The following is a 144,179-nucleotide window of genomic DNA, read 5'->3' on the forward strand; positions in this document are numbered from 1 at the left end:
CAGTTTGTTTTGTTGAGTTTATTTTTATGTACGGTGTAAGAGAATGGTCGAATTTCATTCTTCTACATATAGCTGTCCAGTTTTCCCAGCACCATTTATTGAAGAGACTATCTTTTTTCCACTGTATATTTTCTCCTGTTTTGTCGAAGATTATTTGCCCATAGAGTTGAGGGTCCATATCTGGGCTCTCTACTCTGTTCTACTGGTCTATGTGTCTGTTTTAATGCCAGTACCATGCTGTCTTGGTGATCATAGCTTTGTAGCAAAGCTTGAAATCAGGCAACATGATGCTGCCAGTTTTGTTTTTCTTTTTCAACATTTCCTTAGCAATTCGGAGTCTCTCCTCATTCCATACAAATTTTAGGATTATTTGCTCCAGCTCTTTGAAAAATACTGGTGGAATTTTGATCAGAATGGCATTAAAAGTATAGATTGCTCTAGGCAGTATATACATTTTAACAATGTTTATTCTTTAGATCCAAGAGCATGGAATGGTCTTCCTCTTTTTGTCTCTTCTTCAATTTCTTTCATGAGTGTTCTGTAGTTCCTCGAGTACAGATCCTTTACCTCTTTGGTCAGGTTTATTCCCAGGTATCTTATGGTTCTTGGTACTATAGCATATGGAATCAATTCTCTAATTTCCCTTTCTTTATTTTCATTGTCAGTGTATAAGAAAGCAACTGATTGCTGCTAAAAACATTGGGGTACAGATGGCCCTTCTTTTCACTACATCTGTATCTTTGGGGTAAATACCCAGGAGTGCAATTGCAGGGTCATAGGGAAGTTCTATTTTTAACTTCTTGAGGAATTTCCACACTGTTCTCCAAAGAGACTGCACCAACTTGCATTCCCACCAACAGTGGAAGAGGGTTCCCCTTTCTCCACATCTCTTCCAACACAAGTTGTTTCCTGTCTTGCTAATTTTGGCCATTCTAACTGGTGTAAGGTGATATCTCAATATGGTTTTAATTTGAATCTCCTTGATGGCATGGTTGCCAAACTGTGGAAAGAACCAAGATGCCCTTCAATGGATGAATGGATAAGGAAGATGTGGTCCATATACACTATGGAGTATTATGCCTCCATCAGAAAGGATGAATACCCAACTTTTGTAGCAACATGGACGGAACTGGAGGAGATTATGCTGAGTGAAATAAGTCAAACAGAGAGAGAGTCAACTATCATATGGTTTCACTTATTTGTGGAGTATAACAAATAGCCTGGTGGACATGGAAAGTTAGGAGAAGGGAGTTGGGGGAAATTGGAAGGGAAGGTGAACTATGAGAGACTATGGACTCTGAAAAACAATCTGAGGGGTTTGAAGTTGGTGGGGGGGGGTGGGTGGGAGGTTGGGGGAACCAGGCGGTGGGTATTGGAGAGGGAACATATTGCATGGAGCACTGGGTGTGGTACAAAAACAATGAATACTGTTGTGCTGAAAATAAATTAAAAATTTTTAAAAGAGAAAGCAACTGATTTCTGTACATTGACTTTGTATCCACATTACTGAATTGCTCTAGGAGTTCCAGTAGTTTGGGGGTGGAGTCTTTTGGGTTTTCCATATAAAGTATCATGTCATCAATGAAGAGAGAGAGTTTGGCTTCTTTATTGCCAATTTGGATACCTTTTATTTCTCTTTGTTGTCTGATTGCTGTTGCTAGAACTTCTAGTACTATGTTGAGCAAGAGTGGCAAGAGTGGGCATCCTTGTCGTGTTCCTGATCTTAAAGGGAAGGCTGTCAGCTTTTCCCCATTGAGGATGATATTTGTTGTGGGTCTTTCATAGATAGATTTTATGAAGTTCAGGAATGTTTCCTCTATCCCTATACTTTGAAGTGTTTTAATCAGGAATGGATGCTGGATTTTGTCAAATGCTTTTTCTGCATCAATTGAGAGAACCATGTGGTTCTTCTCTCTTCTCTTATTGATTTGTTCTATAGATTGATTGATTTGCAAATGTTGAACTGTCCTTGTAGCCCAGGGATGAATCCCACCTGGTCATGGTGGATAATCTTTTTAATGTGCTGTTGGATCATGTTTGCTAGGATCTTGTTGAGAATATTAGCATCCATATTCATCAATGATATTGGTCTGAAATTCTCCTTTTTGGTGTGGTCTTTGCCTGGTTTGGGGATGAGGGTAATCCTGGCTTCATAAAAAGAGTCTGGAAGTTTTCCTTCTGCTTCAAATTTTTGAAATACTTCAGGAGAATAGGTGTTATTTCTTCTTTGAAAGATTTGTAGAATTCCCCAGGGAATCCATCAGGTCCTGGGCTATTGTTTTTTGGGAGGTTTTTGATCACTGCTTCAATCTCATTACCAGATATCAGTCTATTCATGTTGTCAGTGTCTTCCTGGTTCAGTTTTAGGAGTTTGTAGTTTTCCAGGAATGCATTCATTTTATCGAGGTTGCTTAACTTATTGGCATATAATTGTTGATAATAAGTTCTGATGATGGTTCCTAATTCCTTGGTGTTAGTTGTGATCTCTCCCTTTTCATTCATAATTATATTAATTTGGGCCTTCTCTCTTTTCTTTTGGATTAGTTTGGCCAATGGTTTATCGATCTTATTGATATTGATTCTTTCAAAAAACCAGCTCCTAGTTTCATTGATGCATTCTACTGTATTTCTAGTTTCTATCTCATTGATCTGTGCTCTAATCTTGATTATTTCCTTTCTTGTGTGTGGAGTTGGCTCAATTTGTTGTTGATTCTCCAGTTCTTTAAGGTGTAGAGACAGCTGGTGTATTCTGGATTTTTCAGTTTTTTTGAAAGAGGCGTGGATGGCTATGTATTTCCCCCTTAGGACTGCTTTTGCTGTATCCCATAGGTTTTGGACAGATATATCTTCATTTTCATTCCTTTCCTTGAATTATTCCTTGAAAAGTTCTTCTTTGATCTGCTGGTTGATCCAAACATTCTTGAGCAAGGTGGTCTTTACTTTCCAGGTGTTTGAGTTCCTTCCAAACTTTTCCTTGTGATTGAGCTCCAGTTTCAAAGCATTGTGATCTGAGAATATGCAGGGAATAATCTCAATCTTTTGGTATCAGTTGAGCCCTGATTTGTGACCCAGTATGTGGTCTATTTTGGAGAAGGTTCCATGTGCACTTGAGAAGAATGAGTATTCTGTTGTTTTAGGATGGAATATTCTGTATATATCTATGAGGCCCATCTGGTCCAATGTGTCATTCAATGCTCTTGTTTCTTTTTTTTTTTTTTAATTTTTTAAAATTTATTTTCAGCATAACAGTATTCATTGTTTTTGTACCACACCCAGTGCTCCATGCAATGCATGCCCTCTATAATACCCACCACCTGGTACCCCGACCTCCCACCCCCCGACCCTTCAAAGCCCTCAGATTGTTTTTCAGAGTCCATAGTCTCTCATGGCTCACCTCCCCTTCCAATTTCCCCCAATTCCCTTCTCCTCTCTATCTCCCCATGTCCTCCATGATATTTGTTATGCTCCACAAATAAGTGAAACCATATGATAATTGACTCTCTCTGTTTGACTTATTTCACTCAGTATAATATCTTCCAGTCCCATCCATGTTGCTACAAAAGTTGGGTATTCATCCTTTCTGATGGAGGCATAATACTCCATAGTGTATATGGACCACATCTTCCTTATCCATTCATCCATTGAAGGGCATCTTGGTTCTTTCTACAGTTTGGCGACTGTGGCCATTGCTGCTATAAACATTGGGGTACAGATGGCCCTTCTTTTCACGACATCTGTATCTTTAGGGTAAATACCCAGGAGTGCAATTGCAGGGTCATAGGGAAGTTCTATTTTTAATTTCTTGAGGAATCTCCACACTGTTCTGCAAAGAGGCTGCACCAACTTGCATTCCCACCAACAGTGGAAGAGGGTTCCCCTTTCTCCACCTCCCCTCCAACACATGTTGTTTCCTGTCTTGCTAATTTTGGCCATGTAGCACACCTGTTCCTGATTAAAACGCTTCAATATAGGGATAGAGGAAACATTCCTGAACTTCAACAAATCTATCTATGAAAGACCCACAGCAAATATCATTCTCAATGGGAAAAAGCTTGCAGCTTTCCCTTTGAGATCAGGAACAAGACAAGGATGCCCACTTTCACCACTCTTGTTCAACATAGTATTAGAAATACTATGCAGCCATCAAAAGAAATGAAATCTTGCCATTTGCGACAACATGGACGGAACTAGAGCGTATCATGCTTAGCGAAATAAGTCAAGCGGAGAAAGACAACTATCATATGATCTCCCTGATATGAGGAAGTGGTGATGCAACATGGGGGCTTAAGTGGGTACGAGAAGAATAAATGAAAGAAGATGGGATTGGGAGGGAGACAAACCATAAGTGACTCTTAATCTCACAAAACAAACTGAGGGTTGCTGGGGGGAGGGGGTTTGGGAGAAGGGGGTGGGATTATGGACATTGGGGAGGGTATGTGTTTTGGTGAGTGCTGTGAAGTGTGTAAACCTGGTGATTCACAGACCTGTACCCCTGGGGATAAAAATATATGTTTATAAAAAATAAAAAATTATATTAAAAAAAAAAAAGAAGTCCTAGCAACAGCAATCAGACAACAAAGAGAAATAAAAGGTATCCAAATTGGCAATGAAGAAGTCAAACTCTCTCTATTCGCAGATGACATGATTCTTTATATGGAAAACCCAAAAGACTCCACCCCTGATCTACTAGAACTCATACAGCAATTCAGCAACGTGGCAGGATACAAAGTCAATGTGCAGAAATCAGTGGGTTTCTTATACACTAACAATGAAAATACAGAAAGGGAAATTAGAGAATCAATTCTATTTACTATAGCACCAAGAACCATAAGATACCTGGGAATAAACCTAACCAAAGAGGTAAAGGATCTGTACTTGAGGAACTACAGAACACTCATGAAAGAAATTGAAGAAGACACAAAAAGATGGAAGAAGCTTTTGATTTTGATGAAGTCCCAAAAGTTCATTTTTGCTTTTGTTTCCTTTGCCTTTGGAGACATACCTTGAAAGAAATTGCTGTGGCTGATATCGAAGAGATTACTGCCCATATTCTCCTCTAGGATTCCTGTCTCACATTGAGGTCTTTTATCCATTTTTTTATCTTTGTGTATGGTGTAAGAGAATGGTCCAGTTTCATTCTTCTACATATAGCTGCCCAGTTTTCCCAGCACCATTTATTGAAGAGACTATCTTTTTTTCCACTGTATATTTTTTGCTGTTTTGTCAAAGATTATTTGCCCATAGAGTTGAGGGTCCATATCTGGGCTCTCTACTCTGTTCTACTGGTCTATGTGTCTGTTTTAATGCCAGTACTATGCTGTCTTGGTGATCACAGCTTTGTAGTAAAGCTTGAAATCAGGTAACGTGATGCCCCCTCCCGTTTTATTTTTGTTTTTTTAACATTTCCTTAGCTATCCTTTTTCTCTATATGTTTGTCCTCCAGATCACTAATTCTATCTTCTATCTCAGTTGCCCTAGCTTTTAGAGAATTTAGATTAGATTGGAACTCGTTAAGAACATTGTGAACATCATCCCTTGTGGCTTTCACTTCTGCCCTAATCAATCCCATTTTATCATCCATAGCTTTCTCAAACCTAGCTATTGCCTGGATAATTATTAGCCTAAATTCCCTTTCCGACATATTGTCTATGTCCATACCCATTAGCTCTGTTGCAGAAGGCCCAGTCTCTGAATTTTTCTTCTGTTGGGCATTCCTCCTCCTAGTCATTTTGGGAGAGATGGCTGAATGGATGTGTAGCTGAATGTATGCTTCTTAGCAATCAAGAGTCCCCACCCAAAAGAAAGAAAAAAGAAAAAAAAAGAGACAGGAAAAAAAGGATAAAATGAAAGAGAATGCCCAGCCCAAGGTAAAATTTATGAAATATACAAAAATGGACAAACAAAAAGACCAACAAAAGTAGATGACAAGAGAAAAAAATATAAAAACAAAAAAAAAGAGAACCTCGTCAAAAGGAACCCAAACTATAAGATTTATATACTACCAGGACAAAAACAAAAACACAGAAACACTGGTAGGAGAAAAAGATGGAAGAGTGGTTATAAATTCTCAGTGTGGGTGAGGAAGGTTATTTTGATTCTTCCTGGATGTATCTTGATATCTTTGTTAAAGGACTCAACTTTCCTAAGATAAAGGGGGATTAAAGACTAGTTTACCTATAGGTGTAGCATTGATTGGGGAAAATGGATTATTTTGATGCTTAACTCTATATGAATATTTTTAAAAAAGAATAAACTAAAATAAAATAAAATTTAAAAAATTAAACACAAATATATGTATCAAAAAGTTCAGGTTAGAAGGTTATTATGGTATTTGATGTATTGGACATCTCACTGTGATGGTAAATAGGTTAAAAAGTTATATATTTAAAAAACGAACCAGAATTGTGGGAATGAATTAAAAATAAAAGTTTTATCTATGAAGTAGTGGTGGTTGTCTTCTTGTCTTTTTTTTTTTTTTTTTTTTGGTCGTCTTTCTCAGGGAGGGGCCTGCTGCATGGGTTTTCAGGCAATGTCCCTAAAGTTAAGTCCTCCTGCCCCCATCAAGGGGGTGGTCTCTGAGGAAACTGGTTTTTTAGGTTTTTGTTCTCTGGAGGTTTTTTTGTTCATTTGTTTTCTCTCCCGTTAGCAGCTTTTGATGGTTTTTGGAGGTTTAGAGGAAAGCAAACTGCATCCAGACCTCCCTCACAGAGAGAAGCCTCAGTCTGTTCCCCTCTGGGTGCTCCAGAGCACATAAATTCCCCCTCGGCCACTGGCAGAGCACGTTCTCAATCATGGTCTCTGGGGTCACAGAACTCCTGCTTGTACCCCAAACCTCGATAGCTGTGGCTGTCTGGGTAGCTCCGGACTGCCAGGGAGGTCCCAAGCAGGGAGAGCACAATGAGATTTTCCCACTGGCTCGGGCTGGGAGTGCTTAGATTCTCTGTGGTCCAAGAGAGCTCCAGCTGGTGCCTGCATGCATCTCTCTCTGGGGTGTGTGTGGGGCGCGACTCAGACTCTGGTAGCCGGGGCACACATGTAAAGTATGAAAGGCTGTGCCAGCCTGCACACACCTCTCAGTGGGGGGGCATTGTGGGGTGCAACTCAGGCTCTGGTAGTGTGCAGCCTGGAGAGTGCAAAGGCTGTGATTCCACTGGCTGGCAAAGCTCCCTCACTCTCATGGGAGCTACCACCCAGACGCTCTCAGGTGCGCTGGCAGCTCAGGGACCAAGACGGGGCTTCTCCCCTGCACTCTCTCTGGCTCAGTGCCAGGGGTGGCTGTCTTCGGTCCAGGGACTTAAGCCCCTGTCCCTAATCACCCTGATTCCCACAATTTCCCTCCACGCTCCTTTGCTCTTTTTGAGTGCTTTCAACCAGACTCCAAGTTAATGCTGTTTCCCAGTCGCAGGGCACTCTCATATTGGGGTATTATTTTCCAGTGGGCTGCTTCTTTTGGCCCCCCCTTTTGTTTATCTTCTGATATCAGTCCAATGTTCCCTCTCTGCTTTATCTGACCCCTGGCATCTTCTGCCCCCGTAAAGATCCAGAAGTGTATAATTCTAATCTCAGGTTGATTTCATGGGTGATCAGAGTTCTTTGGTAGGTAATCAGCTCACTTAAGGGTACAGGTTGAAACGGCGCCTCCTCCTAGTTTCCTGCCATCTTGTTGAAAAGCTTTCTTGCTACATGGAGACTATTTGGTATGAAAGAGTCAGTCTAAAAAATGATTAACAGTAACATGCATGCTATGTTGTAATGACAGAGTCCCATGACCTCTCCTGCATCTTTAAGTTTCAGCTAAATGCCACTCACGTCTTTGTACACCAGTTCTTCCCCTTGGATGCCCATAGGCTGCTACTGTACTGATCATGTTTCTGTAAGACTTTCTACTTTACTGGGAGACTGAAATCAATCCGAGGCAAATATCCTATTATAGTTGTTCACGAATCAATTATCCTAAAGGAAATCACTTATGGAAGACTTGAAACACTAACATCATACCATTTAAAAATGCCCATTTTTTTTCTTTTCATTGAAATTCAAATTTGTTAACATATAGTTTTCATGATTATCCATCATGTGGTATCCATGTTTCCCTTCCAGTCTTCCCATCCTTTGTATTATGTGGGGTGTGTGTGTGTGTGTGTGTGTGTGTGTGTGTCTGGGCATGTTTGTGTGTGTCCATGTATGTCCACTAAGTTATGGACTTATTATCCCATAGAAGCCATCGAGCCAGTGGAAGGTTCATTAAGGAGATGAGCCAGGGAGCATGAGCTGACACTCTAACCCAGCTGTGCAGGGGATTTGCAACAAGGGTGTTAGGCACCAAGCTCACAACTGAGGTTTCCATTGAGTTCCTATTTCCTACTGTTCTTTGGGTGTGTGATTGCAGGAGCCAAGCATTTGTAAGGCTTTGCAAATGTCCTCAAATACACTGAAATCTCTCACGGCTTCTCTGCTTCAGCCAGAAATGACCTCAGCACTGACAGATGTTACTTGCACTATCTTGCATGGGCTCTCTCATCCCTTAGAATCTAATCTGTGGGCTGACCAGGACCACACGAGCTTTCTAGGTGCATTGCACATCAGTGCTAGGCCTCATAAGCTCTGAAGTGCCCCTATAACTACCCGGCTTTATGAGGCCATGGAGGCTTCCTTCTAATGTTTTGGCTGTCTGGAGGATCTCTGTGGACTCTGATAACTACCAATCATGGATTCAGATGCAGAAATACCTTTGCTCTTTAATGACCCTGTGGCTAAGAGATAAGTGCAGGTCAGTAGCCCAGAACATCAACAGTGGGACCTAGGCCTTGGTTCACATTGTGACCTTTCCATGTAGGAAGTCAAGAGCTAGGGCCATTCATGTCGGCTCCATCTCTGGCCATGGAAAGGAATACTGAAACATTCCCCAGATACAAATGCAGAGGAGGAGGATGAGTCAATGTAGGCAAAACATGCATGTGAGGAGTATTTTCATTTTTCTCTTTAGAAAGCCAACCCTTGCGCAGTACTGGTTAAGTGAGATAGAGCTCCTGAGGGAACATGCACACACATACACCCCCATACACTCGTGCAGTCATGTTTACAGTCATGCTGCATAGACTCATACATAGACAGCCTTCCACCCTCATACCAAAAAATCACACCTAATTTAATGACTTCCTTCTAGAGTCTATGGAACATGGTTATAGTTTTCACAATAGAGGTGGTTTATATCACTTCCCCTTACCCACATTGTCTGTGGGAACCTGGACCCTGTGAAGGAATAAAAATACATCAATGTGGTTGCACTGATTGTAAAAAAAAAAAAAGGACCTGTCCCCACATAGGAAGTTATTCCTAGGGGGAACTTGAGGGGTAGCTAGTAGAAATTTTCTGTATTATCAGTTCAACCTTTATGTCATGTAAACCTCTTCCAAATCCTGTCCATTAAGTTTTAAAGGTTTAAAACAGTGACTCAGGGAGAGATTTCTATCTCCCTATATTCCAGATTCAGATAAATTCTAAGATTTACCTAGAGATATTGTTTCCTTTTTTAAATTAAAAAAATTTTTTTTTAGTGTTCAAAGATTTGTTTATGCACCATACCCAGTGCTCCATGCACTGGGTGCATGCAATATGTGCCTTCTTTAATATCCACCACCAGGCTCAACCATACCCCCACCCCTCCCTTCCAAAACCCTCAGGTTGTTTCTCAGAGCCCATAGTCTCTGATGCTTTGTCTCCCCCTCCAATTTCCCCCAATTCACTTTTCTTTGTTGTTTCCTGTAAGACTGAACCGGACTTTGAGTTCAATACTACCACTAGTTGACTTAGTAAATTTAAATTTGTACACATGAAATTACAGAAAAATGTGCCATCACATTTTTTTTTTTTTTTTTGCTTTCTCATTAGCATAAGTTACTTAGTGAGAGAGAGAGAGAGAGTGAGTATTCTGGATCAACATCATGAAGAAATTTCCACAATAACTTCTTTTGGCTTATCAGTGGGTTGGACCCTATTGTGGGGCCAGAAGCAGCCTTGTCTGGTCTATCTATTGATGATAGGTGATTTTCCTGAGTTGGCTGGAACATTGTCTTCTGTGTCCTCCAGATACAATCCTGGGAAAGAGGTAACAGAGGAGATGGCTGTTGGCAAATTACAGGCAGAAGACCAGAGGGAAATTTGTTATACTTTATACATGGTTCAGTCCTCTGATGCCTTCTTCCTCAGCTGCCCAGCAGAGACTCATGGATCAAAGTGGGAGTTATGAAGATGGTACAGAGTGTGTGCACTTAAAACCCCACACCAAACAGGTTTTATGGGAAAATACATTTCTTTAGCTGAGACACTAGAGAAACGCCACACAGCACAGTGAGCATATGTGATTGCCTAGGTTCACATTCCACTTCAGAGGAAAATGTCCCTCAGAGATTACGGGGACACCCCTATACCTCAGTTCCCTCATCTAGGATGTGGAAATGAGGCAACAACTTCCTTGGCCCAAGTAAAGCCATAAGGAAAGGAAAGGACTGGTGCTTGACCATTGTTCTGTAAGTGTCCAGCTTTTAAATGACTAGAGAATGAGCTGGGCACTTGGTAATGGGTGATGCCAGACAGGGAAGTTGGATGGCTCCACAGCAAGGGAAGATTGAAGCTTAGTGCTTAGCCTTGTCCTTAGCCATGGGACCTATCTTTCCCATGGCTAAGGACACAGCTCATGGGGAATATGTATTATGGTCTGCTATGATCTCACATCAGCAATGTTAACATGGTAGCAAGCAGGGATCCTCACCCATGTTTTACAGTGAAGCTGTTGGAAAATTCATCAGAATTGTTGAAACTTAGGGAAGTTAAAATGTGAGGAGCAGAATAAACTTGCCCAGAGTAGCCACAGTGATGAATGATGGATCTGGAGCAGGAATGTAGTTAGATCCAGGGCATGGGAATCCCTGACCATCTGAGACCTGCCTGGGGCTCTTGTGAAAATGCCCCAGACCCCTGAACCATGATTCTCTTCAGTTTATCCATGCATCTTGCCCCAAGCTTTCTATGGCATAAGGTGGGTGCCCTGGAAGAAGCATCTGACCAGAGAAAAATCCAAATCTTAACTCAGACTTATAACTCTATGAATCAGTCCCTGACTCCAGAATGGTGTAATGAATTAAATCTGTGATTCTCAGAGACTTGCTTTTGATCTGGCAAAGGTCTGAGGGGCTTCAACTAAGGCCTGGCCAAGAGCAGGCCTGGCTACCCTGGCTCGGTCCGCATCTACCTGCCCCTTCTGTCCTCCTACATATCCTGTCCCGAGTCTCAGTATTGCTCATCCTCTCCAGATCACACAATGGCAGGGAACAAGCTCCTTCCTCCTTTTGGAAGATTCCACAGCTTGGAGATCCCACCCCTGGACTCTGAGAACATCAGGCAGATACTCCATTGGTCAGTTGCAAAATATTCATTCCAATGACATTGTCCCTTCTCACCAACAGTCTTCAGCATCACTCAAACAGCCAACGAATGTGTCCACAGTAGCCCACAAAATTCCATAAGAATTTCCAGTTTCATTCCTTATGAAAACCCCTGTGTTCAGACTGCTAATAATTGCCCTCAAATTCTGACATGTGCTGGTCACAGTAATTTTCCTCTAACTCTCCAAAAGTAATGACTATTGCTGCAGTGGCAACATCCTCCTGATCCATTGAAGGCAGTATGGTGTGTTTCTGTGTGTTCTCTGTAAGAATGTGTACCACACTGGTAATTGGAAATAGAACATTTTCCTAAATATCAGGAGAGTAAAAGCAGTCAACTTGATAGAAGAATGACAAACATACAAACAGTAATGCGAAAATTATAAAATACATTAAGGTAACCCCATAGACGACTGGGAGGGTGCAAAAAAAAAAAGTTAAGTATATCTTAGTGAGAGTTACCTAGTCCATTTGATGAAACAGCCTTTAGAACATGAATATGTACATACCGATAGAACAACAATCCAGATTTCCCATCGTAGGAAGCCTCTTCACTTATTACTACTCAGCTTCCTCTCAGTGCAGAGAGTGACAGTTGAAATGAAGGGCACAGGATATATCATCACATTCCCATGGCGACGGGTCATTTTACACCTTTCCGAGTGATTGTGCCTCTACACAGTATGGGTCCAGGTGCTGCGCTCAGTGTCCGTCTCCATATTCATTTGTGGCCTTAGGAAGACAGATTTGTTTCACAAACTGATCCCAAGTCCACATATTGTTATTCTGTTTAACAAGTTCTGTGAGAGAAAATATCCTGCAAGCCAAATAGAGCTGACAGAGAAAATTTCACTATGATTCACAGAGTAAAGCTAGCATGTGGAGAATAAAGAGAAGATTCCTTCTTGGTCTAAAACACCATTTACACCCATTTTCTCTATTCCTGAGCTACCAGACATTTCTAGAACAAACAATGAAAATTACTTGCAGAGGAAGAAAATAAGCAATAGTAGAATATTGAATTTTAAATGCATATTTTCTTTGTTTCAGCATATGATTTTTGAATTATAGATATTTTCTTACTCTCTGTTGCTGTACATTTATTTTTCCTCCTGTACACAGTAAATCTATGCTTTAGGTTATCTCATTTGTGTGAATTCCCTGAACATCTTCCCTTGTCTCTCTGCATATGGAAGAATGGTTATTCTCTGAGTAATGAAGAAAAAAGAATATGTGTTCACCAGCAGGTTGGTTGAAAACACATAATTGGTGCTTTCCTAAACATCTTTCAGATAAGCAACACTCTGGGATTATATGTGTGCTCTGGCTCCTAATCCTAAACTTAATCATACCCCTTCTGATCCTGTGGCTGTGAAAACTTGCCAAGGAAGTCATGTTCCCAGCCCCCAACCAAATTATGAGTGAGCATGATCGTATAAAGAAGAGAGTGTTATCAATTTAAAGCACATTTCTCAGTGGAAAGAAGGCTAGGTTGTGGAGAAAGGAGAACCCTCTTACACTGTTGGTGGGAATGGGAGATGGCACAACCACTTTGGAAAACATTATGCAGGTTCCTCAAAAAGCTACAACCAGAGCTACACTATGACCCAGCAATCACACTACTGGGTATTTACACCAAAGATACAGAGATACTGAAAAGAAGGGCCACATGCTCTGCAATGCTCATAGCAACAATGTCTATGAAAGCCAAACAGTAGAAGGAGCGGAGATGCCCTTCAAGAGAATGGGTAAAGAAGATGTGGTCCATATATACAATGGAATATTACTCAGCCATTAGAGAAGATTAATACCCAACACTTGCACCAACATGGATGGAACTGGAGAAGATTATGTTAAATGAAGCAGAGAGACAATCATCTTGTGGTTTCACTTGTTCGTGGAACATAAGGAGTAGGATGGAGGACATTAGGAGAAGGAAGGGGAAAATGAAAAGAGGGAAACCATGGGTGGAGAAGAACTATAAGAGATGATGGACTCTGGGAAATAATCTGTGGATTTTAGGGGGGGAGTGGGTGTATCGGTGAGCCCATATGGGTGATGGGTATTAAGAAGAGCACATATTGCATGGAGCACTGGGTGTTATACACAAACAATGAACCGTGGAACACTATATAAAAAACTAATGCTGTGCTGTAGGGTGAGTAAGAAAAAAAAATAATAATGAGGTCTTTCCAAAATTTAAAAAAAAAGTCAGGCTGAAAGGGTTGAAAGAACCACTGTCTTGGGGCGCCTGGGTGGCTCAGTGGGTTAAAGCCTCTGCTTTCAGCTCAGGTCATGATCCCAGGGTCCTGGAATCGAGCCCCACATCGGGCTCTCTGCTCAGCAGGGAGCCTGCTTCCTCCTCTCTCTCTGTCTGCCTCTCTGCCTACTTGTTATCTCTGTCTGTCAAATAAATAAATAAATCTTAAAAAAAAAAAAGAACCACTGTCTTTTATGCTACATTGAAGAAATGTAATCAACACCCCCCCCCACACACACACAAAAAAAAAAGGAAGGAAAGGGAAAGAAATGGTAACAAGTTTTAAAATTTCTTCATGCACATACTAGTTTAAAACATTGCCACTAGCAAGATTACCACTCCAAAATCTGTGATACATGACATATCTCTCTGGACAGGGCCAAGGCAAGTCAACATAGGTTGGCCTCCTGCCTCCATCACTATGTGGTGCCTGAAGAGTACACAGGTTTAACAGGTCTTTGAGAATGATGATAAGAGCATGAAACTCATCATCTACCTTAAGTGTTGCTCTGTCAAGGAATCATATCCTCCACTCATACTTTAAGTTGCATGATTGGGATACCCCTAGAAATTTCTGCACTTTTTCCATTAAACAGTGCACATGCTTTATCTACTAAGGGATTTGTGAACAGGGTGTCTGGAGATCAATTTCCCCTGCAGACTTAGAGCTTAGCAGTGAATGAGGTCAAACTTATTTGGTTCCTTCCAGCTCTTTGCTCACCTGAAGGGTGATGGGTCATACTAAAGTAGCATAATGCTGTCTCCAGGCACAAGTCCATGTATCCTCCTACCCTCAAATCTAAATTCCTAAATCTCTCACAAGAAAATGCTTTCTTCTTAAGGTGGGCAGCATAATGGAACCAGCAACAAACATGATTCAACTGAAGAGAATCCATGTAGACACTTCCTCCATTCTCATAGACTTGGGTTTCTATGTATTTGCCCACAGGAATCTCAATATTTTGGATTTGTGGATGCAGCTGCAGGCCTGGTTGGGGATGTGGAGTAGTTTCTGTCACAAGGACCCATTTCCGTTCTCATTTGGGAGAGTGGTGAAGGGAGCACACTGTGGTAAGTTTCCCTCTCAGGTTCCAACATTTGCATTTGTTCTGCAGGGTACAGTGAGGCCCTGAAGAATCTGAGCATGATAAGAATGTGGACTGAGCAGCTACCACCACATTCCTGCTGAACAAAGGAAGGCAAAGGGAAGCAACAGGTAAGAGGAAATATAATCTTACACTTTTAGCTTGAGGAATTCTAATCAATGAGAAATAGTCAATCTAAAAAGGGGCAAACGCCAAAATGTCTGCTGGTTTTAATGATGGAGTCACATGCCCCATGGCTGCTTGAGGTCCAACTAAATTGCAACTATATGTTTCACTTTTCTAAAACTTTTCCAAAGACCATGAAGCACTTGAGCAGAAGTAAAAAATAATCAGTTATGAAGAAAATCCAAAGCCCAGTCAGGGTGACTTGTCATTTCATACCCTCAGACATCTCTCATCCAAAAGACAGATAAGCATTGGTGAGGATGTGGAGAAATTAGAGCCCTTACACACTGTGAGCAGGAACAAAAAAGGGTATAGTAATTTGGGCAAGAGTGTTGCAGAAATTTAAATAGTACAACTCAGGTACCACGTGACCCAACAACTCCTAGGCATATACCTAGAAGAACTGAAAGCATATGGCCACACAAAATCTTACCCATGAATGTTCCTAGCAGCATTATTCATAATCATCCCAAAGTGAAATCAACCCAAATGTTCTTCCACTGAGAACAAACTGTGTAGTATTTATACAGTGGAATACTGATCAGCCAAATAAAAGACAGGAAGAACCCACTCATGCTACAACATCGATGGACCTTCAAAACATTATGCTAAATAATGTAGCATATTGTATATGCTACATAATGTAGCTCAGCGAAAGCAAACTGAACCAAAACAAACCAAACCAAAACAAACTCCACCAGTTCTTAGGAAAGGTTTTGAATGGAGTGATTGAACCTCTGAATAAGAAATTAGACTCAGGCCGCCTGGGTGGCTCAGTGGTTTGGGCTGCTGCCTTCGGCTCGGGTCATGATCTCAGGGTCCTGGGATCGAGCCCCGCATCAGGCTCTCTGCTCCGCAGGAAGCCTGCTTCTCTCTCTCTCTCTCTCTCTCTCTCTCTGCCTGCCTCTCTGCCTACTTGTGATCTCTGTCTGTCAAATAAATAAATAAAATCTTAAAAAAAAAAAAAGAAATTAGACTCATATTTCTTACGGTTCCACCTACAAAGGTGACATGAAAAATGATACAGCCTAGGTAATGGTGTATCTTTTGAAGGCATCCATTTTTGAGAGCAACAATATTAAGACATAGATCCTATGCAATCACGAAGTGTTAGATCTTCCAGAATCCCAGAGAAAAAACTTGGAATTCAGATTCCATTGCATAGGCACTGCACTGAGTCCTCCTTGTAATGGGAGCATCAAAAGGGATGCTATGACACATAGTGAAAAGTTCAAAGCATGCAGTGTTTCACAAGGCTATTTGTCATAGAGAACAAAGTGGTGGTTATTGAAGTGGAGCTGAGTGGAGGGAAGGGCAAACTGTGTGAAGGGAATTTAGAGTACCCTGATCCTGATGAGCAAGGAATAATGCATCGAATTATACTGGAATTAAGAGAGAAAAATGAAATTACCCTGGAATTAAGGGAATATACTGGAGTTAAGAGAAGAAAATGTAATAACATAAAGTGAAATCAAACCAGAGAACATTTAAAAAAATCTGAAAGGTGATTTGTTGGCCCTGGACCCATCTAAAGTATCCAGGATGTAGCAGACATTGATATGGATCAGGGCAACCAGCAGGCAAAGTCACAAATAATTGTAAAAACTTTAATATTGTGTGCAGTGAGAGTTCACGGGCATGTGTCTATGAAATTTTATCAGATGAAAGTGTACCTTCCACAAGTATTCAAAAACACATAGAGAGTTTAGGCCCTTGTCAGAAAGGTAGGTGGCTACACCTCAACCACAACTCAACAGAATGACAGGGATAGGAACTCCAAACAAAGAAAAATCCCAGACACAGTGGCCTCTCCTGCAGCTCTAATAGATATGAATCTAAGCCACATATCAGAAATGGACTTTAATATAGCAGTTATGAAGACAATAGTCAGACTGGAGAAAACTATTAATGGCAACATAGATTCGTTAAGGGCAGAAGTGAGAGCAGACTTGGCAGAACTTAAAAATGCTATCAGTGAGATCCAATCTCATCTAGATACTCTAACATTTAGGGTAAATGAGGCAGAACAACAAATTAGTGATCTTGAAGACAAACAGATAGAAAAGAAGGAGCAGGAACAGTTTAGAATCCTTGAAAACAGATTTAGTGACATGAATGACAGCATGAAACATTCCACTCTCAGAATTTTGGGGATCCTTGAGGGGCTGGAGAGAGAAAGTGGAATAGAAGATATATTTGACCAAATCTTAGCCAAGAACTACCCTAATCTAGTGAAAGAAACAAGCAATCATGTCCTAGTGACAGAGAGGACACCCCTCAAGATCAATGAGGGCAGACCAAGGCCCAGGCATGTAATGATAAAACTCACAAATCTTAGAACCAAGGAAACCATTTTAGAGGGCAGTTAGTGGGGAGAGATTCCTTATGTATAGAGGGAGGAAAATCAGGATAACATCAGACCTGTCCACAGAAACCTGGCAAGCCAGAAAAGGCTGGTAAGACATAGTCAGGTTACTAAATTAGAAGAATAGTCAGTCAAGACAAGTCAGACAAGACAAGACAAGTCAGTTAATGACAAGCAAGGCTGTCATTCAGAATAGATGGAGACATAAAAAGCTTCCAGCACTGGCAGTGTCTGAAGAAATATGTGACCACTAAACTGGCTCTGCAAGAAATTTTAAGGGCAGGGGGTGTTCTATTAAAGGAGAAAGACCCCAAGAGTGACAAAGAACAGAGATATACAAAGACAATCTGTAGAAAACAAGGACTTCACAGACAACATGACGACGATAAAATCCTATCAGTCAATAATCACTCTCAAGATGAAGGGCCTAAATTATCCCATAAAGTGGCACAGGGCTGCATATGGATAAAAAGACAGGACCCACCCATATGCTGTCTACAAGAGATGCATTTTGAACCTAAAGATGCATCCACACTGAGAGTGAAGGGATGGAGAATAATCTTTCATGCTAACAGACTTCAGTAGAAAGTTTGGGTAACAATTCTAATATAAGACAAATTAGATTTTAAGTTAAAACTATAGTTAGAGTTACAGAAGGACACTATATCATCCCTAAAGGATCTATCCAACAAGAAGAGCTAACAATTGTAAATACCTATGCCCCCAACATTGGAGCAGCCAACTACATAAGCCAACTGTTAAGCAAAATAAGGAGACATATTGATAAGAATATCTCAACTGTAGAAGACCTTTACACTCCATTCTCAGCAACTGACAGATCATCTAAGCAGAAAATCAGCAAAGAAATTTAAGAGCTTTGAATGACACACTGGCACATATGGACCTCAATGATGTACACAGAACATTCCACCTTAAAACAATAGACTACTCATTCTTCTCCAGTGGACATGAAACTTACTCCAGAATAGACCATATACTGGGTCACAAATAAGGGCTCAACCAAAACCAAAAGACTGAGATTATTCCCTACATATTCTCAGACCAAACTGGAACTCAATCACAAGAAAAAGTCTGTAAGAAATTCAAACAATTGGAAACTAAAGACAACCCTGCTCAAGAATGTTTGGGTCAACCAGGAGATCAAAGAAGAACTTAATCAATTCATGGAAATCAATGCAAACAAAGACACATTGATCCAAAACCTATGTGATACAGCAGTGTCATTCCTAAAGGGGAAATACATAACCATCCATACCTCACTCAAAAAAGTAGAAAAATCCCAAATAAACAAATTATTTTTACACATTCAAGATCTGAAGGATCAGCAACAAATTAAGCCTACCCATGCACAAGAAGGGAAATAATTAAGATTAGAGCAGAGATCAATGAATTAGAAACCAGAAACACAATAGAACATATTAACAAAACTATAAGCTGGTTCAAGGAAGGAACTAATAAGATGGTTAAACCAGTGAACAGACTTACATAAAAGAAAAGATAAAGGACCCAAATTAATAAAATTATGAATGAAAGGGGAGAGATTGTGACTAACATCAAAAAAATAAATACAATTCTGAGAAATTGTTATCAATAGCTATATGACAATAAATCAAGCAACCTGGCAAAAATGATGCAATCCTAGAAACCTATAAACTACCAACACTGAAATAGAAAGAAATGAACAACCTGAATAGACCCATAGTCAGTAACGAGATTGAAACAATGACCAAAAACCTCCCCCAAAAAAGAGTCCCAGACCTAATAGATTCCTTGGGGAATTCTACCAACCATTAAAAGAAGAAATAATACCTATTCTCCCAAAGCAGTTTCAAAAAATAGAGACAGAAGGAAAACTTCCAGACTCTTTCTGTGAGTCCAGCATTACCTTGAGTCCCAAACCAGGCAAAGACCCCATCAAAAAGGAGAATTTCATACTAATATACCTGATGAATATGGACCCCAAGATTCTCAACAGGATCCTAGTTAATAGTATCCAGTAGTACATTGAAAGGATTCCCCATGATGACCAGGTGGGATTTATCCCTGGGAAGAAAGGGTGATTGAATATTTGCAAGTCAATCAATGTGATAGAAAACATAAATAAGAAAGAAGAACCACATCGTCCTCTCAATTGATGCAGAAAAAGCATTTGATAAAATACAACATCCTTTCCTAATTAAAACTCTACACAGTATAGGCATAGAGGGAACATTTCTCAACATCCTAAAATCCATCTATGAAAAATGCACAGGGAATATTATTCTAAGTGGGGAAAAGCTGAGAGCCTTCCCATTGAGATCAGGAATATGAGAAGGATGCCCACTCTCACCACTATTGTTGAACATAGTACTAGAAGTTCTAGCAATAGCAATCAGACAACGACAACAAAATAAATAAAAAATATTCAAATTGACAAAGAAGAAGCGGAACTCTCCCTCCTCACAGAAGACATGATACTCTATGTGGAAAACCCAAAATTCTCCATCTCCAAATTACTAGGACTCATACAGCAATTCAGTAATGTGATAGGATACAAAATCAATGCACAAAAATCCGTTGCTTTCTTATACACCCACAATGAAACTGCAGAAAGAGAAATTAAAGAATTGATTCCATTTACATTAGCACCAAAAACTATAAAATATCTTGTAATAAATCTAACCAAAGAAGTAAAATATCTATACTTGAGGAACTACTGAACACTCATGAAAAAAATTGAAAAAAAAAAAACATTGAAAAATTTAAAAAAACAGTCCATGCACATGGATCAGAAGAATAAAATTACTAAGTGTCTATGTTGCCCAGGAGAATCTATACTTTTAATGCCATGCCCATCAAAATACCAACAGAATTTTTCTAAAATGCTGGAACAAGCCTAATATTTGTATGGAACCAGAAAACATGCAGAATCACCAAAGAAATGTTGAAAAAGAAAAGCAAAACTGTGGACATCATGTTGCCTGATTTCAAGCCATATTTCAAAGCTCTTGTCAGCAGGACAGCATGGTACTGGCACAAAAACAGACACTTAGACCAATGCAACAGAATAGAGAGCCCAGATATGGACCCTCCACTCTATGGTCAACTAATCTTCAACAAAGCAGGAAAAATATCTAATGGAAAAACAACAGTCTCTTCAATAAATGGCTCTGGGAGAATTGAACAGTTATATACAGAAGAGTGAAAATTGACAGTTCTCTTACACCATACACAAAGATAAACTCAAAATGGATGAAAACCTCAACATGAGAGAGGAATCTATCCAAATCCTAGAGGAGAACATAGGCAGGAGCCTCTTTGACATCAGCCATAGCAACTTCTTACAAGACATGTCTCCAAAGGCAAGAGAAACATAAGTGAAAGTGAACTTTTGGGACTTCAAGATCAAAAGCTTCTGTGCAGCAGAGGAAACAGTCAACAAAACAAAGAGGCAATCCAAGGAATGGGAGAAGATATATTTGAAAATATCTTCAAATATATTCAGAAGATATTTTCAAATATATCTTCTCCCATTCCTTGGGACACTACAGACAAAGGGCCTGAAATCCAAGTTCTATAAGGAACTTCTCAAGTTCAACACCCTAAAAACAGATAAACAAGTCAAAAAATGAGCAGAAGACATGAACAGACACTTCTCCAAAGAAGACATACAAATGACTAACAGATGAAAAAATTGTTCATTAACATTAGATGTCAGAGAAATTAAAATCAAAAGCACATTGAGATACCACCTTACACCAGTTAGAGTGGTGGTGGGTATTAAGGAGGGCACATATTACATGGAGAACTGGGTGTGGTGCATAAACAATGAATCTTGGAACACTGAATAAAAAAAAAAAAAAAAAACAGGTAACATGATGCCCCCAGTTTTGTTTTTGTTTTTCAACATTTCCTTAGCGATTCGGGGTCTCTTCTGATTCCATACAAATTTTTGGATTATTTGCTCCAGCTCTTTGAAGAATACCAGTGGATTTTTGATCGGAATGGCATTAGAAGTATAGATTGCTCTAGGCAGTATAGACATTTTAACAGTGTTTATTCTTCCGATCCATGGAATGGTCTTCCATCTTTTTGTGTCTTCAGTTTTTTTCATGAGTGTTCTGTAGTTCCTCAAGTATAGATCTTTTACCTTTTTGGTTAGGTTTATTCCCAGGTATCTTATGGTTCTTGGTGCTATAGTAAATGTTACCTGATTTCAAGCTTTATTACAAAGCTGTGATCACCAAGACAGCATGGTACTGGCATAAAAACAGACACATAGACCAGTGGAACAGAGTAGAGAGCCAAGATACGGACCCTCAACTCTATGGTCAATTAATCTTTGACAAAACAGGAAAAAAAATATACAGTGGAAAAAAGACAGTCTCTTCAATAAATGGTGCTGGGAAAACTGGACAGCTATATGTAGAAGAATGAAACTCGACCATTCTCTTACACCGTACACAAAGATAAACTCAAAATGGATAAAAGACCTCAACATGAGACAGGAATCCATCAGAATCGTAGAGGAGAACATAGGCAGTAATCTCTTCGATATCAGCCACAGCAACCTCTTTCAAGATATGTCTCCAAAGGCAAAGGAAACAAAAGTGAAAATAAATTTTGGGGACTTCATCAAAATCAAAAGCTTCTGCACAGCAAAGGAAACAGTCAAAAAAACAAAGAGGCAACCCACAGAATGGGAGAAGATATTTGCAAATGACAGTACAGAAAAAAGGTTGATATACAGGATCTATAATGAACTCCTCAAACTCAACACACACAAAACAGGCAATCATATCAAAAAATGGGAAGAAGATATGAACAGAGACTTCTCCAATGAAGACATACAAATGGCTATCAGACACATGAAAAAATGTTCATCATCCCTAACCCTCAGGGAGATTCAAATTAAAACCACATTGAGATATCACCTTACACCAGTTAGAATGGCCAAAATTAACAAGACAGGAAACAACATGCGTTGGAGAGGATGTGGAGAAAGGGGAACCCTCTTCCACTGTTGGTGGGAATGCAAGTTGGTGCAGCCTCTTTGCAGAACAGTGTGGAGATTCCTCAAGAAATTAAAAATAGAGCTTCCCTATGACCCTGCCTTTGCACTCCTGGGTATTTGCCCCAAAGATACAGATGTCGTGAAAAGAAGGGCCATCTGTACCCCAATGTTTATAGCAGCAATGGCCACAGTCGCCAAACTGTGGAAAGAACCAAGATGCCCTTCAATAGACAAATAGATAAGGTAGATGTGGTCCATATACACTATGGAGTATTATGCCTCCATCAGAAAGGACAAATACCCAACTTTTGTAGCAACATGGACGGGACTGGAAGAGATTATGCTGAGTGAAATAAGTCAAGCAGAGAAAGTCAATTATCATATGGTTTCACTTATTTGTGGAGCATAACAAATATCATGGAGGACAAGGGGTGTTAGAGAGGAGAAGGGAGTTGGGGTAAATTGAAGGGGAGGTGAATCATGAGAGACTATGGACTCTGAAAAACAATCTGAAGGGTTTGAAGTGGCAGGGGGGTGGGAGGTTGGGGTACCAGGTGGTGGGTATTATGGAGGGCATGGATTGCATGGAGCACTGGGTGTGGTGAAAAAATAATGAATACTGTTATGCTGAAAATAAATAAATTTAAAAAAACCAGAATGGCAAAGATTAACAAGTCAGGAAATAATAAATGTTGGAGAGGTTGTGAAGAAAAAGGAGCCCTCTTATACTGCTTCCGGGAATGCAAGTTGGTGTAGGCACTTTGGAAAACAGTGCCGAGATTCCTCAAAAAATTAAAAATAAAGCTACCCTATGCCCCGGCAATGGCACTATTGGGTATTTACCCCAAAGATACAGATGTAGTGAAAAGAAGGGTCATATGTATGCCAATGTTCATAGCAGCAGTATCACAATAGACAAACTGTGGAAAGACCCAAATGCCCTTTAACAGAGGAACAGATAAAGGAGATGTGGTCCATATATACAATGGGATATTACTCAACCATCAGAAAGGATGAATTCCCAGCTTTTGCATCAACATGGATGGGACTGGAAGAGATTGTGCTGAATGAAATAAGTCAAGCAGAGAAAGTCAACGATCATATGGTTTCACTTACTTGTGGAACATAAGAAATAACATGGAGGACATTAGGAGAAGGAAAGGAAAAGCGAAGGGGGGGAATGGGAGTAGAAGACGAACCATGGGACTGTCGTCTCTGAGAAACAAACTGAGGGTTTTAGAGGGAAGGGTTGGAGGGATGGCTGAGCCTGGTGGTGGGTATTAAGGAGGACATATATTGCATGGAGCACTGGGTGTTACACATGAACAATTAATCTTAGAAGACTACATCAAAAACTATTGATGTATTTTTTTGTGAATAACATAACATAATAAATATCCATATCCTTCCTCTCTAGTTTTTCCTATTAATAACAGCTTACTTGGGTGTAGTTAATTTCTTATAATGAGTGAAACAACATCAGTAATGTTTTCAGCTGAAAGTCTGAAGGATACATGAAAATCCACTCTTTGTGCTTTTTTTATTAATTTATTTTCAGCATAACTGTATTCATTATTTTTGCACCACACCCAGTGCTCCATGCAATCCGTGCCCTCTATAATACCCACCATCTGGTACCCCAACCTCCCACCTCCCTGCCACTTAAAACCCCTCAAATTGTTTTTCAGAGTCCATAGTCTCTCGTGATTCACCTCCCCTTCCAATTTACCCCAACTCCCTTCTCTTCTCTAACTCCCCATGTCCTCCATGCTTTTTGCCATGCTCCACAAATAAGTGAAACCATATGATAATTGACTCTCTCTGCTTGATTTATTTCACTCAGCATAATCTCTTTGTGCTTTTACATTCTTTTTGTTTTTCAAGTTTTTATTTAAATTCTAGTTGGTTACCACATAGTGTAATATTGGTTTAGGAGAGGAATTCAGAGATTCATCAATAACATATAACACTCAGTGCTCATCACAACAATTGCCCCCCTTACTATCCATCAACCATTTAGTCCTTCCCCCTCTTACCTCCCCTCCAGCAACACTAAGTTTGTTCTCTATATGTAAGATTCTTGGGGAGTACCTGGGTTGCTCAGTTGATTGAGTGACTGACTCTTGATTTCCACTCAGGTCATGATCTCAGGGACATGGTCAAGCCTTGCGTTAGGGTCCTGCTCAGTGGGGGGAGTCTGCCTGAGATTCTTTCCCTCTGCACCTCTCCCCAAATGCTCTCTCTTTACATTTATAATATATAACTATAAGTATAGATAGATAGACTAGTATAGATAGTATAGATAAGTAGAATCATGGAACGCTACATCAAAAACTGATGATATATGTTGACTAACAACATAATAAAAAGGGCAAAATCCAAAAATAAGTAAATAAACCTTTTAAAAAAGCATTTGTGATGGCTTGCCTCCCTTTCTTTATTTTTTCTTTCATACCCTGTGTTCATCAGTTTTGTTTGTTCATTCTCCCGTAAGAGAGAATTCATATGATATTTCTCTTTCTCTGATTGACTTAGTTCACTTGGGATACTACTCTATAGGTCCATACACATTGTTATGAATAGGAAAATGTCTTATTTTTATGGCTCCATAATTCCACTGTATTATATATCACTTCTTTTAAGATTTATTTGAGAGAGTGAGTGAGCGAGAGAAAAGGCATAAGCAGCGAAAGCAGTAGGCAGAAGGAGAAGCAGGCTCCTGCTGAGTATGGAGCCTGATTTGGAACTAAATCCCAGGACCCTAGGGTCAGGGTATGAGCCGAAGGATGACACTTAACCAACTGAGCCACCCTGGTGTCCCTATATCGCTTCTTTAGCCATTCATCTATTGATGGACATCTGGGCTCCTTCCATGTTTTGGCAGTGGTGGATGTTGTTGCTATAAACATTGGGGTGTTAATGCCCCATCAAATCAATATTTGGCATCCTTTGGAAAATTATGAGTGTAATTGATGGGTCATAGTATAGTTCTCTTTTTAACTTATGGAGGAAATTCCATGCTGTTTTCCAGAGTAGCTGCACCAAATTTGCATTTCCTCCAACAGTGTAAGAGTGTTCCACTTTATTCTTTATCCTTTATGCTTGTCCATGAGAAGATTTTCTCTCTCCTTACTTTTTGATTTCCTGGTCCCTTCCACAGTTTCCCATCTATTTTTTGCCTGCCACCAACATGAGAATAGAGCTGGGCAACGAGGATACAGCATGATCTGATCCTCACGGTGTTTTCTTCCTATAATAGCAGACTGGTCAGGTGGAAAGTGAAAGTGGCATGTTATCTTGGAGCCAGTCACTTGCTGAGGAGAAATCTGGGAGAAGAGAAAGGTGGGGTTGTTTGCAGGTTTCATGTTGAGAGCCCCTTGATTCCATCTTCATGCTGGGAGTGAGAATAGGGAATGTGGTGAGATAAAGAGATTTTCCAGGTAAAGAACTGTGGCCACGTTGTACAGTCCCTGGAAACAGCTGAACTTCCCTTGGGAGTTTAGGTTTGCATGCAGGACAGAGGGAGTGCCAGTATGTGAATCCATGTGCTGTGATTTGGGGTTTGATTGTCTGTATATCATGTATTGTGTTTCTCTAGATTTATGTTTCCCTACAAGTCAAAATTAATGGTGTGCATTTTCTAAAGAATAATTCCCATCTGAGGAATGGGAGAAGATATTTGCAAATGACACTGCAAAGAGCTGATATCCAAATTCTGTAAAGAACTCCTCAAACTCAACACTCAAAAAGCAGATAATAACATCAAAAAATGGGCAGAAGACATAAACAGACACTTCTCCAAAGAAGGCATACAAATGGATAATAGACATGAAAAAATGTTCATCATGATTAGCCATCTGGGAAATTCAATTCAAAATAACATTGAGATATCACCTTATACCAGTTAGAATGGCCAAAATTAACAAGACAGGAAACAACAAGTGTTAGAGAGGATGTGGAGAAAGGGGAACCCTCTTACACTGTTGGTGGAAATGCAAGTTGGTGCAGCCACTTTGGAAAACAGTGTGGAGATTCCTTAAGAAATTAAAAATATAGCGACCCTATGACTGGGCAATTACACTACTGGGTATTTATCCCAAAGACGGGCCATCTGCACCTCAATGTTCATAGCAGCAATGGCCACAGTCACCAAACTCTGGAGAGCCAAGATGTCCTTCAACAGATGAATGGATAAAGAAGATATGGTCCATATATACAATGGAATATCATGCTTCCATAAGAAAGGATGGATACCCAACTTTTAGATCAACATGGACGAGACTAGAGGAGATTATGCTGAGTGAAATAAGTCAAGTAGAGTAAGTCAATGATCATATGATTTCAATTACTTGTGGATCATAAGGAGTAACATGGAAAGCCATTAGGAGAAGGAGAGGAGAAGTGAATTGGAGGAAATCAGAGGGGGAGACAAATCATGAGAGACTGTGGACCCTGAGAAACAAACTGAGGGTTTTGGAGGGTGGGTTGGAGGTTAGGTGAGCCTGGTGTTTAGAGGAGCTAAAAATAAAATAAAATATAGGATAGCTCTATTTTTCATTTCATTCATTCTAAAGAACCTCTTTGTTTTGTAGACTGTTTCCTTTGCTGTGCAGATTTTGATATTTTTTAAAAAAATATTTAATTTATTTATTTGATAGAGAGAGAGATCACAAGTAGGCAGAGAGGTGGACAGAGAGAGAGAGAGGAGGAAGCAGGATCCCTGTTGAGCAGAGAGCCCAATGTGGGTTCGATCCCAGGACCCTGAGATCATGACCTGAGTGGAAGGCAGAGGCTTAACCCACTGAGTCACCCAGGCATCCCAAAGATTTTGATCTCAATAAAGTCCCAAAATGTTCATTTACTGCTGGGAAAAATTAACAGCATGAAAGAGTTTAGCAGAAAGAGTAGCTTTTGGGGGATATTTACTATTTGAAGGAAAGGAGCAGTAACCACTCCAAGGGATAGACAGCTAAGACTTCTCCCTTCATCCAGAAACAGGAACTGGTTGAATAGAGGTGCTGAGCCTCGGGTCACCAGAGGAGGATTTAGGGGTGGTGTCTGTCTTGGCTATCATCACAACCAGGCCTTCACAATTCTATCATCCTCGCTCACCTGTATGCATTTGCCTGTCTCGGGGGGTGGGGGGGTGGGTGGGTGTAGGAAGCTCACTTGTCTTACCTCCTAGGTGCTTAAATCTAGTGGCGGAGGGCACAGCCCAACCGTGTGTCTGTCAAGGCCTTTGTCCACAAGCTCTTGATAAAAGCAGACAAATCTGATCTAAAGCCTGACATGCAGAAATCTTCACTCAGGAGTTGCATCTTGGAGGTCAGGATAGCCCAGGCTTTCACAGACTCACATGATCTAAGTCACCAAGGTCAGCCCCGGGTTGGGACTTCAGCCACAAGCCCACAGTCCGTGAGTGATCACCCTTAGCCAGTTCTGGCAAGAGTCTGCGCAGGTAAAGGTCTTGCTGGCAGACCTGGGCTAAGCTCTTTCCTCCATAGCCTCTAAAATTGGAGCTTGTGCTCAAACAGGTCAGGAAAGAGGAACAGAAGAGCACACCATTAACTGAATGCAGTCCCACATCTCTTGTTGCTCTCGCAGGTACAGCTAATGCGCGCCTGCATCTCTGGGCTCCGGGACTTGCCGGGTTGCTTAGGGATATGCGAACCGGGCTCCCAGGACGAGGGGCCAGGGGCTCGGCCTCCCCACCCCACCCAACCAGCTCCTCGCTGCAGGGGCGCCCTTGCTCCACTCCCTGCTGGGGGCCTGACCCAGCAGGTTGCTCCAGGGCTCCACAGCACTCTCTCATCCACCCAGGGCCTCAAGGGTTGGGGGCTCCCGTGGGAGTCCTCATCACTCCAGGTCCATGGTGCCGGCCGTTCAGGGCCCCTATGGTGTCTACCCTCAATCCCCACCTTCCAAACCTGTTTGTCTCTGGAGAAGGCACGGCCTCCCTCACTGCTCACAGCAACTGCCCACGGCCTGGGACAATCTCCATCGGACCAGCCAGCACCCTAACAGCATTCAGTCAGCACCCCAACGGTATCCAGTCAATCCCAACGGACCCTGGCCAATCCCCACCAGTTGCCAGTCAGCCCCCCAAAGGCCTTCAGCCAATCCCCAACAGCCCCCAGCCAGTGCCCAACGGCCCCCAGCCAACCCCTGGTCAGCCTCCAACAGACCTCAACGACCCTACATTCCAATCTTAACCTACTCTCTGGATGGGGTGGGTCTGGGAGGGCTCCCTAGAGGATGCTGTGTTTGAGGGGAAAGAAGGATGAGGAGGAGCTGACAAAGAGGGTCTTCAGGGTATTGTAGGCTGAGGGGAGGAGGGTGCCTGGAGAAGTCGTAATTGGGGGACCTCTCTGCTTTTCTAGTATGCAGCTGGAGCTTAGAACAGGGGGGGAGGACAGGGGAGAGGGCAATGCTAGGTAGGAGAGTGGAAGGGAGATCAGGAGGCCTCCATGCTGAAATGGAGAGGGTTGAACAGTGCAGTCAGATGTGTGGTGTAGAAGAAGTCCTGGGAACAGGGAAGACAATGGATGAAGTTCTCAGGCAAGCCTGGGGCAGGAAGCTGGTTGGAGATTGTGTGGGTGACCTAGGTAAGAGAGAAGTTGGCCTAAGCTAGAAAATGGCCTTTCAGGTGAGAACTATGGACTTGTTTTTAAAGCTACAAACAAGAACCTAAGTCACACAAAGCAGGAAAGAATATCCAATGGAAAAAAAGATAGTGTCTTCAACAAATGGTATTGGGAAAATTCAACAGCCACATGCAGAAGAATGAAACTGGACAATTTTCTTTACATTTATATTATATATATATATATATATATATATATATATATATATATATATATTATACACACATACATACAATGGAACACTACTCAGCCATCAAAAAATGAAATCTTGCCATTTGCAATGATGTAGATGGAACTAGAGGGTATTGTGCTAAATGACATATATCAGTCAAAGAAAGACAATTATCATATGATCTTGTAAGTTAAATTTAAAAGACAAAACAGGATCATGGGGAAAGGGAGGGAAGAATAAAACAAGTCAGGGAGACAAACCATAAGAGATTTTTTAAAAAGATTTTATTTATTTGACAGACAGAGATCACAAGTAGAGAGGCAGGCAGAGAGAGAGGAGGAAGCAGGCTCTCTGCTGAGCAGAGAGCCCAGTGCGGGACTGGATCCCAGGACCCTGGGATCATGACCTGAGCTGAAGGCAGAGGCTTTAACCTACTGAGACACCCAGGCGCCCCCATAAGAGATTTTTTAAAAAGATTTTATTAATTTATATTAGAGAGGGGCAGCCCTACATGGGGCTCAATCCCATGACCCTGGGATCATGACCTGAGCGTAGGGCAGATGATTAACCAATTGAGACACCTAAATGTCCCAAGAGACTCTTCCCTAGGAAGCAAACTGAGGGTTGCTGGAGGGGTGGAGGGTAGAGGGATGGATTAATGGGATGATGGGCAGTAAGGAGGGGACATGATGTAATGAGCACTGGGTATTATATAAGTCACTGAACTCTATCTCTGAAACTAATAACACACTATACGTTAATTAATTGGATTTAAAATAATAACTAGGAAACCATAAAAATATTAAACAATCCTGTCATCAGAAAAAAAAAAACAACCCTAAGTCACAGACTAGGCAGGATGGTGGAAGCAGGTCTGTGAAGACAGTGGACCAAGGGTGAAGGTGACTGAGTTGCCCTTGCCCCTAACTAAGACGGGGAAGCATCAGTAACAGGAGGAGGATGCAAGGTTCAATTTTGGAATGTTTTGTTTATAAGCAGAGATCTCCTGGGCCCATCCAGGATTCACAGGGAGAGGACATGGGGGTCAGTATAGACTGGATTCACCAACATATACTGGAACTAGTGGATGATATCAGAAAGCTGGGCTCAGAAATTCGTGGACAGTCCCATCCAATGTCCAGATAAAGGGAGAGAAAGTTCGCAGGAGGCTGAGGCGGCCAGGGTGGGAGAAGATGAAGAAAATCAAACATAAAGATATTTTAAAAGCTGATGGAAAAAAATCAACTTTGGAATGAAGTTTGGAATAAACAGTGGGCAGTACTCATTGGCAGTACTGAAATATAATTCCACTTTTCAGTATCTACCACGAAACCATGGTGGAGGGAGGGAGCAGTCCAGCTCTGAAGGCCGTAAGGGGTGCATTGGGCAGAATTTAAAAGCAGTTACTGACTAAAAGCATGTCTTCTGCTAATTATCACCATTCAGTAGAAATTCTACACAAAGGCATGGATAGACTCCTCCCCACTGTAACGGATTGCTGCCCTGTGCCCCTCCAGCTGGGCACGGCACTAGGGACTAGCATTATTGCTGCATTGCTTATAACAGAGGAACTTCCGGCACATCCTAAATGTCCATCCACAGGGGAAGGCAAAATCAAAGATGATCTGTGCAGGTGATGAAACAGGACATACACCAGCTACAAGGAATTCACATACCTATATGTCTGAATAGAGTCTAAAAACACGGGCGAACAAGCAAGCATGCACGAATATATTCATGTCCACACTTCCTATGAAAAAAAATCCCTTTTATAAAGGAATTTATATATAGGGATGGGCCGAGGTGGTGGGGCTGGCCACAGGCACCCCGCTGGGTGCTTGAAGCCTGCTGGATCATGCTGAGCAGAGCACGATGTTGGCTCCCCTCAGCGTTGTGGGGTCCACATGTGTCCACATGTGCTGCGGTTCAGAGGCATCCCTAGTTCCCTTCGCACGTCAGGGTCATGGATGTTTGCAAACAAGAGCAAGAGGACTTGGTACCTGCCCTGCCCCTTCCACCAGGCGCTGCTTGAGATCCTGGTGTGCCTGCTCTCTCAAGAAGCTGCTCAGATATGAAGCATTGGCAAATTGGTTCGTGAAGAACTGGCAATAGCCTACCCAAATATTGGCAGGATCCCCTAATATACCATAGGCAGCTAGGATGACGCATCAAAATGAGAAGCAAGAAAAAATAGAGAAACACCAGATCATAGTTAAAAACAACACACACAACTAAAATTTTTTTAAAAAGGTTTTGAGAGAGAGAGAGAGCATGAGCAGTGTGAGGGGCAGAGGGAGAAGCAGGCTCTCCACTGACCAGGGAGCCTGACACCGGGATGGATCCCAGGATCCCAGAATCATGACCTCACCTGAAGGTGGACGCTTAAGGACTGAGCCACCAAGGTGCCCCATGACTTACCTTTTTAAAATAGTGGCAGATAGTAAGTGCGGGAGAAGAATGTTTCTGTCTCTTCCTACATTGACTTTCCTTACTCTTTTAGTTTTTAAAAAACTTTATTTATTTGATACACACACATAAAGAAAGATCACAGAGGTAGAGAGGTGGGCAGAGGGGAAGGGGGAAGAGGCTCCCTGCTGAGCAGAGAGCTGGATATGGGGCTCCATCCCAGGACCCTGAGACCAGGGCCCCAGTCAAAGGCAGAGGCTTAACCCACAGAGCCACCCAGGTGCCCCAACTTGCCTCATTCTCATTGGCCTCTCTAGCAGGACTATTCTCAGCCTTCATGGAAGAAAACTTCCCATTGGGCTGCACCTGCTCAACCAGCCTGTGCTTTCACAGTCTGCCTATTAGCGTACCAGTTTCTCAGTTCTTCCACCTTTGGACTTGGATGGGTATTAAACGCTTCAGGCATAATTAATACAAGCAGAACCAAGATATGTGTGTATGTGTGTGTGTGTGTGTGTGTGTGTGTGTGTGTATGAATGATATGTCCTGTCTATCTCTGAAAGGTCAACTGCATGGAAATACTGGAAACTCACTTAATTTGCAGGAAAGATGCTTTGCCTTGCTTTTCTCGGAGGTTTGGGACTATGGAAGGCTTAACCTGCAGAAGTTTCTTTTATTGTACTTTTGTTCTGCTCTTGTTTATTGAAAATTCTAATTTATAACTACTGTACCAGAGGAAATTTTTCAACACAATTTCTTGATGGAAATTAACAGTCCCACACATCCCCTGATGACTTTCTTTACCTCATTCATCTAAAAGTTAATAAATGAAATTTTATACTTTTATTTTAGATTCAAAGTATTTGGCAGAGTCACATGTTAAGGATGACTGAAATAATTCCAAACGAGTTATGTTGGAATAGTTGTGGAGAAATGCATTTGAGCTAGTGTGCTCGAATATAACAATAAAATGGAAATTTCACGTACTTCCAAACATTCTGGGTTTGTAAAATTACCTTCATTTCTTTGACATCAAATGTTTACATTAGTAATAGTAAAGCAAGATGACACTTTTCCATTTAAAAGGGAATATGTATATAATATATATGATAATATATTGCATATATAGGAAATATATATAATTTATATTAAAATATATATAAAAATATATATGTATGTATGTGTGTGTGTGTATGGGCCTGGAGACACACCCCAGAAAGAGTTACCCTGAGCAGGACTTGGGGCACTGGGGTTGGTCATGATACCAAAGAGGATTTGAACTTTGGTTTTCAGCAAAGAAAAGAGGCAAATGCACAGTTAGGGTATAACTAAAAGCAGCACAATGGGAAGTAAACAAGTAATTTGTTTTAAAGTACCTGTGATGAGGGGGACCTGGGTGGTGCGGTTGTTCGAGCATCTATCTCTTGATTTTGGCTCAAGATCTCAGGGTCGTGAGATTAGGCCCAGAGTGGGGCTCTGCACTGAGCATGGAGCCTGCTTGAGATTCTCTTTCTCTCCCTCTCCCCTTCCCGATGCCCCCTCTAAAAAAAATTTAAAGTGGTAAAAGTACCAATGATGAAAAAAAGGCATCAGCCTCTTTACTCCATTGTTTAGAAAATACACTGCTGCAGCCGGGTATTTTTATCTCCAGGTGGACCAAAGATTGTGTTCAATCACCAAAGATGGGTGATTAAATCAATCATGCCTGAATAGTGAAACCTTGATTAAAAAAAATATTTAAAAACTATCTTCTCTACTTCCTTTCCCTCTGCCTTGGCCTCACTCTGGGGACATGAGTGGGACATGGGGACATACATCACCACCACACCTCACTGACTTATGGTCCCCCACCTGTACTTGGATCCTCTCTGCTGCCTTTCAGACCTTCCCATAGCCCTGCTGTTTCTGAGGACCTTAAGCAGGGAGGGTCCCATGAGTCACCTGGAAACTGCTGCTAGGGGCCAGGCTCTGTTTCAGGCTGCTGCCTCCTGGGAGGGTGGATGGGGTGTCAGATGAACCTCATATAGGGGTCAGAAGCTGAGGTAAGACTCGAGGAGTGTCTCACCCTTTGGGCCCTGTGGCCGACATTTCCTCTTTTGTCCTTGGTTCTGTATGAAGACCCTACTTCCTCCAAATACCCTCCCTGTGTAGCCACCTCTCCAGGCCACCTGTGCAGCCCCCAGGCCCAGATGGTCAGGCTCTCAAGCGGGCCGAGGCTGGGCTCACAGGGAGGCAGGCAGCTTTGGGGCCTTTCAGCTCTCTTTAGATTTACTTGGCTTGCATAAATATTGCCTTTTATTTTATTTTTATTTTTTAAAGATTTTATTTATTTATTTGACAGAGTGAGAGACAGTGAGAGAAGGAATGCAAGAAGGGGGGAGTGGGAGAGGAAGAAGCAGGCTTCCTGCTCAGGAAGCCTGATGTAGGGCTCCATCCCAGGACCCTGGGATGATGACCTGAGCTGAAGGCAGATGCTTAATGACTAAGCCACCCAGGCGCCCCTAATATTGTGCTTTTAAGATTTATTGAAGTTTTCAGAATGATTCAAATCACTCTGACAATGATGTCTGACAAAGATGTCAGAATGATTCAAATCATTCTGACAATGATATTTTTAGCAATTAAGGGTCGGCTTCCTTAAAGCCCATTTTTACTTCCTGGAATTTAAACTGAGTCCAGAAGTTGGCACCAATACCATCCTCTGCAGTCCAGTCCTTGCAGTGGGATTTGGGTCTCCTTGAGGACCATCCCTCTGTCTACGCTGGAGCCCCCACTCACCACTGCAAAAGGCTGAGAATTTTGTACTCTAGCCCAAGAAGAGAAAGAAAAGGAAACTACTGTCCTCTGGTGGCTATCTGCTCATCTACAGGCCTTGGAGGGAGTGTATGTGCGTGCATGTGTGCATGTGTAGTACGTGTGCATGTGTGTGTGTATGTGTTGGTGCGGCTGCCCTGGTGAAGCCAGTGTGTTTAGCAGAAGAAAGGGGGAGAGGGCTTCAATTTAGCTGAGGGGACCAAGTATCCCAAATGTGGGCTTGGCAGGATCCCAGGTGGAGACCTCTAATGGGAGTGGAGGTGAAAGAGATGCATTGCCTTCCCCAAGACCAAGCTCACAGTGCTGCCCAGAGGGCTTCTGGAGAGAGCACATGGGCTGACAGGCGCCAGAATGCTCACTTGGGGGCTCAGAAAGGCTTTTCCAGGAAAGAGAGCCCCTTCCTACTACCCACTGCACTGTGCCCAGGACAGCTGAGATTTCCTGTTCTCCTCCTTTGCTGGGTCCATTGTACAGTGCTGCTCTGAGAGGTTTGGTGGGTGTGACAGGCAGAGGAAAGGTGTTTAGTCCCATGGGTTAGGGAACAGGAGTTCTTATAGAGCCAGAGCCCCAAGTCCAAGAGAGGAATGGTGGAGTCTGGAAGAGATAGATGGCACTGACTTCCTGACATTTGTTTTAGTGCTCAAGGCCATGGGGAAAGGGCTCTGACCTTAGGCAAAAGCACCCCTAGGCTAAGAGGGGAGCTGGAGCCCTGAGTGTTGGTAGGGAGAGGGCAAATCAAAGCCTTTCCAACCCAACTGTGTCCCAAGGGTCGCTCTTGGGGTAAGCACAGCAAGCAAGGAACTTGTGATTCCCTCCCCTACCATCCCTCCCATATCTGCCATGTGCTCCCTCCTGAACCCTCTCCCCTAACTCCTTTAATTCCTACCCTCCTCCCCACAAGCCCATCTCCTCTAGGACATCCTAGCTTATTCCCAACCATCCAAGGGTGCAAGGATACCCCTTTCTGGCCCTGGTTGTTTTGCCCCCAATATCAGAATGTTTGTTGCAGAAGAGTACAGTACCAGGCAGCGTGTGAAATAAAGGAATTCTGGGAAATGTGAAATGTCCTAACCATCTCCACAAAATACATTGTTTTGAGAACCTGGAATCATGCAGAGAGCCTAGGGTGCTGCCATGAGAGGCAGGCCAAGGGTCTGAGGGGAGAGGCAGGTGCCTACTCAGGAGTCCCAAAGGATACTGTCATTCTCAAGAAGGGTGTTTTTAAATGTGGAGAGGAAAACCTGGGTGTAGAGACTGGAGGCTGAGGAGTTGGCCCCATGACACTGAGGAGGGGTGGTTGGGATTCTGAAAACAACGGGGTTCTCAGCTCCAGCTCTGGCCAGGCCCTTGGTTTGTGCAAAAGGAAGGGAGCAGTGTGTGCAGGTGTAGGTGTGTGGGCAGTGTGCCAGTGCCCTGGGATGAGGTGAGGCCGCCCCGCACTCCACATTGCATGGCCAGCCTACTCTGTGGTTCACAGCTGAAGGAAGCAGGAGGGGAGACAGGTGGTTCTATCTTCCCGGGAGGGGTAGAGTTATTTTTTTAGCTATCTTATTTGCTCTCATCCCACTACATATAGGGAGACATTTTCTTTTTTGTTTGTTTTGTTTTGTTTTGTTTTTTTGGGGGGGGTTGTTTTGTTTTTTAAGTAGGCTCCATACTCAGTGCAGAGCTCATTACAGGGCTCGAACTCACAATGGTGAGATCAAGACCTGAGCCAAGATGAGGAGTTGGACACTCAACCACCTGATCCACCTAGACACCACAACAGGTGCTTTCCTAAAAGAATACCATGTGAACTGTCCTTTGATATTTCCTTTCTCCTGAGGTCACAGAGTTCCTACTCTTGTAATACCTTGGTTATATTTATCATTTTACCCCAAAATATGCCCCTTTGATTCATACATTGTTCAGTTTCCCTGTTTGTTTTTTTTTCAAATCAACTTTATTAAGATCTAATTCACATGCTATAAAATTAGCCATTTAGAGTGCACAATATCCGTGATTTTTAATATGCCCAAAGATTTGTGCAACTATCTTCATAATCAATTCTAGAACATTTTCCTTGTCCTGAAAAGAAACCCATGCCTATCAGCAGCTATAACTTATTCCCCCGCTCCATCTCTTTTTCCAACCATAGGCAACTGCTAATGTGCTTCCAGTCTCCACAGATATTTCTATCCTAGACATTTCATATAAATGAAATCTTACAACATATGGCACTTTATGACTGGTTTTGTCCTCACAACATAAGGTTTCCAAGGTTTGTCCATACTGTAGCATATATTCATACTTTCTTTTTTTGTTGAATAACATACCAGTTTATGGATATATCACATTTTAAAAAATCTGTTGATAAGTGATGGACATTTGGGCTGTTTCTATTTTGGGGCCATCATAAATAATGCTATTATGAACATTTGTGTACAAGTGTTTGTGTGGCCATAGGTTTTCATTTCTCTTGCATATACTGCTAGGAGTGGAATTGCTGGATCACACCTTAAGGAACTACTGACTGTTTTCCAAAGTGGCTGCACCATCATATATCCCCACCAGCAGTGTATGAGGGTTCCAATCCTTTTACATCCTCACAAATGTATGTTTGGGTCCCTCTAAAATTCAGAGTTCTATTGTGTGCTATTATCTGCCTTTTAATTGTGGTGTCGATGTGCATTTCCCTGATAACTGTATGCCTATTGACCATTTGTATACCTTCTTTCAGAGAACTGTTTCTTTAGTCCTTTGCCCATTTTCGAATTGGGTCCATTTGTTTTTGAGGTTCTGGTACATGGAATCCTAGCACATTTTCTATGCTTATTGGGATCTGTTTTATTTCCTCTATGTTATTTTTGTGCTTCTCATCAACAGTTGCCATCCTCCTGCATGACATGTCCTGGTACAATGAAACATCATAGCCTGGTGGTTTATGAACAACAGAAATGTATTGTTTTCAGCTCTGGAGACTGGAGGTTAAGAGATCAGGATGGCAGCCTGGCCAGGCAAGGTTCCTCTTATGAGTCAGGGTGGAAGGGCTAGGGAGTTCTGTGACATCTATTTCATACGGGCACTAATTCCATTCCTCAGTGCTCCATCCTCATGGCCCAATCACCTCCCATAGGCCCCACCTCCTAATACCATCATGTTTAAGGGTGAGGATTTCAACATCTGAATTCTGGAGAGACACAAACATGCAGACCATAGCAACTGGCCATTTGAGTTGTTCATGTTCTGGCCATTATTCATAAGGGTGCTTTGAACATTTCTGATAGATCCTGATGTGCCAAATTTCTCCACTGTGGTTTTAAACTCTAGCTTCACCAAACGATGTCAAAGGGTTTCATAATCATATATAAAATCCTATGAATAGAGCCACAACCCTTGACATTTTCTCTTGAAAATATCATCTCTCATCCTTTCTTCCCTGCTCAGAACTGCTGCCTCTCAAAAATCCGGGGCCCATCTGTGCAAGGTCTGATTCTAGTCTCTCTATTCTTCCCCAAGCTCTAGGAGTCTGTCCCTGAGCCACTGCTACATTCTTCTAATTACTAAAGCTTTATAGCTTATCATGACATCTGGTAGGATAGATTTTTTGCCTATAGGTTTTGGTTACAGAAAGGCATTTTTCATGGTGTGTATTGGGATATCCCAAAGGCACTGATTAGAACAAGGGAAGGTGGTTTTGTGGGACTTCGATGAGCATAATTCCTGCAGGATCCTTTGTCACCCAGTAAAAGGAAATCTGTGATTGGAAGGAGCACTCAATACAATATTGGCAGGAAGGCTAGTGATACAGAACAAAAGGAGTAAGGTCTTGGGGTAGAAACTGGGCTGTCCATGATCCTTTGTTCTTCTTTCTCATGGTCTTTCCCTTTATAGCCTTACAGAAGTCACAGGATTGTTCCAAATATTTCCCACCGTTCCTTGATAAGTCCTATCTTCTATATCCCAGTATCAGAGAGCTGAAAGACTACATCTTATAAAATAATTTTAAGATAGAAGGAAAAGGCTTTCAGATTTCACCAAGGAGGATTGTCACTTTGTACATCATAAAGAAAACTTAAAAACTCAGCCAAATTCCCTGATTATGATAGAAACACCAATAGATTTTTTCCACTTTTCTATCAATATATGTAAGAAAGTGATGTCCAAACCTTAAGAAGTAAACTCTTAATCCTTCTTTTAATGAAAGAGCCCACCTAGCATCTTTATAAAGAAATGGAATAGATTGTGAGCAATATAATAAAACAGAAACCAGAAAAGCACTCCTAATATGATTGAGCAGGGTTTGATGAAATTGCATTTCAGTTATTTATAACATGAATTAACAAATTCGGGATGCCAAATGCATTTTTAAAAATTTTAAAAAATATTTATTTGACAGAGAGAGAGAAAGAACAAGCAGTGGTGGGAGGGAAAAAAGGAGAAGGAGGGGGAGAGCAGGATCCCTGCTGAGCAGGGAGCCCAATGCCAGACTCAGTCCCAGGACCCCAGGATCATTACCTGAGCCAAAGGTAGAGGCTGAACAGCTCAACTGACTGAGCCACCCAGGCACCCCCACCAAATGCATTTTCAAATGTAGGTCTTGTCAAAGATAGTTAAATACAGAATTTCACCATAGGTGTCAACACAAGCTGGAGAAACTTCTCAAGTGTCTGTGTAGGAATCCGTCCCCAGGGGGCCCTGGGCAGGATGCGTTGACCCTTGGAGCCCACTCTGAGTGAGATGTGGGTCCTCCACTCTGGAGTCTGTACTTTGGTTTTATTTCTCTTCTCTCCATTAGATATGTCTAGAAGTGCACCAGAAGAGGTGTCTATCTATATTTACCTGGGTAAATGAGGTAACCAGAATTTTCCTACTCTTCTTCCGCAGTATAATAAAAAATGCATTTGGTTTTTGCCCCTAGTTCCTGGCACAGAGCTCCTAAAGCCCTTGCAATTTCTTAAGAAGAAGAGGGCCTTGTGTGCTATTAAGATGACTCAAGGTGGGAGCCCCTAAATAGCTTCAGGGTGGCAGCTGTTCACCCCAAAACCAACCAGATGATTAGAGGACCAGAGCTTTCAGGCCAACCCCAAACCCCAACCCTGTGACCTCCAGGGAGGCCAGAGAGACCAGAGATTTTGTTCAATCACCAGTGATGGTGATTAAATCAATCATGCCTGAACAGTGAAACCTTGATTAAAAAAAAAAAAAAAAGAAAGCAGCCTTTAAAGGGCTTTTGGGTTGGGGCACCTCCTGCCTCAGTCCGTAGAGCATGCGACTCTTGATCTTGGGTTTGCAAATTCAAGCCCTACGTTGGGTACAGAGATGACCTAAAAAAAAATAAGTAAAGTACTTATGGGTTGATGAACACATCATTGTTCTGGGAGTGTGACTGTCCCAGAGAGGACACAGAAACTCTGTGCAAACCCCCACCCTGATCCCCAACAGATCATGGCACCCAACATCTGTTCTGGTTGCTGGGGCACTGATGGCCAGAAATCACTAATTTCAAAAAACAAACTACCTTTGCTCAGCTTAGGGACTAAACTCTCCATGTAACCAAGAGAAAATGTCATTGTTTTTCTCTGCTCACATCTCCTGGCCTATTTCTCTAGTCTTTTATGAACATCTTACCCTCCAGTCACACTGAGCTCATCTCTCCCTTGTAGGACTTCAAAGTGCTATTCCCTCTCCCTCTGCAGCTTTTTGTTTTGTGTTATATATGGTGGCTTTCACAATTTCCCTTGGAGGAAAGGAAGGAGAATATATTTTTGATTTTTTAGTTCAAAATATGTTTCCTGTTTTGGGTCCCTAGCTGGTTCGGTCAGTGAAGCATGCAACTTTTGATCTGGGGGTTTGAGCCCCATTTTGGGTATAGAGATTACTTAAAAAATAAAAGAAATTAAAAACTACCCCCCAAACCCTACCCAAAATATGTTTCAGTAACAATGAAATACCATATGCCAATAACTCAAAAAGAAAAAAACTATAATAGATATTTGGTTCAAAGATGCCCCTGAAAAATCTTTATGTGATCTGCAATCTCTCAATTATCTGCGCCCAATTATTTATTCTACAGAATCCTATCTGTGGGAAAACTTCCAATCCCAGTTAGCTCCTAGCTTTCTCTCTAGATATAATACCCGGAACTCTTTATTTTCAAGTTAGTATATTATCAGACCCTGCAAGTAACTTGAATGTCTGCCTAAGGAAGCATGAATCCATCCTAAAAATCATAGTTTTCCATAGCTTAATTGTGCTTTGTAACCAGTTTTCTCCAATAGTCACAGAAAGCTGAGGTAGGAAAATGATGGGCTTCAGAGCTGATGGCCAAGAAAGAATTCTTGAGACATCTTTGGTGCAATAGGGTGGTTTTATTAAATCATGGGGGGACAGTTGCCAAACTGTGCAAAGAGCCAGATGAATGGATAAAGAAGATATGGTCCATATATACTATGGAGTATTATGCCTCCATCAGAAAGGATGAATACCCAGGATGCCTGGGTGGCTCAGTGGGTTAGGCTGCTGCCTTCGGCTCAGGTCGTGATCCCAGGGTCCTGGGATCGAGTCCCATGTCGGGGTCCTTGCTCGGTGGGGAGCCTGCCTCTCTCTCTGTCTCTCTCTCCTCCTCTGCCTGCCTCTCTGCCTGCTCGTGTGCTTTCTCTCTCTCTGACAAATAAAATCTTAAAAAAAAAAAAGAAAGGATGAATACCCAAGTTTTGTATCAGCATGATGGGACTGGGGGAGATTATACTGAGTGAAATAAGTCAAGCAGAGAGAGTCAATTATCATATGGTTTCACTTATTTGTGGAGTATAAGGAATAACACAGAGGACCTTGGGAGAAAGAGTGGACAAATGAGTTGGGGAAATCAGAGGGGGAGCAAACCATGAGAGACTGTGGACTCTGAGAAACAAACTGGGGGTTTGTTTGAGGGGAGGGAGGTAGGGAGTTGGTTGAGCCTGGTGGCCTGGTGGTGGGTATTAAGGAAGGCACGTACTGCATGGGAAACTGGATGTGGTGCATAAACAATGAATCTTGGAACACTGAAGAAAAATAATATAAAAAAACTCGTAGGGACAGGACCTGTGGACAGAAAGAGCTGTACTGGGGTTGTGGGGAGTGAGTGAATATATACTTTCAAGGTTGGAGGGTATTAGGGACAGCACAGGCCTCCCAGGTGTTTTGGAAACAAAGTTTCCAAGATTCTGAGGAGTCTAGCTATTGTTAGGAAAAGGTCATTTATTACTGTTAGTAAAATCTCAGTCATGAGACCCTTTAGATGTCTATCAGTGGGCCATATGCTTGGAGGATGATTGCTAACATGTATCTTGGGGGGTAGAGAAAAAGGAAGTTGCCAAAGGAATTTTTATATGTTAATTGTTTATAAAGCTTTTATTTATTTGACACAGAGATAGTGCAAGTAGACAGAGCAGCAGGCAGAGGGAGAGGAAGAAGCAGGCTCTCTGCTGAGCAGGGAGCCCAATGTGGGACTCAATCACAGAACCCAGGGTTCATGACCTGAACCAAAGGCAGCCACTTAACCGACTGAGCCATTCAGGTACCCTGGAATTTTTATATGTTAAAGTAGACACAGGATTTTGGGGAGGGAGGTCAGGCTAAGATTGCCTCTTGGCCTTTGGAAAGTGTCAACATCGAGGCAGCTGAGTTCCTAGAGGAAGGTCACTCTGTTTCAAGGACTTGTCGGGCTGTAAGTAGTAAGGAAATTTATTTATTTATTTATTTATTTATTTATTTATTGCTTTTGCTTTTGTTCCCCACATCAGAAACAATTGGCCAAATTGAAAATGCTGAGTTATAATTAATAAGTTCCACTTGTCATTCAAAGAGAGAGAGAAAAAAAAGCCACACCAACATCTAAATTCTTTAAAACCCCAAATCAAGGGTGCTTTGGTGTCTCAGTTGACTAAACATCTGTCCTCAGCTCAGGTCAGGATCCCAGGGTCCTGGGATCAAGCCCCACATGGGTTTCCTTGCTCAGCTGTGAGTCTGTTTCTCTCCTTCTGCCCCATCACCTTGCTCGTGTTTGCTCTCTCTCAAATAAATAAACTCTCTTCAAAAAAGTCAAAGAGGGGCACCTGGGTGGCTCAGTGGGTTCAAGCCTCTGCCTTCAGCTCGGGTCATGATCCCAGGGTCCTGGGATCGAGCCCCACATTGGGCTCTCTGCTCATCGGGGAGCCTGCTTCCTCCTCTCTCTCTGCCTGCCTCTCTGCCTACTTGTGATCTCTCTCTGTCAAATAAATAAAATTCTTTAAAAAAAAAAGTCAAAAGAAAATCTTAAATACCATAAAATGTTTATAAAGAAAGGCATTATAACTTGCACTCTATCTTGCAGGAAAAAAAAAATGGAAGGAGTGGTTGAATGCTCAGCTTTGAAAACTGTAACATACCAATACTGGCAGTGCAGTCTGAGGACCCAAGGTGGGTGTCCAGCAGGATCAATCAAGAGGGTCCTTGACTTCATGGCTTCATGTAGGATGGAAATCAAACGTGAGCCAGCAGAAGGCAGAAGCAAAGTTTATTGAAGGTATATTTTACTGAAGATACTTAAATCTATATGTTATATAAATATATATATTACATAATATATTCATTTATTATTATATAATATAAAATATAAAATATATAATATTATATATAATATAATACATAATATACAAATATAATATATAGATATATATCCTCATATAAATATAATATATAGATATATATCTATATACGGATATATATGAAGATATATATCTATTATCTATGTATATATCTGTATGTATATATATATATGTATCTATATAGAGATATATATCTATATAGATATATTGTATATATAACATACATATAGATATATAGCGATCGTATATTATATAGATAGATTCGTATATTATATAGATAGATATATAGGTACCTATCTATATAGATATATATCTATAATATACGATCGCTATATATCTATATGTATGTTATATGTACAATATATCTATCGTATATATTTATATAGATATATATCTCTATATAGATATGTATCTGTATAAATATACATACAGATATATATAGATAGGTACCTATCTATATAGATATATCATATATATAACATATATATAGATATATAGCGATCGTATATATAGATATATTTATGTGTATATATATATACATACAGATATATGTATGTATATGTATATATAAAATATCTATATATATATATAGATATATATATATCTTCAGTAAAATACACCTTCAGTAAATTTTGCTTCCACCTTCTGCTGGCTAACGTATATACATGTATGTATATATACATATATACATGTATATACATACACATATACATATGTATATATGAATGTATGTGTATGTATATACATATATGTATATATATAAATAGATATATATCTTGTATCTCTCAATTATACATATATATACAAATTATATATATTATATATTGTATTATATATATATATATACACGCATATATTGAGAGAGAGAGAGAGAGAGATGAGATACAGAGTCTTGTCTTTGTTCAGAGCCTGGAGATTTTACTGAGGATGGTGGTCTGATATATGTGCCCTCTCGGGCATCGAGGAACTGATTGGAACAAAGACAAGGGCGCAGTGTTATTCCTTGGAGCCAAGGGGCCTTGGTGTCCAGATGTCTAGCTCTGGTGGTCTGGAATAAATAAATAAATAAATAAATAAATAAATAAAAGCTTTATCTGGTCATACTCCCCTAGTCCTTCTTTAGATGTTGTTTTTTCTAGAGAATCATTAATTTCTTGTCCCTTACAAGGAAGACATAGATTACATGCATTATGTATGGTGTATGTGAGGGTTTCAGGCATGTGTACCTTCTATGTATATAGTGAAGTGGGGGTACAGATCTTAGCAAGAATAGAAGCTAGAAAAGAAGCAATGGAAAAAACAATTTTCCTAAATGTCTCAGAATTTACTTGTACCCTTTCCATGTTCTCTGACCAATATGTTGGACATTCTGTCCATTGATCTAGCTGTGGATAACTGCTAATTCTTACCAATCAGCTATTGTGAACAACAAACAGAAATGGTCATTTCTGAAATATTTGAAAGCTGGGACTCATTGCACCCCCCCCAAAAAATCATTAAATTACCACTTATATGTATTAAATGCAGCTAAAGGTAAATGTATTTTAGACAGTCTACTAATCTCTGGACTGTTGGATTTTATAATTATTTATTTTGGTCAACATAATAACGACTTTAGTTCTGGTATGACCAAATGCACCAGTTAGGATTTTGCCCTGAGCTTTGCATGATGGAATATAAATTGTATAATTAAAGCCTGTTTTTTCACTTGAAAACACTTGAAATGCATTGGCTAAGAAAAATATCCTCAATACAATGGGTCATGTTTTCTTTATCCTTTAAGTCAGTGTTCTTTACAATTTTCTCCAGCAAAGAAACCCCTCCCTTTTAGAGGAAGAGGAAGAGACAAGTCTCAACTCCAATCTAAAGGTGTCTGGGAAAATGAATCCAAATAAGGAAGAAGGGTATTTTTTTTTAAAGTTATTGTCTTGGGACCCTGGGGTGGCTCAGTTTGTTAGACTTTCCACTCATGACCTCCTTTCCACTCAGGTTATGATCCAGGGCTCCTGGGATAGAGTCCTCAGGCTTCCTGTTCAGCAGGGAGTCTGCTTCTGTCTCTCCACCCGCACCTCCCCCCCCAGCAACCTTTCTCCCCACCCCCACTCGTGCTCTCTCTCTCTCTCAAATAAATAAAATCTTTTTTTTTTTTAAAAGCTCTTGTTTTTGTTTAAAATCTCTTGTTATTTTACTCCATAATACACATGAGTAAAATGGACACTGCTTGAAAATCAAGTCATCGTTTTATTCCTGAAGCCTCAACTACCCTTGGGGTCCTCTTACTCTTGACCTCAATAAATAAAGCATAAACACATTCTCCAAGTCGTGCACAATCCTAACACCATTCAGAATTAACAAAACAAAGCACACACATTTTACTTAAGACTGGGATAAGAGGGGCACCAGACTGTCTCAGAAGAGCATGTGAATCTTGATCTCTGGGTTATGAATTCAAGCCCCATGATGGGTGCAGAGGTTATTTAAAAAGTAAATAAACTTCAAAAAATATTGGTGTAGGAGACACTGTTTTTATGTACTCTGTCCTTAAACATTTCTAGATAGAGGAGGAGCAGCTCCAACTTTTTTTTCTAAAATTCAGTGAAAATGCAGAAAAGATTAGCAGGTGAATTTGAAACAGAAGCAAAATCCTGTGGCCATTTGTATTTTCGCAATAGCAAATAAACTACCAGCTGAGAGCTTTCCTGTAGTGCCAATTTGAATTACTTGTTGAGTACCACCAACAATCCCTGGTAAATTATCACATTAACTCTGGAATTATTGCTAAATTGTTAGGTATGAGAATAACATTATGGTCACTCTTAAGAAGTCTTGCTTTGTTAGAGCTCCATGCAGTGAATCCATATAGTGCTGATTTGTGCTAAGAGTAATTTGATGCCTGGGATTTGATTTTTAAACTTCTGATCCTCCACCACTCCCTCCACCAAAATAATGTGTATGGGCGGGGGGAGATAAAAATGGAGTAAATAAAACAAGAAAAGAAAATGTTCTTATTGGAAATAGGTTAAAAAAAAAAAAACCCAAAAAACAAAAACCACAGAACTCCCCTCTACTTTTGTGTATATTTAAAATTCTTCATAATAAAAACTATCAAGTTATCAAGCTGAGCCATGTAATTCACTAAAATCTACTGAGAAAAAAATAAGATCAGATTAATATCCAATATTTAAGTGAAAATAACATACAAAACAGCTTTCCCTGTATGTTTCCTGAAATAAAGATTCTGTGTTCAACCAAAGTATTTTCTGGATCTTGGGTTTGGCCTTGTTTTTGTTTTTAAACCAATCACTGCTATTAAGCAATATTCAAAATGTTAATTATTCATGAGTTCAGAATCCCATGTTATAAAATAACTATAATTGCAAACCACCATGCTCAAATCTCTACAGAGACTGAGGACATTTGTCACTGGAATGTAAAATCACACTTTGTGTGACTAACAAAGACGCTGCTAATGTTGAGAGATGCCCCAAGTTCCTTATTTGCATGCCTGAGTGCCCTGCCTTGCAGTATTTCTTTCTTGCAATCACTGGTTCCATGAGACCAAGTCTGTATCCTCCCAAGTGTGGACTTCACGGCTTTACTTAATTGCTTTATCACTATGGTTGGATATTTGTCTATCTGTAATCTCCAAATGTACAAGCATGAAGTAGTTTTCCTTCAGCAATAAAAGAGAATGTTATACTATATGCATAATCTGTTCAGATTATCTTAAACCTTTATTTTTATTTATTTTTTATTTTTTAGAGAGGGAGAAGTGTGGGGGTGGGGCAGAGACAGAATCTAATGAAGGCTCCAAGCCCAGTGCAGAGTCCAATGCAGGGCTCTATCTCATGACCTTGAGATCATGACCTGAACTGAAATCAAGAGTCAGATGCTTAACTGACTGAGCCACTCAAGCACCCCTGTTCATTTTTTTTTTTTAAGAGTATTTCTTGAAGCTAACAACAAAGTAAAACTAAATGATGAGTAATGCCTCATATGGGGATGTCCCCAGTCTTAGCACCTGTTAATGGACAAGTTAGAGCAGCAACTGGTTTCAGGAACAAGGACTGTGGTAACATCTGCTTTAGCAGCAAATGGAAGCAAACACCTGGCTAAATCATGCTTAAGGTTCAGGATGGGAGTCTTGACTGGTTCAGTTGGTAGAGCATGCAACCCTTGATCCCTGGGTTGTGAGTTTGAGCCCCACCTTGGGTGTAGAGATTACTTAAAAGTAAAATCTTAAAAATTATGTACACACACATCACATAGGTTCAGGATGACCTTGGGCTCTGTTGATCCAGGTGGGGAAATCCTTCCCATACAAGGCAGACAAGTTCCCCAGGTTTGATGAAGCTCCACATCATACGAAGGGAAAAAGGGCAAGGCTCACAGGAAGACCGTTCTGTGGTCTGTCCTTAGGTTGGGATCCCCCTGAAGCAGACCCAGGGACAAGGATTCTAATACTGGGGAGACATTTCCAGAAAGCTTGTGCACTTAGGAGAGTAGGGGATGGGAGACTGGGCTGGCCTGTCACAGAGCAGGAAAGTGGTGTGGCCAAGTGTGACTGCATCCACTGGGGACTCTGGAGACAGGGAATCTCAACAGAGAGGTGTTAGGGCAGGGTGGGAACTGATTAACAAGTTCCTCAGGTTTAATGATAATTGTGATTTGCTAAAGCTTCAAAAACTCAAGTCGCTTGGTGCTCCGTTCATTGAATATTTTGATTAAAGATTGATTTTGAACAAAACACAACCAAAATTTTATTTTTTTAAAAGATTTTATTTATTTATTTGACAGAGAGAGAGACAGCAAGAGAGGGAACACAAGCAGGGGCAGCTGGAGAGGGAAAAGTAGGCCTCCCGTAGAGCAGGGAGCCCAGGACCCTGGGATCATGACCTGAGCCAAAGGCAGATGCTTAATGACTGAGCCACCTAGGTGCCCCACAACCAAAATTTTAAACAATTCATTTACAAAAGTGAGTAGAGACACTTAATTTGATTTACAATGTAGTTTTGTGAAGGCTCCAACATCTCTAAAATCTGAGCATTAAACTTTGAATGAGAAATCAGCAAATTTAAAAGGACAGTCATTTGGGGGCACCTGAGTGGCCCAGGTGGTTGGCTCTTCAGACTCTTGGTTTCAGCTCAGGTCCTGATCTCAGGATCAAGGGATTAAGCCCCAGTTGGGCTCCAAGCTCAGTGCAGAGTCTTCTTGAGATTCTCTCTCCCTCTCACCCCTCCTGCTCATGCTTTCTCTCTCTAAAATAAACAAATAAATAAACCTTTAAAAGGATAGTCATTCGATCTAAACAAAAAGTCATTTTCATGGAGTGAGCTGTAAATTGCACGTTCTGTGGGTGTCCATGTTGAGGGCAATCTCAGGATGTAGGCTTCTCAAAACACCGACTTATTTTTGGAGTGGACCTTGCTGCTCTCTCAGCATATTTCTATTGTTTTTGGTGGGGGGTGTGGGAGGACCAGTGACAGCACCGGATGTGATGTGGGCCTGGAGAGAACGGTCAACAATTCCTGAGATGTTTTCAGTGCAAAAGGTGTTTTTTTTTTTTTTTTTAAATGAAACAAGATGGGATTGGCAAAAGGTGTTTTTATTAAAGCTTGGAAACAGGACCTCTGAGCAGAAAAACCAGCCCTGGGGATTGTGAGGAGCTTGATTATATACCTTTAAACTGGGGAGGAGTGGAGATAAAAGAAATTTCCAAAAGGATTTTCACATGTCAAAGAAGACTTACAGGATCCCGGAGGCCTGGTTATTGTCCAGCTAAGATTGCTTTCTGCCTCTAGCATAGCATTAACATTAAGACCGTTGTGAGTTCCGAGGAATGTCACCCTCTGCCTGTCTCGAGTATTTGTCAATGGGCTGCAGATTGTAAAGAAATTTAATATTTTCTACATTTCTTTTCCCTTGGTTCTCCTCACCAATCTATATGAATATGTACATAATATATGTTAATGTGTTATATATGAAAATCACTTCAGAAGCATATTTAACATAGTTGTGATTGCTAACATGTTCATCGTTTACTCTGTCCACTGAAATAGATCACAGAGTTTGGATGAGATACATTGGATTTAATAGTTGGTGTATTCAAGTTTTATGACCTGGGTATTGTATTACAAGGAAGAATCAGTTGCATCTGTGTTGCCTCTTCTCCATTCCTCACAGAGGCAAGCTTGAATCACCTTAAAAAAAAAAAAACCCAAAACATTTTATTGCTTTATTTGACACAGAGAGAGAAAGCGAGTGCACAAGCAGGGGGGTGGCAGAGAGAGAAGGAGAAGTAGGTTCCCCACTGAGCAAGGAGCCCAGTATGGGGCTCCATCCCAGATCTTCCAACCTCTGGATCGTGACCTGAGTCAAGGACAGATGCTTAACCCACTGAGCCATCCAGGCGCTCCTTGAATCACTTAAAAAAATGGTGTGACTGCTGATTACAGAGACTTAAAGTAACAGCAACTTCATTAACAAAGGGGCCTATTTTTCACTCTTATAAAGTGACTTCCAGAGCCTTGCAGCTCAGAGACTGTCGATGTCCTAGGGTCCTCTTCTTTGTGCTCTGCCTGCCTTAGTTCTTATTCTCCCGGTTGTAAAGATGGCCACCATTCCCTGTTATAGGCAGGGGGTGAGGGAAGAGGCAGGGAGAAAGGTTGCCTCCTGGCCAAGTGAGCCCCCTTAAAGATCCTCCCAAAGGCCCTCAAAGCCTCTGTCTCCACGTCATTGGCCACTACAGGTGGGAAGGCTGGGCTGTGCCAGTTTTCTTTAGAAGCTAAGCACGTGATGGCTCCAATATGAGAGGGGTACGGTGACTGGGGAGGAAAGCTGGAAGAGGTATGAGGGAGCCAATCAGTGGTTCCTGATGCACTGCCCTCCCCAGAGAGCCCAGGATATTCAGAGGATCTCTCTCGAATTCCTACTTTTGTCAACCCCAGGGCAGAGGGTATCTGGATCAAGGGTTTAGAAAATTCATGTTGTCACATTTTTCATACTGTTCTCTGAGGAAACATAAGGATCTGGAGAGTTGGCTTCAAGAGTTTCACAGACAATAAATTATTTCCTACTGAAAGTGAAGATTTAATGTTCTTGTGAGACAATTCTGTCATTTTTATAAGTTTTATACCAATGATTCCCGATTCAAGGAACCTTAGTGTTTCTGTGATTTTTTTCGTAGCACCAATAGGCCAAAAGAAATACCTAGGGGCTCCTCTTACAAAGTAGCCAGGCCCAAATAACTTAAAAGATTTATGTTCTAACAACTTAGTGGTGATTTGAAAAACATACATAAACTGAAAGGAATAGTATTTTTTATTGTTAGATGGCCATGATTACTTAGTAATGGGACATGTATACCTGTTGGGCACTGCACAACTTCTCAGATTTTGGAATACGATTTTGACCCCACCATGCTCATGGTTTTCCTGTGATGCTTGCTTTTTAACAAGCTAATGTTTAAAGAGTAACCTTTCTAAAGATAATGACATCAACTAAAGGAATGTAGTACAATCTGCTGCTAAAACAGCAAACTATCTGAAGCTACTGGCCCACGGAGCATAGGACAAAAGACTGGTATTTTGGTGCATGCTTCTTGAGATTTTACACCCTCCATAGTACCCCTAGGGGCTTGTGGTGGCTCACCAGGGCTTCATGCACAGCTGGAAACCATGACTTTCACATACAGAATGCTACCTGAGATCCGGAGTGACCCACAGCACCTGGTCAGCTTGGCTGGACTGAGAACACAGAGGTGAGGTTAACATGATGAAGCCATGAGTGCGCCTATGTGCATATCAAACCTTTTTTTTTTTTTCCTTTCCAAACAAGATTTCCAAAACTTGTAAGACAACCTGAAGCTGGATAGTCACTGCATTTGTCACTGTCGCCATGAAGGTCTGGGCAGCACTGTGTGAGAGAGGACATGCCACAGAAGGAGAAGGACAGGCCTCAGCAGACAAAAGCAGGGACTTACATATACGTTGTTATTTCACTGGGAAGGGATGGAGGATTCTCCCTGTAAGTAGCAGCTGCTTATAACAAATATTTGGTATATTCGCTTGACCAAGGGCAGAATTTCATTCTGGGATTTCTTTTTATAACGTGGAAAGACATCGCCCTTCTCTTTACTTCAAATATCACGTGAAATTCTCTTTATGGGTAAATTATTTCAAGGTATGTTTTGTCATGCTTCCAGCTCTTCTCTCTCTTCAGGTAATGGGGAGGTTATAGGCTCATGAGATAATTATTGTGGGATATCTGTGGGAAAAACTGAACATTTCTCCTCATAAAGCCCTTTATAAGTGACTGTCTATGTAACTCCCTCCCGGAAATCAAAGCTGACCTGGCCATGTTTGCTTTGAATGAAAGTTCACTCATCACTGGCCTCACCGGGCATTGACCTCAAAACTATTTTATTTTATTTTGTTTTATTATTATTTTTAAAGATTTTATTTTTAAGCAATCTCTATACCCAACCTGGGGCTCAAACTCACAACCCCAAAATCAAGAGTTACCCTGAACTTGGAACAATTTTAATGGGTGGGGATCTTTTTTATGGGAAGGAAATCTTGCAACAGTTGTGTTGTACTCTTCAACCTCTCTGAGAAATGTGCCTAAGGCAGTGACTGAGGCAGAGTTGCTGAAGAGAGAGAGGCTGAGAGAGAGAGAGAGACAGAGAGAGACAGCAGGTGACTGGTGGTGCTGAGAATGCCCAGGGGGACAATTTCCTTCCCGGAGCCTTGTGAGAGAGTGAGGTGGCTGGCTCCATGCTACCATGGAACATGGAAGATGCAGACCTTTCTCTAACGAGGCTGCTCTTGCCCAGAAGCCAAACTTGGAGTCGAGGGGAGAAGAAGAGGGCCACTGGGAACTTCAGATAAAAGCTACAGTAAAGGTTGTTAAAGATAGTCTGTTCTCGGTCACCTGTGTGCTATCTACACGTACTGTGGACTTTAGATTTACAGTATCAAAAACTAGATTTTTAGTTTGTTGTGGGACAATAACCCAGAGTAGCCAGCTTCCATTACAGAGGTAATATTACCATATTACTGCATGCCATTTGGTGCGATGGGCATTTTTTTTTTTACATTGCATGGGATCTGTGATTTTCTTGAGGCATTTACTGAACAAACCACTAGATAACCAAATGGCTGTTTGGCTGCTTGGTGAGCCTAGAATTAAAATAAAGTTGGTTCTTTGTTGTTGTGTTTTAATTAAGATTGTTTCCATTACGTTGGGTCCCGCTTCACTGTGTGATTTCTTGTTTCTGGATAACTGATATCAGTAACCGAACCCAGGGATCCCTCACTGCAGCACACTGACCCGTGAGACACCCTCCTTAGCCAATTTCAGTCAGGCTCCTCTGGACCCTCCTCCCAACCTTGGGACTTCTGGGTCTGTCTTTGCATCAACCGATTTTTTTTTAAATTAAAAAAAGTTTTTAGTTTATTTATTTTTAGTAATCTTTACACTCAATGCGGGGTTCAAACTCAGGACCCCTAGAGTAAGAGTTACTTCCTCCTCTGACTAAGCCAGCCAGACATCTCCGCACTGACCAATTTAAAAAAAAGAATTTAATTTCTTTCTTTATTTCACACACACACACACACACACAAACATGCGCGCGTGTGTGTGTGCACACACACACAGAAAAAGAGAGAGAGAGAAAGAGCAAGCACAAGCAGGGGAAGAAGCAGGCAGAGGGAAAGAGAGAAACAGGCTTCCTGCTGGGCAGGGAGCCCCATGTGGGGCTCGATCCCAGAACACTGAGATCATGACCTGAGCTGAAGGCAAATACTTAATTACTGAGCCACCCAGGTGCCCCTCTTCCCTGACCAATTTTAACAAGAATGTTACAAAGTTAGTTTAGGAAGAATCCCTCACTCTGTATCTGACCAAATCCCTCACCCCTAAAACCCCCAGGTGATGCCTGATCTCCTTGGCTTGTCTTCAACAAGAATCTGGTCAAATTGCTTTAATCAGGAGTATTAACCAGAAAATTACCTCTCGGTAATTTTACCACTATCTCTTTCAGCCTGCTCCTTGGCTACAAATCCCCACTGTACATGTTATATTTGGAACTGAGCTCAGTTTTATACTGAGGTTTCTTTCTCCCTATCACAATAGTTCCTGAATAAAATCTGTTTTTAATGTTACTATTGGGCTCTGGTTTTCTTTAACACATCACATTGACACATTCGTATTCTGAGTCTCTGTTTTTGCTAGAATCCTTGCATTTGCGACCCCATGTCCTTTTCCTTCTCCAGTGGTAATATTACAAGGGGTAAATCCATGCCGGGGGCAAGGAAGCTGAGCACCAGAGACATGTCTTCCACAGAGTGAGTTTTAACACAGCAAGTTGGACAAAACCAGATCCTTAATTAGGGAAGAACACAATGTACATTATTACACAGGTCCCCACTGGCCAGAACACAATTGTGACTGGGCCTAGCATAGTGCAGAGGGAGAGGGAGACCTTGGTGTGCAGCTTGGGAACATAGAGGCTTTGTCTGAGCGTCTGGCAGCTCCGTTGGTATCACAATCCTCTGTTTACCACTGAAAGCTGGGCACTGTGTAGTTAAAAATGTGTAAGATGAAGGTCAGAGTCTTGGAGGAGACAGATTTGCTCTGAAAGTGAAGATTGAAAGGCAAATGGGGAACCATTTAGGTTTGTTTCTCTCAGGTTTGATCACCCAATTCATTAGTAAATTCCATCTGACAGTAATTAAATGGTCGTATAGCTATTTATAAAACTTTGCCCCCCATATTTTTACAGGAAACATAGCATTGTTGTCATGAACCTGAAAATCTTTTACCGTTTTAATAAAAAAACAACTTTCACAACACATATTTTGATACATAATTTCTTCAGAAGCAACTATTGTCTAATTGTGGATATGACTTTATGTACCTTTCAGTTTTTAGGTGAAATGTGGGGATGTCCTTATCTCACCAATGGCTTTCCTAAGGTAACTTTCTTCCATAAATAATTTACTCACTTTATACTAATTTTCAGTAATACCCCTAACAAAACGTTTGCCATACTCTCTAACCCATTGCATGCTTGACTTTCTATGTGCTGATATAAAATGGTATTGTGTCTGACTGCTAGTGAGTCTCAGTTATTTTTATAGTGATGAAAATGTTATAGAATTAGGTAGTGGTGATGCCTCCACAACCTTGTGAATATACTAAAAATCTCTGAATTTTATACCACAAAATTGTGAATTTTATGGTATGTAGATTATTTTTTAAAAAACCAATTACTTCATTTTTTGTTTAAAAGTGGCAGGTTGGAGCATCTGGGTGGCTCTGTCGGTTGAGTGTCTGACTCTTGATTTTGGTTCAGGTCTTGATCTAAAGTATTGAGATCGAGATCCATGAGTGGCTCTGTGCTTAGCAGAGAGTGCATTTAAGATTCTCTCTCTCCCAGAGGGCACAGATTGCATGGAGCACTGGATGTGTTGCAAAAAACAATGAATACTGTTACACTGAAAAGAAATAAAAAAATTAAAAATAAAAATATCAGAAATTTGTAAAAAAAAAAAAAGATTCTCTCTCTCCTTCTCGCTCTGCCCCTCCCCTTGTTTGCCTGTGTACTCTCTCTCCCTCTCTCTTTAAAATGAATACATCTTTACAAAAAAGTAATATGTTGGGGGTGCCAGGCTGGCTCAGCTGGTGAAGCATGGGAGTCTTAAACTTGGGATTGTGGGTTTGAGTTCCATGTTGGGTGTAGACATTACTTAAAAATAAAATCTTTAGGGACACCTGAATGGCTCAGTGGGTTAAGCCTCTGCCTTCAGCTCAGGTTATGGTCTCAGGGTTCTGGGATGGAGCCTTTCATTGGGCTCCCCGCTAAGCGGGGAGCCTGCTTCCCCCTCTCTCTCTGCCTGTCTCTCTGCCTACTTGTGATTACTGTCAAATAAATAAATAAATAAAATCTTTCAAAAAATAAAATCTTTTTAAAAATGCATTTTAAAAAGCAGCAGATTAATTACACATGCTTATTTTATCTATTCTCCCTTCCAAAAAATTTTTAAAATTATAGCAGTAAAAAGTATATTTAAAAAAAGTAAAGAACTAAATATTTTATTCCAGAGGGGCAGTAGAGAATTTTTTTCAAGGCTTTAGCCCCCCAGGAAAAGGAGACACTAAAAAGTGAGAGATCATAACACGGTTTTGGGATATAGAGAGTGGGCAGAGGATGGTAAGTGATTTGGCAGAGTTGGGGAAATTCCAATTTAAGTGTTTTCAGGGCTGATGTTCAAAAAAATCAGGCCAAAATATGTGCCACTAGGCATGGTAGGAAGCAGGACAAAGGCCTGGTGAAGCCAACATTCCTAATGGGTTTCAAGCTTCACTGCACCAGCTTGGTCTGGTCCCTGGAAGTTTATTATGGAGAAATTTCCAGACTCACAATCTGTGGAGAGCACAGGAGAGATGGGCAGAGCTTGAAAAGGGGATACATCCACACAGTCATGTGGTCTCTTGTCTCTCTTGATCACAGGATCAGTAGCAAGATGTTCAAACTCCCATACCTTTACTACTCCTTCCAGTCTGGAAAGCAGATTACTCTTCCCTGAAGAAACTGAATGACCCTAGGGGAAAATCTTCCAGCCATTTAGATATTGAGCTCTGGACAGTATGGCTGTCCATCCTCTCAGCAAGCCCTGTGCTTGTACTCAGAGCATCCAGTCACCTCTTGAATGCCTAACAGACAGAAATGGACAGTGAAAGATCACTAGACAAAGGAAAAGGCTTTCAACAAGAAGGAGAGAGATGAAAACAAAAGAAGGATGAAGGAAACTGAGGTAAGCTGACTAACTCAATTCAAGGAACAAAGCTAACAAAGAAGCAAACAAGCAAAACAAGTAAGCAAGGAACCTCCACACAGTGTAATTACTATTTTCTTAGAGTTCAGAGAAAAGACTATGTACTTTGAAAAAAGGAAAGTCAGCAAATAAGAATGAGGTCTTAGGATTTAAGAATCTGATTCCAAAAGAAAATATAAAATTCAATAGGAGGTATTTGGTGATAAAATAAGAAAATGTCATAAAAGGCAGAGCTAAAAATCAAAGAATAGGCAGTTTCCTAGAGAGAAGAATGAGGAACAATTTAGAACAATTTAGTTTTCTGTCTTTACTTTTCAATAGCCAACTAATAAAAGTTTTAAGACAGAAGCAAGAAAATGAGAGGGAATATATTAATAAAAAAAAACAGAAAAAGTACAGGATAGAGTGTTATAATTTTCCAAAGGATAATGATTCACCAAATGCAGATGAAAAAAGACTGATATTGAAAGAATGGGGGAGTTTTAGCACAACTGGGGTAAAATAAGATCTTGGACATTTCCAGAGATTTTCAAAAAATCAGAAAAGAATGGAAATCTGAAAGGTCTAGAACTTCTCAACAACAGCACTAGAGGGAAAAAAAAATACAGAAAATCAATACAGCCAGAGTTTTGGCTCTTATTTTCAACCCAGAATTCTATACCCAGACAAACAAGCAACCAAGTAGTGAGAATAGAATAAAGCAGTTTTCAGGCATTCAAGCACTCAAAAAGATATACAAATATACATAGAGATGATAGAGATAGAGATAGAGATAGAGTTAGAGATATATCGTGTGTGCGTGTGTGTGTGTGTGTGTCTCCTTTCTAAGGAAGATTAACTAGAAGATGCGCTTCAGAAAAATGAGGGAGAAAACCAAAAATGAGAATGACATGGGATCCAAGGCACAGGTGATCCTTTACAGCAAACCAATGAAAGGAAGCCCCCACCTGCACTGACTTTGAGAGCAACCAGTCTAAAAACAGAACATAAGAACAGAGAATTACAGAAGACAATAGATGGAAATGATTATTTGATATATTAGAATGCTTGAGAAAATTATTGGAATCTGTTGGAATATTTGGGAAAAAAATGAGTGACACATAAATAAAAAACTAAGAAAATTAAAATAAACAAATGAAAGCAAACACAGGACAACTATTAACTCCAGGAAAAACAAAGTTGTAAAGAGAAAGAAAAAAATCACAGTTGATCAGAAGTTTCTGTAGGAATATAGATACTGAGATAACTACATTCAGTGGATGAAGGAGATAAGAGAGCAAAGAGGAGAGAGTAAGAAAACCAAATCCTCATCAAGAAGCCAAAGGCCTTCAGTAAACAAGTATATAAATGGCTGTTTATGTAATTATTTAGCAATGTGGAAATAAATATAGAAAAAACAGCTTAAAAAAAGTTAAGTGTGCTTCCCTTTGGTGAGTGGGATTATGGAATAGGGTGAGGTTGAAAAAGGGCTATTGTTTTTCAACACAAGCCTTTTAAAATGGTGTATAGTTGACACACAAAGCTTCTAATAACATTATAAATAACTTCATGCTAGTATTATTTTGATAAATACAAAAACTAATTGAAATAGTACTTACAGGGACTATGGTATATTAGTTTGCTAGGGCAGCAGTAACAAAATACCACAAATGGTGGTCTAAGTAACAGAAATGTATTTTCTCACAGTTCTCGAGGCTAGGATCTGAGATCAAGGTGTCAGCAGGAGTGGTTTCTTCTGAGGCCTGTGAGAGGAGATCTGTACCAAATCTCTCTCTGTGACTTATAGATGACTGTCTTCCCCCCATGTCTTCTTATTGTTTCCCTTCCATGTGCATCTCCATGTCCACATATGTGGGCACTGGATGAAGGGTGTGTGGTTTGTTGGTAGGGTGAGCCGGTATGATGGTTTGGTTGTATCTGTCATATGGTTTGGTGTGAGGAGTTGGTGTGGAGTGTGCCTTCGTGAAGGATTTCACATGGAGTGGATTATGTGGGATGTAGAAGGTAGGGGACTGAAATATGTGGATGTGTGTAAAGATATAGCATCAGTGTGTGTGTGTGTGTGGGGGGGTATGGCTGTAGCCTAGCTTAGCTTTTGTTTAGATTTTCCTTTGCCCTTTGTTTTAGTCTTTGTTTTTGTCTTTGTTTGGCCTTTGTTTTGTCTTTGTTTCACTCTTTGTTTAAACTTTCTTTGGCTTTTGTTTGGTCTTTCTTTAGCCTTTTGTTTAAAGTTTGTGTGGCCTTTTTGTAGTCTTTGTGTGGCTTTTGTTTTTAAGTGGATCTTGGCTGAGAACCCATCAAAAATACCTTTTGTAATGAAAAACCCGGATATATAATCTCTCCCTATATATTCTGCATGCATTGAGGTAGCCTCAACTCCCCCAGGGACCTGGCACAGATGTGGAGCCTGTTTCACACAACTGTTACTTGAAGGTAAGGAAATCCCATAGGTTTTCATCTAACTTCAGGTTGTCTTTCATCTACAAGTGGCAACTGCATATTTTTGTGGGGGCCATTTCATTATATTCCAGGGGGAACTTGCCGTAATAGCAGTCAAGATTGGGAGAACTTAAAATTGATAGAGTTATTCTAATGGGAGCAGAGGTCTCCTTCTGGAGTGTTCCACCTAATGTTTGGAAATTGTCTGAGCCTGGGGAGAGGCTCCAAACCCACACTCAGATCCTTTCAGATTTAAAGCCTCATGTTTCTAGAGCTAGATTAATGGAGCTATTGGCTTCTTCTTTTTCTATTTCTTCTTTTATTATTTGTCATGATTTGAAAATGAGTTTTTTCTTCTTATCTAGGAACAACTTCCCTCATGCAGCTGGGTTTGTCTGTGGGGTATACTAATGGAACAAGAAAGCCCAAATCTTATAAGAATTTTGCTCCCTGTAGATTAGCAACCTTAGATGGAAAGATGTTAATGCTTTGTCTTGTGCAGAATTTCTTAGAGAACAGAGTTTTCCAGTGTTATGGTGGCTGGAACAAGGAAAGAAAACATTATGTGTCAAGGGAATAAAGCAAGGAACTTGCCAAAAATATTAGGAGAAAAATAGGGAAAATTATTTTTACTGCTTTGTGAATGAAACAGGAAGAAAAACGCAGATTGCTGTTAGCTGTATAGCGATGCTATTTTATGTTTATTTGGATTAAAAGGACAATGCCTTAGTGGATTTTAAAAATTGTTTCAGGGGCACCTGGCTGGCTCAGTCAGTAGAGCATGCAACACCTGTTCTCAGGGTTGTGAGTTCAAACCCCACATTGGGTGTGGAGCCTACAGGAAAAAAAATAATGTTTCAGGTTTGCAGAAAAATTGGAAACTATACAAAAATTCCAGATGTACCCAGATCACTGAAATGTTGACATTTTGCCACATTTACTTTATCATTCTCTTTCTTTGTATGTACACATACATATTATTTTTCTGAGCCATTTGAGATTAATTTTCAGATATGATCAAAATCAGAAAACAAACATTAAAAAAATACTATTATCTAATCCACAAAAATCTAGGTTTTATCCACTGCTCCAGGTGTCATTCCCAGATCATGCATCACTTTGATTACCATGTGTCTTTAGTCTTTACCTGAGATGGGCATTCTCTTTCATGATCTTAACAAGTTAGAAGAGTATAGGCCTGTTATTTTGTTAAATGTCCCTTGTTAAAAAAAGGAAACAAGATAGGAGGGAGACAAACCACAAGAGACTCTTAATCTCACAAAACAAACAGGATTGCAGGGGTGTGGAGGGGTAGGGATAGGGTGGCTGGGTGATGGACATTGGGGAGGGTGCTATAGTGAGTGCTATGAAATGTGTAAGCCTAATGATTCGCAAACCTGTACTCCTGGGGCAAATACTACATTATACGTTAATAAAATAAGTAAACAAACAAATAAATAAAATTTTAAAAATAAAAAATAAATGTCCCTTGTTTTGGGTTTGGTCTAATGTCTTCTCATGATTAAGTCCAGATTATGCAGTTTTGGAAGGAATATGCTTTCATTTCAGATCATACATCTCCAAATTCATATTTGAATCTGACTACTTACTTTTTCTTTTTTTAAAGAATTTTATTTATTTATTTGACAGAGAGAGAGAGAGAGACAGCATGCAGTGGGGAGAGGGAGAAGCAGCCTCCCTACTGAGCAGGGAGCCCGATGCAGGGCTCGATCCCAGCACCCTGGATCATGACCTGAGCTGAAGGCAGATGCTTAACTGACTGAGCCACCCAGGCACCCCTGATTGTACAGACTGTTAATTTGAAGTCTGGTTTCTTTAATGGTCACTAGAATTTTAAATGAGTACCTAAACTCTTACAAGAAATACAAAAAAAAATTTAAATCAGAGCTTTTACAGGTAATTCCCAAGTATTCACCAAAAGTGTGTAACTGCTGCCCTGTATTAAAAAGGATAATTGCAACAATATGTACATGAACTTGATAGTCATATAGTAAAGTATTTAACATAGATTCTTTGCATGTGCTATGTTCATATCTACTGCTTTATGAGTGTTCATTTCATGAACCATCTGCTGAAAACAGATACTGTTCACAAGAGTGGTCCTGGATGGCCACTCCAGGCTTCCTGGCAACCATTAGCATGCTGGCAGGGTGCTGAGAAAAGAAAGAATTTCCATTTTGTTTGTAAGTTAGAAAACTTCTGTTTGTAGGTGGCTGGCTGTTTTATTGTTCTGAAGATAGAGACCAACTTCCTAGCAGACTTCCTTTGTTTGGGGAAAGGTATTAAAATAGGTTCTTAGGATTTCCAAGTATAAAGCATCCATTCCCTCCACCCCCCACGAGGAAATGCCAAAGTCATCATAAATATAAATGTAGGGCAGTTCATTAACATGTTATATAATCTTTGTAGTCAAGTAAATGTATTATGGCTTTAATAGGACTGCTCCCTGGATGAGGTAGATAAATACTTTATTTTCTTAATATGAAATTAGATTAGAAATTTGGAGTTCTGCACATGCTACAATTTAATGTTGAGAAACTCAGCTTTGGGGAAAATAAACATTAGTTATTTTGATTGCCTTATCTGGTCCACAGAGATCACCTTCGAGTTTGAGAAAGAGACTTTTTCTTAAAGGATTGTATGTTCTCATGATGAGCCATCCTGGATTGGGAAATGAGGGCCTCTTTTTGTCATTCAGTAAAGAATTAGGGGCCAGGACATGGAAGGTTTGCAAAGCCAGAAGTGTCTTGTGGATAGGAATTGAGCTTTCTACAACCTAGAAATCTGCTGGGCTGGCTGGGACCATAGGATTAGGTTCCATTGTATAGGCTCCAAAAGCAACCTCTTTTGTTGGTTTCCCAGTCCTCTCTGGTTTCTGTTGCTCTGTTACCCCTAGTGCATTAGGTAAAACCTGGTGGTGTTAGCTGTGCTCTGTGTGGTTAAAAGACGAATCTGGGTTTTTTTGTTTGTTTGTTTAAAATTTTTAATTTAATTTAATTTAATTAAAAAAATTTTTTATTAACATATAATATTTGCCCCTGGGGAACAGGTCTGTGAATTATCAGGCTTACACATTTCACAGCACTCACCGTAGCACATACCCTCCCCAATGTCCATAACCCAGCCACCCTATACCTATTCTCCCACCCCCCAGCAACAATGTGGATGGAACTAGAAGGTATCATGCTAAGGGAAATAAGTCAATCAGAGAAAGACAATTATCATATGATCTCTCTGATATGAGGAATTTGAGAGGCAGGGTGCGAGGTTGTGGAGGGTAGGGAGGGGAAAAATGAAGCAAGATGGGATTGGGAGGGAGACAAACCATAAGAAACTCTTAATCTCACAAAAGACCAATCTGTTTTTAAAAAAGGTACTCAGGATTTTGTTTTCATTCATGCATGATGAGGGCAGCAGATCAGAAGATGATTGCCATTGTTACTCACGGTTCCGAAAAGGAGGATGCATGCTTGACCATGCAGGAAGTACCATTGCTGATCAGGAGCCAGAGAGAATGAGGGAAAAGCATGGACAAGAACTTTATTGCGTTTTTTTGTTTTTGTTTTTTCAGGAAGGACTGGGTGAAGTGAGGTAAACAGACTAGGTGAATTTAGGATGAGCTAGTTTGAATAATTTCAGTGGGTTTTGGTATGTGAAGGCTGTCCTGAGTTTTCTGGTTCCTGGCCTTGGGGTGATTGGGACAGAGGACTGTTGGCTTGATCTGTGGGACCTTGATCAAAAGGGTAATTGGCAAGTGTAGGCTCTGGATTGGTTGGTTTGCATGTGAAAGTCACACTCTTAGGGGAGTCCTTTACTCCCTAGGAATTAGCTACCCTGGGGAGGCACAATGTCTCCAGGATCAATAGGTGCCAGGTTATCAAGAATACAGAAAAGAAAATATAGTTCATACACAGCAGCCACATTTGGAGTGAATGTGCGTGGGGAAAGTAGGGCAGCATTCAGACGCTGAAGCAATAGCTTTTAAGACCCAGGACATCTGATGAAGACAGGTTCATGGAATGTGTATCTATTTCTTATGCCAGTTCAAAAATTAATTACGAAGATAGATCGGTTTTCAGTGATGCACAGCAGTGAGAATATTCATTTTATATTGTTGTGTAACAAATTATTACAGACTGAGTGTGTTAAAAAACCATGCCTGTTTATTAGCTAACAGTTTTGTAAATTAATTATCCTGTAGGATTGGTACTCTGCTTAGGGTCTCACAAGGCTGAAATAAAAGTGTTGGCTAGCTAGGCTCTTAGCTAGAGGCTCTGGGGCAGAATCTATACTCAAGCTCATTCTAGGTGTTGGCAGAATTCACTTCCACATGGCTCAGGTCCCTGGGCCCTTCATTTTCAGGTCAGCAGTGGTGGGTTGAACTCTTCTCATGCCTCAACTATCTCTGACCTCTTCCTTTGTCATATTTCTCTGATTTCAGCCAGAGAAAATTCTTGGCTTTTAAGGACTCATTTGATTAGATTGGGCTCACCTAAGTAATTCAGGATAATCTCCCTATTTTAAGGAATATCTGCAAAGTTTCTTGCCATGTAAGATTATGTAATTCATAGGTCTCATCAACTAGGATTTGGAAATTGCTTGGGAGGGCCACGTTGCCTACCCCAGAGGGTTTATGATTAAAATGTTGAGCACTTGGTTAAGAAGGTATTTGCAAGAATCTCCATTATAAAGTTACAATTTTTAAAAAAAATTTAACTTATTTATTTTAGAGATAGAGAGATACTTGGTGGGGGGAGGAGCAGAGAAAGAGGGATAAGCAGACTCCATGCTGAGCACAGAGCCCAATGCAAGGCTTGATCCCAGGACCTCAAGATCATGACCTGAGTTGAAATCAAGAGTCAGATACTTAATTGACTAAGCCACCCAGGTGCTCTGTTTTTAATTAATAAATGTTTACTTATTTGCAAATATCTTCTCCCAATTGATTTCATTTTGTTGATGGTGTTTCCTTTGCTGTGCAAAAGCTTTTATTTCACTGTAATCCCAATAGATTATTTTTGCAGTTTATTTTTAAAAATTAATTTAAATTCAAAAGGAACATGCTCATCTGATTTGACAGAGAAATATTACGATAATTTTTACAGTTAGCAATACAGAGTTGTCAATTGCATCATTATTACTAAGATTAGTTATCACCTAAGATAAATTATCAACTAAGACAACTGTAATATTGTGATTTATAAGAAATACATATATTTGGTCATTCACATGACCAAAACATATTTCTGTTGTGTGTTCGGTCTTTGTCTATGGTTTCTAGTTCCTAAAACCTTTGAAGGTTTCTTCAAGGGCATTAAGGTATCTTGTGTTGTGATAATAAAATGAGGTTGGAAATGCCTTAGATATATGAGGATGGGGGCAGGGTGCCAGGAGAACCAATCATGTGTTAGAGAGATGGAAATCTCAGTCCTGCTCCCTGGCCTCTGGGGAGGGGAGAGCAGTTGAAGGTTGAATTGACCAATGGCCAGTGACTTAGTCAATCATGATTGTGTAATGAAACCTCTATAAAACCCCAAAGGTTTGGAGAACTTCTGGGCTGGTGAATGCTTGGAGATGCGGGGACAACATGTGCCTGGAGAGGACATGGAAGCTCCTCCTCCTTTCCCCAAACCTCATCCACTGTGTCTCCTCACCTGGCTGTTGATAGTAATAAATGTTTCCCCCAGTTCTGTGAGGCACTCTAGTAAATTAAGGGAGCGTAAGGGCGGGAGGTGGAGTGGGGTGGAGGTTGTTAAAACCTCTAAGCCATAGCGCATTGGTCAGAAGCATGAGTAACAGCCTGGGGTTTGCCACTGGCCTGGAGTCTGAAGTGGGGGGTGGTGGGGAGGCAGTCTGGGACGGAATTCTTAACCTGTGGAATCTGATGCTATTTTCAGGCAGATAGCATCAGAACTGAGTTGAATTCCCTGACACCCTGCTGATGTCCCAGAATTGCTTGGTGCTGTGTGCGTGATGGGGGGACATGCCCCTCTTCCACAACATTGGGATTGGGTACAGGAACCTTAAAAGAACAACCACTCTGAATGATAGGTTTCTTTTGCAGGTTATTTTGTATCTAGAAGACCTCTTTGTTCAAACAACACTCCCAAGATCTGATATATAGTAAGAAAGAAGGGGCAAATGGTTATAGATGGCCACAAATCTCCATATTGCCCAGGAAAACAGGATTGATAGTGAAGTTCTCAATTTAATGCCTTATCAAATTGGATTCCTTCCTCGAGTTTTTAATGTAAAAAACACATCTCTCTTCCAGATCTCCATGGGAGGAGGACATTTCAACTCCTTTCTTGAGATGCTTTACTTAATTGCTATGATTTGTGTTTTTAAAGCCAGACACAAAAATTTCATTTATTTTAGGACTTCCATTCATTAGTGTTATAAGCAAAAATCAGATTTGTAGACATCAGATTTACTAGGAGAAGTGATTGAAGACTGTTTATTTAATGACAGTGAATTACCTGGACATACAGCATTCTCTATAATGATAAATTAAGTTTGCATACAATTTTGTTATTATATTCTCTTTCTAGTCCCCAAATGACAGGTAATATCTTAATTAATCATCATATCCTTCCTAGGATGGTGAAAGTGAATCTCTGTGTATAATATAATCTCTGTGTATAATACTTTTGGATTAACTACAATTTAACCAAAATGCTAAATTAACCAGAACACATTCTACTGCTTCACTTTTAGGAAAAAAGGAGCAAATGATACCAAGACAAGCTCATAACAAAGATCTAATCACCAAATGTGTACGGATGAAAATACAGGTACAAATGAATTTCCTGTACTCTTTTGGATCTGCATCTAAATTACTGTATAATGATTACTAGTATTTGAAATGTCAAAGTAGAATGCAGAATCAGCAAAAGCCTGAGCAATCAAATTTTCATTAAGAGTTAAACACTTTAGAAAAACTTATTCCAGGTGTTTCACAGTATCCTAGGTTTGGGGAGGTAGAAATATGGGAAAAAAATGTCTCTGCATGAGAAGGATAATGACCTCAGCCACCATTTATCCACTTTTGGCAAACTCATGCACTATGAACGCATGGGGGAAGAGCCATTCCATGAAAGAGAGACTTCCTTCCCCTGTATCTTCAAACCCTACTCAGGAGATTCCTTCTATTTCTTTGTTTCAGCTGAACCTAGACAGTCTTCTGAGAACAAGCTTCATCTGTCAGCTTGTCAAATGGGGAATATTTACACTCCAAGTGGCTCCAGAGTTTAGTGGACCAATGTCCTCCCCATTGCCACTGTCAGGTCACTACTCCTTCCCTCTCTGGCTAGTCTTCTGTACTTTGAAACTTGTGCTTCATTCCTTGTGCCGGTCTTCACCTGACTTCTAGTCATATCTTCTCCACTGATGCTTCTGTGGTCAGCCCCCTACCCGCTGCCCTCCCACCTCCATCCATCAGTGTATGTGACTTTATGTCCATATGAATGAACTATTTATCCCTCCAGTGAATTACCCACTCTTCTTCATCCATCCATTGCATACTATGGAACTTGGCAGTTCTTGAACTACTCCATTTCTGAATCCAATGGTGCAAACATCTAGCATTCATTCACAAACCTCCTTTCCTTCAACTTGTTTTGTTAAGTACTCCACCACAACTATTCTTCTACTAGGTACTTGAGTTGACTTTCCCTTCCATTTCTCCATCAATTTATGAATCTGTTCATCAATTGTTCCTTTCTGCCTATTTTCTTTCTATTACTTATAGATTCTGGAATCCATCTTTTCAATTATTTTCCTGCAAATTATCTCCCAACCCTAGATGAACCATATGTCTTCTCCCTGTATGCACCCTGGCTGTTGAGAACAACTGGGAAAACCACTACACATTAATGGTCAGTGACCCGACCCAGGTCATTACTATCTGGCAGCCTGGTCTTGAAATGTTTACAAAATCTCTTTTATTCTTTTCAGATTTTCAGCTTTGTCTTTCTCAGGTACATTTGCTTCCCATTTCACTAGAAAAATGGAATCCATTAGATGGAAACTTCATGCAGTCAACTGTTTTCCCTCTTCCAACAAAGGCTAACCCTTCTACATGTGCTCTGTACTACATCTCCTCAGGGTTTTCTTAGGCATACTAATTATATTCTCTCTTATTTTATTTCAATCTCTTCCTTTCAGCTCTTATGCTTCTGATCAGTCTCATGATAACAAAGAAGTCAAATCAAGAAGCCAATCAATTCTCCCCCACCCCCAACAACAACAACAACAAAAGTCTGGAAAACACATACTCCTCTAGCTACTACTGCTCTCCTGCCCTTAGCTCTCAGATCTCTGGCCTGAGTTGTCTACAGTGTCTTTCTCCATCCTCAGCCACTATTCTCTTCACAAGCCCTCTAATTTACCTTCTGTCTCAGCCATTTTATGGAAACATTATTGTCAAAGTCATCAGTTATCTCCATATCACTTAATTCAATGTATTATTTTTCTTTTTTTTTACTTTTATTTATTAAGTAATCTCTACCCCAATATGAGACTTGAACTCATGACCCCAAGATCAAGAGTTGCACGTTCTACTAGCTGAGCTGGCCAGGTGCCCCTCTATATATTATTTATAGTCCTCATATCACACCACCTCTTAGAATCATTCCACCAAGTTGACCACTCTCTCTTTTGAAACTGTTCCCTTTGGCTTTTATGATACCACACATTCCAGTTTCCCTACCCTACTCTGACTCTTCTCTTTACTCTTTGCCAAACACTTCCCCTCCACCTGCCCTGCAAATGTGGGAGGGCCCTGGGGCTCTGTCCTACCCTCTCCTCATTCCACGTTCTGCCACCAGGCAATCCCATCCATGCCCCTGGGTTCAATTGCTATCTATACTCCCAACATCTTAAATTCTGTCTTCTACCCAGATTTCTCTTTTGAATTGTTCACTTGCTATCTCCATCTAGATGCCCCTCAAACACCTCCAGTGAAGTGCACCTAAAACTGAACTCATGATTCATCCTCTTTCCTTAAAGCTTCTCTTCTAGGAGATGCTTCTACCACTCACCTAGTTCCATGAACTATACACCTTGGACTCGTTCTTGACCCTCATTCCTGCTTGTTTGATTAGATGAGTGCTTTCAATATAATATAATAAATATAAAGATGGGAGCATAAAAATTACAAAATGGAACAAAGATAAGTGACATTTTATCTATCTGAGGAAGTCTACCAGTATAGCTGCTATTGGGTGAGTCAGATTGTAGCCTTGGACCCCAAAATTCAACAATCTGGTTCTTATTTCAGCTTCTCTCTGGCTGGTTCTTTTCTTTGTCTTCCTGAGACTGATGCCCTTTGGAGAACCCAGTTTAGCAGCTCTCACTTTACCCAGCTGTCAGTGGAGCAATAAATCCGTCCATCAGTTAATTTAGGTCCCCCCTCCATCGCCCCCCCCACCGTTGGGACCACAGGCCAAATTAACATTTAGGTTTTTCTATAAGACAATGTAAATCTGGAAACTTGGTTCCCTGTACAGGAAAAAGGTGGGTAGGGACCAAATCACAAGGAGTCTTGTGTGACATATTAATTAAGAAGCACAGGACTTCACTTTGTAATTGCAGGAAGACTCTGAAGTTTTTAAGTAGAAAACGGATGCATGAGGAAACAAACTCATGTCTTTAGTTCTTTCTCTTGGACTCTCTCCTGCCCCCTGTTTATAGAAAATCGTGGAAATAGTCATCCACATAAAATTCTAGTGGAAGCTTCCCTACCCATACACCACAGCAGTGTATCGCATAATTTTTAGAAAAAAAGAATGTCATGTTATCAAAATTACATTCAGAAAATTACTACGCTTCTTACATGGTTATCTGCCACCACTATAATAAGCAAGGTTTTTGCTTCCAAAACATTTGCTGAATATATTAGCTATGTCCTAAGGATACCAATCCTAGGTCACACTTGCTCCTTTCCCTATAATAGCAGGAGTAGGTAGTTTGTTGTCAGAAAGGGCTCTGCATAAGTCTATGCAAGAGTGGACCACTGTGCTGTGCCCTTGTCGCCTGGCACAGAGCAAAGCAAGCAGGGCTTTGTTCTCTCTCCAGATGGGCTATCAACCCCTAGACAAACCGAGGCCCTTTTATGCTGATATTTTAAAGCCTCAGCTGCTTCCCAACTCAGTGCTGGAGTTTGGCAAGGTCCTGCTGTCTGTCGAAAAGCACCCTGATTCCAAAAAAATATCTCTATGAAATGTGGAATAAATTTGTGCCACAGTGATATTTCTTTTTGTAGAGGAGGAGCTGGGGCTGAGCGGCCTTTGGAAAGCAATGGTAGGTGAGTGAGACCCCTGAACCTCCGGTTTTATTCCAGAAACGACTCTTCCACAAAGCATTCCTCGCGTGCCAGCAGCAGGGGCTCTGACAGCCCAGGCGGTTCCCTGGGCAGAGCTCCAGCCCAGTGTCTGTTCTCTGAATTCTCACCCCCTGTGTGTCTCCCAGGCCCACTGGTCCGCTGCCTCTTGCTCACCTTTCGCAAAGACCTTCTTTAACTCTCTTTTCTGGGGGTCAGTCCAGAGTGGGCGTCGATTTACATTTACATTTCATTGCCATCATGCCCTTGAGTCTTCCAGAGTTAAGGGTATTTGTATAGAATTACTGGCTTATAAAGATAATTCTCAAAAAAAAAGATATTTCTCTCATATATATATGAGAGAGTTTTATATATTATATATATAACACATAAAATTCTTATTAGGGTTATTAGCCGTCTCCCTTTTGAGTCCATTTACCAGTTTAAAAAAAAAAAAAGTCCCCTATGTTATGAACCATACTACTATACCTATGTGGGTCTGTTTCTAAGCTGTTTGGTCTCATTGATCTGTTGGTCTATTTCCAAGGCAATACTTTATTGTTGTTGTTGTTTAAGATGTATTTATGTATTTATTTGAGAGTGAGAGTGAGGATCAAAGTGAGAGAGAGAGAGAGGGAGCATGAGAACAGGGAGATGGAGAGAAGGAAAGAGAATCCTCAAGCAGACGCCCCGCTGAGGGCAGAGCCAGAGGTGGTCAATCCCAGGACCTTGAGATCATAACCTGAGCCGAAATCAGGAGTCCCACGCTTAACTGACTGAGCCACCCAAGTGCCCCAATACTCTATTGTTTTAATTAGTATAGCTTATGATGAGTGTCTCCATCTGGTAGAACAAGACTCTATTTTATTCAAAATTGTCTTGACTCATCTTGGTCTCTTAAAGTTTGATAAGAATGATGTAATCATCTTGTCAGTGACATGAATATTTGATAATTATTGGACTAGCAATAAGTTTACAGATTTATTGGGAGATATTCAGTATACTTACATTGACAGTTTCTTTTGCAGCCTTCAAAAAAAATTTGCAAATTTCTTCATGAAGGTCTTGCATTTCTTTTATTAGATATATTTTTGCCTGAAGGTGTTCTGTGGTTTTGTGGCCAGCTTGAATGAAATTCTTTTATTTTACATTTCTAGTTCAATCTTCTTAATCTATAGAAATGATTTTGATTTTGGAATATTGATCTTGTGTCCAGAAATCTTGTTTTTAATTCTAATTAGTTTGTAGAGTTTTAGTGTTTTGTTTTGCTTGTTGTTCTTGTTAAGATTTTACTAAAGTACAGTGTTGAATAGTAAGTGAGAGCATTCTTTCTGGGGAGTCTGATTTAGATGAAAATATTTCTCAAATTCCACCCCCAGTAAGTTGTTATTATAGATATTTTGGTAGCTAGCTTTTGATAATATTAGGAACATCCCCTTCTCTTCCTTCTATATTGAGTATTTATCATGATTCAGTATTGAATTTTAGTGAATGCTTTCTTAGTATTTATTATCGTTTTTATTCTCTCCCTTATTTTGTTAATATGGCAAGTCATAATTATAGACTTCCCAAATCTAAAACATTTGAGATTTACCCTGTCTACTTTGCATTATGAGACATTTTACCTATCAGATTGGTAAAAATCTGAAGGTTTAATAACCTACTCTTACTGTTGAGGAGATGGGAAAATGGGCTTTATCATGCATTGTTTGTAGAATAATAATTTGTACAAATCCCATGGAGAGTAAATTGGAAAACATCTATTAAAATCTTCAGAATTACAAGTGCACAGATTCTTTGACCTAGTGATCCCACTTTTAGAGATACATCCCTCAGATATTGCATGTGTGTGAAATGATGGGTGCACAACTTTATTCACGAAAACATCATTTATAATAATAACAACAGATGGGACACAATCAAACTGTTAACTTGTAGGAAACAATCTTTGTTCTAACCCTTAGCAATTTGGAGGCATCTGCCATGCTTCCATTCTGCCATGTGTCATCATCGACACTAGATCCTCATAAGCATCTCAGGTTTAACATGTTTCACACACAGTATGTTCTCAGTTAATAGGTTGAATAAACGAATGTTTCTCCCCTCTCCTGCAGCTTTCTCTACCTCAGTAAATGTCTCCATTGGTCATTTGCTCAAGCCATAACATCGAACCCCACATCTGACCCATCCTCAAGTTCTATTAGATTTCCAAGACCCACCTCTGCTCCCCTATCCTGACTAGAGTCTGTCCTCTGTCATTGGTCTCCTTGCTTCCCCTCCTGCCTGTCTCCAGTCTACATTGCAAGAAGCCTGACTGATCTTCATGGAGCAAAAGTGGGAAGACTTACCTCCTCCAGTCAAGATCTCTCAATGCCTCCCATTCTTCCTATTCTTTAGCTCACCTTCATAGCCCTGCATGGTCTTCCCAAGCCTTACCCTGCAGCCTCACAATGCTCCAGCTATATCCTTTCTCTGTTTTCTCCAGTACATCAAGTTTTGGTACCTTTGTCTGGAACTCTGTCCTCCCCATTCATGGTGGACTCCGTTCATCCTTCAGATCTCAGACAGATGTCTCTTCATCAGGAGCCCTTCCTTAGCCTCCGGTCTATAGTGGTCTTGCCACTGTAGTCTCTCCTAGTACCCCACTCCCTTCCTCCAGAGCCCTCATTACATTGCAGTCATACATTGGCTATTCTGTTCCTGAGATGGTCTGATGAGTCTCCCTCCCTTGTCCCCTGAGCTCGGTGAGTACCCAAGCTTCTGTCTTATTCATCCCCAGCACTTCAACACTCAACAGATGTTCGAGAATGGCTGAGTGTTAGTGTCATATTTAGCTTCACTTACTTCAATTTTGTTCTGTATATCATTTTTACATATGCAGCCTGATGTCACCTGGACCCCTCTGTCACCTGTGGTCACAAGTTATTTACAAACTCCTCCTGACACTTCAGAGAGAGGTCACCAGCTTGAAAATTTGCCCAAGATTGCTTGAGGTCTCTAGACCAGTATCTCATCTCTTCAAGACAGGGTCTGAACATGCAGCCACCTTGCTGAAGGCCCCTGGCTCCTGTCCCAGCTTGTGTTGGAGCTGCTACCACTGGAGATGTCTGGGGGTGCTTGAGACACTATCACATGGGCTGTGAGCTAGCCTTAGTTGGCATGGCTGGCTTCCTCGGGTTGATGCCATGCAATAAGTAATCTAGCTTCCAGTGGCTTTCACTTGATATTTCAAACGTATTTTCTATGTTAATACATCTTCTTTCACCTTGTAAGAGGGTTGTCTAATATTCAGTCAGTCTTCAAATGGCTCCCTAATAGTTCTGTGATTATCATTTATAAGAATATTAATAATTAAACAAAAATAAAAGCCTTACTGGTTCCATTGTATTTGTACAAAAATGCTAAGAATCTCTTGCCCTTCTTCTCTCCTTTCATAAGCTAGCCTGATTTTAAGAAATCTTTAGAATAATGAACGCTGTACTTTCTCTGTTCCAACAATTTCTTGAAAGAGGATTCCCTCTTGCTGGGGAGTATGCAGAAATTAAGTTGGGGATTTTCCTACCATTTACCCAGAAAATGTCCCTCCCAGTGAGTAAAGACCTACTTACTATTTCCCTTCCATATTCTTATATGATTACTGAAAATGTATTTTACTTCTGTCTCTTCTCATAGAATTACAGTTTAAAAGATTTTATTGTTAAGGGGTTCGCTTTTCAAAGGGTAAATGTTAAATTGTAAAATAGAGGCAAGTTTTGACAGAAATTCATTCAAGATTTGTAAGTATTCTAAGCCCTTGAAGTAATTCTCCATGATTTGAAATAATTTAGTATTTTTAATTAATTAGTTAATTAATTTTTAAGATTTTATTTTTGAGTAATCTCTACATGAGGCTCAAACTCACAACCTTGAGATCAGGAGTTGCACCTTCCACTGACTGAGGCAGACAGGTACACCTAATTTAGCATTTTAAATATTGGACATTTCATCTTGTTCTTGAAACCAGTCTATGAAAATTGCAATTCCTGGTTATTCCTATCTCTTCCTTACTGCTTTCCTAATCACTTGAAGGCAAAGAGGGTGGCAGTGGGGGCTTTGATAAGAATTGATAGCCATGTACAGGGAGAAGTTGGGTAAATGAAAGAAAAGGCCTAAGAAGAGCATGTCATTATTTGCTTAAGCCTTCTCCACTTTGTGAATTTATGGAGGAATTCTGCACTTTGTGAAGTTATTCAAGGTAGGGGGAGAGAGGGCAAGCTAAGGAGGAAACATTCATATTCTCTCTTTTCTCCAGATGAAGTTTCAGAATCATGGCAGGAGATATGTTATGGTGCAGTGGAATCATCCTCATAGGTTTGATATTGTGTGCATGTGTGTGTGTGTGGGGGGGGGTCCTGCTGACACACTTGAACAGGAACAGTGAGGATAGGCTGCAAGCCCCCTGCCCTCAGCCACATCCAGTGTGATCCATGAGTGAGTGCACAGCTTTGGTTGGGGAGTGGTCTAGGCCAATGACCCCAAGATAGAGCTCTTGACAACCCACCTGTAATGCAGGGCGTGCATGGGATCCAGATGTTGCCTCAAGTTAGACGTGCAGGAGATGAGAGGACAGCTGGACCAGAACAGGCAACTACTGAACAGGGACTCTGATAACCAGTGGCTTTGCTGGGGTCAGCAGTAACTTGTCATTCACACTATGGCACTCCACGGCCAGCAGAGGAGGATACTACCCAGACCAGCCATCCCACCCACATGAAGCCATGAAGACTACCAGTTCCCCATACCCTTATCCACCTTTAGAAGGATCAGAGGGAGGCAGGGAATAGTTCTGTCAAGGTTCTGAATTTTCTTTTTCTTTTTTTTTTTAATGATTTTATTTATTTTTTTTTCAGAAATAGAGAAAGACAGAGAGAGGACAAGCAGGGGGAGTAGCCGGCAGAGGGGGAAGCAGGATCCCAGCTGAGCAGGGAACCTGATGCAGGACTAGATTTCAGGACCCTGGGATGGAGACCTGAATCGAAGGCAGACACTTAACCCACTGAGCCAGTTAAGCTTAACCAACCGAGCCAGGCATCCCAAGGAGCTGAACTTTAACTGACCACTTATTCGGAAGAGATAATTTTTGCCAGAAGTGATCAAGGCAGAATAAATTCAGAAATTAGTTTTGTCTCTCCTTTCCCAGCCAATATTCAGCATGCTATGTATTTGTAATACTGTACCAGTTATATAATTATAGCAAAATGTAAAAGTCCTTTTTTGGGGGGTACAATGGAGATGATTGTGAATAAATTAAAAATTTCTTACTAAAAAATAAAATAAAATTTCTTGCTTTGGTATTTTTTTAAGATTTATTTATTTAGTTGGGAGAGAGACAGATTGAGAGTGAGCACAGGGCAAGGTGGAGGGGAGAAACAGAGGGAGAGGAAGAGAGAAACTCAAGCAGACTCTGTGCTGTTCATGGAGCCAACCAAGGGCTTGATCTCACGACTCATGAGATCAGGACCTGAGCTGAAACCAAGAGTTAGACACTTTACCAACTGCACCACCTAGATGCCCCATCTTGCTTTGGTTTTTAATTAAAAAAATTTCCCAAGTATATATTAAGCATCCCATTCCTTAATTCATATAGCATATTAAGTCCTTGGGACTGATCATAATTTTCCTTTACAGTTTTGTTTTCTGAAGCCAGAGTATTGTTCTCACATAGGCATCAGACTCTGATAATCAGGGTGAAGTCTTGTCTCCTGTCTCTCCCATGTTGAGTTTCTTAAAGGAGACAAGTGCAGACCCTTGCTCATGGCTCTGACTGACAAGAACTGAAGGACTGTTCTGTTTCCCCCGTACTGACCTGCATCCACTCTTCACTTCACAGAGCTTGTACCCATTTCTATGTTTGACTTCCTGTGATGCCATAAAGAGTACACGGCTGCAACATGTCAGCTCACTTATGTGCATTGTCTTTTCTTGCCAGAGGACTGTCTGAGACAAGGGTCACATGCCACTTCTATTAACTAACCCATATTCCAATTCTCTTTTAAGAAAACATGGTGGAAAGGAAGGAAGGATGGATGAAAGGAAGAAAATCCATTTTATATTTAGGGTTCTAATATCCACCTGCAGTCTCCTTAGGGAATAGTGAAGCTATATGTAAAAAAAGCTGGTGATTATATAGAGCTGCTAATGTCATCTCTAGAATGTGTGATTAAATTAAATGTGTGTGTTGACTAAAGCTTGCTAATTAATTTGCACGAATTAAGAAAAGATATAGTGGGTTCACAGAGTCTTTAAAATTTTTTTTTCTAAAGAACCTTGTTTTTATAACTTTCAAGGTCATTTGGGGAGGTCCCTTTCTGTGTTGCCCTTCTCATTGAAAAGATACTGTTGTCTAAGTCAGAACAGAGGTCCCTATGAGGACATCTGGAGACAGCACTTGTGGGAGACATGTTTGTTCATTCTCTCATTTTAATCACATGTCAGGTGTCAGAACATTGTTCTGAAACAGGCATTCAACAAGGACAGAAAACTTAAGGAAGCAGTGAAACAGTAAGGGTAAAGTAAAGCTTCCAGATTCTTCCCTAGAATTATGTATAGCACACCAAGTTCAAAGCATGAAAGAAGGAGTGATAATTTCTCTTTGGGTTAAGGGATGCTCTGGAAAGGCTCTAAGAAGTGACCTGCCTTTGGGCAAAGATGATGGAGGTGTTTTCTGTTTAATTGTTGGGTGGGAAGGAAGCAGGGGAGTCCTATGGATCAGACTCCAAAAGCTTGAAATAATCCTACCTCCTGGGAGCTGGGTCCAGCTGGTTTGGGCTGGATGCACACACCAGAGAAGAGTCTCTTCTTGAATAAAGCCTTATTATTAAAGAAAGGTCATATCCTTATGGACTTTTGCCTACATTTCATTGGCCAGAACATGATCACATGGGATTCTGTAGAGATTTAACTGGGCCTATCATGGTACCAAACAAAATCCAAATTTGCTGTTGAAGGGAAGAGTGGATATTGGGCAATCAACTAGTCATACTGACTGTGACGAGTTTGTTATTTTATTATTATTATGATCTTGGAGCATTTACTTCTTTAGCCTTCAGTTTCCTCATCTCTAAAATGGGGTGAGTAGGGAACTACCTAAAATGATTATCTTGGGAACAAAAAATAATGGATATAAGGATCTGGGACATAGCAGTTATGCAATAAATAATGTGTGTGGGGGGGTTCTTGTTCCTATCCCTTTGGTTCCTCTCCTTCTCTCCCTTTATCTCCTTCTTCAAATATCTGCCTTACTTTCCCTCCTCTAAGTTTTAAGATATATGGAAACATCTGGGAAGTGTGGAAACTATATTTTACAGTTTCTAATTAAAATTCTTCATCCTGCCAGATAGTTCATATTATATTTGCTTTTCAATTAGGTGATATCTTTTTTGAAAACATCATGTAGTGTTTATAATGATTTGTCTTTAACCATTAATGTAAATAAGGATGTAATTAATGCTTGAATTAAATGTCATCAGAGATACATACTGAGATTCTCGAGAATGTGTCTGGAGAAGTCTGTAGAATTAGGTCATTTGAATTCTTGATAAAAGGGGGATAGAATTTATTAAGTAAGTGATTTACATAAGGCTGAGCTCTAGGTTCTTTATCCACTCTATTTAATATTTTCAAAGGCTCCCTGAGGTATTATTATTTGTTTGTTCTTCCTCTCTGTTATGTTAGTGTCCCTAAAATTCATACGTTGAAATCTAATCTCCAATGTGATTGTGTTAGGAGGTGGACATTTGGAAAATGATGAGGTTATGAGGGAGAAGCCCTAATGAATGGAGTTAGTGCCCTCATTAAAAGAGACCCCAGAGAGCTCCCTTGCTCATTCCACTATGTGAGGACATAGCAAGAAAAATGTCATCTCAAAAATAGGTCATCTTCTCACCAGACACTAAATCTGGCATATTGATCTTGGACTCCCAAACCTCCAGAACTGTGAGAAGTAAATTTCTATTGTTTGTAAACCACCCAGTTAGATGAATAAATTGAGCATATTTATTCAAATTGTATTTGTCACTGAAATAATAGTGGTTAAAATGAGGTGGAAGTTTAACTTTTCTCTCATGTAAAATATGTCCAATTTTTTTAAAAGATTTTATTTATTTATTTGAGAGAGAGACAGTGAGAGAGAGCATGAGTGAGGAGAAGGGCAGAGAGAGAAGCAGACTCCCCGTGGAGCTGGGAGCCCAATGCGGGACTCGATCCCGGGACTCCAGGATCATGATCTGAGCCGAAGGCAGTTGTCCAACCAACAGAGCCAGGCGTCCCAAAAGATGTCCAATTTAAATGAAGATGTAGATTTTTTAGAGGTTAGCCAGACTGGCTCTTGGTTAAGGGACAGTCAAGTTGTAACCCAGCTATCCTGTGACCAGAAGTTGGAGTTCTGACCACAATGCAAGCTGTATCCTGTAGGTAGATATATAAGAAGATTCAAATGTTTAGGTATTAGGAAGCCCCCTAAATTAAAATACATTTAATTTATAATGTATTGTGAACAGGTGCTTGGATTAGACTTGTTTATTAAATATCACACTATCTTAAAAAAAAATTAAAAGGATGTTCAGTGTTCAAGAGTTAAACTTAGAACAGCAACTCCACAAGTCAGTGGACTCAGGCTCCTCTAGTCTTTGTGCTCTTCCATGGGGCTTCCTCTGAGGTGCTGAATGATCCAAGATGGCTGCTGTGCCCAAGAATAGATTGCTAGATGGTAGTTTGTGTCCATTTTTAACTTCACTAGATAATACCAAATTGTTCTGAAAGTCACAATCTTTTCAATCACATAAGGAACATTTAAAAATATTGACTATGAACTAGGTCATAAAGCAAACCTCACACATAAAGAGTCATTATCATACATGCCACTTTCTCTAACTAGAATGCATTAAAATTAGAAGTTAATTTACACTTGGAAATTTTGTGACAGTTTTTTATAAATAATGGATGAATCAAAGAACTCAGCCATATTTAAAATGGAGTAAAAATGACTTACATGAATATCTGTGGTATCCAGCTGAAGTTGCACTTAATGGAAAAGTTATAGCCATAAAAATATATGTGAGAAATGCTTGACTCGGGAATAGAGAGGGGAACCTGGCTGGACCAGTCAGAAGAGGGTGTGACTCTTGATTTCAGGGTCGTGGGTTTGAGCCCTCTAGTGGGTGTAGAGATCACTTTAGAAATAAATAAACTTTAAAAAAATAGAGAAAAAAACATGGACATAAACCTAAAAAACTTGAAGAAAAGAAATAATACCTACAGAAGCTAAAAAAACTAGAAAAAATAAGAGCAAAGACAAACAAGAAAACCAAGAGTTTGTTTTTGAAAAGAGTAATAAAGTAGGATAACTGCTGCCAAGATGACTGAAGAAAAATGAGACAAGATGCAAATATATGATATGGACTATAAAGGGGGCTATAACTATAAATTTATCACAGCTTTTAAAAGCTGTAAGTATGCTATAAATAATGTATATATCTATAAAACTTAAGTAAATTAAATAATTTTCCAAATATGTAAATCTGAACCATATGTAAGGCAAGGTCCTGCGTTTTATTAACTATATATTTATATGTAAATATTATCAAAGAAAAAATGTTAAATATTTTGTAAGTGGTTAACTATGGGATACAAATTTAGGAACTTTTATTTTTATCCATCCAAGTTTTCTGATTCTCAAAAATAAATATAGGTTTTAAAGCCCACTGAGGGCTGGTTGAGGAGGGATGGAGAAAGCTCGCGGAGTTCACAGGATGCTTGGCGTTCACATTCTCGTGTCCCATCATGCACCTCTTGCTCTGACAGGGAGGTCCAGGCCGCTGTGCCTTGTGACATTCCCAAACCCATTCTTTACCCTTCCTTCTTCAGTGAGCTGTTTCTCCAACCTACAGGTTTTCTTACCCTAGGACAGAGACCCTTGCTTCTATGCAGCCCTATCCCATTCCCCTGGACAATCTCCAGTTGCCCAAAGTCCAGGCTTTTTTGGGGACAGAAGGGCTGAGCACAGGGGGCTCAACAGATAGTGTTGGGCCTGGTCAACGGACACAGGATGTTGGAGTCGCACAGACATGGATTCATACTCCATGCCTGCCTCTTTCTGCTTTCTGAAGTTGGTCCTGTCCCTTAGTTTCCCTCCTCTTCCGTTTGTTGGTGATAATGGCCATGCTCTGAAACGAGGTAAAGAGCCTAAAGCAACCACCATACAATGGGTGCTCAGTAAATGTGAGTTCTCGCCTTTGCTGTTAGTTATTTGTCTGTAGTTATAACTAATTTTCTAGTAAGTCTGGAGTGTTGGAAAAGGATGATTCACCTGTGAGCTGCTGTTGCTTAGTGTGTGGGGCTCAACATTCCTAAACTGGGGCATGGCTGGAGCAAAGAGTTGGAGAGGCAGTGCATATTCCCAATTAATCAGGTTACCCCAGCTAAACGCTGTATTTCCGCTACCAGGAGAAACAGTAGCCAGAACCTTTCCACAGACTATAAACACTTCACTAAGGAAAAGAGGGTATGAATTTTCAGCTGATTGCCCCAGAAGAATGTCAGTGTCCACGGAAGAGAACTGCTTTTCCTTTAAGGAACTACGCAGAGGATAGCAGAAAGTGAGGCTGCCCCCTGCTGGACACAGTAGGGGAAGGCAGAGGGTGAGAAAAGTCCTGGAAGGAGAATTTGAGAACTTTGTCCTGATGTGCTGGGGGAAGAGATGGCTGGATGAAGGTCTGGACAGGCATGGGGTTGGACATGGCATCACATCAGGTGAGTGGGAATTGAGAATTCAGTCAAAGCAGGAATTCAGAGTCACGGGAGACTTTAAATCTCCCTCTGACCCCATGCTAGTCATTCTTAAAAATTTGGGACACGTGCTAGATCTTCTGCTATTTGTGATGAATGCCTGAACCATTTGGGAAAAGAGGATTCCAGAAAGCTGGAGGAACTGGCGGATGTCCGGGTTGGCTGTGAAAAGTTGAGTAACATCGTCTTCATGTGGTTTGTCCTGGAGTGTTTCAACATTTCCCCCGAGAGCAGAAACTTGAGCTGAACTTTGCCACATTGTGCAGGACTTGGGTAAGAATCTGGCATATCTTTAAGGGTTTGATTGGGTCTTACGATGAATCAGACCCCAAGAATCAACCTTAGTTTCTCATTGGTCTAAAAATGCCTGTTTGTATGAAGGGTTTCTTTGGGTACTGCTAACCATACCCTTCTCTGCGAATTTAGAAATTCCTCTTCTAAGAGGCTGCTGCTCCTCCCACCTCTCTGGCTGCCTCTGCTGCTCCTTCTTCCCTTGACCCTCTCCTGGCAGTTTGAAGGTAGGCCCACTACCCATCCTGGGAGCCTTCCCTCGCCTGACTACTCACTCAGTTCATATTCACCACATCCATTCCCAAGGTTGTGCCTCTTCCGTAAGGTGAGGGACTGTCAAGATGAAGACCATAGCAGCTGTGGTTTGGATGCTCACTTCCCAATGAATGTCCTGAGAGCCCTCAACTCACAGTATCCCAGATAATGAGATACTCTCCTTCCCTCTCATCTATTTAGACTACTGATGGTCTGATGGCCAGACAATGTTCCCAATCACTAGGACTAGATCCTTCATGGTGACAGGTAAATCCTGTCCTGCCTCATCACCTGCATCCAGCCACTCTCTCATCTCCCACACTGTACTGCAGACAGTGTGGGCTCTTGGGGGGGACTGTAGTTGGCCTCTCTGTGTCTTTCTTAGGTATCAACCATTCCCATCCCTCCACAAACTCTTATCTTTGTCCAAACCTTAGGGTGAGATGTAATGTTTGTCCCTATGATGCTTTACCTAATTCCCCAGCCCAGCATATTGCCACTCTCCTATGGACCCTCTACACAGTTTACCCACATATTATCATGTTGCACAGGATGCTTTCTTTGTACCCTCAATCTACACTGTGAGCTCAGTGTCAGCAGGATGTTTATCTGATTCTTGCCCTTTACTCCCTCAAGGTCTAGTATATAATTTGGGCCAATAAGTAGGTTTTGTGGCCATCAACACCTTTTGTTTATCCTTGCCTATCTCCCCAGCTTGTGGATAACTTTCTTGAGGACTGGACTAAGCATGATTCAGCTTTGTGTGGCAGCAGCTGAGCACTGTGCTGGCTTGACCTAAGTATAAGTGTTGAAGTGAATGGTTGAAGGTAACCCCATTAATCACTTAGTGTTTACTGTACCTCGAAGAACTGTAACATTAAAATATTTGGATAAAGCAGGGGAGCCTTTGTCCAAATGATAAAGAGGGGCTAGAGATGGAGATGGGACTCTAGGAGAATGTAGTATGACAGGAGAGGAAGACTTTAGATGAAGAGAGGAATCAAAGAAGAAGACAACTAGTTTGACAGCATGGAGGTCATTGGGAGGCTATGGAGATTGATTTTTCTTTGGGTGGAAGGAACAAGAGTCATTTTGGAGTACACAGAGGAGGAGATGTAGAAATGGACAAAAATAGTATCAATAATTTTTCAAGTACTCTGCCTATAGAGAGGAGGAGTTATAGAGAGGGGAAAAGATATAAAAGTGGGATTGAGAGCAACTTTTCTTTTACAATGGGATACACCAAACTGTATATGAAAGCTGAAGGAGTAGATAAAGAACTAAGAAACTTAACTACATAAAAAATATTTTTGCATGATACAAGCAGGTAAAACTCCTGGAAAGAACATTTGCAACACACCTAATAGGTGTAATGCATGGTTTGGACTATACAAACTGAGATGCAAAAAAAAAAGTTATTTTATTGTCTTAACTGCATTCAACTTGCTCCTCAGCCCTCATTTCTGTTTGCAGAAGACAGCCCCATCAAAAAACATAACAATTAGAATATCCTTTCAGTGTAACTAGTTTTTTTTAATGTATTCATCCCTAAAGCCCAGATCATCTTTTCTATCTTCAAAGAATCCATTCCTTCTCGGTGCTACCCTTGACTTTTGTACATACTTCTCTTGATCACCATCACACAGTAATTACATACAGCACAACTGTGTGTCCAACTTGACCTTGGATTTGTTGAGAACAAGGACTTTCTCAGGGTCTAATATATGCATGTTACATGTGTATATTTGTTGACTCCTGTCAGTTAATAGTCGTTTAAGTCCCCCATGTTCTACAGTGTTTGTAGTATTAGGTGGGACTATTTCTGCATTTGCCACATTCCTAAAAAGCATGTTGCAGTAATTGAACTATTTATTCCTGCTTGGGAGTTTTTTCAAGTCTCAAATTTCTCTTTGATTCCTCCTCCATCCATTCCTCCTCTTTCTCCTCTTTCTTTTTAACTGAAATAAGCTGAAATAAACAGAAAGATGCACAAAATTTAAATGTGTACTCACTGAATTTTTTTTTTTTTAATTTTTGGAGGGGGAAGGGGCAGAGAGAGAGAGGTGGGAAAGAGAATCTTAAGCAGGCTCCACACCCAGCTCAGAGTCAGAGGTGGGACTTGATCTCACTACTTGAGATCATGACCTGAGCCAAAACCAAGAGTCAGATGCTGAACCGACTGAGCCACCCAGGTGCCCCAAAGTGAAATGTGACATGCATGTGCACCAAAGCAATCCCTCTCAGACCCAGATCCAGAACATTTTCTGGCTTCTTTGATGCCCCTTCCTAGCTTCTCCAAACATAGCTGTGCTCTGATTTCTAACACCATAGACTAGCTTTGTCTGTTTTTGAACCTCATGTAGATTGAGTCAAACACCTTGCATTCCTTTGTGTCCAGCTTTTTTTGTTCAACATGATGTTTGTGAGATGCAAACATATTGATCATTCTTTTTCATGGCTATGATGTAATTTTGTCTGAATGGTGATTATGGTTTTAGTACCAAACTAGTATTACTATTATTATTATTTTAGAGAAAAGGCCTTTCCTAAACCTAGACTAATATTTTGCTATAGATATATTTGGTTTTATAATATTTTTCCTACCCTAAATGGGTCATTAAAACATAAATGAAAAATTATTCATTTTCAGAAAACATGATTAACAAGTATGCAAATAAAAATAAACTCTTAATTTAGTTCCTTTCCACAGAGTTGACAAGACATTGATCTTCCAGATTCAGGATATAAGGCAAGGCTGAATGTTAATTTTGGACTATGGAAATAGCGGGAAGTAGGCTTCTTGAGTAGGAAGCTCCCTGTCTGATGTGCTGTTTTATGTCTCCCCATCACTACTTGCTACAACGATTTCTAGTGAGATGAGTCAGAAAACGACTAAGGAGGGTCCCAGACTCTCCAAGAACCAGAAGTTTACAGAGCACTTCAGCATACATTGCTGCCCACCATTCACCTTCCTCAACTCCAAGCGTGAGATCGTGGACCGGAAATATAGCATCTGTAAGAGTGGCTGCTTCTATCAGAAGAAAGAAGAGGACTGGATCTGCTGTGCCTGCCAGAAGACCAGGTAAGTGGTCTGCACCGTCGGTCTCTCTGCAACACGCCCCCCCCCCCCCCCATCCTGTTCAGTTCGGTGATTTCTGAGCTGTTAATCCCCTAATGCCCTGCAGTCCGCTCCCTGTTAGGTTCTGCCCCTGGAAGGTACTGAAGGGCTATTGAAAGGCGGGAGGGGGAGCAGGTCCTGCCTCCCTGTTTCCAGCTCCTGTAAGTGTCCCTTAAGCAGCAGAAGAGAGCCATGGCGCCAGCCTCCAGCTTCTTTTGGCCCCCTCAGCACCGGACGCCGTGCAACATCCCCTCAGAGGCCCAAGCTCCAGCCAGCTGCACCCCCCGCGGTGGTCAGAGCACCAGCCAAGCCACGGTCCCCTCCGAGGTCTGAGCGTCAACCACGCCCCCGCCCAGAGGTCCGACCACCACCAGCCAAGCAGCGCCCCCCTCAGAAGTCCAAGCAGCCGCCACGCAGCAGCCCCCAGAGAGGGCCAGGCACCAGCCGTGGGGGGTCCCCCATCAAAGCTTCTAGGTTCTGGTAACACCATCTCTTCCCTTTTGTTCCCCCAGCCCTAAGGTTAGTAGTTGCTCCTGTGTTTACTAACATCTGGGTTACCTCAGTGGCCCTCTCTTGACCTTACCAAACCTGTGTCAATTCCCTGCATTAAATCCCCTTATTGGAAATACCTAGTGTGGCTTGTTTCCTCATAGAGCTGCCGGTACACTACTTCAGATGGCAGTATCCATTGCTTCTTTTCTCTAGGAGGACTGCAATTAATTAATTTATCAACTCAGAGTATCCACCCCAGTAACAGATTGTGAGACTGAGGCTATCCATTGCTGTGCCCTAGAGAGGAGGAAGGGTGACTTTAGGGATGTGCATGTGTAAAAAATGCATGTATAAAAACAGAGAGGTTTCGCCAGTTCATTTATCCATCCTCCTGACACACTTCATCTGATGTTAATCTCAGTGGCAAGATCATTCATTCATTTATTGAGTCATTCAACAAACTTGATTGCATACCAGAGTTCCATATCTCATGCAGGGGGATGGGAATACAGCAGTGAACAAGCTAGGTTGTGACTCACCAGGGTGAAACAAGAGAATAGTTGGTCAAAGTGTAGGGCAATATTGCCTTAATATTGTCATAGTCAGTAAGTATACTGGGCTGTAGGAGCCTGGAGCAGGCTGCTCATCTGGAGCCTCACAGAGGAGGCTAGGCTAGGATAAGCAGAGAAAAAAAGGAGGCTTTTTTTGAGGAATTGCAGAGGGAAACAGTGAGCCAGAGACATGTTTATCTGTCCCATCTGAGACAGGTCAGATTCTTCCTCCTCCTCTTCTCCCCTCCTTCTCCTCCTTCTTCTTCTCCTTTTCCTTCTCCTCTTCCTCCTCCTCCTTCACCACCTCCTCCTCCTCCTCCTCCTCTACCTCTTTCTCCTCCCTCCTCTTCTTCTTTTTTTAAAATATATTTCAATTTTAGATCAGTTTTAGGTTCACAGCAAAATTGAGTGGAGGGTACAGAGATTTTCCATACATTCCCTGCCAAAGCACATGGCAGGCCAATCTTTTAGTCCTTTTAATATTTGGAAATGAAACTGTTTTTTGGGTTAATAAGCGGGTGCTCATTGTATTTGAGATTTTCATACTTATTCTGCATAGCATGTTACTGTGTGTGCATGTCATGCACTGTTTGCCAGTTAAGGATGCAGAAGAATCAACTCAGGATCATGTTAGAAATACCCCCAGAGAATCTAATTCCTTGGGTCACCGATGAGGTCTGGAGATATTTATTTCCAAAAAGCAGCACCTCCATCCCAGCATAGTGACACAGGTGGTACACAGACCACCCTTTGAGAAGCACTGATGCTTCCATCCATAATAAATGATCCACATTATCTGTAATGTGCAATAAAGACATGTGAAAGGGGCCATGTGTATGACACCAAAAGTGAAAGAATTAAAAAGATGCAAGATCAGGTGAGGTTAATTTGTGAAGGAGGTAAGAGGCTGCCATCTTTAATTCTGGAATAGTAAATTGTATACCAGGTTACCTAGTCATTAATCAAGATGTCCCAGGGAGCCTGAGTCCAAGGGTGATGGCCAGGTAAGTTAAGATATGTGGGACTGGTTACGAAGTGTGAGAAGCAGAGGAAACTAACTGGATACATGGCAGGTCATCTGCGGGGGTGGCTTCAAGCCACCATTTGCAGTGAGTTGTGTGATGGCTGCTTGGGCGGCTGGGAGTTCAAGCAGGACACAGATGGAAGACCATGAAAGCCAACTTATCTGTCTGCACCCATCCTGCTGGTTTTATCCACCTGAACTCCAGAGACATCCTAATGTTGGTGTAACTTGATTCCCCAAGTTAACTGTTCTTATTAGGTTTCAGGCTGCCCTTGCCTCCTCAGTCCTTTTTGTTCACTGGTACAGGGGACCTGAAAACCCCTGTTTGTAATGGTCCACAACACTGAGGGTGCACCATCTGAGCCCTTCTTGAGACACTCATTTTTCCTTCTCAGATTTCTAAATGTTCTGAGGAAATGCATTAGAGCCATTGCTTCACCACACTGTTTATTCCCTCTGTTGCTACTGGTTGGCTGTTCCCAAATCAAAGGGGTGGGAAGGTTAATGGGAAAAAAATAAAATCACTCTTAAGTAGAGCTACTAAATTGCACTTGGAGAAAAGGTCAATAAAGAGCTTCTAAATGGACTTTCTGAGATAGTGCCATTCCCATTCCTGAGTTCTGACCTTTAAAGGTTAAATAAATACTGACAGAGGCCTATTGGATCCTTAGTAGCTCCCTTGGATAGATCTCAAAAAACAGAGAATATTCAAATCTTAGGATCTGATTGGTGTAATTCCTTGCAACCTGATTGAACATGGTAGCATTCTTGTATCTGATGGGAGGAAACCTTGGATCTTCCTCTTAATTTATTCTACTTTCAATTCCTCAAGATTTTAGGATTTCACAGGTCATCCTTGTTTAGGTTTAACACATGTTTCCTGGGCCAAGCCTCTTTTGGCTCCTCGGTGCTCTGCTTTAGGTGCAGGTGATCTGTGGTTTTGTGATTGATTTGGGACCAGTCGCACAACTTTGAGCAGTGTGCCTTTGACTCATTCTTTCACAAAATGTCTTGTACCCATTGAGCCCTGCACACCAGAAGCTTGGAGAACCAATCTATTACTACATGTATTTTCAGGCCTATTCATCAAGATCATGTGCACAGCACTGCACCAAGCTCTGGGCAATCAAAGGAAATGATGTATGCCCCTGGTCCAGCTGCTCATGGTATTTGTGAGCGGCCCCTCCCTCGGTGATGCTGCTCTTCCCTCCAGAACTACGCGAAGCTTGGCTGCTTCCATTTTGCCTGGTCCCTATCTGGTCCCTCCCCTCCTCCAGCTGCTTTTTACTCTCTTGTCTCACTTCAGCAGATGATAAAATCAAAGCCCAGGAAAGTAGCTGATTGGTAGAGAGTTAAGGTTCTAAGTGGTTTCAGGCTCTCCAGAGAATTTGATTTTTCAGAGAAAGAGTGCTTTAGCTTTGAGTCTCATATTGAAGCAAGCAGGGTTTGGTGTTTTATTGACCATGCATTGTCCTGAACGAGACATGGCACTGCATTGCTTCTAAAGGTTAGGACAAGCCCACTCACTGAATGACAACACGCTGGTTACATTGGTAATGGAGTATTAAACAGTATTAAACAGTCTACTTTCCCTTTGTCACTGTAGAAGAAGATATATATATATATATATCCAGCCACACTCATTCCACAAATCCTTATATATAAGTACACACACACATACATATATAGCTGTGAGCTTGCTTGGAATTATTAGGACTGACAAACAACATGCATGTTTATAATGCAATTGTAAACACTGACATACTCGACAAGCTAGAATTTACTTCTGAAGATCACTGACCCAGAGCAATTACTCTGATGGTCTGATGGTCTGAGTGTGCACTGACAGAACTGGGTATTGGGGCTAAGCTTCAACTGTTAGATGGGAGTACCTGTCTCCTTTTCAGGTGTGCAGACCCGAACTTACTCCAGACAATTTCTATGTCCTCTCTTTGTCCTTCCTGATACCAAAAGGTACACTCTGCACTTTGTTCTTCTGGAAAACCATAAATCATTTTCTCTTTGTACAAGACTGGCTAAACTTGTCCTTCCAGTCCCTTTTCTGAGCCTTCCCTGTATTTACACAAGCAAAAACACTCACTTTGTACTCATGTCTTAGAAAAAATGTCTTACATGCTTGTGGTAAAACGTCACCCAGACATATATTATGCTTAATTGTATCTTTATGTTTACACCCTGGCAATCTATTTTTGGTCTCATCAGCCAAACAGAATCAGAAATTCATCTACCATTTCCCAGGTAATAGCAGAGTTCAGAAAAGGGCCTGAGCACTTTGCTCTTAGATCAGGCTCTTCTGCCTGCTTCTCAGATCGCATTATTGCTTTTATGAGTTTGGATGACTGAACCCTTAAGTCTTGCCCTACCTAAGTCATTAATTCCTTCCTGACCAGAAGCAGGCTTCTACACATCGTGGCAGTCCCCAGACAATAGTGCCTATGTAGAGCAAGTACTCACAGAGGCCTGGGTAAACCAGAGAGTTCTCTGGTTCAATGAGTTGTGTCTGTTCTTCTATTCTGACAATTCCTGCCTGGTCCCATGTCCTTAATTTAGACCACATGATTAACTACTTTCTCTAACAGCCTTAATGCCATTGTTGTCCATCATCCAGCCACACTCATCCCACAAATCCCTCACCTAGATCAAGCTGATGGTCCATGTGCTCTACTCCAACTTCCAGACGCCGAGTCCATTCCTAGATGTGGAGAGTTGCTGAGCACAGCTAGGAAAAGCCTATAGCTTATAAGTGTTGGTGGATGAGCACCTGCCTCTCTCCAGACTAGTTTTCTTCCACCAGACCCAACATGTTTATTATGATATGCATCTGTCTTTCAATCCTTCTTGTTAGGGGAGAAAGAATTTTTTTCCTGAGCAGTCAACCCCTCGTTTCCTCTGCTTATGTGTGATCTGTGTAATCTTCCTCCCCCCACTCATGTTTCTTCCAGGGTCTTGCTGAACCTCCCTGACAACTTCAGCCTTTTTCTATTGTCTAAAGAGAAAGCACTTTAGCTTCTGAACATGTTGAATTGTCTCTTAATGACTGAGTTTGCCTCTGGCCCTGTCCCATCTCTCCTCTTCTCAGGCAACTTTCTTTCTTTCTTTCTTTCTTTCTTTCTTTCTTTCTTTCTTTCTTTCTTTCTTTCTTTCTTTCTTTCTTTTATTTTCAGTGTAACAGTATTCATTGTTTTTGCACCACACCCAGTGCTCCATGCAATACGTGCCCTCCTTAATACTACTTTGGGTAATCCCATTTGGTTTCTGGTTTCTTTCTTTTTATTTATTTATTTTTTTATTTTCAGCATAAATAGTGTAAATTCATCACCTTAACTTCTCTACATTGCATTAACTCTTCAGCTCACTTTGCTCTGCTTCTTCCCATAGCACCTCTATGGAGTTTCTCCTATGCAGGTTCCTACAGCAGCAACAATGCAAGGGCAGGCAGTTCACTGGGGCAAGGAAGGTAATGCTGGAGGAACAGGGAAATGTGACAGGAAAGGAAGAAGCTGATTCTATGTTATCAAACCAGTTCTCACTGTGGGTTCCTGGGGCTTAATCCTGCTAAAGAGCCCTAGAAGCCAGTGTAAGATGTGCACTCAGTTTTCCTATCTAAGCAGTAGGTGAAGGAACTGGGTTATTTTTACACCAGGTCCTGTCAGTCATTGGTCAACCAATGCTACTTCAAGAGTGGAGGTATTAATTCCTTGGCCCTTTGGTCTACCAAGCAGATGGCAAAGTGGGCTACAGCAGCAGGAAATAGCCCACAGACAGAGAAAGGCATCTGGAAATTCAGCCAATGTGCATACAGTGGTAAGGGCAAGGAATTGTAGACAAAGCCCCAATAACATCTGCTCTAACGGCTTCCCTATGCTCTTTGTGCTGCTTTACTTGATGAATGCTGAACCCCGTCTTTATATCAATGGTACTGTCTGTTAAATTTGTTGACTACTCACTCAGTCATTAATTTTTTGTACTCTTGCCTTCCATGACCCTCCTGTTTCGTAATTCTCTTTGTGGACTTTCCTTCTGTCCTTATTGTGAATCCTTCCTTTCCTGCTAATTGATAAACCTTGGAATCTGCTGGGGTTCCATCCTGAGCCTGCTGCTTGGGAGATTTTCCTTCTTTCCCTTCTTTTCCTTCTTTTCCCTTCTTTCATGACTAGCACACTGATGACTTTCAAACCTTACTCCAGCCCTAACATTAAACTCACATTTGGCCTTTTTGTCTGGCAGATCACTCTGGATGTTGCCAAACCCAGCTGTTCCCACCTGACTGCATTCCCATGAAGACGTGCTCATTCTCTCATTTCATCTCGTTTCACCCATGTTGAAAACCTAACCACCATCTTAACTTTCAAACATCCCCAACAAATGACGGCTAATTTTACTTCTAGAATTTTTTTTGAACTATAACTTAGAGTATGCTAAAAGTTGATGAGAAGGTGTATGGACATGAGAGTGAGATTGAAAATATAAGAGGGGGAATGGAGATCGTTGATAGAGTAAAGCTCCCTCACAGTATGTGTGGAGACTGGCCTTTGATGGGAGCAGGAAAAACCATTCAGTTTAGCAAAGGAGAGACACATTAATAGTCATTACGATGAAGGCAAGTTCTAACCAAGGATGAAAGAGCTGGGGAGAGTTGAGAAAGTTAGGGTAGGTTTTGAATACCAGAGACGAGGCTGGGAAAACTACTGAGAGCTAGCTGAGCTCTGATCCTTGGAGCTGCATCTGAATCTTTTGTTCTTATGGAATTTATTCTCCAGGGAGGGAAACAAATTATCATCTCCACAATTGACAGTGGAATCATTCAACTCCACATCAAGTCTGCTTTTCTTACAGCTTGCTTTGTCTAATGTTTCCACAGCTGTTCTTAAACTTCACTGGGTGTCACTAGTGGTCTGACCCTTGTTTTTCATTCTCCATTCATTAGACTCCCTTTTTCCCTCTGGCATTTTGATTTTTATATTTATTATATTGTATAGTACTGTATTGTATTAGAGATTAGCCAATTTATTTAAACTAAAAAAACCCCAGCACTCATTTCTCCTGCCCCCTACTCCCCACCTTCCACTTTCGGCAACCATCAATCCATTCTCTTTATTTCCCTTAGTGTAATGTCCTTAAGGCATATCCATGTTATTGCAAATGGCAGGATCTCATTCTTATTTATGACTGAATAATATTCCACTGTATATATAAGCCACAGTTTCTTTATCCATTCATCCATTCATCCATTGATGGACACGTAGTTTATTTCCATATCTTGGCTATTTTAAATAATTCTGCAATGAACATGGAGGTGCCTATATCTCTTTGAGTTAGTGTTTTCATTTTTTTTGGGTAAATACTCAGAAATGAAATTGCTGGATCATATTGCTGTTTTATTTTATATTTTTTTTGAGAAAACTCCATGATGTTTTCCATAGTGGTTGCACCAATTTACATTCCCACCCACAGTGCACAAGGGTTGCCTGTTCTCCACATCTTTACCAACACTTGTTATTTCCACTCTTTTTGGTAACAGCCATTCTTACAGGTGTTGATGGTATCTCATGTATTTTTGATTTGCATTTTTCTGTTGATTAGTGATGTTAAAGATCTTTTCATGTACCTGTTGGCCATCTGTATGTCTTCTCTGAAAAAAAAGTCTATTCAAACTCCTTTCTTCACTTTTCTCCCTCTCTAAATTAGAAGCCATGGCTCGACATTTTAATCTCTTTCAAAAGCACCCTGAAGTCCACTACCCTCTAAATATCTGTCTCATGTCTTTGGGAAAACTCTAACTTTGGGTGAATCCAGCCATCTGTCTTCACCATGTCTATTTCCAGGCAGCTGTGTCTCATTGGAAAATAACACACATCAGGACAGTAGTAGTTGGGTATAAGCAGAATTATGCTCATCATATCACTTAGCACTATTAACTTTTGGGCAGTCATAGTTCAGTTATGTGCATTCAGATAAAGGAGAAAGGCATGGACCCCACAAGTGTCATATATATGCATGTAATACACCCACCCATCCCAAACATAACCTACATATATCAGGTTTATTGAGATATAATTTGCATGCAGCAGCATTTGACTTTTTCGGCAAACAGTTATAGACACACAATCATGTAACCGCCATCACAGTTGAGACATCACCTCATCCCCCCACCAAATTTCCCTCGTATTTCCTCTTTGCAGTCAATCAACAAACACGTGACAACCAATAATCTTTTCTGTCCCTATAGTTCTGTCTTATAAGTCTAAAATGTCATATAAATGGAATTGTACAGTATGTACCCTCTTGAGTCTGTCTTCTTTAACTTAGCATAATGCATTTGAGATTGAACCATGTTGTTGCATGAATCAGCAGTTTTTTCATTTTTATTGCTGAGTAATATTCCATTATATGCATGTACCTATCGTAGTTTTCCATTAACCAGTTGAAGGGTATTTAGATTGTTTTCAGTTTTTGGTGATTATGAATAAACCTGCTGTAAACATTAATGTGAGTGTAAGTTTTCTTTTCTCTTGAGTAAATAAGTAGAACTGGTATTGCTGGGCCATGTGGTAGATATATGTTTAAATGTGTAAGAAACTGCTAAATTGTTTTAGACAGTGGTTATATTATTTTTTCCCACTAGCAATGTGGTATGTTCTGCATTTTATCAGCTTTTAAAATTTTACCCATTCCAATAAATGTATAGTGCTATCTCATTGTAATTTTAATTTTGTATTTTCTTAATGACTAGTGACATTGAGGATCTTTAAATGAACTTATATATCATCCACCAAAAATGGGTGGTATTTACTAGTCAAGTGTGTGCTCAATCTTTTTGCCCATTCTAGGGGTACCTGGGTGGCTCAGTCATTAAGTGTCTGCCTTCAGCTCAGGTCATGGTCCCAGGGTCCTGGGATCAAGCCCCACATCTTTCTGCTCATTGGGAAACCTGCTTCTCCTTCTCACACTCCCCTGCTGGTGTTCCCTCTCTTGCTGTGTCTCTCTCTGTCAAATAAATAAATAAAATATTTAAACAAAAGATCTTTTGCCCATTTCAAAAAGTTGGTTGTTATTTTTCTTATTGTTGTGCTTTTGGAGTTTAAAAATATATCTGGATATATATTAAATATATAATCAAATATATGAAATTTAATATATTTATCAAATATATGTTTTGCAAATATTTTCTCCCAGTCTATGGCTAGCTTGACTTGTTTTCTCATTTTTTTAACAATGTCTTTAGAAGAACCAAAATTTTAAATTTTGATGAACCCCAATTTTTCAATTTTTTTTTCCTTTTATAGATAATGTTTTTTGTATTATATGTAAGACTTCTTTGCCTAACCCAAGGTCCCAAAGATTTTCTTCCTATGTTTTCTTCTAGAAATCTAAAACTTTAAGTTTACATTTACATTATTGTCCATTTTGAGTTAATATTTTGTAAATAGTGTGAAGTATGGATTGAGGTTCAATTTTTTTTTTTTGCATATGGACATTCAGTTGTTCCAACACCATTTATTGAGAAGATTCTCCACTGAATTATCTTTGCAATTTTGTCAAAAATTGGTTGACTAAATGTATGAGTTTATTTCTGGACTTTCTATTCTGTTAGTTAATTTACATATCCTTCTTTTACCAACTTTATTACTATAGCCTTACAGTAAGTATTGAAATCAGTTTAGTGTGAATTCTCCAACACTCTTCTTTATTTTTGAAATTTGTTGTGATTATTCTAGTTCCTCTACTTTCCCATACAAAATTTAGGGTCATTGTGTGAATTTATACAATATATTCTGGTAGAATTGAATGGGGTTGTGTTGAGTTTATAAATCAACTTGGTGAAAACTGTAACAATATTGAATCCATGGACATGGTATATCTGCCCATTCATTTAGACCTTTTTTTGTTTTGCATTTTCAGCATACGGATATTGTACATATTTTGTTTGCTTTATAATGAAGCACTTCATGCATTATATACATAAAATATATACTATATATAAAATATAACTGATATATAATGCATATCAATGTATATAAAATATATAAAATATAATTGTCAATATATAAAATTTATTTAACAATATATAAAACATAATTGATTTTTGTATATTGATCATGTAGCTTGTGATCTTGCTAAACTGAGTCTAGTTTTTTTTTTCTGGGGCAGACTCTGGGATTTTCTACATTGACAATCATGTCTGTGAATTTTTTTGGTGCTTTCCCCCCCCCCCCTTTTTAATATGTATGCTTAATTTTTGTATGGTTTAAACTACTATTTCACTTGAACATTTTCTTTAAAGAGAAATATTTTAACAAGATTAAGTCCTTGCAAAATTGGCTTTCTGGAACATTAAAGGAGGCTAGAGCCCAAATTAGATGCTCTGTTATATGGAGAGTCTTTATAATTTTCATCCCTCAAAGCTGTGCTACAATAAGATGACTAGGACATTTTATGTAAGATTTGACTTTTGTGTAATAATGACCTGTTATGTTCCTGTTTTGACTTGATCTTTGAGGATGATGTACAGAGTATTTCATGTAGACATAGAACTTCTCCTCTCCTGTGTCTGCAGACTCATCATATTGTAATTTCTAAGGAGTCTTGGCATAGCCTTTTGACTTAAGGGTCTTCACAGTTCTTGCTATCAGAGGGCCACCTCTCCCCTGAGCTTGTCTTTTACTTCCATTACTACATTTCAGACACAGTAGTGTGCATCTCTCTTGCCAGAATCTGCATGAATCAGGACCTGGGACTCTTAACACTTATATCCCCAGGACCTGATTCAGGAGTTGGCTGATGTTACTGAGTGAATAAGACCTGAAAATACAACCTAGCTGTCATTCTGGCACAGTGGGAAGGACAAAGACTCTGACATCAGGTTTGAATCCAGGCTCTGCTGTCTGTCAAAGTTATTCTTTGAAAGCTATATTTTTCCCATTTGTAAAATGAGGATTTTACCTTCCTCATCAGTTGTTAGTGTAAAGTGCATTTTTCATCATCTTATACTGTTAGGTAAGTGGATGTTATTAGAACTGTTATTTAATAGACACATTGTGTCATTTAATCCTGGCCACTAGCAGATCCTCCCCAATTCAGTTGCTTCCCCTTGTTGAACTGGATTTCATGGGCTATTGCTGCACAATTTGGCTACCCTTTGTGGAACCCATGTAGCTGCCATTGCCAGTGGAGGGCTAATTAGATAATAAGGAGCTCACACCATCTAGGATGCCACAGTGGCTGATTGCAGGGCTACCCGCACAGGGTGATGCCTGGGATTTGTGGTCTTCCATGTCAGTGCCAGCACCCAGGGTTTCATATCTAGCATGATTTATGGAACATTCTTTTATGAACAGGCTGTCATGCCTCGAGTTCGTGGAAGCAATCCAGAAAATGTAAAGAGATTTTCTTCTCAAATTTCCAGGGATGTGTTCCAACCTTCTCCGGCTATAATTTATTCTACAGGTTAAAATAAAGTATTTATTCTTTTATTTTTCTTGGTATCCAGCCCTGTTAGCTTGATATATAATTTTGGGTTTTGGAAAATGGTATTGTTAACACCTGACTGTGAATCTTATTTCTAATTTTAAAAACCCCCTCAGTTATAGGAAAAACTGTGTTTCTCATAAGTTTAGTTTTCAGTGTTAAAAGTATGGCACATTTCTTTTTTTATTAAATTAAATTTTATTTTATTTTTTCAGTGTTCCAAGATTCATTGTTTATGCACCACACCCAGGGCTCCATGCAATATGTGTCCTCCTTAATAACTATCATCAGTTTCACCCATTCCCCCACTCCCCTCCCCTCCCAAACCCTCAATGTTTCTCAGAGTCCACAGTCTCTCACCCTTCGTCTTTCCCTCTGACTTACCCCAATTTGCTTTTCCTTTCTTTCTTCTAATGTCTTCTGTGTTATTCTTTATGCTCCACAAGTAAGTGAAACCATATTATAATCGACTTTCTCTGCCTGACTTATTTCACTCAGCATAATCTCCTCCGGTCCCATCCATGTTGATACAAAAGTTGGGATTCCTAATGTGTGTATCTTGGTGGGGTTTTTTCTTGTTTGATTTTTAAATTAAGAACTTTGATGATGTTCTGAAACTATTTGACATGGCCTCATTTCCAAGGTAGTCACATAGAGTTCTGCTGTCTAAATAAATTGTGGTTAATAAAATGTAATCCCTCAGTTGGAGAACAAGCTTGCAAGCAACTGTTTGGAGACACATATATATAATGTTTTTACTGGGTGTTGTTTATCTTCTGAACACAATCTGTTCCCCATCAAAATAGCAACATGTTAATATGGCCACAATTTTATAATGTGAGTTTAAATACCTTAATGTATATAAGTGTACATCATGTCTTTATGCCTATTGTCAGTAAAAGTAGTTTTTTTTTAAGGAGTGGGGTGGTATTTTTTATTTCCTTTGTGTTTTCTGTGTCTTAAAATTATCTTCAATGATTAATCAAAAAACCAATAATTATTGTACAAAATATAGAACTTCAAAAGAATAATTTTTCTAGGCTTAGGCCAGGAAAAAGTTAACATATTATTTTGGCCAGATACTACCAGATTTGTGAAATTAAGAAAAGAAATTCTAAGGCTAGATTTCCCAGAGAAATAATAACCCTAAATGTATCTATAAGTTCACAATTATGTTAACTGAGCACAGAGAAAATGTTCATCACTTAGAAACGCTATGGATTTTTGTTTCTCTTTGTAAACCAGATTGAAAAGGAAGAGCAAGCCAACCCCACGGAAAAAGTGAGGGAGGAGTTTCAAGTGAATGGACCACCTCAGGACCTGGACTCACTGCTTCTTGACTCATGTGCTCTTGGGCAAGTCACCTAGCTTCAAATATGGCGCAGGGGCAGACACCTGTTGATGTGGCAACTACCAATGCCCACAGTCCCCTCGGGGCAGGGGTTGCCGGGCAGCCTGCCTGGAGGTGAGAGGGGGTATCTCTATGTGTCATACTCCAGTTGGTGGGTCCCAGCAGTGTCCCCTTGGGCTCCAGATCTCAGTATATGGCTCTTTTAGTCTCAGCTGCAGTCCTGTCTTTCACAGAACATGCACAGACCTCCAGAGTCTTTGGACCAGAATAGCCAGGTACCAGCCCTTTTATTGTCCTCCAATATCTTTTCCCCTCTATCTTTGACATCCTGTTGCCTAGTTTGACATTTGATTCTTGATCTTCTTTGTAACTAATCCTCTGCCTGGTTCCTCTCTTTCCCTGTTCCATTTGGTTTTCATTTGACCTCTTCAACCAGTTCCCCTGTACTAGCACACAGTCAGAGGTACAGTTGGTTCTGGGGAAGATCCAAGTTCTTTTGAGTAAGATATTAGGTTAGCAGATGAACCAGACATGCAAGGAAATTCCCAAGGAGGGTAGGAGTTGTCTAAATCTACATGTTAAATTCAGCCAGTGTGCTCTGTCAGAGATGAGAGTAAAGTCATGAAGAAGCAACTCCCTCCCACTCCCCAGGCCCCTGTCACCAACCTCACACAGGGATTTGTGAATGTCTTCTGGTCTCTGCCTGGGTGAGAGCAAATATTCCAAGACACTGTTTTTGAGCCTTTCTAACCCATATGGACAGATCTAACTCTAGAATTAATTGCTTCAACTTGGGCAAGTTGTCTGGGATTACTCAATGCCTTACTCCCTGCCCCTTTCCTAAAGGCTCCTGGAGACAACGATGCTGAGAGGAGCCATCTGTGAAGCAGAGATTCTGTTCTCCTGTGCTCTCACCTCAGGACACAGACAGATGGCCCCAGGGCCCTTCGTAGGACCAGAAGGGGTACTCAAATAGTTGCTATTTCCAGGCCCTAGTGCCCCAAATTCCTGGGGAGATCTGAGTACTGGTCCCTCTTTATTGTCCCTGGTTAGTGCCTCCACATACTATAGTGGGATCAGGTAAAATAGGACAGGAGCTTGACCCTGGGGAAAGGAGAATTAAGTGGGGGATAGGGGTGAAGAATTGGGAAGTTAGGGTAGATAAGTAGTCCAAGATTTACCTCCTTTGTAGGAGGTTAACCCATGATGTGTGCAGGTCTGAACCCAATTATAATGGAGTAAGGCTGGGAGTTGACTTCATCTCTAATTTTCTCCCAATATTTATAGCCAGAGACTCTTGGGAAGAACTTTAACCTTAAGTATGGACTCTCAATCAGGGGCATAGGAAATAACCCCTGACTCTGCCCTTGTTAGACTACATCCCTACACACACACACTTTGGGTGGGGGTTGCCCCTAGGTTAATTGGAGGACTTTCAGATCATCTTGCCCTCCTGTTGACTGGTGTGTGTGTTTGTGTATTGTTGGGGAACTTGGCTTTGGGTAAATACTTTTGGGCTCTCATTTTCTCTCTCAGGCACAAATCCTGGAGAGCCCCTCCAAGTCTCATGCAATTCTGTTCCCCCAAGAGGACTCTGACCACGGAAACTGACCACATGAGAAGATCACACACTAATAGTCTCCCTTTCGGGGGCCTGACCCTGACTTAGGGTTCTACTGTTTGCCCAGCAGCAGCCTTGCAGGAACCTGTCTTGGACCACTTTCCTTACTCATCTCAGAGTTGGGGGATGGAAGGAGAGCAGTTGGGGTGGGTTTATCTCTCTTGAGGCTCCAGTGGGGTCCACTCCAGAAGCTATCTCAGCTTGTTGTAAGCCCAAGCTTGGCTGATTTGTTTTTTGGCTTTAAAGTTGGGACCAAAGGGTGAGAAATACAGACAGTTGATCCAAATCCCACTCATCCTCAACCCTCCAACACTTTTCTACTTAGGAGAATAGTGGAGGGGAGCTGGAACTATGCTCCAGCCCTAAGGGTACAAGACTTATTGCCCTTCCAGGTTTTATCTATCCCATTTGCAGCTCAGAAGCACTTTCCCTACCCCGCAAGATGACAGTTTCCTGTCTTCTTTCTGTTGTCTACTTTTGTATGTATAAACAATATGTTGTCATAGCTACTCAGTGCTTATGCTCAGTCGGGGCTCTGTTCTTGCTATTCACTCTGCCTGTGATGCTCTGGTCCAAGATCTTTGCACTGGTGACTTCAGCTCAAATATCATCTCAGAGATGTTTCCCTTGGAAACTGACTGAGGTTTCCATAGTTACTCTCTATCCCACCACTTTAGATTTTTTAGTTGTATTTGTCTTCACAGCACTTATCACTCTTGGGAATTATCTTGTTCACTTATTTACTTGTTTATTGCTTAGCTCTCCTTCTGCTCTTAATGTAAACTCGATGATCACCAACACCTGTTTCCTGCTACATCTTCAGTTCCCAGCACTAGGAAGAACTCAATAAATACTTACTGACTGAATAGATGTTTGCTTGTTGTTTTTTAAATAGGAATAATTTTTCAAAAGTTTAGATACTTTTGAGAAGTATCTCAAAATTTATTGCTAAATTATATGTAACAATAAGGAACTATTGGTGACATTTTAGGGCACTCTTGGGGTAAATAGGAGGTGAGGAACAGGAATTTGACCATGAAGGGAAACAGAAGATAGTCCAGTAGCTGGAGCATTCCATGAACTCAGGAGATGCTTGAGTATGGTGAAAGCTGCTGGTAAGGAAGCAGCAGAGTGGGTATACAAAGGAGGAAGAGATATTGAAGGAGTCAAGAGTGGAGGAAGTGGGGCACAAGTGAGGAGATTGGGCACAGAGTACGGGTTCCTTTTCAGTGGAAAAGGGAGAAGGAGGAAGGGAGGATATAGATTTTGGTGGGTTTGCAGTGTTAGAGGCAGGAGCTTGAGGCTGTTTCTGCCTATGGCTTTGATTTCCTCTTGATGTCAGTGGTGAAGTGAGCTATTCATGATGGGGTAGTAGGTGGTGTTGAGGGTCAGAGATATAAGGACAGTGAACAGGATTATGAAGAGATCACTTCATTTCAGATCTTTGAAATCTTCTTTAAAACAAACAAAAAACTTTCTACAGAGGAATTTAATTAATTAACTAACAATTCAAGGCAATATTTTGCCACTAAGTGGTTGCCTACAATTTCATATTTAGATATAAATCCCAGATCTAAACTTAAGTCCCATATGGTCTCAGATGGAAGATGAAAGAATTAGAGAAAGAAATGCAGAATCTAAACTTCTCAAGGAATAAAGAATCACAAGGAAGTTTTCACTATGGGAAGCCATAAAAATTCTGACAAATCACAGCAAGATGGGACTGTGCTCTGAGAGAGTAGTTTGTTGAATGTCCATCTGGACTCTCTTCCAACACCAGACAGATGTGGAAACTCAGGCCTAAAGGGTCCTGGGAGGGTTTCTGGACTGACTCCATAGCACATGTCTCAATCCCACTAATAACACCATTAATGGGTACTTATTATCTCTGCTAAACAAAATGAAGTATTCTTAATAGACAAAGATGATTCTATTAACACAACAATAGAGTATATGGTTTTAAGTTGGAGAGATTTTGCATACTCACTCTTGTTGGTAACATAAATACACACTTGTAGGGGGGTTGGTTAAGTATAGTGATAAAAATAATTTCTTTCTGTTAAATATCAAGTATACATCCATCCTATACTACATGGTACTTTGGGTTTGTAAGTGGGAGAGGTTGGCCATGGCTGCCATGACCACTGAAACCATGATCTTGGCCTTTTTGTTATCATGTTGCAACCTAGAAGTTTCCCAACTGAGATTGGTGGTGACCTGGGGCCCTTGGGGTACAATATCATAAGATAAGAGGGAGATGGAGCCAACAGGGCTCTAAGCTGCAGCTCCACATCAACTAAGGCAGCTTCTAGGGTCTATGCTGACTTCTAATTTTATATAGATGAGGGGTTCCACTGAAGTCAAATGGTCTGACAATCTCTGCTGTCACAACTGAGAGCAAATACTGGTACAATACTTATGCTAGTGATTTTCTAAATGATTCATTAAATCAAAGAGTGTACTATTTGGCATTGCATCATAGCTTTGGGTTCAGTTGACTGGTGTTTCAGTGACAAATTATTTCCTCTTAGGCAACAACTCACCCACTGCCAAGTTGAGTGTTTTGACTTAGAATCAACTGACTAGGTTTATCCAAAGAATGGATGAGCAAAAGTTCATAGATCAGCAAACAGTCCTGATAATTATACCTATACTTTTTTTTTAAGCAAATTTACGTTGGAATATTATATTCAACATGGTACTAAAAATCCATTTCTGTAGTATAAGCTACATTAACTAAACTACATCAATAACACATAAAATAGGTTTGCAGGGAGTGGAGAAAATGAGAGGTTAGAGTGTAAGTGGTAGTCTTCATACAAATCAAATATCTATCAGATTTGAGTCATTTGGTTAAAAAGATCTCAGAACAATAAAACTCAGTTCTAAAATAGTGTTAAATTTAATTACCAGAGAACTGCAAATATTACTTGGATTTTGAAGCACATGCACTGTGCCAAGAGTCCATTTATAACTGAGGCTGGAAGCCCTTGGAGCCCAACAGTGGTATCTGGAGAGAATAGTGCACTCCTCTCTAGAGCCCAAAGGCTATAAATACTTTGTAGAGAGAGAGGTAGATAATCTCAAGTAATGATGCCTAGAAAGAAGATACTTTTACAGCAAGAGGGTCTAGGTTTCCAAGATTTCCTTTAGTTAGGAGATGGAAGCTCACCCAGAGGAAAAGTTGGGACTGTCTGGGTCCATGTTTGAGAAGATGATGATGATGACTGTTGGAAGTCTTCATCTGTTAGATTAGTGACACATATTCCTGATAAAGATAAGAAGTTATTTGCATCAGCATTAGTCAAAACCAGCCCTCACTGCAGAAAGTAAGAGATTTTGGGCCCAGTCTTTGTTAATGAAGCCACACTTGAACAATATTAGAGGTATATATATTATCAGAAACTAGAAATGATCCCTTGGCCCAGGTGATGGTTCATGCACAGCCCACTTTGAACTCTAAGCAAATCTGTTTGATTAATGCTGAAATAGAGATATCTCTTAGTGCCTAATACCATCACGGAGGGTTGGGTAGTCTGTCTTTCAGTGGGTGCAGTACTCAGTAGACATTATGGCTCCTTTTCATCAATTAAATTTTGTGTGCCCAAAGATCAAGGATAAAGTTTTTCCTGACACCCCCCAGGTTAACCTACATGGGTGGCAGTCCATTCACAGCTAATCCACTTCCAGGCATGCTTCTTCCAAGTGAATTGCACAGTGGGGAGTAGAATACCCCAGTACTCACAGGGAGTGTCCCATGGGAGCCAGGACCTCTTATTGATAGAAGTTGTTTAGTGATCTTCTTGGATTTGGTTTTATGTCTGAAATCTCTGAAGTACACGAGATTCTGGGTTTGCTACTTGCAATTTCTGTCTCAGGGAAGGCAACAACTCTTTTTCATCCAGGAATAAATTTTAATGCACCAAAAAGAAAAAAATCTGGTATCTTAGGCTTTCTTTACCCTCACATAGTGATGTAATAGATTTATACACAATCTATGTTCCCTCTCCATTTCTTTTTCTTTTTTTTTTTTTAAAGATTTTATTTATTAATTTGACAGAGAGAAATCACAAGTAGATGGAGAGGCAGCCAGAGAGAGAGAGAGAGAGGGAAGCAGGCTCTCCGCCGAGCAGAGAGCCCAATGCGGGACTCGATCCCAGGACTCTGAGATCATGACCTGAGCCGAAGGCAGCGGCTTAACCCACTGAGCCACCCAGGCGCCCTCCCTCTTCATTTCTTGAATCATCTGTGAATATCCCCTTCTGCCCCCAAAAGCCTCTGTTCTTTCCCTGTGGCTTATAAACTTTCTGAGTCACACCCTTTAACAGAATCTTAGTTTTCTGCTGATGGAGATCATTATGGATCTCTACTGCCAGCTGCAAGATTTTGCCTTTAATTTTAAACGAGAGCTTTGCCTATAAGCAGCAAACAAACAAACAAAAAGGAATAATTTTCCAACTTTTGTCTTCCAGCTGCTGCCTTGTTGATAACTCATTATTTGGCTTGGAATATAAATGGTGTCTGTTTTCTTCACCTCTTTTTAATGTGGATTTTGGTACCATCTGATTTCCCTGACTCTTTATCTTTTTACTATGGTAATCTGCCAACTCACTCTTATTTTTAAAATGATCCTGTTTATTTCCTTCTCTATGATTTTTCTCCTCTGATGCAAAGATGAAGAACAAGTAGTGTCATCTGCAAAGCACATTTATTCAGAACTTCAACTCCATTATTTTCCTAAGCCACAGCTATTTTCTGAGACTTGATATCTCCCCTGATTTGCTTGCTGATCTCAGGAGGTAGGGCTGGGAAGGTAGGAACAGCCAGTGGCAGGAGGAGACCACAGCCTTGTCTCCACTCCACCATTTCCAATGGCTACAGCTTCCTCTCCTCCAGTTCCTGTCTTTCTTCCAACTTGCATCTCTTTCCTCACTCATCTGTTTTTCTACAACTTAAATTCACAAAAGAACTTGGTTTTTAGATTTCCAGCAGACCTACCAACAACTCTCATACATTTTTATTGTTCTGGGTTTCATTCTGTCCTCCCCAGATCTTGTTCCCAGATGTTAGCTGAGATTCTGCCCAAACCATCAACACTTTGAGTTATCAGATCCCCACTTGTCAGGTCACCAAGAATGATCCAGATGGGGTGATGACCCAAAGCCGGGTTTGTTTTGGCTCCAGTTCCCTCCAGGTCCAGTTTTCCTTGCCTTCCCACATGGCTTGCTGCCAAGCTACCACTCAATGTGCCTTGCAAATGTGCTAATCTCCATTAGGATGGTTATGTCAGGGCTATTTCTACTTCCTTAACTTGCTTTCACCTACAATTTTAATTTGCTGATATTTGCATTGTCTCATACTTCCAAAAGTTCTCAGTCAAATACTTGAACTTAGGTTCTCATGTGATACTCACCCCTTTCTTCTAGTGTGAGTTTCACTTCAGTGAACTCTTGGAGTCCTAATAAGAGAATCTCTGGAGTCCAAAGGAAGATCTGGAAGCATTTGGCATCAAATGTGTATGTGGGTAGCAGAGGGGAGGGAGAGATATTCTTTCCTTTTTTTTTTTTTTAAGATTTCATTTTTTTTATTTGACAGACAGAGATCGCAAGTAGGCAAAGAGGCAGGAGGAAGCAGGCTCCCCACTGAGCAGAGAGCCCAATGTGGGGCTCAATCCCAGGACCCTGAGATCATGACCTGAGCCAAAGGCAGAGGCTTTAACCTACTGAGCCACCCAGGCGCCCCTATTCTTTGTTTTTTGTGGCTTCTTTCCTTCTGCTGCTTCGTGTGTCCTGGGGGAGGTGGTTTCTTTCCCTTCCACTCCCTGTTTTCCTTTTGCTCAAAATCATATGCAGATGGAAGGTAGGGGGGTAAACATAGTGATGTCTTTTACCATACAGAAAGATATTTGGTTGACATGCCATTCCAATTTCCTCTCTCTTCTGACTTGCAAAATTCAAGTTGCTATGAAAATGAAAAAACATTAGTCCACATATATCACCCAATAAATCTCCATATAGCTGCTTCTCAAGGCAGCTCTGTGTTCTGAATATTTTTAACTCTCTCTGGGATATAACTGATTTGGAATCACGTTATATAGTGACTTTCTCATGCAAGGATGCATTATGCCACAAACTTGTTTACTCCAGGACAGTATTTTTTATCTATCTATCTATCTATCTATCTATTCTATCATCTATTTAAGACAGTGGGAGAGAGAGAGCATAACCTGGGGGAGAGGCAGAGGGACAAGAAGAAGCAGACTCCCCACTGAGCAGGGAACCTGATGTGGGACTCGATTCCAGAATCTTGGGATCATGACCTGAGCCAAAGGTAGATGCTTAACTGACTGAGCCATCAAGGTACCCTATCTGAGAACATTATTTACACAGGGGAAAAATCAGACTTGTGTGTATGTGATTTCTTTCTAGATACAGAACTCATTTTGTCTTAAAATCTGAGTTCCCACTTTAAATTTTTAGGGGACCACCTGAACTTTGATCTTCATCCATGTTTTTTTTAGGAACCCTCCTTACTTGGAACCCAGGAGCACTAAGTACTTTTTTACTTATATCTAAGAGATCAAAACAAAAGTGTCTGCAGGTGATCGAGAGATAAGTGTGGCCATCACAAGTATCCCTGGTCAACTGGGTTGATATTTGCTGATTGAATAAATAATGAAAATATATTGAAGAAAAAAAAATTGTTTTGAGACTTACTGAGTACTAATTAGAGTCTCAGAAGTGAAATTTCCAGCCATCAGGGCTTTAGAGACAAAGCTCAGATAACTATTTCAGAGGATAACTGAGAGCCCCAAAGTGTATGGTACCATTTCTTCAACCGATACTGGACAGAGACCAGGGCTCATAGATGCACTGCTCTATTGGTTGTATACAGGTTGTATACAGGTGCTTGCTCTATTGGTTGATAGTCTTGTGGTGGAAGGGTGTGAGTATGGGTCTGGGCTAAATCACTTTTCCTCTGCCCCAAGCAATATTACTATTGGTATTCATATTTAAGTTTTATCCGAATTAATACTTATAAAGTAAGATTTCATTTGAATATGTTAACCTTTTAGTATAACCTGATTTATAAAAAAACTTATCATCTGATTTCTAAAAATATTGATTTCTAAATTTTTGATATTTCTTATCCTGTTGTCTATATCTTGGCTATTCTGTACAATTTCAATACATTCATGTTGGAGTAAATATAGTAAATTAGTAAGTTTTCCAACTGTTGGTGTTCAAAGTAGTGGTTCAAAGAAAGTTTCAGGAAAATGTGCAGGAATGCTGGAAAGACCATTTATGTGCATAACAATACTTGAGCTGGGGCATGGCTTTGTTTTTCATTACTTTAGGCAAGTCATTTAAGCCAAACTTCCCTTTTCAGGGCTGTTGTGCAGACCAAAGAAGATGAAATCTTTGAGTCTAAAAAATTTAACACACTTACATAGAAATAAATTTTCTGGAGGAATATTATAAAGAGTTCTAGTTGATAGAGGTCAGCTTACCTGTTCTTAGTCATACAGAACTTCAGGAACCTGAGTATTGTGATCAAATAGAGTCTAGTTGGTTTGTTTATTGATATAGGACAATACCTAGAGCAACACCGGACTGCGAAAAGAATGTGTTGGTCCCATACTCTGGGCAGACAACCTTGCATGCACTATCCGTACCCCTCACCAAACAAACTTAGCTCCCTGAGGTGGGGCAACCTTGAGGAACATGAGATCTTTGACTAACTAAAACACTGTGCCTTGCCAAGTGGTGTTTACAGTCCTAGGGTGGAGGCAAAGGACTCTGGACAAAGGAAGGGGAAGTTCATGGCAGAGGAGGAAAGAAACTCCAAAGGAATAAGACATATGAAGAGAAAGACTTTGGAAAGAGAATAAAGTAGACTTGATGACAAAATCTAAGTATTACCAATTGGATTATGAGGTGGTCTTCTGCTATAGTGTCTTTTGAAGGCTTCACTTCATTTGGGGTAGGATTTTTTTCTTTTTGAGATGCATTAACATGTTGAGCATGAATTTAAGGAGGACTTGGAGTAGAGTCCACACCAAATTGCTGGGTCACCTTTGATTTTCCCACATCAGTATACTATCTTCTGCAAGATACCTTTTCCCACTCCATTTGGTTATTATGATGACATGGGCTAACCCCCCTCATAAATAGCGGTGGGGTCTTCAGCTTAATGGCAGGGTTTTAGGACAACAGCTTTAACATTAAACCCAATAACTTTCTAGCAGAGGAAAATGGAGAGACATGGGAAGAGAAAAAAAGGACATAGTGGATAGACAGCATTTAGAACATGTCTACTACAGAGAATTATCCCAGGAACATTAGGAAGGCCACTTCAAAAATTCAGTCCCTATGGGTGCAGAGATGGTGTGACTGGGAAAAGAAGTGACTTGGGGTTAGGAGATCCAAGTTCTGTCTCTGTGTCTGTCACTACTCAGCTATGTTGCTCCAAATACTTTAATCTCTGGCCTTTGATTCACCCATCTATGCAAAGAAAGGGCACCTTTAAGAAAATTCCCAGGTCTGAAATTCTGTGATGTAAATGGACTATGTTGTCTTACATTTGAATAAAAAGAGCATAGGTGTACAATACAAGGATATTAGATCTGCAGTTTCTGTGCTTGTGAAGGGACTATGTACACATTAAGATGCTCTGTTTCCTTGGTTAAGTTATTGGTAGGTGGAGCCTATTAAAGTTCATCCACTGATGGTCAGCATTTTTATCTGGTGCCATTTTTTGTTGCCTCTGTCTCCCATCTCTCAGAGTGGTTGGGCTACATTTTTTCCATCTATACACCCTATCTGCCCTCTGCTACTCCTATACCTCCAGTAACTTAAAAAATAAACTCTGACTAGAAACTTTAAAGTTTTCTCTCTCTCTCCCTCTTCCTCTCTCTTTCTTCCTGAAAATCTTCCTATAAGTACTCTTAGATGGAACAGACCAAAAGGAAGACAATGCATGGAAAGAGAGCTCTTTCTTTCTTTGTTTATATACCTACTCTTTGAACCAGTCATGTGACCAGAGGGCATGAGGCTCTAAGATTTGCCCAGCTTCAGACACCTACTCTATCATTTGGTCAAAGGGAAGTATCTTTCTGAAGCAAGATGAAGGAGGCAAATTGAGGATGTGCAGATACAACCTCTGGGAGAATAATATAGAGTTCTAATATGACAGGTCTTTCTTCCCTTAACAGCCTTGTGAAGATACCCCTCTGTTGTCTTCTGACCTCTGTCACTGCCAATGAGAAATATGTTGTCAGTCTACTTGTTCTTCCATTGTAAGTAAATTGTTATTTTTCCTTGGATTAAGATTTTTCTTTTTGTCTTTCATTTTCTGAATTTTCATTATGATGTCACTAAGTATAGACTTATTTTTATTTATTTTGCTTAGGACTCAAGTTCCTTCAATCTGAAGATATATATCTTTCTTCAGGGATGCACACAAAAAAAATATGGTTGTATAGCCACCATAATGGCAAAAATAAAAGTTTATCAAGTTTGGGGAAAAATTCTGATAAGCCACTGATGAAAATTTATAAACTATTGTAATACTTCTGGGGTACAAAATGGGGATGCTAGCAAAACAAGATATTATATAACTTATGATCAAGCAATTATAATTCTAGGTACTGATCCTGGAGAAAACTTGCATTCATGAGAAAAGGAGGCACACATACATCTATTCAGTAAAGAATTGTTTGCTATTGGAAAAGAAGAGAGAGAAAGAGAAAGGAATTAATAAAAATGTTCACTAATAGAATGAGTAAATCAACAATGGTATACTTATAAATAAAACTCTTAACAGCAGTTAAAACAAATGAATCATATATACCTATACCAGGTACACAAATTTGTAAGACAAATGAAGAATATAAAACGCAAACAATTGATGGTAAATGCAATCTGATGCCCCATGCATACATTTTAATGACCCATAATACTATAATTGTGCGATAAGCAGAAACCATGATATCTCAAATGCTCTCTATAATGGAATAGATTTTAAAAAATGACAACAAAAAATGAAAGCCTATCTAAAAAATATCTATCCCCCAGAAGTCAAAAGGAAGATATGAAATAATTCCTGGCTTGAAGAAATAAGAGATTAAAACCTGTATAGAAATAGTCAACAATATTAGCCAGACACAAAGGAGTTTGGCGGGATAAGTGGGAGACTCATGATCAGCCTGAGGTCTTTCAAAGGTTACAAGTCTTAGAGAACAGAACACTTGCTCATTTTGGACCTGGGTTGTGCTGTGGCTTCAGGCAGATTTCTGACATGTGGACAAAAGGGTAGAGTTGAATACACCATCCCTCCCAACCTTCCTGTAGCAATAGGTAGGAAAGCACAGTAGAAGATAATGGAATGTTGCAGAATGTGGAGGGATGTAAAATGGGTAGTATTAGTAGAGGAAACTCAGGAGAGTGAGGGCATCTGAAGCAGTCTTGTGCTGGGGGTTGGGTGGCCAAGCACAGGCAGATGCCTGACACTCCAACAAGGCTGTGGCTCTGTGTCCTTGAGTGAGCACAGCCAGACCCAGCCAAGTTTAAAAGGCAAGTGGGAATATGGGGCAATGCCAGAGGAAGTCTGCTTAAGGTGTGGGATTTGGGGGAGAGGGAAACCAGAGAGTAGGGAGGAAAAATGCTAGACTCAGGTAAGATCCAGCTCAGAAGACTATTCCTCTGCAAAGCAGAATCAGGCCAAGTACTCCCAAGGCAACTGGAAGAACAAATCAGAGCATTTGGCTTCCTCAGCTGGGGAGGCCACTTCTCTGGGCAAGTGGCAATAAAAAGGCAGGGGAATTGAACTACACAAAGCCCTCAGGTAGAAACGTTTCTCCTGCCTAAACTCGGGTGCTAAATGAACAACAAAATGAGAACTTCTACTATGAACACTTTTTAACAATGAGATATGTGAGGCCATTACATTCCTGGGAATGACACCAGGGGTGCCATGACAGTCCACTAGAAAGATCAAATTTGTCGGCCAGCCCCACTCAAACCTAATAAGAAAACTTAATATTCCTTCAGCCCATTTTAGATTTTGGCAGAGCCAGACCTCATACTTAGTAACTTCCTTGGTTCTATCCTCTATATCACTCAGAAGATACAGATATTACAGAATGCAAAATCGAGAAGGAAAGAGCATGGTGTATATTAACTTATGTTAAAAAACTGGATAATACCACAGAAATGTTAATAACTAGAAACTACTGAATTGTCTGTGTTTGTCTGTTGTGGAAATAAAACCCCTGGGGATGGATAAAAAATATCTGGAAATTACTTGAAACTAGTGGATAACTAAATGGATATTATAACTAAAATGTGCTATAATCCATTTTTTTTTGTGTGTGTGTGTGTGTGTGTCTTCTAAGTGTTGGTTCTGGGAAGCATTATGCCATGAATACTGCAAAGATTACATAAAGCTCCAAATGCTATTCTATGTAAACTTCTTAAGTGGGGATTCTTGACCATAATGTTTGGCATATTAACTCTGATAATTCTGTATGTTAATTGATTTTATGTTCTGATATTTTGACTGGTTTTGGAAAAACTGAGTTGTCCTAAAGCTGAACCCAGAGTTGTCCTGTAAATGCCTGACAACAGGATTTTTGGGTGGAAAGCCCTGATTTATAGTGTTTGCCAATTTCCATGGTGTAAACACTTCTGCTATGGTTGATTGCAGGCTGTGAGCATGATGTCACTGAGTGCAGAATCAGGGGTGATGAATGCAGCCGACTCTTGTAAGTTGGTGTACCCACTAGTACCCAAGGGCAGGAAATGCAGTTTTTTTAACTAAAAATCCTGTCACATAGATATACAAAGGCACTAGTGAAAGAATAAATAAGAAGGAAAAATCAAATCAAATCAAACTGGGAGCTCAAACAGAGATAATTGACAGTGGATTTTTTTTTTTTTTTTAATTTTAAGAAGGGGTATTTGTGTATCACCTGCATTTTTTGTCTTTTATTATGCAAACAAGGCATCAGGGTATCACACTGAGTGCTCTGAACTCTTAGTTTCTTTGGTGTTATAATTGACAGTGGATTTTTTTTTTTAATTTTAAGAAGGGGTATTTGTGTATCACCTGCATTTTTTGTCTTTATTATGCAAACAAGGCATCAGGGTATCACACTGAGTGCTCTGAACTCTTAGTTTCTTTGGTGTTCTACACAAAGGCTTGGGCTGCTTCCCTTCCAGATATTAGTGTGAAGACAGTGCTAACCAAAGAATCAATGGGAGCGCCACACTTTGGAATCAGTTTCAGGATGGCTGAGCTGAAGTTCAAAACAGAAGAAATTCAGAGCCTTCTGAATTTGGAGGAGGCAATGCTGATATTTAGACCCATGGTTTGGTATGATAAATACAGAGCTTTTTTAAAATTAACATTAATGAAAATAAGGAAAATGAGTTGTCGAAAAATTGAAATGGATGAATAAACTCTTCTATCAGAGTAAGGAAAGAAGAACTTACTAAAATAGAGGTGAATTGAAAATATCAATACAAATTCTGAACATTTTTTAAAGGAGACTTTATCTGTTCTGTCCCTACAATGATTCATGCTGTTGGATATTTTTGCTATCATCTTGCCAAATTCCAGTCAGAATGTGGAACAAGCTTATTTGTAGAACTAGTGCTTGTGGCTTCTAAAACTATTTTCTAGTAAAAAAGATACCCTTGGAGGATAGTTGATTTCATAATTCTGGGCAGAGGAAAAAAAAAATCAGGATTAGCTTGTGGCTCTTAGGGATGTTGAAAGAAAGCAAAGTTGCCCTAAGGTATCAAAGATGCGTAAGTCCATAATGATGTAAAAAAAAAAAAAAAAAGATAAAATAGATTTGCCTGAAAAACATACCTGGTCTCTGAAATTTTTTACTTAAAAAGCTGTGTATTGATTAATACAAATCATGTGAGGCCTACACTTAAGTTTTATAACCAACAGTTTGAAAATATCAGATGCTGTGGACCTGCAGCGGGACATAGTCAGAAGGATATCACCATACACTATGACTATTGTAAAAATCTCTGTGAAATGTGATATATGTGGGTAGTCAAGGATGCCAGTGGACTGGGGAGAACCAGGGTTTCTGATTATTCCAGGATGATCTTTAAGAGTTTTTTTTCTCCTCTCTTTCCAGCAGTAAATCACAATCTTGCCTAAGTATGCCCAGAAATGTCTGCACCATGGATAGAGGCATCTCCTGAAAGCTGCACTGAGTTTTATCAACTAACCAGCATATGTGCACTATTGCAAATTATGCCATGTTGCTATAACTATTTATCCAATAATAATTCACTTCACACAGGAAGGGGCTCTGCATCCTATCTCTTTATTATTTTTATTATCGTGGGGTTATATGCCTCAGATGGCCAATCAGAACAAGCTTTTTTACCTGTAGTAGACCCCTTGGCCTCATTCCAAGGGGGAAAAAAGTTCTACTGACGTCAGAAAAATGTTAAATGGACACTGATGAACAAAAAATATTTGGTGTGTAATGTCAAACAACAACAAAAAAAACCATGTTGGTGAAAAAGTACCAAAGGTATTTAAAAAGTAAAAGGAAAATGATGAAATAAAGGGAAAATATGCCATAAAAATATAAATTTTGAATGAGGTTTTTCTTTCTAAGGAGATTTTATAATTAAAGAATCAGGGGTGCCTGGGTGGCTCAGCAGAGTCATGTGACTCTTGATCTCAGAATTGTGAGTTTGAGCTCCATATTGGGTGGAGAGATTACTTAAATAAATAAAGGTTTAAAAATTAGATAAATTATTAGATAAAAATTAAAGAAGCAAAAAAAATGAGTGAAGGAAAAGAAAATAGAATGGTAAGAAGTAAGTTTGGTCATAAATATATGAGGAAAAAAGTGTTTGTGTTAAAAACAACCTAAAGCACCAAAATCAAGTGGAAAATGAGTCAATGTAATGCCAGTTGATGTCTGTAAGAATTAAAGGTAGGATAAACCAAGTGAAAAGGTCATTTTAGCACCAGTTCTTGCCATGATAGCATCCTCTTCTTTGTAAAATTCGTATCTTAGACATATACTATAGTTACACAAAATTGGAATAAAACCAACTAACAACAAATTTATCATCAACAAAGGATAGCACTATGCCCAACATATGCAGGTAGGAGGTCAAACCACTTTCCTCAAAGGAGGTGGTGGTGAAAGTGTGCTTTGGGCAAGAAGTCAGCAGTGCTGTGGGGCAGTCTGATGGAGGCATTTTGGAAGTACTTGGTTGGAAACTCAATGGGATCTAGGGAAGAACAAGGAATAGAGGGTTTTGGCCTTGTATAATGTGTAAACCAAAGAATGAGGGATTTCAAGTCTGCGAGCACTGCCCACGGTCAGCATCAGCTACTCGGGATTGGCAGGTTTGCCCTGCTTAGTCTTCTCTGTCCGGGAGTCACTGTGAGAATTATAAGTCAAACATGATTTGTAGTAATGGGGAGAGCCAACTGCTGTAACCAGATTGTCCTTGTTCCTGCCATCTCAGGTGGGATCCCTGGAGAGAGGATGTAAAGGGAAGCTTTCAACATATGAACATCCCTTCTTTACTGGCTCTTTAAATCACAGAATTTGTGTTTTGGGCACCACTGAACATCTCCTGCCTGGATGTGTTAAAAAAAAAAAATTCAGAAGGCTCTATCTCTAGGCCTTTGGTAAACAGGAAAAACAGGGACCTTTGCAGATGGTGAACACCAGCATGAAAAGAAGACTGACTGGCTTTAATAGCAATTGCTGAGGAAGACTGCATTTTCAGCTCTGCTGTGAACACTGAGAAAAACTTAGGGGTATTTCCTTCACAAGGTAAGGACTGGAGCTATCTTAGGAACAGAAATATAGATGTCTCTTTTCTGTAGTCATAGGCTGGTGAGTCCATAGTTCCAATAATATTCTTCTTACAAATTCACTCATTCCTACCCTCACTCTCCTTCTTCTCTTATTTACTTCCCTTATTCATACTGAATGGATTTTTATTTTGTGGTTTCTGATGATGCCCTACTTCTTCCTGGTTCTTGCCATCACTACTTTTATATAGACCAATACATCTTTCCCTCCAGGTCCTGAGCAGTGGCTTCCACTTGACACTGAGAATCTGGGCCTTCTGTTTCTAACTTTGCTCCTCTGACTAAATTTTAATACCCATGGGCCTCCACGTCCCCATCTCAAGAAACAACTAGACCAGATTGATCATCTCTCTCATTGTGGGTTAATCTTCTCTGTTCTCCTATATTCCAGAAAAAATTTCTTGAATTAATTCTTTGCTAACATTAGTATTATACAGAATGGATCCTACAGTTTCTTTTCTTTCTTTCTTTTTTTTGAAGATTTTACTTATTTATTTATTTATTTATTCAGAGAGAGAGAAATCACAAGTAGGCGGCGGGGGGGGGGGGAGCAGGCTCCCTGCTGAGCTGAGAGCCCGATGTGGGACTCAATCCTAGAACCCTGAGATCATGACCTGAGCCAAAGGCAGGGGCTTTAACCCATTGAGCCACACAGGTGTCCCAGATGCTACAGTTTCTTATAAGAGTGAGCAAAGTTTTAGAATCAGAAATGTTCCCATGCATAGGTATCATCTGAGCCCATAAGGCAGCAAAGTGGAGTTGTTGAAAGCTTCATACTAAAGAGAAGGCAAACAGAGCCACTATCCATAACTTCTCTCTGTGAACTGGGAGCCATAACACAGGGAACCATGGAGACTCTGATGGTGGCCATGGGGGAAGGAACAAAGTGTCCCAGACCACGACCAAGAGCAGCCCTGGGAACAGAGGGGTACTGCTGAGGAAATAGAAATTTCTGAGGCTGGCCTACTGGACAGAGCATACACTTATTCACAGTCTTAAATGTATTTATAGATCAAAGCCAACTCAGCACAAGCTGGATGTTGTTAAGTGCTTACTAACAACTAGTAATGCTCCCAAGTGTGGTTTTTAGAATAAACTGAATGGTTCCCATGCCTGGCCCAGCCACTTATCCATCATTGGAGACCATATAGACACCATGGCCTCCCTTCCACTGACAAGTGTTAAAGATTTATTGAGCTATGACTTATTAGATATTTTATAAGATAATGCATTATCTTGTTAATCATAAGCAGCTCTTTAAATACTATCATATTTTAGATGAGAAAAAATTAGTTTCAAAGACTCACCCCAAAGTCACACAGATGATATTTAGAAGATTTGAAACTCTGACACCAATGCAAGCTCCATTCTTCAGCCCTCTTTTCCTGGTATATCTCAATGAACCAACACTGCCTGGTGTCCCACTGTGAGGCTGCCAGACCTTAAGGTTCCTTCCCTCAGGGATGGGTGATTCCTGCTGTTGTTGCCCCATGTAAGTGGTGGCTTGCTCCTATATGTTACTCCACACTTTATATTAGGTAGGGCAAGACCAAAAGTCAGATGTTACAGCTTCATATGGTAATTTTTATAGAGCAAAACCCTAGGGTGCCTGGGTGGCTCAGTGGGTTAAGCCGCTGCCTTCGGCTCAGGTCATAATCTCAGGGTCCTGGGATCGAGTCCTGCATTGGGCTCTCTGCTCAGCGGGGAGCCTGCTTCCTCCTCTCTCTCTGCCTGCCTCTCTGTCTACTGTGATCTCTCTCTGTCAAATAAATAAATAAAATCTTTAAAAAAAAAAAAAAAAAAACCCTGGTTCTCACCCTTTCTGGCTTTGCTCCTGGTTTGTGCCACAGCCTAATTCCCCCAGGTATGCTCCATCATCTTTCTCATTCATCTTAAAAAAAAGAAAAGTTACTATTTATTGATTGCTTACTATGTGCCAGACACTGAAATTTAGATGTATTTAATTTGCACAACAACCCTTTGAGACACATATATATTATACAAGTTTTATAGAAGAAGAAAGAAATCAGCCCAGAGACATTAAGAAGTTGCTCAAGACTCCATAATTAGTAAGGAGTAAAGCTGGGATTTGAACTCAGCAGCCTGGATCCTGGCTTTCTCAATTTCCATATTGACCCACCATCCCCTGGGATTCTTGACTTTGCCAGTGCCTGACTCCAGAAACTGACCACAGCTCTTATCCTGGTTGCAACTTAATGTCTCACAGATAATGTGGGCTCCTCAATCTCCAGTTACAGTCCTGTAACTGGAGATTACAGGAGATTAGAACTGGTAATGTTTCACTGGATGCCTCCTGTCCCAGAAGCTTCTTGAGGCTCATGGCAACATTGCCAAAGCGCTCTTGGTTTGGTTTGGAAAGTCATTTATTCCTCTGTGCCAGTTCAGACGTACTCCAAAGCTGATAACCAAGAGTAACTCATGCCCTGAACTGCTATTTGTTGGGTAAATATCTGTCTAGACTTTTTTCTAGCTGTTAAAAGACCTGAAATCCAAATAGAAAATGTGGGTTTATTGTACTTGGTATCAATCACATGTGTTATTGGTGCTATACTAAGTAACAAATACAACATGATTAGTAGCTCAAAGACAATCAAAATTTCTGCCTTGGCTCAGATGACAGTCGGGCAATTACGAGGATTGGCTGGACACCTCTCCCCCACAGAGTTATTTAAGGCCCTAGCATAACAGAGGCTCTGCCATCCTCAGTACAGGGCTTTTGATGTCATGATTGTCAAGTCCCTTCCAGTCAAGAAGAAGGAGGATAGAATATGGAGGAATACACACGGCAGGTTTTCATGGGCCACAGCTCAGAAGTAGCACATATCATGTGTGTATACTTCCTATTAGGTGAAATTCAAACAAAGGACTCCAGCTGCAGAGGAGGCTGGAGATGGTAAGCTAGATGCATGCCCAAGGAAAAAACCTGATTCTGGCAAACAATAAATTATTCTTGCCATTTTCCACTTCTAATAAGTAATAGTCTATACATTCATATTTTAATTTTCTTCTTCAGTTTGCTTTTCTGAATTTTCCTGGGCTCAACTTTTATATATTCATAGTCTTCTATTTTATGGAGTGTGTCTACTCTTTAAGTCTATGGAAGGTGGAAGAAGAGAAATTAAGTAAATGAGCAACAGCACAAAGAATGTGCAGCAAAGTATAAAATGGATGCCTGTCATACGTGGAAGGGAAAATGAGAGGGTGCCAGATTGTTTGGGTTTTGAAGAAAAAGCTACATTTGGGTAACATTTCCCAAAATTTTACAGGTGTTGGGTTGCACCCTGGACATTGTTCACTTCAAAACCGGTATTTCTTTAATTATAATCGGGGTAACCTGAAAACTTTCATGTGACTAGGCACATTATAGATGTAGACGACTGAGGAATGCAGACATCCAGGCTTACCTGGAGTTCTAGTTATAGATATTTCATGAAAACAGAGCAAATAAAAGCCCTTCTATTTATAAATATTTCATATACTAAAAGGCAGTGTTTTTCTCATTTACCTTGAAATGTTATTCATCTCTAATTAATGTATGTCATTCTACCTTCAGACTTGAATACAGATATCTTGACTTGAATTTCATTAATAAAAACTTGTCTGATTAATTACTGGGAATTCATATATTGGACAAATATGTAATATTGAAAAAGGAATGAAAGCTTTGTTTGATATTATTGATAATCTCCAAGACATCAGAATGAAGAAAGCAAAATCCTGGCTTAGATTCACAGCAATGCCTGCTAGTTTTCAGTTGAAGGAAATGGGAAGACTGGGAGACGTGGGTCACCTTTGCTTTTTCCCCATAGAAAAAGCCAACTCTTTTGTTTGTCTTGCTTTTTTGTTTTCTTTTGTTTTGAGAGAAAGCAAACTTTTCTGTGAGAGCCACATAATTGGGTTTCTGCTCAGGAACTGATGGGGAAAAAAAAATAAATAAAAAGAAATCTCTTTAAAGAAAATATACCTGAAATTCCAATATGAACTTATTTGTGTGAGACAGCAATCTTCTCTTATACATTATAAGAAAGCAACAGATGAGGGGACAATGTATTAAATATCATTTAAGCAAAAAAAAAAAAAAAAAAAAGAGAGAGAGAGAGAGAGAGAAACAGCTAAGATCTAAGTTTCAAGGGCTGCAAAGGCACCAGAAATAAGCATAGTCTGCTTAACGGAAGTGAATAAAAAGGTGGCTGTAGGGTAGTGGATTTCAAAAATGTACTTCCTATAGGTAAGGATACACAATGAAGTGATACAAAAACATTTCTTGCACATGTCAGGAACTGAAGGATTTGGGAAGTTGGGGTGAGGATTGAATAGCGACTATGTCAGGGTAGGAGAGGAAATGCATGGTAGAACCTTAAGCAGATAGTTCAATTCTTTATTATTAGAAAATACATGATCTTTGATTCTAAACAACATCAACAAAGAAAATGTATGATAGAAAACAAGCAAAGGCAAATCTCAGAAACCAACCCCCAAAGACCCTTACAAATCAAATCCCCTCCAAACCCTCTAAAACTTAAACAACAAAAATACCTACTTGCTGCAAACAGACAGGGAAATACAACTAACCAGTGCTGAGAATAATAAAAAGAAGTTGACCAAGAATCATGGAAAGATAAAAATCAGCAAAACTGACCAGATAAAGGATAACAAAGAAACTTGCAAAGCAATAGATGAACATTTTAACAAAATATTTTGTCTTGAGTTAAAAAACAAACAAACAAACCTCTTAAAAAAATCAATTGCTCCTATGAAGGAAGATTACCAAGCAGAAATAAAAAACCCAAAGGAAGTTACATAAAGTGAGCTGTCAAAAGAAAAAAGAAGAAAATAAAAAGCAATCTCTGTATAAAGCAACCTTGTAATACCTTGTTGGTTTGCAAGCTCCTTGGGATCTTCCCAGATGTAATCTGAAATCAGCCCCCAAACATGCAGGGCAGGGAGAGATGGAAGAAAGAGGCTAGCCAGGTACTCCAGGTTGGTAGGTGGCAGGTTTAATAAGGAAGGGAACTCACATAAGAAGCTTGTCTTTGTAAGCAGCAAGATGAATGGATCTTGGTACCTGCTTGAGAAACCTTAAAAGTTTATACAGAGGCCTTAGTTGAGTTCAGTCACACATACCCTGCAGGTATTCTCACCATAGCACCATCTCAAGGTCATGTCCTTGGAGCAGCCTCTGGGAGCAGGAGAGGCAAGTGGAACCCACATTCAAAGGACAGGGGTGGGAGTAAGGAGTGCAGAGTGCCCAAGCTCAGCTCATAGGTCAACCAGCAGTTCCTCCTCAACCTTCCCTGACACACTTTCATTTTTCTTTTAATGAGTAAATTCCATAAATGAATATTTGTAAGAGTTTCAACCAGGATAAAAACTGCCTCAGGCATACCCAAGGAGGAAGGGACAAATTCAGGCCACTAAAACCCCATCTTTTCCACAAACATTCTGAAGAAGAAATAAGCACACAAAAAAATAAATGCACACTGCAAACCTTGAGAAAATGGAGAACACATAACATTTAATAATGTGACAGACCAAAGGCCAAATACATTTGTTATATTATTAAATGTAAATAGATTCAAATTACTTATTTAAAAAAATCAGATTAAGGGCGCCTGGGTGGCTCAGTGGGTTAAGCCGCTGCCTTTGGCTCAGGTCATAATCTCAGGGTCCTGGGATCGAGTGCCGCATCGGGCTCTCTGCTCGGCAGGGAGCCTGCTTCCTCCTCTCTCTCTCTGCCTGCCTCTCTGCCTACTTGTGATCTCTGTATGTCAAATAAATAAATAAAATCTTTTAAAAAAATCAGATTAAACCACAAAGCAATTTATATAAGAAAAACATCTGAAATAGAGTGATTCAGAAAAGTTAAAAAAAAAAAAAAGGAATGGCAAAGGTATACCTGAAACATGAACCCAACCTCAATTTAAAAAAGACAGAGTTATGCGGGAAATAAAAAAAAAAAAAAAGACAAGGAGGGTCATATCAAATTAATATTAAACAAGAATATTAGTTAATGCCAAATAGTGAGACTAGTGCTTTTTATATAATGGTAGTGTGTACTTAATAACAAAAGTAACAAATATCTATTCACAAAATAATACAATGTTAGCATTTATTAAACTGAAATTTAGGACAAGAAAGCAAATAAAAAGATTAAAGTATAGTAGATAAATTTAACTTCCTTCTCCCAGTCCATAACAGAGAAAGAAGGCAAAGAAACAAGTAAGAATATAGAAATCTTAATAACACAATTAGTGAGATAGGTGTAATTGACATGTATGGATTCATTATTCTTGCAAAGATAGGTGACTATGGAAGATCAAGAAAACTGGCCATTTTTCAAAGACATACAAATGGTCAACAGACACATAAGAAGATGTTCATCATCACTAATCAACAGGGAAATGTAAATGAAAACCACAATGAGATACCACATCCCACCTATTAGGTGTCTATTCCCAAAAAGACAAGAGATAATAAATGTTGGTGAGGATGCAGAGGAAAGGGAACCCTCCTACACTGTTGGTGAGAACGTAAACTGGTGTGCAGCCATCGTGAAAAACAGTGTAGAGGTTCCTCAGAAAGTTGAAAATAGAGCTACCCTATGATCTAGGAATCCCACTTCTGAATATATATCCAAAGGAAACAAAAGCACTATCTCAGAGAGATCTATACTGCTATGTTAACTGCAACATTATTCATAGTAGGCAAGGTATGGAAACACATAAGTGTCTGTCCATGGATGAATATATACAATTGTCTCACACACACACACACACACACACTCACACACACAGAGGAATATTATTCAGTCACAAAAAGAAGAAAATCCTGTCATTTGCGACAATATGGATAACCTAGAGTGTATTATGCTAAGAGAAATATGCCAGACAGAGAAAGGTAAAGACACTTTGTGGGATCACCTACATGTGGGGAAAAAAAAAGTCAAGCTCATAGGAATAGAGAGTGGGATGGTGGTTGCCAGGGGCTGGAGGGTGGGGAAAATAGGGAGATATTAATACAAACTTCCAGTTATAAGATGAATAAATTCTTGGGATCTAATGTATAGCATAGTAACTATAATTAATAATACTACTTTATGGACTTGATATCTGCTAAGATAGTAGATCTTAAACATTCTCAACAACCAAAAAAAAGAGGAGGTAATTAATTGTGTGTGGTTATAGGTGTTAATTAGTAGATTGTGTGAATCATTTCACAATGTGTATGTGTATCCATCATCATATTGTATGCTTTAAACATATGGAATTTTATTTGTCAGGTATACCTTGTTAAAGTTGGAAAAAATCCTTAAGTTCCTCAATGTAAAAGAAAAAAAAAGAATAAGAAAAAAGAAAGAAATTAATAATGACAAAACCCAGAAAGAATTTTTCCCCCTCTAATTTAGAAATACCACCACAGCCTACTAATTTAAAAAAATAAACAAAAATGTGAGGGGGGGGGCACCTGACTGGTTCAGTTGGTAAAGCATGTGACTCTTGATCTCAGGGCTGTGAGTTTGAGCCCCACGTTGGGAAATGAACCTACTAAAAGAATAAAGAAAAAGTAAAAATTAAAAAAAAAATACCACCACCATTCTGCCTCTCTCAATTTTTTGGTCAGAAAGGAAATATAAGGGTGCCTCAGTGGCTCAGTCAGTTAAGTATCTGACTCTTGATTTGGGTTCAGGTCATGATCTTGTTTCAGATTTCTTTTCCTTTTGTGCCCTCAGTTCTTGGTCACAACACTTTGAAGAATGAAGAGGTAGACCAGACAAAGAGTGATGGGCAACAAAGCCAAGTTTATTGGGTGATGGTATAAAGTTCACAAAGAGGGAGGGGACCCAAGAGGTTTGTTGTTGGAGTTTCTATGTCTAGGGGTTTTATGAGCTCTTTTGTGGAACTTCTTAAGCAACCAAGGTGTGTGAAAGCATGCCAATCAGGGCTTTGATCAAGCATCTGCCTACCTATTAGGTTAATGTTCAAGGGCTGATGGTCTTGTCTAAGCTGCAAAACAGGATGTTAGTGTTGTTTTGTCTTAGCTGTCCTGACTCCATGTTTTATTGTAGTGGACTCTGGTCCTGGCTACCTACTGTCCAATTAACTCCTAACAATTTCACAGTCATGATATTGAGCCCTACTTTGGATGCTGCACTGACTGTGGATCCTGCTTGAGATTCTTTCACCCTATTCCTCTGTGCCCTGCTTTTCTCTCTCTCTAAAAAAAGGGGGGAAATATAAACCCCAATTTCAATATTTTGAGAAAACAATACAAATCGTAAGGATATAGTTAAAGCTCTGCTGAGATACGAGTTAACAGCATTAAATTCTTATTTCAAGGAAAAGAAGAATGAAAGTAAATGAAATAAGCATGCTACTCAAATGTTAAATGGAAACAACAAATAATCCAAAGAAATACAGAAGAAAGGAACAATGAATATTAAGGCAGAAATTGATGAAGCAGAAAAGAGAAAGCAGAAGTGTTTTCCTGAGTGGTCCACAGAAAGCCTAAATACTGATCAGGCCTCGGGCCAAAAATGTGTTGCAAGTTTTTTATAAAACTCAAGAAAAATACCAAGATAATTGATACTGCCGCTTGCAACTGACATTCATTGCCAGTTGGCAACTTGCTGGATTAGGAAGAGAATGGGTTCAGTCGACATTTATCAAATTTGTTTCAGTGCTTTGCCAGAGTACCAAGACAATGATGAGAGAAGGAATTCATTAACTATCAAGGAACCAAAACACCTTTCCCAAAGATATTTTACGAATGCCAGGCCTTCACCTCACTCAATTATAAATAGATTGGTTCTGTGATTGAACAATTTTGGGCAAAAAATTATGTGGTAAATTTATGTGTTAATTTTATGTATTAACCTGATGGTCATGCAGGGCCCAGATGAAACATTATTTCTGGCCATTTCTGTGAGGGTGTTTCTGGATGAGATTAGCATTTGAATCAGCGACTCAGTAAAGCAGATTGCCTGTCCCAAGGCCCTCCATTTTGGTTTTGCTGAAGGTCTGGAAAGAACTAAAAGTGGGTAAAGAATGACTCTGTCCTTCTTTTTTTCTACTTCACTGTTGAGCCAGGACACCTCATCTCATCTCAGTCTCTCAGACTGAGATTTACATGATCAGCTCTCTTAGTCCTCAGGCCTTTGGACTTGAACTGAATGATACCACTAGCTTTCCTGCGTTTCTGCCTTTCAGACAGCAGATCCCGAGACTTCTAAACCTTTACAATCATGTGAACCAAATATTCATAAACTAGTTTCCTTTCATATATATGTACCTCATTGGTTCTGCTTCCTTGGAGGACCCTGACTAATACACTATGTATTGTATTCCATTTATGGAGAGTAATAGTTCCCATTAGTATGTTAGGAAACTCTGGGGAGGATTCTACCTTTTTAAGCAAACAGGTTCCTACAGTATCTCCTTAAATGATTTGACCGCAGAATCCTTTCAACACAAACATCTCTTAATACTCCATGGAGCACATGTTGGCATATGCCATCTTAGAGTTTACTCCTTTTATAAGACTTGATTAGAAAGAAGCAAATATTATTTCAAAAAATACCAGTGATATGTATTTGCTCAGTGGTCAACTTTCTATATGTATTACTAACAATTTATCTTGATACATCTAATATAACCTTAAAATGCTACTTTGCAAATTCCCTCCTCTGAGAAAGGAAGGTCCTCTTTCTGCCAAGTTCTTTTTCAAGGTATTGATGTCATCTGGAATCCAGTGAAAATTTACCAACCCTCGTTGGTGACTATAATCTTTATAGCTAAAATGTGACTTTGTAAGAAAAGATTAGAAACAAAAGAAGCTCTTAGAAAATAAACATTAAGGATGTATATGAGTCTCTAAATAAAGTTGACTTCTTACAGATTGTAAATAAAGTGATAGAAATAAAAAATTGGGTCTTACAAAAACTTCCCTTTTATATTATAAAGTAGTTCTGAGAAAAACTACCCAAAGCCATAGGGATCATCTCTTAAGAGCACTCAGACAAGGTAAGCCAGCCTGGAACACCCAACAGCAAAAGGGAACAGATCCCTATCCTGCTCCCAGCCCTTAGAACATGAGTGTTTGGTTTTTTTTTTTGTTGTTGTTTTTTTTTAAGTTTTTTGTTGTTGTTGTTAGTTTTTGTTTTTGTTTTTGTTTTTCTTTTCTTTCAAGTAATCTCTACACTCAACATGAGGCTTGAATTTACAACCTGGAGACCAAAAGTCGAATGCTCCACCAACTGAGCCAGCCAGGTGTCTCTATGAGTGATGTTTTTATATTCCAGAGAGGATACTTAACCTTCTCATTCTTCCAAATCTATGTGAGGCTCTTAACATTCCCTTTATTCAAATGCACCAGGTGGCAGGGCATCTGGGTGGCTTAGCCAGTTAAGCGTCTGCCTTCAGCTCAGGTCATGATTCCAGGGTACTAGGATCAAGCCCCATGTCTGGCTCCCTGCTCAGTGGGGAGTCTGCTTCTCTCTCTGCCCCTCCGTCCGCTTATTCTCTCTCTCTCTCTCTGTCTCTCTCAAATAAATAAATAAACCCTTAAAAAAATGCACCACATAAAGTGGAAGAAGTATTGAGATCAGACAGGATGGCCCTCGTACTGACCCATGGATTGATTATTTGGTCATTTCTGAAAATTATATACCAACTTGATGCTACTAAGATACTTTCTATGGGCTTGGAAGTTGTCTTTTTTCTCATCAATGGTAAGCAGTTCTCAGAGTGGTATGGAGACTGTGTGGGCTTTGGAACCAGCAGTTGAGGGACTGGTTTCTGCACCATGACCTTCATCTGCAAGACACTGAGCACATGGCTTCTCTGAGCCTCAATTTCCTCATCTGTATAATAAAAAATATTATCTTTTCAAGAGGATGGTTGAAAAGTTTACAAGTAATGAATGTAAATGCTTTAGCACAGGTCCTGACATCTAGTAGATGCACAACAAATAATCAGGTAGCAATATTATTATTATTGAAACATTCATGTATTTATATAATCCATGTTTATAGAAGGCCTGTTCTGCACAAGGGCTTTGGGGGACAGGGATGACTAAGATATGTTTCCTGATTTCTAGGAAGTTTCACTTTAGTTGGGGAGATATAATTGAATGGTTTTATCTAGACTCCAAATCACTTTGGAACCAAATAACTTATATGGGATCCTAATCATTTATTTATACAGTGATGAGGTATATGGAATATACCCCCACTCAGTGGGGGAAAGTCACGTGTTCTGAACAGAAATTTCAACCTTAAGTGTGGGATTATTTACATTGTACTCTGGTCTATTGAGCCAAGTCAGCCAGAAAATAGCCATTGGATAGCACATTTTGGGTTGAAAAGCATCTATAGCCTACGTGGTTAGAGATATAACTGGAGATGCTGTCTTATTGTTTTGTGGCAGAGAATGACTCAGCGTGATGTGGTTATAATGGAAAAGGCACAATATTAGAGACAGTTACTCTCTGTGGGGATCAGGTTATAAATCTGTAAGTTGAGTGTAGGATATTTGCTCTGTCTCTCAGAATTGCTGTGAGGATCCAATCACATGTGATAGTAAATGTAAAATGTAAAATACAGTATTAGTAGAGTTGGTATTACTTTTATTGAATATATTTTTATATTTTATGTTATTTTCATGATACTTTTAAAATGTGGTGATCACAGATCTCAGTTTTTTTGTGTTCTTCATTGTCAGCATGACTTGACAACCAATTAGGCAAAACTGCCTGTGATGGTAGGAAGACAGATGCTTCAAGAAGAGCTACTCTACACTGTTACTGACTGTGTAAGAGAAGGATCCAAACATTTTTTTATATTTAAAAAAAAGAAATGCCTTGAAATCAAGTGTTTTAGAGTTTCCTAGAGAAATAGAACCGATTATGTATAATTCTGTGTGTGTATTTATATATATATATATTTTTTCACACAGTTTGTGTGAATATATAATTGTGTGTGTATTTATATATATATGTATTACAGAGGTTGCAAAGTTCCAAGACTTGTGGCTGCAAGCGAGACTGAAGACCTGGAAACTAAGAGAACTGACAGTATAAGTTTCAATCCAAAAGCTAGCTCAAGATCCAAGAAAAGCCAGTGTCTCAGTTCAACTCTGAAGACAGGCAAAACTGATGTTCTAGCTCATGCATCCAGACAGGAGTTCTCTCTTGCTGGAGAGAGGATCAGCCTATTTGTTCTATCTAGGCCTTCAGCTGATTGATTAAGGCCCATGTACATTACAAAGGACAATATACTTTATTCAGGCTACTATTCAAATTAATCTCACTCCCAAAACACTTAGAGGCACTCAAAATAATGTTTGATCAAATATCTGGATATTCAGTAGCTCAGTCCAGTTGACACATAGAATTAACCATAACATCAAGTAAATTTTGTTTTCACATATACTGATGTGATTTTCAGAGGTGGGAAAATTGTAGATTTTTAAAATCTGCAGACTGAAGTGGATACAAATGATCTATTTTAAAGGCAAATAATGACTCACTAAACAACAAAAACTTAAAAAAAATTCTTGGTTATAAAAGAACAGGGGTTATTTCATTTTCCCAAGAATTTGCTGTCCAAATAAATAGCCATTAGAGGGAGCTCTGATTGCAGCTTAGAAACAAAAATTATTCTCCATGAATTGGTAATGTTAACTTGGAATTCCAGATTTCCATGTTTTAATGGAGACACAGAATATAGATTTCAAAAAAACTACGCTAAAACCAAATAAAGATCTTCTAACAATACCATTTTGTATATCTGAGCTTAGTGAGACCAAACTTGCTTCTTGGTGTCTAAGAGCCAAAATGGTGCAGGGACAGGGCTGGGTAGGATGGGAAAGGTTCTGGGTCTGAGTTCCAGCTGCGTCATGAAGCAGCTGTGTGCCTTCGGTCCTCAGCTTCCCTTCTCTCCTGGACTATTTCTCTCCTGAATAATTAAGACAATGACAGAGATTAGTGTTTACCACACATTGGTATCTGGATGGATTAATTGTAGGAGAATTTTTAAATTTTCTTTTTTCAAAAATACAACCTTCTTGAAAATGTTATGTTCTCAAAAGCTGCTGGTCTTGAAAGGATTATTTTACCCACATTCTCAGTCATGTGATGATACACTCACACTCAAACCAGCTTCTGCCCTGCAGTTCCTTGAGATGTGTTGAGAGTTATGTTGGTATCAAGTGATCCCTGTATTGAAGTGACAGCACTGAACTTTTCATGTGTTGCTAAGCCTCTCTGGAAACTTTAGGTTGGTGTTGGTGTTGGTGTTGTCATCAAAATGCTGACAGTTGACTTATAATTAGCATTGTACTCATGTTATAAAGACAAATTTTCTCTTCAGCAGAGATAGTATGCAGTTGAAAGCATTGTTATACAAGAAGGCTTTAGAGTCATAAGTCATTTGGCAAACTTAGATTCTGATTTGACATTAAAAAAAATATTGCAGAAGGGTGATTACTTACTACTTTGTATTTCTTTTATGTCTTTCACTTCTTGGGCTAATGAGAAGAGAACAGAACAATATTACAGGACCAATGCATCAGGCAAGTTAAAAGTCACATGACAATATACCATGTTGAATAAGCCACATACAACAAAGAATTTTAAGAAAGTTGGAGGTGGGTCGGAAAGTAAAAAGAGTTAGAAGCATTGAGTCCTCATTCAAACTATATGATAGACAAGCTGAACTCAGATCATAACAGATAGAAATATACTTGTAGAAAGTAAAAACCTTGTACAGATCTTGTTTTTGTGCCATCAACTCAAAACAGCTTGGTAGCAGAAGCTAAGAAGATTTTCAATACATTCTCATTATTTTAGACTGCACAATTTTATTGATTATTTTGTTATAATAATGGATCATTGTTAAATGAAAAAATAGCAATGACTGAGCATGCTCCAAAAGAAAAATAGAATAGGCCAACAAGTAAGAAAGACCAAATAAATTTACAAATACATTTTTCTATTATTAAACCAACATTGATGTTTTAGTCTAGCAAAACAGCATCATTTTAACACTACACTTCTACATTTGAATGAAAACAGTTTTTGTAGCTTTGCTTCTGAACTATCATCCCCAAAATACATCATGTCAAGAAGAGGGTGTTAATTAGGTACTTCATTTAATACCAAGTCTCCTTGTTGTCAATGGAGGGTACACTTGGCATGGCTTCCAGGAGTGTCTCCTCTGTGGTCTTAACATTGTTCCTTCCTACTTCTGCACTGTCCTAGAACCTGGCTAGATAGAAGGAAAAAAGGAAATGCTGGTGTCAGCAGAAAAGTTCTACCAAGTGGTTAATCCATTTACAGATCCCTGGGAATGGACTATGCTGTGCTAACTCGGCATTCTGGTATTTTCGGCTCAAGCACATGATTCCATAGACAACAGCTGATGGTGTTTTGCTGGCAAATATAGCTTGGAGCTCTACAGAACTTTGCATACTCCATTCTTAAGTGTGTTAATGATTTGGGACTAAAAGGAAAAGGACGACTATAGGGGGCCACAGTTTACTGGGACTTTCAGTGCCATTTACATTTTAGGAGAAGGGAGTTTACTCTCTTTCAATGCCTCTATTCTTTCTCTTTCTTTCTTGTGTTGAGAACTTTTATATTGAACTTTTGCTAAGAGAGGTCATCAATCTTATCAAGAGTGTGTTTATCTGTCTCATAGAATTTCTACTCCACCCCTCCTAGAAAGAAATTGAGATTAGGTTTTACTAGTCCCCCAAGGGACTGTGGCAAGATGGAACAGGATCCCTGTGGAGCGAGCAGTTGCATAGTAAAAGAAGTAGGAGGAGACCAAAGGACAAGAGGAGAATATCAATATGTTTTGGATGAATTGAATGTGGCCAGAGAAGAATAGTAAGGAACATCCAGCTCTACCCTCAGGACTTGCAGGGGACTATGTGATGTTGTAACTCTTTAAAACAGTGACAGAGGTGTGTGAATATGATGTTGTTCAAATTTTACAATACTGTGAGGTGGGCATTATTATACCCATTTTAAAGTTGGGAAAAGTCAGCCTCTAAGAGCTTACATGAATTTGCCAAAGGTTGTCAAACCAGCAAATAGCAGGGCTAGACTTCAACCCCAAATCTACCTGACACCTACACTGGGGCCCTTATCACCACTCTATCCCATCTTCCCTATCCTCTATCTCTGTCTCCCAAATTCTCCATCTGCTTTCCTCTTTCTCAGCCCTTCTGACTAGTAGGATACAGGTAAGAGATGCAGAGTTTGCATCCAACCTGAAGCTCTGTGATTGGGAGATGTCAATAGCAGCCAACATCCATAACCCACATGTCTGTAAGCAACATGTTCTGCCCCACTCCACGTGTACTGAGTCATGCTCTCCATTTTAACAAGATCCCTGGATGATTAGCAAGGAACATTAAAGTTTGAGAAGTCTGATCAAAGCTACTCAGGTAACCTACTAGATGGTGATGCAAATTTGGGGGCTTTATCATCAATAGAAAATAGAAAGACCATCAGTTTAAAAGCATACCATATTATTAAGGAATATAACCAAATGGATTCATTTCCATAACAGGGAGCAAGGCAGTTGTGAATCTTAATAAACCTGCATAGAGAATATCCAGATCATTCATTCATTCATTGAACACTTTGAGATGCCAGGCACATATTTCATCCATTTACTTCCCACAAAATTCTTGCAAGATCCATTTGCAGGCAAGGAAACCAAGGCACAGAGAGGCCATGTGACTTGTTCAAGTTCCCACATTTGGTCACTGCCAAAGTTGGAATTTGAATCTCAGTCTTTAGACTCCAGGTCAATCTTCTTCTCACTAGTGGGCAGGACCTCATGAGAGTTCACCCTAGAAAAGAAGGGAGCATGAGATGCCCCTCACTGCTGCTGGTTCATAGGAAGCCGGAATCAGGGCTCAGAGGCTCAAAAGTGAAGATCACCCCATGTCACACCACAAGGAGAAATCCCTGATTCTGTGGCTAAGCTAACAAGAACCAGAGCCCTCTGGGCAGGTGAAAATGATTTTATTTTGTAATGTGATTTGGAGATGTTAATGCATAGGGATAAAGTATATTCTTCTATATCACCCTCATAATAAACATCAAATACACTAGTCTCTCCAAAGTCTTTAGGACTTCCAAGAAGTAATCAAATGTTATTTCATATTTTTGGTAATATGCATGGGATATAGAAAAGTGAAATTTTAGGTTTTTAATTAAATAGGGCAGACTGAACACACATATTTATCTCCATTTCCCCAAGAATTCCTAGTAAAATGACTGTAAAGGAAAAATAAATAAAATGAGCGTAAACAAAGGAACTCTTATATTTAGGAAAACATGGGTTTTTAAGGTTGTGAAATGTGAGAACTTAAGAAAGTAGAACAGAAGGAAAATCATTACTCTGATAAATAAAGCACCAAATTTAAGAATTGCCCTCTCACAAGTAGGACTGGGGACTCCTGAGAGCTAGAAGAACCACTGAGTTGGAGAGAATCTTGACAAGAATGTCACTGTTAAGTAGTCTCCCAGGGAAAGATGTCACATGGATATTCTGTGGTGTGGATGAGTGAGATACAGTAAAATGTCAGATACTCTGTTTTTTATATTTCCTGTCCCCTGCTCTGCTCCAGTCATCTTTCATTTTTCTCAGTCTGTAATACATATTAGGTTGTAATACATATTAGGTTGGTGTTGGCATTCTAGGAAACTGGGGGAAGGGCTTATCCATATCAAGAACAAAGCAGGGAGGAGAGGGCAACAAGGTTGACCAGAAGTCAACAAGACTGTCTCTTAGGGTCAGAGGGAGACCAGTGTAGAAAAATGTCTTCTCTCTGACTCCTTTATCCACCATAATTTCAGAATCTTCAGTAAGGTAGTAGAGACCCATTATATAGACCTTGTTTGGGCTAATGATACTCTGAGGAATGATGGGGAAATGGCTATTCCTTGTTTGGGGCAAAATGAGATGCCCAGAGAGGCAAGACAACAAACAGGGTTATCAGTGGAAAGAATTTGGAGTGGGCAGTCAGTCTTCATCCCTTAACTTTACTCTAGACATTTGTATCTGACAGACTTGGGGACTGAGTAAGCTATAGATACAAAGTCTCATTTAATTCATTTAATTGAGGGATTCAATTCTCACTTAATCTTGTGAGATTAATTTTTATCTTCCCCATTTTATAGATAAAAAAACCAAGGTTAGTGAGTTTTAGTATCCTGCTCAGTATAATGTAGCTAAAAAGTGACTGAGGGGAACCCAACTTTGTGTTACTCAAAAATTATCTATAATTTGTATTCTGATTCTATTCAGTTACAACATTTGCATCTGGGAGGGGGCGTTCCACCACCATAAAATTGTATATTTTAAAGGCAGCATTAATGGGCTTTAATCCTTCCTTTCCACTTATCGCTTTCTTTGACCTTGTCCTCTTTGGCAGGTGGGGGCAGGGGCTGGAGTGAGAAATTTTTTTCTCCAAAGTTGTATTTTTATTTAAATAATCTCTACAGCCAGTGTTGGTCTGGCTGATCACAACCCAGAGATCAAGAGTTGCCTGCTTTTCCAACTGAGCTAGCTGGGTGCTCTGGAGTGAGAAATTTCAAAGTGAAGCATGATCCTATAAATATTTTTTATCTTTAGTTTTCCCCCATCACTTGTAAAATTGGGGTGAGTTAGCATAAGGGGGGCATGCCAAGACAGATGCTATCCCTTTGTGTCTTAAATAATTGCCCATAGGTTTCCAGAGCTTTTAGTCAGATGGGTACAAATCCCTTGGTCAAGTATATGAAATAGTGTCTCTCACTATTTAGATGAAGCTCCAGGAAAGAGGGCAAAAATCATATGAGGTTCATTTCTTAATTTCCCACAGATCAAGCCCAGAGCTGTGTACATTCTGTGTGAACTATAAACATGTTGAAATTGGATTGGGTTGAACCCTGCTTCCTCATAGATAAGTCTGTCTACCATTTCCTCAAAGCCTGCTGAGAAATGGATGGGAAATAAGACTGCAGTTCATAAAGGCTTAGTAAAAATTCTCTCTATAAATTAAAAACAAAAACAAAACAAGACAAAACAAAAAAACCTCAAAACCTACATGAAGGGACACAATTCTTTACACAGGATGAACTTTCTTTGGGGCCTTCTCCAGATTCCCACTGTGCTACCATATCATTTACTCTATGAATAGCAATGAGATCTCTGGGGAGAGCAACATGAGTTGAGTACAGCTGCATAGTGGGTTACTCGGGCTCAGGTTACCTATATGAAGTGTAATACCTCAATAGCTATGTTCTCACCAATATGCTGTTCTACAAGATGACACTAAGGAAATTTGCTATCTGTCTGGCCCCCCACTGAACATAAGGAAATCAATCAACTTGAAACAAAATATCCACAAGTGGTTTTTCTGACCCAAGCACAGCTAGCCTTGGCTACTCTTTGAAGTTCACCTGTTAGTTTTAAGTTTGATTGTTCATTTTTTTTGGTCAAAGCCTTCTCAAACAAAGTAATCACCTCAGATTTTTCCTCCATGAACCAGTAGCAGAATTAAACTTCCACTTTCCTACTGAAATATTAGAGCAGAGTGCTTGGAAGCTTTGTATTTCCAGGGGCAATGACTGTTTATAATTTCATTGTTCAATAAACATGACTCAAGTGTTACTTAGCTAAATTCCCATGTTAACTAGAATGGAATAAGATACAGAATTGCTCATAAAAATTTTAAGAAACTATTTTATTTGTGTCCTTAAGATTTGGTTCTATTGCCCCCAAGCCGAGTAGTTTGTACTGAAAACTTGCAAGAGCAGGAAATGGCAGTCAAGACCTTTAATGTTGCAAATAAGATATTAATTTCTGCAAAAGAAAAAGTCAAATCTCAAAGAGGAAAATTCAGAGGGTGAAGAATAGAAAAAAATTCCTTTCTTGATGCTCAGCTGAAATCTACAGACCCAGAGCACAGCATGAACTCTTGTTCCAACTCAATCAGTGATGAACATTAACTTCTACCACAGTGAAGTCAGCTTCCACCTGCCCTGCCAGTAACCGACAAGAAATTCATGGGCTGGATCTTTACCTTCAGAAGGAAATTCTATTCTCTACCCCAAGAGAAGACATTCATCCAAGTCTTTGTAACAAAGAAAGGCACGCATTCACTCCACCTAAGTTTTGATATTCAGAATTTGATATTCATGCATGGATCCATGGCGAAGGGGTTCAGGTGAACATGTAACCAGTGAGATCCAGCTCAGCTACTCTGCCAGATGGTTCAAACTCTGCAGGATGCACTCCAGTAGATGTCTCCCCTGGCACATACTGGAAGGACGGCAGTGTGTTCCCTCCACATAGTTATTATCTTCTGTTGTTTCTTGTCCAAGGAAGCAGTGTCTCAAAGATAACAGAAACCATAGTGTTTGAAGATTTATTATAAGGGACCTCCCAAATTCTTTCCCTACTGCCAGCACTCTGGGAGCCAGGTTCTGGTTCGGAGCTTATTACTCCTCTGTTTAAAATGAAAGTGTAGACTGTTACACACCCAGGGGTCCTCCATGGCCTGGCATCTATCTGCCTCTTTCACCCTATCTCCCTTACCCTCACTCCACAATTAACACCCTGACCACGCTGAACTACAAAAACAAAGTTATTCCTACCTCTGGGGTTTTCATCCTGCCACCTCCATGTCTAAAAGCCCTCCCTCATCTTGCAATCTCTCATCCTGGTTCACACCTCCTTAGCATTGGCGACCATCCCAGGGATTTAGGTGTCACCTCTTTTCTGCCCTCATAACCCCTGGAGACCAGGGGAAAGAATTCTGTGCTTGAGTTGTAGGAAGTACTTGCATTCCTGCCTCATTCCTTCCAGTTCAGTATCTTGGGCCAGATTTACCTGAAATCCTCCCTAGAGGTCCAACACTTGAAAACATCGGCAATTGCAAAATTTACCAAGGTTGAAAAGCAGAGAAAAAAAATCTTGGAAGCTCATTTAGCTGTATAACATGGTTTGACCTGAACTTATTTGGGGGAAAACCTGAGGCTATTTATAGCCTTTAATTTTTCCACTAAGTGTACACCTAGGTATGTTTCACATTGGCAATAATAATGTATTTGAAAAAACTTATTTATAAAAATGTGAACAAAAATTGTAATATAACTCTTAGAATGATACATGAGGAGTGAGATTGGGGGATAAAAGAGTTAAAGCTTCAAATACCTTAAAAGGATGTTAAGGCATAATGCTCTAAAATAGATATATCAAGAAATATCAGATATATTTAGTATTCAGAAATATGGTAGGAATTACCTATGTAGTCCTATAACCACAAAGATAAATAGATGTCCAAAGAACTTCTTTAGTAACTTCTACCAAACAGTAAAGGATAACTAACTCTAATTTGTAAGATCTCTTTGAGATAATACAAAGAGAAGAACTACTTCCCAACTCACTTCAAGGAGATTGCTTGACATCTCAGAGCAGCTTGGGAAAGGAAATTTCAGCCCAAGTATTACACAGGAACGTGGATTTAAATTATTAGCAAACTAAATCCCATCATGTATAAAAGGAATAGTACCTACTGATTAGGGAAGGCTAATACTGGAGAATAATGATGTTTCAACATAAGAACATTAATTAGTATAATATGTGACCCATCCTATTAACATATTAAAGAACAGTCATATGGTTATTTCAGTTAATACAGAATAAGCTTTTGATAAAATTCAACATTGATTTGTGATTTAAAAATTAGGAAATCTATACTAGAAAGAACTTCCTAAATCTGAGAAAGAGTATGTACGAACAGTCACAGAAAATGCCCTTTGCCGCATTGAAAAGTTAAACGCTTCAGCTTTGAGGTCCTGAATAAGACAAAGATAGCTACCATCATCACTGTGTATCAACATTGTGTTGGAGGTTTTCATGAGAAAGAAAAATAAAGAAAGAAAGTGGTCATTTTTATAGATATGAACACAGGAAATTCTGAAGAATCTATAGACAAATTAGAATTAATAAACAAGTTTTGCAATTTATTGGATGTAAAATCTCTTTGTCTATATATTTAGATATAGACATTCCAAATGAATTTGTATATTTTGAAGATTTTTTTTAATAGCACTTGACAAATTGATTGTAAAGTTTGTATGGAATTGAAAAAGGCTAAGAATAGCCAACATAGTTCTGAATAAGAAAAATGAGGCATAGGACTTGCCCTACTATATATCAAGACTGATATAAAACATTAGCAGTAAAGACAGTTTGGAATTGAAACAAGGAGAGAAAAATATTCCGGTGGAACAAAGAAGAGACTCTGGAGGCAGACCTGTTCTTATATGAATGTCTCATTTATAAGGACAAAGGCATTGAAGATCACTGGAAGAAGGGCTTTTCAATAAACAGTGGCTCAGTAAATAGGATATGGGTATCCATATAATAAAAAAGAATCTGACACAACTTGACACTATACATAAATGTCAGTCCCAGGTAGATTAAAGTGAAAACTATGAAGATTTTAGAAGATGATACAGGAGAATATTTTCATAACCCTGGATAAGGAAAGATTTTTATTTTTTAATTTTACTTTTTTAAAGTAGGCTCTATGCCCAATGTGAGGCTTGAATTCACAACACTGAGATAAAAATGCTCTACCAACTGAATTAGGTTGGTGGCCCTGGAAAGACTGTTCATTATGAGATACAAAACATGCTACCCAACAATGTAATGATTAATAACTCTGAATACATTAAAGACTTTCAGGTGCACCTGGGTGGATCAGTCAGTTAAATGTTTGCCTTTAGCTCAATTCTTGATCCCGGAGTCCTGGAATCAAGCCCCATGTAAGCCTCCCCTCTCAGTAGGGAGTCTGCTTCTCTCTCTCCCTCTGACCCTCCCCCCTGCTCATGCTCTCACTCTTTCTCAAATAATTAATTTTAAAAATCTTTAAAAAAGAGACTTTCATTGTTACTCTAAAGAGAGTGAATGTTTGAGACACAGAGATAAAAAGAAGGGGCTAGTATCAAAGATGTATAAAGTTCTTCTGCAAATATAAAATCTGGTTTAAAAAATGGGCAAAAGTCCTAAAAAGACACTTCAGAGAGGCAGTGCAAACGGCCAATAAGCATATGAAAGATCTCTCTCAAACTTAAACCGACTAAGCGATACATTAAACTCTGATTAAGTACCATTAAACATATGGCTATCCATTACCCAGCCAGCAGATATGGCACAGATGATAAAACTCTGACAATATCAAGTGTTGGAGTCAATGTGCAGCACGAACTTTCACTTCCTACTGAAGAGAGCATGAATTGATACCATCATTTGTAAAACCTTTGGCATTATCCAGAGGATTTGAAGAGATGTGAACTCTGTCACCGAGCAGAGATCCTAGTTTATTTTTAGTATTTCGGGTTCTTCTGTTAACCATCCTAAGAGCATTTTATTATATTTTATTATATGAAAAAGAGAGCTTTTAGGTTATCACAATTGAAAGTTGAGTTATTACTCATTCATATTTGTGGCTTCCCCATATTCCCTGGTCCTCCTTTGGTTAATTGAAGTCATACAACTAGCAATGACTAGTTACAGTACGGCTAATTACAATGTGTTACAGGAGTTACACAGATGGGGTTATGCAACTTGTTCTGGCTATGAGCAGGAGGATTGCTGAGTGTGACTTTTCTGTGCTTTCTTCAGCTGCTGCAGCAACAGGCAAGTCATATGTTCCACATGGTTGTTACCAGAAGCCTGGGTCTTTGGGTCTCCACTTGGAAGGTGGCTCCCAGAAGAGACATCAGATCCTCATTTTTAATGCACTAGAAATAAACCTTCATGAGTTGAGATTGTTACTGTAGCAAAGCCTAGCCTAAGTTGACTGATAGAAAAGGGATTTTTAATTCTATTTCTTCCAATCACCTATCTGATGTTGTCTTCATTCATTTGATGGTGTTATTGAGCATCTCCTAGCTAGGGCTTGGGCACTAGTCTGTAATGAGAGAGTAATCAGGAAGGTAACAGAATACTGCTGTGCAGAACAGCTGAGGGTCAGGGAGGTCATCCTACCCTGAATAAATGACCAATCCATCAGGAAAATCTTCCAGGGAGCAGGGAGAGGCGGCATTCTTTTCTTTTCTTTCTTTCTTTTTTTTGGTGGTGGGGGGGTAAGGTTTTATTTATTAATTAATTTATTTATTTGACAGAGAGAGAGAGAGTTGGACAGAGAATACAGCAAAGGGAGTGGGAGAGAGAGAAGCAGGCCTTCCACTGACCCAGGAGGGCTCATCCCAAGACCATGCAGGGCTCCATCCCAAGACCCCGGGATCATGACCTGAGCCAAAGGCAGATGCTTAGCAACTGAGCCATCTAGGTGCCCCAAGAGGTGGCATTCTAAGCAAGTGTTGCTCCCAGGTCAGGAGATAAGTTTTGCTGGCCCAGACCTGGAGATGTGTGTAGTTGTTTGTCACTTCCCTAAGGATGGACCAAGGCAGCATGCATGCACAGGCTGCTTTTCTTACCCTTCCATTTGTAAAGTGCCCTCAACCACCTATTTTTCTGACATCTTGGGTGACAGGCCCTTTCGCAGTTAAGGAATTAGATGTGGAGAATGGTGAGTTCTCAGATTTGGAAGGGAAGATCCAGTGAAAGAAGGGTGACTTGCTTTTAGTTGATCCTCTTTGACCCTCCAGGCCAGAGCTCTTTACCTTCCATTAACCCTGTTTGTCCCTGGCTCCCCAGGACTTCCAGTCTCCAGTAAGGCAGAGAAATTAAACAGGAGCAGAAGGGAAGCATATGTAAGAGTCCATTATTGACCTCTATGGCCCCAGCAGGGCCCTGCTCAGTGCTAACTGGGTCAGCAGGTTCCGGCATCCAGGGGTTCAGTCCCATTCCACAAGCATTCAACAGCTGACCCTGATCTCCCCTCCAAGCCCAGGGAGTGTGTGTGTGAATGGTGTACTGTCGGCGATGCAGCGCCTAGTTCTTCAGGTTGTACACTGCAAAATGATAGCTGGCTTGATGAGCAATGAATGAGGGCTAAAATCCAGCCCATGATTCTCACTGGGCTGCACTATTTATGAAGTTGCATCTGCTCACAGGGGACATTTTTCCTTTCTAATTCCCACAAAAGTGACTTTTAAGCAAGTGGCTGGTCCTCTTTACCATAAGCTCTAAGATCTCTCCCTCCTAAAATGTTCTTCTAGACTCAATCCTGTCTCTGTCCATAAGAAGTGGCATTGGAAATGTCACAGCTAGTTTTCCCTTTTACTTTCTCTTTTTCCTTTAGGAACCCACTTCTTCACTCCTGCTGTGGCTGTCCATTCTATTGCAAGTCTTTAGTGGCCAAAGCATTGGGTCAAAACAAACTTGATCAATGAGCAAAGAGTATCTCCCAATAAATGCAAGATTAAAATGGAAACTCACATCTGCCACACACTCATCTCTGAGGTGAAATATTTATATTTTCTTCCTCAGACCAAGGGAAAAGGAGGATCAGTTAACAGGTGGAAAACTGGGTAAGATTTTCATCCTAGGAAATAAATAGGGAAAGATTACAGTGAAATTAGGTATTAGACAGTCACTAAATTAACCAAGATTTCATAATGGGTTATTGAATAGCTTCTAATAGTCCTGTCAGCTATACACCCATTTCTCAAAACATACATGGAGTGGTCTCTTTGTGGTGGAAGAGTGGTGGGTAATTTCCAACTTATATTCCAAAACTCTATATGAAGTATGTTTTAATTAGGAAATGAAATGCAGCATTTTTGAGTCATGTTAATAAAAAATTCTCTAAAACAGTACTGCTTGGAAGAAAATACCTGTAACCTTAAGTTATGTCTGCAATACTAAGAAGTGTGGACCAATTTATCCACCAAGAGTAGAACTAGTTACCTTATCATAAGATGATTAAAACCACATACAGTCTAAAACTATACTGTCCAATATGATAGCAATGAGTCACAGGTAGCTATAGAGCATTTGAAATGTGGCTAGTCCAAATTAAGATAACAATTAAGTGCAAAATACACAATGGATTTTGAAGACTGATGTGGGAAACAGAGGCAGAAGAAAAATTATTAAATTTCCTTACCTACTGACAAGCCCTTGAAACAGGCAGAGTGACCCTCCTCTAGGGACTCAACTATCCCACCTTAAGGCTTTGCTAAGGGCAAAGGACAATCCTAGCCTGACCGACCCCCTACCCTCAACCAGGATCCTGTAAGCCTACTTTTTTTTTTAATTTATTTTTTATTTTCAGCATAACAGTATTCATTATTTTTGCACCACACCAGTGCTCCATGCAATCCGTGCCCTCTATAATACCCACCACCTGGTACCCCGACCTCCCACCCCCCGCCCCTTCAAAACCCTCAGATTGCTTTTCAGAGTCCATAGTCTCTCATGGTTCACCTCCCCTTCCAATTTACCTCAACTCCCTTCTCCTCTCTATCTCCCCATGTCCTCCATCCTGTTTGTTATGCTCCACAAATAAGTGAAACCATATGATAATTGACTCTCTCTGCTTGACTTATTTCGCTCAGCATAATCTCTTCCAGTCCCGTCCATGTTGCTACAAAAGTTGGGTATTCATCCTTTCTGATGGAGGCATAATACTCCATAGTGTATATGTATGGACCACATCTTCCTTATCCATTCATCCGTTGAAGGGCATCTAGATTCTTTCTACACTTTGGCGACCGTGGCCATTGCTGCTATAAACATTGGGGTACAGATGGCCCTTCTTTTCCCTACATCTGTATCTTTGGGGTAAATACCCAGGAGTGCAATGGCAGGGTCATAGGGAAGATAAACTCAAAATGGATAAAAGACCTCAATGTAAGACAGGAATCCATCAGAATCCTAGAGGAGAACATAGGCAGTAATCTCTTCGATATCAGCCACAGCAACTTCTTTCAAGATATGTCTCCAAAGGCAAAGGAAACAAAAGCGAAGATGAACTTTTGGGACTTCATCAAAATTAAAAGCTTCTGCACAGCAAAGGAAATAGTCAACAAAACAAAGAGGCAACCCACGGAATGGGAGAAGATATTTGCAAATGACAGTACAGACAAAAGGTTGATATCCAGGATCTATGAAGAACTCCTCAAACTCAACACACACAAAACAGACAATCATATCAAAAAATGGGCAGAAGATATGGACAGACACTTCTCCAATGAAGACACACAAATGGCTATCAGACACATGAAAAAATGTTCATCATCACTAGCCATCAGGGAGATTCAAATTAAAACTACATTGAGATATCACCTTACACCAGTTAGAATGGCCAAAATTAGCAAGACATGAAACAACATGTGTTGGAGGGGATGTGGAGAAAGGGGAACCCTCTTCCACTGTTGGTGGGAATGCAAGTTGGTGCAACCTCTTTGGAGAACAGTGTGGAGATTCCTCAAGAAATTAAAAATAGAACTTCCCTATGACCCTGTAAGTCCACTTTAACAATTCCTTTGGAATCTTTATCTCTAAACTTCCAAGACAGTGTTGACCATCATTCTCAAGCATATGGCCCACTGATATACATCTAAAGGGTCTCAGAAGAAGGTTTTATTACTGGTAATAAATAATCTTTTCCCCAGACAATAGCTAGCCCCTCAAGGTCCTAGAAACTTTGCTTCCAAAATTCCTTAGAGACTTATGCCATCCCTAATCCCCTCCCCAACTTACAAGTATATAATGGACCACTCCTCGCAACCTGGGGGCAGCAGTTCTTCCTGCCCACAGGTCCTGTCCCCGTGCTTAATAAACCACTATTTTGCACCAAAAATGTCTCGAGAATTCTTTCTTGGTCATTGGCTCCAGACCTCACACCACCAAAACTCACCTATGTTCTAGAACTTCATCAAAGACTATGTACAAAACATTGTAAAATATCATATTAATTTAAAAATATTTTAAAAATAAAAAAATTAAAATATGGATTACCTGTTAAATGATAATGTTTTCCTATATTGTGTTAAATCAAATGTTATTAACATTGACTTTACCCATTTCTTATTACTTTTAAAGATGCGGGCACTAGAAAGGTTAAAATTGCATATGGGGTTTGCATCATACTTGGACAGCTCTGGTTCAGAAGATGGCGGAAAACTATATTCTTGTTGACTCATGGTCAACAAGTCCCCCAAAGCCCATCTAGAATGGGTTCTCAGGAATCCATTTCTGCACCAATGGTGGGTTGGGTCTTTTCCAACTTCAGCAATCCTACTTCCCCCATTCACTTCTCATTCTGTTGGATGATACTCATTCAAGGTTCTGAAGACCATCTTAATCATGGGTTTTTACTCTTTCTTAAAAGGGCGCTGGCAGATCCACAGTATTTCAGAAGAGAATTGACTTAGACATTTCAGAGTCTTCAGATAGTTGCCTGTACAAGAGAAACAAACTCTTGTCTTGCTATTTTGATGGCATTTGAAAGGGTCCATGGATAAAAGGACGAGACCAATACAAAGCGAAGGTCAAGCAAAGCTTTATTTAGTGCCAAGCATCGAGAATCAAACTGACCGGCCAGGGCCATCTCTTGCAAAGAAGCGGCCCCTCCCAGTCTCACAGACTAACTTTTATAGAGTAAAGGCCATGTGGTTAAGCCTGGCCATATACAGGTGGCCAATGGAATTACATTCTACCCCATGATAGTCATCTAATTCAGCCTACGACCTTGGCTAGAATTTGTCTGGAGCCCAAAAGGCGGGGCTCACAATCCTTGGCGGGTAATACGTGCGCTTTCCCTTGACTGGACGTTTCCACCTGGCCTGGCTCATCCTTGGTGGGGAGAGAGGTAATACGTGCACTTTCACTGATTGGACGTTTCCATCTGGCCGGACACGTCCTTGTATGTGGGCTCCATTATCAGGGGCTGGTCAATCATATTTCACTAGTTCTGTTTCTTTGCACTTTTCTCTTGGGGGGAGGGGCAGGTCAATCTAAGTTTACTTCATAAACAACAAAATGGTTCACTCTGGCTAAGTAGGCCCTTACAGCATTCCATAGCCAAACTTAAATGAGTTCTTATGCTAATACACTTTCTACCTCTTGACTTGATCTACCAAAGACTCTGCCCTACCATACATGAAAAATAGCCCTGCATAAAGCTCATGGAATACTTTTCAACCTGTCTCACATATTTCTTATTGCACCATCCAGAATATACTGAAGAAAGTAAGGCTATTGTGAAACTCATTTTACCTCTGAAATCTGCAAAAGGTAAACTGTCTTGCAAGAAGACTCAGCAAGGGTTAATGCTCAAATAAACCACAAGCTCTGGTTCTCTTCCAGCCCAGGATCTCTACAGCAAGGGAAGAAAGCAACAGAAAATGCCCTGATGCTCTGACACAAAAGCTCTAACTTTTGCTAATCCAGCCTCCACAGTGCTGCCAGGGTAATCCCTTGAAAATGCAGATTTGGTTGTCTTCACTCCCTACAAAACAAACAAACCAACTGAAAGAAATAAACAAAAGAAGAAAATCTCCCGAGGCCACAGAATGACCACCATGCCCCTTTGCCTGCATACCTGGACTTCAATATGCCTTCTCAGCCTCAAGTCTCCCATCCCCACCCTGAAACTTCCTCTTCACAAATGCCACAGTTCCCTTGGTTTTGTTTTCTCAGTTCATCTACTCTGGATCTTTGCATCACTCCACCTTCTTCGTTGCCTGGCACACCCTTCAGGCCCAGAGCAAATGTCAGCTCTATTGGAAGCTTTCTGCAACCTTTCCAGGCAGAATTGATATCCTCCTTCTCTGGGTTTCCACAATCCTTTGTACTCCCTTTATGCACTATGCTATTATCGTATTGGGATCATCTCTAATGTCTGTCTCCTCCATTAGACTGTAAAATTCTTGAAGGCAGAGATACTCCATCTCTGTATCTCTATGTGTAATAAATACCATTCATCCCCATCTGTATGTTGTTATTTCCAAAGTCCATTTGCTGACTCTAGCTTCCCACCCCACTCCCCAATTTCTAGACCTAGTCTTTAACAAATATTTTTCATTTGCTGTCCCATAGGGACTTGAAGCTCACTATGACCCAACCTGAACTCCCCATGTCCCTTACCCAAAGAGCTCCTCTCCCATGGCCCCTCTACTCCGCGTTTGGCACAATCATCTACCTCTTTGCTCAAACCAGAAAATAGGAGGCATCTTTGACTCTATCTCTTCTCTAACCAACATTTCTCTCCTTCATTCCCCAAATCTTATTCTGTTATGTCAATTTCCCAACTATCAGTTCAATCTATGTACTTCACTTCATTCCTGCTGCATTCATTCACTCAGGACATCATCATCTCTAACCTGAATTACAGAAATCACGTTCCTTGACATCTCCCTGCCTTCAGATTTGCACCCAGCACCTATAACAGCATCTGGCATGTAGTGAGCACTCAATAATTGCAGACTGAATGAACAATGACTGTACATAGATAGATGAGTGTGTGACTCAAGCATGTTACAAGGAGCCCCATCTGTTTAGATGTATTTCTTCCTCACTACCCCATCTTCCACTTCCTGGTCCAAAGACCCATGAAATTACTTGAGGGCTGTTTCTCTTTGAACTTTCCTAACATGTGCAGCACTCAACAGCTTTGAACACATAAGCATATCACTTTTGTCAGCTGAGCCTCACCCTCCCCCATGAGATAGACACCTATGGGAACCCCTTTATAGAAACTGAGTCTATCTTTTTCACAGAGTTAGAGAGTCTGAGTAATTTTCTCAGGGTTACCAAGGCCCTTAGGAGCAGAGGCAGGACTCGGGCAGAAGCATGTGGACTCCAAAGCCTGGCCCAGTTTAGCTGGATTTGGCTCATGCTCAGTGGAACACTTGCTCCTCAAAGAGTAACTGTGGCAACAGGATACCGAAGCCCAGGCAGGGGAGCCAAATGAAAAACCTTCGAACCTCTTCTGGCTGGAGGTCTGATGCCTCATCCTCACAGCTTGTGGAGCCTGGCAAAAAGGCAAATGAAGGGAAATCTGGAACCCAAGGACTTGAGGCTCTTCTCACCTCACTCTGTAAACAATGATCGGCAATAATCAGGGCTGCCTGTCCCAGATTGCTGCCAGCCATGTCACAGAGATGAAGCAATTTCTGCTCTGTCCTTAGTTTGCATTCTGGGAACCAGAACTGCTGGAAAACGCAGAGTGCAGTTGATGAAATCTACTTGGTCAGGAAAGAACATTCAAAATTGGGAGTAATCTCAGGAAGAATTCCTTTCATCAGCTTGATGCCAGGAAATGGGCTGTTGAAGGCAGGGGGATAGTGGAAAGAAAGAACTGAGTGCATCCCAAATGGCCCTGTGGGCAGCCTGAGCTCTGGAGGGGTCCTACTACTTCCCAAGCTAGTCATGAGCTGACATGTACTCTTCATGTATTAATAAGAAGACTTCATTCAGATGACTGCCAGCCGCCACTTACCAAGCACCTCTGCATTTGAGGCACTGTGCCAGATCCTGGGCATGGAGCTGACACAGCAAGGCCTCTGCTCCTAGAAGCATAGTCTGGAAACGTAAATAAGATATAGACCTAAATAGCATGGTGTCAAATACAAAGTCTTAAGTTTCACAGAAGAGATTCTGACAAGGTCCTGGAGCAACCAGGATTGGGGAGAGAATGAGAACGTTCCTGACCAAAAGAGCCACATGGACAAAGACAAGAACTAGGCTTCATGGCAAGGAGTCTACCTACTAAGGGCTCCTCAAATTCAGCAATGGGAGAAGCGCGGGGGTGTCTTGGTGTTTGACCATTTGTCTTTGGCTAAGGTCATGATCTCCAGGGCTTGGGATTGAGTTCCGCATTGGGCTTCCTACTCAGCAGAGAGTCTGCTTCTCTCTCTCTCTCTCTTTCCCCCTCTGTCCCTCCCCACTGCTCACTCTTTCTCTCTCTCTCAAACAAATAAATTAATTTATTAATTAAAAAAGACCTCAACAATGAGGGACTGGCAACTCTACTCAGTTCAGCCCTCTGTCCTTCTGGGGACAGAGGAGTTTAACCTCCCCAGTGGCTGGTAGCTAATAGTTTACATTTCTATAAGATTCCAAGGTCTTATGGCTATTTGGTTTCCAGGTTGTTAGTTTCCCCAGAAATAATTCTACCAGGGATGTTCTCTAGAGCACTGGATCCTGTCACCCTCTGCATCTCCACTGAAGCACATGTGCCCTTTTACCAATTATGGGATGTTGTTTTTGATCTTTCTTCTAACACGAACTCATCCGAGCAAATGCTCTGTATTCTTCTTCTGTAATATTTTTATCAGTGTGCAGGTATGCACTTGTGTTGTAATCTCAAGGATTCTTCACCACTCACAGTCTTCCCAGCATCACTGTTCCGTGAGTCAGGAGCTTTTTCCAACCCAGTGCTTGGTTCTCTGATGATCTGGACTGGATGAAAGTTGATGGGAATAATAATCTGAGCCATGCTCTTTGTTATGCTCTTTCTCTCTGTGTCCCCATCTATGGAGATGTACCTCTGGCTGTGGACATGCTCCCAGGTCTGTGGTGATGGCAGGTTGTGTCAAGGGGACACAAAGTCTTCCCTGAAAAGGCATCACTTGGTGGCACTGTTTCCCTTCACTAGTCCTCAGCTTCTTTATTTGTGCTTATTTTATCAGCATCCTGAGGATGGATTCATCTCTGAAGCAGGTTT

General features: G+C 40.3%; 1 protein-coding gene and 1 long non-coding RNA gene across 8 annotated transcripts; both read left to right on the forward strand.

Moving 5' to 3' along the window:
• Nucleotides 1-40,788: 40,788 nt before the first annotated feature.
• Nucleotides 40,789-55,969, forward strand: LOC309872512. The gene is made up of 5 exons (XR_014315927.1): nt 40,789-41,927; nt 42,723-42,808; nt 50,833-51,021; nt 53,922-53,972; nt 55,511-55,969. It is a non-coding gene; the product is annotated as an uncharacterized lncRNA (long non-coding RNA).
• Nucleotides 55,970-58,140: 2,171 nt separating this feature from the next.
• On the forward strand, nt 58,141-109,567 carry MOBP (myelin associated oligodendrocyte basic protein). Of its 7 annotated transcripts, XM_082746667.1 has the most exons (7): nt 58,141-58,268; nt 65,013-65,089; nt 82,859-83,068; nt 83,285-83,578; nt 95,906-96,286; nt 106,847-106,930; nt 107,044-109,567. In XM_082746667.1, the coding sequence occupies exons 3-5, from the start codon at nt 82,863-82,865 to the stop codon at nt 95,943-95,945; spliced, it is 540 nt and encodes a 179-aa protein (XP_082602793.1). In that variant the 5' UTR covers nt 58,141-58,268; nt 65,013-65,089; nt 82,859-82,862; the 3' UTR covers nt 95,946-96,286; nt 106,847-106,930; nt 107,044-109,567. The 7 variants fall into 7 exon arrangements, with proteins under 7 accessions (XP_082602793.1, XP_082602788.1, XP_082602789.1 ...); XM_082746662.1 differs by lacking the exons at nt 58,141-58,268; nt 65,013-65,089 and adding an exon at nt 72,531-72,966; XM_082746663.1 differs by lacking the exons at nt 58,141-58,268; nt 65,013-65,089 and adding an exon at nt 72,531-72,966 and having other exon boundaries at nt 95,906-96,125.
• The last annotated feature ends 34,612 nt before the right edge of the window (nt 109,568-144,179 follow it).

The sequence above is a fragment of the Mustela nivalis genome (genome assembly GCF_964662115.1).
Source record: "Mustela nivalis genome assembly, chromosome: 1".
NCBI lineage: Eukaryota > Metazoa > Chordata > Mammalia > Carnivora > Mustelidae > Mustela > Mustela nivalis.

Coding starts and splice junctions, on each gene's coding strand:
- MOBP (XM_082746662.1), top strand. CDS start 72,908: ATGAAGTTTCAGAATCATGGCAGGAGATATGTTATGGTGCAGTGGAAT. Junction 83,069..83,284: donor TGTGCCTGCCAGAAGACCAG/GTAAGTGGTCTG, acceptor TCCCTTAAGCAG/CAGAAGAGAGCCATGGCGCC. Junction 83,579..95,905: donor TCCCCCATCAAAGCTTCTAG/GTTCTGGTAACA, acceptor TTTGTAAACCAG/ATTGAAAAGGAAGAGCAAGC.